The sequence below is a fragment of the Somniosus microcephalus genome, chromosome 11 (genome assembly GCF_052327205.1).
Source record: "Somniosus microcephalus isolate GS21.2 chromosome 11, FLI_Smic_1.0, whole genome shotgun sequence".
NCBI lineage: Eukaryota > Metazoa > Chordata > Chondrichthyes > Squaliformes > Somniosidae > Somniosus > Somniosus microcephalus.
In genome coordinates, this window is record NC_140997.1 from 27383435 (window position 1) to 27488592 (window position 105158).

Here is a 105158-nt window from a genome sequence, read left to right on the forward strand (position 1 = left end):
CTGCATCCTCGAGGCGAGGGACCGTTCGGGTCCCCCGCGAAGCCCGGCAGCGATGGAGAAGTTGAGGGACCTGGTTGGGTCCTTCGACTTGGTGGACGTCTGGTGAAATCTCCACCCCGACTCCAGCGCCTTCACTAGCGTGAGGTCTGGGGGAGGAAGGTCCAGAATCGACCGCCTTTACATTTCCCGGGCGTACGTCTCCTGCGTTCCGGGGGCTTCCATGCGGCCGGGGCCATGCATGGACCACCACCTGGTGTGGGCGGAGCTCGCTCTGCTGCGCGCCCGGGGGGGGGGGTCCGCGTACTGGCATTTTAACAAGCTGCTGGAGGACGCGCGGTTCCGGGATTCGTTTTGTCGCTTCTGGGCCGACTGGCGAAGGAAGCAGGGGGGGCTTCCCCTCCTTGAGGCTATGGTGGGATGTGGGCAAGGCTCACATCCGTCTCTTCTGTCAGGAGTACGCGAAGGGGTCGACCAAGAGGCGGGAGGCCCGGGTCGGGCGATTGGAGAAGGAGGTGCTCGACCTGGAATCCCGTCTCAGTCAGGTCGTCGAGGACCCGGCCCTGCGGAAGGTGTACGAAGAGAAGGAGGGCGCGCTGAAGGACCTGCAGCTCGTCGGGTCCCGAGGTGCGTACGTGAGGTCGCGGATCCAGCTCCTGCGGGACCGGAACCGCGGCTCCCCCTTCTACTCGCTGGAAAACAGACGGGGGGTCCGTAAGCAGCTCTTGGGGCTGCTGGCCGACGACGGATCTCTGGTCTCGGATCCGGAGGGAATCAGTGCGGAGACCCGCGCCTACTACGGGGCTCTGTTCTCTCCGGACCCGTCCAGCGAGGATGCGCGCAGAGTTTTGTGGGAGGACCTGCCGAAGGTCAGCCCGGAGGGCGCCGAAAAATTGGACGCTCCGCTAAGCCTGGCGGAGCTGACCGGCGCCCTCCGCCAGCTCTCTAGGGGAAAGTCCCCGGGGCTAGACGGGCTGACCGTGGAGTTCCACAGGACGTTCTGGGACGTCTTGGGGGGCGACTACGCGCGGGTCCTGGGGGAAAGTTTGGCGACCGGGGAGATGCCCCTCTCTTGGCGCAGGGCGGTCATTGTCCTGCTGCCTAAGAAGGGCGATCTCCGCCTCAAGAACTGGCGCCCGGTCTCCCTCCTCAGCACGGACTATAAAATCTTTGCCAGGGCCATGTCTGCTCGCCTTGGCACCGTGCTGGCCCACATGATCCACCCCGACCAGTCCTATATGGTCCCGGGCCGGACCATCCACGATAACGTCCATCTGGTCCGGGACCTGGTCCACTACTCCTAGAGGGCTGGTCTGTCGGTCGCCTTCCTTTCCCTGGATCAGGAGAAGGCGTTCGACAGGGTGGATCATGAGTATCTCTTCGGGACTCTGCGCGCATTCGGGTTTGGGACGCATTTCGTCGCCCGGATCCGACTTCTGTACGCCGCCGCGGAGTGTCTGATTAAAGTTAACGGGTCCTTGACGGCGCCCCTTCGCTTCGGGAGGGGGGTGCGTCAGGGATGCCCCATGTCCGGTCAGTTATATGCCGTTTGCGTGGAGCCATTCCTGCGCCTCTTGCAGAAGAGGTTGACGGGACTGGCTCTGCAAGGGCCGGGCATGGAGGTGGTCCTCTCGGCTTACGCCGATGACGTGCTCCTCACGCTCACGGATCCCGCTGACTTGCGGAGGATGCGGGAATGCCAGCAGATTTATTCGGACGCATCCTCCGCCAAGATCAACTGGGAGAAATGTTCCGGACTCCTGGTGGGTCAGTGGCGGGTGGACTCCCTGCCGGAGGAGTTCAGGCCTTTCGCCTGGAGCACCACGCACCTCCTCTATTTGGGAGTCTACCTTAGCCCTGCCGAGGACGCCTGGCCGGCGAACTGGCAAGAGCTGGAGGCCAAAGTCACCGCTCGCCTGGGACGCTGGACAGGACTGCTCCGAGTGTTGTCCTACAGGGGTCGAGCGCTGGTCATAAACCAGCTGGTGGCCGCCATGTTGTGGTATCGGTTGGTCACTTTGATCCCTCCCCCTGCGTTTGTCGCCAAGATGCAGAAGAAGCTCATCGACTTCTGGGACAAAAGGAAGCACTGGGTCTCTGCCGCGGTTCTGTCTCCCGCTTAGGGAGGGCGGTCAGGCGCTGGTGTGCCTTCGCACCCAGGCTGCGACTTTCCGTCTTCAGACGTTGCAGAGATACCTGTACGTCGAGAATCCTCCGAGATGGTGTGCGTTGACGACGTTTTTCTTCCACCAGCTGCACGGCCTCAATTACGACACGCAGCTCCTGTTCGCGAAAGTGGGCGGCAGGCGTGCCGGCCTGCAGGAGCTGCCTGTCTTCTACCAGGAACTACGTCGCTTCCAGGCGGAGCTCTCCTTCGGGAGCCGCTGCTCAGGAATCCGCACCTCCACGAACACGGGTTCGGGCGGAGGGCAGGGCTGTGGCTGGCAAGGTGACCTGAGTCGGGGACCTGCTTGATGGCGGAGGAGCGGGCTGGATGGCGCCGGAGGAGCTGGCGTGGCACCTGTCCTGGGCCAACGTCCGGCTCGCGGTTGAAGCCATCGAATCGGTGAAAGCGGCACTGGGCCCCGACTCCACTAGGTGTATCGAGGCGGCTCAAGCACGTGGGGCGATCCCGTCCGAGCTTACCCCCGTTCGGACGGAATTCCTCATCGGCGCCCGGCCCCGAAACTCCCCTCGGGAACCGGCGCCTCACAACTTGAGCCGTCTCGAGGAAATACCCTCCGTGCCTTTTCATTCTGCGCGGAGGGGTTTCCTGTACGGGCTGCTCCTGCACACTCTCCACTTTGCCATCTTCGTCTACCGTCCGGACACGCCTTGGCGTGGCATCTTGCCGACTGGCGGTGGTCCCCAATGGAGGGCTCTCTACGCGGGAGTCCTCCCTTGTTCCATCGGGGACTTGGCCTGGAGGGTGTTGCACGGAGCGGTCCCGTGCAATAAGGTTTTAAGTAGGTTCACGGACTCCCAGGCTGCCTGCATTTTTTGCGGCCTGGAGGAGTCCGTGTTTCACATTTATATGGAGTGTGAGAGGTTGCAGCCCCTCTTTCACTACTTGAAGGGGCTGCTCCTCGATTTTTGGTTGCACTTCAGTCCCACGCTCTTGATCTACGGTCACCCGGTGCGAAGGGGAGCGGACAGGTTGGAGGACCTCCTTGTGGGCCTGCTCCTGCTACTGGGCCTGGCTAAAAGAGCCATTAATTGGTCCAGGCAGCAGGCGGTCGAGGGGGTCGTCCGGCCGGATTGCCTGCCTCTTCCGTGGCCATGTTCGCGCCCGGGTGGCCCTGGAGATGGAGCACGCGGTGTCCGCCGGTGTGCTTGAGTATTTCCGCGACCGATGGGCGCCGCGGGGACTGGAGTGCATCATCAATCCGGAAAACCAAATTTTAATTTGATTTAAGTTTTAGTTGAACTTTTGTTTACAGTCAATTTGGTTTTTTTTGGTCCGAACAAAAAGAGTACCCTCTGTTCAGTAAATACCTGTTATTATTGTTCTCCTGCAGTCTGTGTATTATTTATACTCGGACACTACACCTTTGCCCTTCTAGGTGGAAGAGGTCGCGGGTTTGGGAGGTGTTACATTCTGCTCTTGCTCTGTGCTCGTTGGCTGATCTCAGCTAAGGTGGCAGCAGGAGGGCTACAACTGGTCTCTTTGCCCCTAAGCTAAGAAAATATCCAGGGTTCCTGCTCCTGGTTACTCTCCAGTGGCCCCTACTGCAAAGTAGACATGTATGGATGTCGGATGAAGACAGGATTGGGCTTGGCGGGGATGCTTTCATGGTCTAATAGCCTATCATCTCTGGATATGCACAAGAAGAATTTTCACTTGTGGAATCACCCCCTGGCTTGTGACAGCACCTTCAGGAAAGGAGAGATAAAGATCAAAACAATAGAAACTTTTTATGTTACTGAGCTACCCGTCTCCTGCCCCTGGACTGAAGCACAATGTTATGCGTTTTGAAAGCTGTGAAGAGGACGAGAGTTAACTTCAGTTGAACAGCTTTGGCAAATTACAACTTTTATCCAACAAAGTTAGAAAATTTTAATTCAATATAGGAAACGATTAGGATTGTATAGCCAGTTATAATTAGGTATGAAATGCAGCACCATTGCGATGGACTTGTACATTATACTGATATTCTGACTCGCATGCATGAAACAATCCCTTAAGTCAATCTACTTCTAAATGCAGGTACAAAGCCTTTAAGAGTTTATTGTTATGTATGAACACCTGATTTCAAAATAATGACTGCTGTGTACAAACAAGTTTTTTTTAAATTAAAAATATCATGCACTAAAAAGATCAAGTCCCATTCTGGATGGGTATTATCTGTCGAGTCCGTACACACTGTTTGAATGTGAAGCTGGAGTTAATAAGGAGCCTTCATTTGACTCATGTTATGCGAGTGATAGCCTATTGGTATATACTTAGGAGCAGCAAGCAAAGGCTGTAGTGGTCCTGCTGTGTAACCCAGAAACCTGATACTTTGTGTATGAACATTATCCCTGTAAAGATGGAGTAGAACCTGGATCTAAAATGAACAGCAGCAAAGTTGAGTGTCTTTCGGAGCGATTCACTTTGGGTAAACGTGGCTTTCTGTACACGCTAAAAGACCAAATACACACACAACAACAACTTGCATTTATATAGCACCATTAACATAGTAAAACGTCCCATGGCTCTTGCACTCACACACGCAAACTATTTTGATAATTGAAGTAGGTTTTACAGCATTTCCGGAAATCATATGAACTAACTTTGATGTGATTTGGGACTTAACGTTGCTGAAGACCACTCTTAGCTGTACAATTTTAGAAGAGCCAGTTTCAATAGTAATAGGGAAGAACTTGAATAGATCAAGTGGGGCAAATCTATTTATTGACACCTCAAACAAATGGATCACCTTCGCAGGTATATTTGAAAAGCTTACAAGATAAATGTATACTTAGGAATAGCAAATTTAGGTTAAACAAGTATGATCCTAAATGGAGAAACCAAACAATTTGAAGTAAACTGAGAAAGAAAATGAACTTTACAAAGCCCGAAAGAGTTTGAAGGATACAGTATTATTCATAAACATATTAAAAGGGCGGTCAGAGGAATCTGAAAATGGAATTAGCCACAGCCTGGTTGGGGGAAACAAAGGGAACTTGAAAGTCAAAGCCTCTCTCTTTTACTGTGACAGTTCATTCAAGCAATGAAGTGGAGCGTTGCCTGTGACTCTGACTGCTATGTTTAGTTTGACACTATTTTAGAAGCCATTATGAACGGGATTCATAAAAGTCCGTAAGCCTTGAGGAGAAATTCAGGACAAGGGTCACGACCTCTGAACATTCTAAACACTTCCTTTGGGTGGGTTCCACCCCCAAGACTCAGCACAGTGTCTCTGAACCTGCAGGCAAGGATAAGATGGAAAAGGTGTTACGTAAAGCACAGATTTAAACCAACATATAAAACCATATGTGCATGCATATACTCCTGTATAAGATGAAAAATGGTTGGGATATCTTATACATGGGTAATTACTCATACCATAGTTGCCACCATCCACTTTTTCATGCAGACGTCAGCTTTTCCAGCCCCTGACTATGCTGTTTATGTGGGTGGCCAGGAAAACTGCTGACTGAAGGCACCTCGTAATGCACCACGGTTCAGCTCTAATGAACATACAACAAAACTTCACACAGAGGTCAGCCGTGGTGTATTATGGAGCAAGTGCAGCTCGTTCTAAACCAGCAGATCCCCCCCACCCCACCCCGCCCAAACAATGTGAACAGGGACTGGAAACGATTGTCAGGCAATTTACTCTCCTGGCCAATATTTATCCCTCAACCAACGTCAGTAAAACAGATTATCTGGTTATTATCACATTGCTGTTTGTGGGATCTTGCTGTGTACAAATTGGCTGCCGTGTTTCCTACATTACAACAGTGACTACATTTCAAAAGTACTTCTTCATTGGCTGTAAAATGCTCTGGGATGTCCTGAGGTTGTGAAAGGCGCTACAGAAATACATTCTTTCTTCTATGAGGAAAGACTGGATAGGCTGGAGTTATTTTCTTAGGAACAGAGGAGGCTGAGGGGAGATTTAAGTGAGGTGTCTGAAATTATGATGGGCCTAGATAGAGTGGATAGGAAGGACCTAGTTCCCTTAGCAGAGAGGTCGATAACCAGGGGGCATAGATTTAAAGTAATTGGTAGAAGGATTAGAGGGGAGTTGAGAACTTTTTTCACCCAGAGGGTGGTGAGGGTCTGGAACTCACTGCCTGATAGGGTGGTCGAGGCAGAAACCCTCATCGTATTTAAAAAGTGCTTGGAAACACACTTGAAGTGCTGCCATCTACAAGGCTACGGACCAAGAGCAGAAAGTGGGATTAGGCTGGGTGGCTCTCTTTAGGCTGATGTGGGCACAATGGCCGCCTTCTGTGTTGTAAACTTCTATGATTCTTTGTTTATACTGCTGGGCGAGCCTGGACTGGACTGTCCTCAGGAGTTGGGAGGGAGAAGTTTTCATTTAAATATCATATTACTGGAGAAGTGGAGCGACAGTAAATGTACTCCACTTCTCCAGTACAGGTAGACTATCCTTTATCCGAAAACCTCGGGACCAGCCGTGTTTCGGTTTTCGGAGAATTTCGGATTTCGGAAGGTGGGTCGGCAGGGGTCCACGGGGGGATCGACGGGGGGTCGTGCGCACGACTTACGCTGACGCTCAGCGTAAGTCGGCGGGGGTCGGGGCCGGCGGGGGGGGGGGGTCGGGGTCCGTGGCGGGTCGTGCGCACGACTTACGCTGACCGAAAAAACCTTCGGTTTTTAGAGGGTTTCGGTTTTCGGAAGTCCGGATAAAGGGTAGTCTACCTGTACTGTGAAAACTCACCCAGCCTCCTGCTGCTGATTTTAAATCTCTCTCTGAATCTATCGTGCAGGGATAACTGTGGCTGGAGATTGGCGGAAGTCCCAGAGAAACAGCGTAACCTGCCATTCTTGGCCATACTTCCAGGGGCTGCACCAATCTCTCGCTGGAGAGACCCCACAGAAAGGCCGGGCACTGATGCTTCCTCGTGAAGGGGGTGCGGCTACCTGCTTTATTTTGGTTTTTTTGTAGCGGTCATCTGAAGCCTCTCCAGGTTATCGTGCCACTTTACCTGCGTCCAGTCTTGGATATTTCACTTCGATTTTGTAAACCGGCCTCCTCAAAGGCTCCAAACGCATCCTGGGAAAGTACTTCTGCCCATTCATAAGCATAATAGCCAGCCGCATAACTCCCAGAGAAGATATGCAGAAACGTGCAAGGGACACAATCCTCCTGCGAGTGAGAACACATGGGGTGGAGAAAAACAAATGGATTATCATTCTATCAGCCTTCACCCTATCGCTGCATAAATCTAGATTATAGAGCCGAGCGGCTTAGCGCGAGGACACCATCAATCCGCAGTCAGGTCTGCACTGTTATGTGCTTTGGGAAATCTATAAAAGGTGTCATCAGTGCAAATGTATACAAACAAGCAACATATCAAATAGATGCACTTCAACAAAGACTTTAATCAACAACATGAGAAGTAGTGGGAAGAGGAAAAGGTCCTTGGGTCCAATGAGCCCATCTCTTCTTAATAGACAAACCTTCACTTAGCCACTTTCTCATCACATCCGTCAGCCTTTCGCTTTCCAGAAATGCATCTAGTCACATGGATCAGAAAGGTCTCTGATTTCTGGCCTGTGCTGATTTCTGGTGATGTCGGCCAGAATGCCAACATGGCAGCAACAACTGGCCTCCTAGCGCCTGGGTGAGGGAGCAGAAAATTGGCCAGGGTCCCCGATCCTGATCCATCTGTACAGACATTCGGTGCAGATAGGATTGGGCGTGGCTGCGGTGCCCCTCATGGTCAAACGGCCTTCCAGTGCTGCCAAGGCTGACTCGGGAATAATGGCCACTTGGGTGGACAGCCGCGTGGAGCTGTACCCAGAAAGCAGTCACTGCCTTCAGGGAGAAGGAGAGAAGAGAAACTGAAGAAAAGAAGCATTTAAAACATTTAATTGCCTTGTGAACATGTTTATGTTGTCCACTTCAGTGACCTTCTCGGGTAATTCATTACACAAATCTGACATTTTTGCACATAAAATTTCCACTTGACTTCCTGTTAGAAATGAGGATATCCAAAATATATGAGGTTATGTGAATAATACCGTGCTTAGATGATTGTATTAGAACTTGAGACAAAAAGTCTCTTCGGACTAGTATTAGAATAATTGGATAGATGCTTAGAATCTGCTTGTGTTTCGATTCCCTGCGGATGTTCTAACATTCTGCACCATGGCGGTGACTTTGTTTCCAGACTAGCTGTCTGCTGTGTGTGCGCTAGAAAGGTTGTTGACTGTATCTTTAATTTGGCCAATCGAGGCCCAGTGGCTATGTTTCTTCCATTATTGCTAATAACCATATTATAATGCCAAGTTAGGATTTTGACTTTGTTTAACAAAGCTGCTTTAAAATGCGTAAGTTAATTAAGTATAAGGACATAGAATAGAAGATATCTTTGGGAATTTAATGATTCATTCCAATAGTCTGATGAACGGCATGAACATAAATAACTGATTACAAGCAGCTACGAACATCTGAAGGCCGAGAATAGCATGTCCGACTCCAAACTTGGGAGGATAAGCACGGGAATGATAGTAGGAAATCATTTGAAAGTATAAACAGGAAAGACGTGTGAAGGGGAGGGTTTTCATTCAAAAGTTGAGATTAAGAACTCGACATACCATTGGGCACCTTGGTTTAGGAAGAGCCCTTACAGGTTAGATAGTCCTGTCCAGTCTACCCTAGGCCCACCCCTAAAAAGAGAATAAAAGATATCTAAAGAGCCTTTAACACAGATGGTGGAGGGGAGAGCCATACAAGAGTTGGGCTGGTCTATCACTCTTCCTGGAGTGAACCCAATCTAGGAGGTTCTAGACGAGAGGGAGAAAGACCGTAAGCCAGAGAACTGTTCGCGCACGCCAGCCGTCTGTCCGATTGGGACCGGTACCAGCTGCTTGTCGCGGTCATATGTTTTTGCTGTATAACTAGTGTGTTATATTCCATCTTAAATTCCGATTAAACACAATATTCCCACCACATTGGTTTGCAGTCGCAGTCGATCCTGATTATCTGAAAGACCAGAGATAAGCTAATATCAACATTCCTGTCTTACTCCAAACCTCCTCACTTTAACTTGTGTCCTCTGATGTCTTCGCCACAGCGAACAACTTTGTCAATTCTCTTCAAAATCTTGAGAGCTTCCATTAGGTCACCTCAAAGTCTTCCCTTTTCCCCAAAGAAAGCAAACGTTTTCTTATTTGTTAATCACCGTTGTGGAGCCTGGTCAAAGCTTGCTGAAAATCCAGGTATATAACATTGCCTGCAATAACCCTGTCCACTATGTCAGTAATCTCTTCAGATGATTCCAGCAGGTTAGTTACACATGACCTCCCTTTCCTGAATCCTATGACACGTGTAAGCACACACGTAAGTGAGACCTGTACAGCAATTACTCACAGGAAGCTGCTTCATCACTGTAAACCGCTCAGCGACCTCCGCCACAACACTCATCCATGAATCTGAACTGGAGAAACATGGGAAAAATATCATGTCATGCTAACCTATCCTAGATAAACATCTCAAATCTTTACATAACACCTATCTTTTAAATATAGGACTAAATGTTTCCCATTTGGCAGATCACTTTGATTAACAGTTAGAAAACTGAAAGCGTTAAAAACACAAGGGGTGCGAACCTGTGACAATTTTCCATCCATTCATTTAAATTTGATCCCAAATTCCCAATGTGCACTCCCGATTGATGAAGCTCCATGCTGGGAGTGCACATTCATATCATTATCCCTAAAAAGTACATTCATCAGAACCTCGATGTGCTGTGACTTGGCAGGAAGTGTGTGCAGTGTTGCCATAAGATGTCTAGCAGACTTTAGAAGGGGCAATTTTTCCAAGTATGTGCCGATGGCGAAGAACCTCACCTGCCAGGGCATGTCGGAAAATTGTGGGCACACTGTCCAACATTTTCCTTCCAATGTAGATGGAAGCCATTTCCAGGCGTGCCCTGGCCATGTGTGAGATACCTAGCACTGGTGGCTACTCAGAAAATTATACCCATAACCTTACCAGCAATGTAGCTCACACTTGCATGTGACCTTCCAAAGGGTTAGCTGGTAAGTGTACTGACCAGAATGGGGTGGGGGGTAGAAGTTTCATTGGTGGCTTCACCCAAGCTCCTGCAGGAACTCCAGAGAAATGGCATGAAGGCCCATTTCCGTTATTTCTCCTCAGCTTTGCCCATCTTCTGCTGAAGTTCCAGCGGGAATTACATAGGATATACGGCCCAGAAACAGGCCATTTGGCTCAACCAGTCCATGCCGGCATTTATGCTCCACTCGAAACACCTCCCATCTTTCCTCATCTAAATCTATCAGCATAACCCTCTATTCCCTTCTCCCTCATATACTTGTCTAGCCTCCCCTTAACTGCATCTATACTATTAGCTTCAACCACTCCCTGTGGTAGCAAGTTCCACATTCTCACCACTCTCTGGGTAAAGAAGTTTCTTCTGAATTCCCTATTGGATTTCTTGGTGACTATCTTATATTGATGGCCTCTAGTTATGCTCTTCCCCACAAGTGGAAACATTCTCTCTGCATCCACTCTAGCAAAACCTTTCATAATGTTAATGACCTCTATTAGGTCACCCCTCAGCCTTTTTTCAAGAGAAAAGAGACCCTTTCCTGATATGTATACCCTCGCATTTCTGGTATCATCCTTGTAAATCTTCTCTGCACCCTCTCCAGTGCCTCGACATCCTTTTGATAATATGGTGACCAGAACTGTACGCAGTACTCCAAGTGTGGTCTAACCAAGGTTCGATACAGGTTTAGCATAACTTCCCTACTTTTAAATTCTGCTCCTCTAGAAATAAACCCTAGTGGTTGGTTTGCTAACCTGTGTCACAACTTTTGGTGATTTGTGTATTTGTATTCCGAGATCCCTTTGTTTCTCTACCCCACCCTCCAAGTGATAAATGACCTCCCTATTCTTCCTACCTAAATGAATTAGGCAGAATCCCAGAGGAAATGTTACCCCAGGATGTACCCGGGTTTTGGTATCCAGGATATGCTGGATTAGACAAGTCCAGCTGGATTATTGGTCAGGAGTGCTAAAATTAGTCTGGGCTAGGAAGGGGAAAATCAGCCAAGGCTCCCACTAATTATCACTATCAAGTGACCCCTGGTAACTGTGTAGACATGTCCCCGTGATTACAAGTTTTGACTCAGCTATGCTGATGCTTGCTGTCAGAACTCACACCTAAAGAATGGCCACGTGGACAGGTACTGGAGGGCGATGTGAACCAATGGAACCATAGACCAGTAAAAGTCCAATAGCATCAGAAAGTTACGAGGAAAGACTGGAAAAACTTGGGGGGGTGTTTCAGCCCAGAAAGTAGATGACTCGGAGGGGACTTCATCGAGGCATTTAAAATAGTGAACGGGAGACAAAAAGTAAATCCAGATTAGTTTGAAATGAAGTATGGCATTAGGATTTGGGAGCACATATTGAAACGAGCAAAAGCCGAATTTAGGACTGATGTCAAAAAGTTTTTCAGACAAACACTGAACAATACTTGACCGGATTTCGAGCTGGGGAAACGCCCCACAATCACTTAAGAAACAGTTGAATGCTGTGCTGGAGAGGCTGTAGTTCCCGTCTGGAAGTACAACCCTAGTTGGGCAGCATGGCATTGCTCATCTGTACCTACCTTATGAGTCAAGCAGCATACAATGGAATCTGAATACACTGTCATCTCTTTCCCTGTTGCTGCCTGTCTGTTAACCCTGTATACGTAGGAGAGGGTTTACCTCGTGTGTAACTTCATGTCTAGTGCCGAAAGGAACACCTGCCTCAGCATAATAGACCCTCCCTGGTAATGACGTGCTGCAAAAAAAAAACTTTTTTTTAAAAATCATGAAATGATATAATTTTGAAATATAGAGATTATAACTTGGGACGCCAAGCGACACTGAAGTGTCTTGAGGGTGACTGTGGCCTCAGAAGCAGTTTATGCAAATCAGAGGTCAGAAATACAATCATTTCATTATCTCAGGATGCCCTGACCTATTTTCTGAATCAATCAATCACCTCCAATTTTAAACACACTTCTATTTTTCATTAAAACCTATTTTCAACAGCTTTTGCATGGTTTCATTTGTTGTGTAGAACATCATAATTCATCATCTCTGTTTATTGGCACTATTCTCCAATGGTGTTGGGGCAGTTTTAGAAGTGGGTATAACTGCACTTCTTCACTTACAGGATTTATTTTCTGGGAGGGTCTGGAGACATGCTGCACTAGAAAACTTTGATCTTGGACACTTTTTTTTGTTTCAGAGTAGACTTTATATATGTAAATACTTTCTGGTGTGTACATTGCTTCGCAAGACAGTATATTTCACCTAGTGGAACTAAAAACTGTCCGATGAATCATGCACATTATGCCAATCTATTGTAATCAGAGGCTGGGTATTCTGTGGCGAGTGGCTCACCTGACTCCCCAAAGCCTCTCTGCCACCTATAAGGCCCAAGTCAGGAGTGTGATGGAATACTCGCCATCCAAGAAGCTCGACACCATCCAGGATAAAGCAGCCCGCTTGATCGGCACCCCATCCACCACCTTAAACATTCACTCCCTCCACCACCGGCGTACCGTGACCGCAGTATGTACCATCTACAAGATGCACTGCAGCAACTCGCCAAGGCTTCTTCGATAGCTCCTCCCAAACCCTCGACCTCTACCACCTAGAAGGACAAGTGATGGCATATGGAAACACCACCCCCTCCAAGCCACACACCATTCTGACATGGAAGTATATCGCCATCATTATCACTGGATCAAAATCCTGGAACTCCCTCCCTAACAGCACTGTGGGAGCACCTTCACCACACGGACTGCCGCTGTTCAAGAAGGCGGCCCACCACCATCTTCTCAAGGGCAACTAGAAATTGGCAATAAATAGTGGCCTTGATAGTGATGCCCATATCAGGAGAATGAATAAACAATCTATTATTAACAAAAGAATGTATTGTTTCTTGCCAGGCCGTTATAATGTTTAAGCTTAGAAATTACTGCTTACGGTATTAGTATGACTTTCCCCTGATGTTTTAACAGGCATTTAACTATCTATTTTAAACAGGTAAATGCTCCAGCTAAAATTGCAGATAGAGTTGTCAACAGTATTTTCTCAAAATGAATTACTAATAATGTAAATTGTATTGCACTAACTGCCACAGAGCCTTCATCAGAAGGGGTACGATAGTGTAGTGGTTATGTTAGTAGACTAGTAATCCAGAGGCCATATCTAATATTGCAGAGAATATGAGTTCATATCCCACCATGGCAGTTTGTGAACTTGAATTTAGTTTTAATAAATCTGGAAATAAAGAACTAGTATCAGTAAAAGTGACCTTGAAGCTGTTGGATTGCTATAAAAAGCCAATTGGTTCACTAATGTCCTTTAGGGAAGGAAACCTGCCGTCCTTACCCAGTCAGGCCTATATGTGACTCCAGTCCCACACCCAAGTGGTTGGCTCTTAACTGCCCTCTGATGTAGCCTAGCAAGCCACTCAGTGTGTCCAGGGCAGCTAGGGATGGGCAATAAATGCTGGCTTTGGTAGCGATGCCCACATCCCGAGAATGAATAATAATTTAAAAAAATAAGAAGGTGGCTGCCAGTATTTTTTTGACCTTGTGTGATTTACCATCTTCTGCTTTTGGAGCCAGAACCTTAGCTGCCAAAAACAAAATGGGAATATTGCATTGCTAAAATGAAATGCTTGGACTTGGTGGTGCACTTCAGAAGTAAAAAGAAAGAACTTGCATTTATATAACACCTGATCACCTCCTCAGGATGTCCCAGGGTACTTCACAACCAATTAATTATTTTTCAAGTGCAATTGCTGTTGTTGTGTCAGCAAACACGGCCACCAATTTGTGCATAGCAAGGTCCCACAAAACAGGAAATGAGGCAAATGGCTCGTTAATCTGTTTTTGGTGGGGTTGGTTGAGGAAGGAATGTTGGTCAAAATAAAATGAAAAAGTTGGTGTTCTAAGTATACCCTCATATACCATCCACTACAATCTTGCTATCCTCAGAACTTTATGGGGGCGATTTTCAGCAGCGCGTTCAGGCGCAAACAATCCTCCGACGTGGCCAAGCTGGGGACATGAGCTGAAATGTCAGTTTAGCCCACGTTTAGCGCAAGGCGCCATTTTGGTAAAGGAGTTGAAGTGCGCACTAGGAACGGCCGCTCAGATGATCTTTAAGGGGCTGATTGCCACTTAAATTGCCTGCTAGCGCTCATTAAAGAGGCTGCACGACATTCTGGTGGCTAGCGCTTGACCATACGCCCTCTAACAGCGAGCAGCTGTTTACTTCCAAACATGGCGTTGATCTTGATTTCAAGTGCGACTTAAAGGGCTCCTCGCTATTTCGTGTTCATTGCTGCTGGAGCTGTGAAGGGGATCTCTGAAACACATCGGGAGCCTTTCTGGGACACTGTGTCAAGACTTCACCCTGTCAACATTTATTCCAGAGATTCTCTGAGGACTTTACCTAAAAATAGTAAGTGCTGGGCTACTCCACCTTATAGGAGTCACCAGGAGAATGGGAGTGCTTGGCCATGGGCCCTCCCCCCGTGATCTGCAGGGGGAATGGAAGGAGGAGGACATGAGGCCAGGCAGAGCAGCACCAGCTGCTGCAGGAGAGAGGGACAGGAGGGCGAGGTGGACTCCCTTTCCCCCCCGCGGGTACAGGACATCCCTCCTCGTCTGGACCACCTCCACCCAGGCCATCCTCGATCCCTGGGCCATCCTGCAACATGCTGCTGTGTACCAACCAGAGCACTCCACATCTTCAGTATACTGCTCCATGAAAATTGCGTCCGTCTAATCAGCACTTGAGTGCTAAACCTGCAGACGTTTGGTTCAGCACCTCGCAAGTTCATATTATGGTAATCAGCAATTAGGACCAAAATTGAGTGCTAAATCCAGACTTTCAAACAAGCTACTCTTATTAACACCGCACCCACTTAGCGCCTGTTTTCATCCTTTGGCCAAAATAACTCCAAAGGTGTCCAAGATATTAGCATGGCTTTAAATATTTTTTTAAAAAGAGGTTGAAGAAAATTAATTTGAATACTACTCCGTACCTTTCAGTAGTTGTTCAAAGATACTCTGTGGCAGCGGTTCTCCTGTCTGGTAATGGCCACTGATCAATGCTACTGTGTCGTTATCATAGACCCAGTTCTCCATAAACTGGGAGGGGAATTCAACAGCATCCCATTCAATGTTATTGAGCCCGGCTGCCATGGCGTATGGCACTGTGGTCAGCATGTGCTGCAGTGCGTGTCCAAACTGTAAGCAGAAATTACAATGAACACAAACTGAATAGTCCATTTACTGTGACATAAGGTGAAATATATGTAGATACACAAGGGGAAATATTGTGGCATCCGCTGCCAGAGTATTATTGGAAAATTACTGGCGTATGCTGGGATTTTCCGCTATGTACAGGCTGCATGGGAGACCCTGCTGTCCGTGCGGGTCTCACCAACTTTACCCCACAGAGTGACATTTGCATTAATCAATTACCTCTGGTATCTATAAACCAGCTGACTAAAGGCAGATGGGCTGCTGAATCTGGCTAACAAATCCTGAAATGCTTATGCACGAAACCCAACGATAATATTTGGAGACGGATTTCATTTCGACTCGTCATCTCCTGAAGGTGCTGACTAATGCTGGGCACAGTTCCACAGGCTTCAGCAATCATCTGGCACCTCAGCTCACTGAAGTGCCCGTACTTCAGGTGTGAGCCGGTTAATATCACTGTGGAGAGCCTCACAGTTGAGCCTTATCCTATCCTCATACAATGGCCGCACACTTTCCACAAAGGGTCCTTGTTAGTGATCAGCGGCAATGTCTCTGACCAATTTTTTCCCTCCGCTAGCCCAGAGGGGCTGAGGCCAATTGTAGAGTTCCTACTGCCCCCTCATCTGAGATCAACTAATTCAACACAGGCTGGCGATTGAACCTGGTACCTCCAGGGTCTAGGCTCAGTACCACACTGGACAGTGTTGTTCTGCACAATGCCAGTTCATAAACATATCGCAAGAGTGCCACCATTACTAGCCCTAAATAAGGAAGCAAACAGATAAAGAGGTCAGAAGCAGGGAGTTTACTTTCTAAGCACGTGGCAGAGAACCTCATGGGTAATGGGGCCAACACTTTCCAATAGGCACTGCCAGCAGGCGAAGGTCGGCACCGCCAGTCTGTACTCAGAAAATGACACCTTAGGTTTAGCGTTCTTTTGTTCATTTCTTTCTTGTCTTTTTCAAAATGTTCACTGAAACAACAAATTATAATAGAACAAAAAGAAAATACTGCAGGTGCTGGAAATCTGAAATAAAAACAGAAAATGCTGGAGATACTCAGCAGGTCAGGCAGCATCTGTGAAGAGAGAAACAAGGTTAACGTTTCAGGTCTGACGAAAGGTCACTGACCTAAAACAATAACTCTGTTTTTCTCTTCACAGATGCTGCCTGACCTGCTGAGTATCTCCAGCATTTTCTGTTAAAATTATAATAGTATCCAGGTGACTGGATCTACTGTGCCTGATTTTGAGAAGGGGCTGAAATAGCATTACTTTAGAGATATAACCACTAACCCAGGGTGTGGCAGCGGTTTTGTACTTTTGACTGTGTGTGGTAACTTTTCACACTGTTATCTTCCACATTGTATGGAAGCCAGCTGACCTGATGATGTCATCACCACTCAGCGTTTTTAACCTTTGTAAAAACAAGAACCGATCACTCATTCTTTAAAACTAACTACTCAGTTTAATTTGTTGTTTTTTGTATAAAAGCCGTGGCTTTTAGCTGTTCAGAGAGATTTAGGTGTCCTCGTACAGGAAGCACAGAGAGTTAGCATGCTGGTACAGCAAGCTATTAGGAAGGCAAATGGCATGTTGGCCTTTCCTGCAAGGGGGACAGAGTACAAGAGTAAGGAAGTCTTACTACAATTGTACAGGGCTTTGGTGAGACCACACCTGGAGTACTGTGCACAGTTTTGGTCTTCTTATCAGAAGAAGGACATACTTGCCTTAAAAGTGGTGCAACGAGGGTTCACTAGATTGATCCCTGGGATGAGAGGGTTGTCCTATGAGGAGAGATTGAGTAGATTGGGCCTATACTCTCTGGAGTTTAGAAGAATGAGAGGTGATCTCATTGAAACATGTAAGATTCTGAGAGGGATTGACAGGGTAGATGCTGAGAGGTTGTTTCCCCTGACTGCAGAGTCTAGAACTAGGGGGCATAGTCTCAGGATAAGAGGTCGGCCATTTAAGACTGAGATGAGGAGGAGTTTCTTCACTCAGAGGATTGTGAATCTTTGGAATTTTCTGCCCCAGAGGGCTGTGAATGCTGAGTCTTTGAGTATATTCAAGGCTGAGATAGATAGATTTTTGGTCTTTAGGGGAATCAAGGGATCGGGTGGGAAGGTGGAGTTGAGGTCGAAGATCAGCCTTGATCTTATTGAATGGTGGAGCAGGCTCGAGGGGCCGTATGACCTACTCCTGCTCCTAATTCTTATGTTCTTATGGCCACATTAGCAATTGGTTCTTCAATCTAGGTCTAAATCCCATTGTCATCTGTAGAGGACAGCTGGCCGGGACTGACTAATCTAGATGTAGGAATGGATAGGTATTCAGTAGTTTCATTTGATTACCTACGGGGATCAGGAAGTATTTATGCAGAACTTTTCCCCATCAGATTAATTAGCAGGAGAGAGACCTATTCTGAGGAATAAAGGGACTTGGTGGACCAAATGGCCTATTCTCATCCATGCTATCCTACATTTAAATTAGAAACCTGTTCAGATAGTTTTTTGTGTTGGCAAAGTTCTAGTAAAGAAAGAACCTGCATTTATCTAGCACCTTTCACAACCTCAAGATGTCCCAAAGTACTTTACAGTGCCTTTTTTTGAAGTGTAGGCACTCTTGTAATGTATGAAACGCAGCAGCCAATTTGCACACAGCAAGGTCCCATAAACAGCAATGAGATAAATGACCAGATAATCTATTTTAGCGAATGTTGCTTGAGAGATAAATATTGGCCAGGACGCCGGGGAGAACTCTCTTGCTCATTGAAATAGTGCCAGGTGTTCTTTTACGTCCACTTGAAAGGGCAGAAGGGTCCGCAGTTTAACATCTCATCCGAAAGATGACACCTCCAACAGTGCAGCATTTCCTGGGTACTGCATTGTATGTGTCCAAGCCTTTGGGGTGGAACGTGAACCAACAGCCTCCTGACTCAGAGGCGAGAGTGGTACCCACTGAGCCACGGCTGACACCGTCCAAATCTAGTACAAATCTAGCCAGAAGTTGATTGCACACTATTTTTCTGGGGCAGCTCCTTTCCATGGTTATTCCCAGATCCCAGTGCATCATTAGCCTAACGCAGAGAGCTAGCCTATAACAGGGGGACCAGAAAATGGCAGTGCTGTTGAAATTTCAAGGGGAGCAAAAGTCCATTAGAAAGGCTCGAATGGCCCGCTGGCAGCCTTTGGTGAGGTTGAAGTGAGAAATAAGGAGGAAAGTGCCAGATGTGGCATTGAGCTGATCTGGGAAAATTTTGTGCAGCCAGCACATTACACTTCTGGCTAGATTTGCATTAGAACCTAATCCAGGACCTAAAACTGGTATGATCTGGTGGCCATTACGGAAACATGGCTGCAAGATGATCATGACTGGGAACTAAACATACAAGGGTATTTGACAATTAGGAAGGACAGACAGGAAGGAAAGGGAGGTGGGGTTGCTATGTTAATCAAGGATGGAATCACTGCAATAGTCAGAAATTATATTGGGTCAAAGGATCAGGATAGTGAAACAGTTTGGGTGGAGATAAGGAATAATAAGGGGAAAAAGTCACTAGTGGGCGTAGTCTATAGGCCTCCTAACAGTTGCAACTCTGTTGGTCGGAGTATAAATCAGGAAATAGTTGGGGCATGTAATAAGGGAACAGCTATAATCATGGGGGATTTTAACTTTCATATTGACTGGACTAATCAAATTGGGCATGGCAGCCTTGAGGAAGAGTTCATAGACTGTATTAGGGACGGGTTCCTTGAGCAGTATGTAACTGAACCAACCAGGGGGCAGGCAATCTTAGATCTGGTCCTGTGTAATGAGACAGGATTAATAAAAAATATCCTAGTAAAGGATCCCCTTGGAATGAGTGACCATAATATGGTTGAATTCCAAATTCAATTTGAGGGTGAGAGAGTTGGATCTCAAACCAGCATACTGAGCTTAAATAAAGGAGACTATGAAGGTATGAGAGTAGAATTGACTAAAGTGGACTGGGAAAACAGATTAAAGTGTAAGACGGTACAAGAGCAGTGGTCTACATTCAAGGAGATATTTCACATCTTTCAAGATAAATATATTCCACTGAGGAAAAAGGGGAGTAAAAGAAAAGACAGCCATCCGTGGCTTAGTAAAGTAATAAAGGATAGTATCCGACTGAAAACAAGGGCATATAAAGTAGCCAAATCTAGTGGGAGGATAGAAGATTGGGAAGCATTTAAAAGCCAGCAAACAATAATTAAAAGATTAAGAAAGGGAAGATAGATTATGAAAGTAAACTAGCAAAAAATATAAAAACAGATAGTAAGAGTTTCTACAGCTATATAAAAAGAAAAAGGGTGGCTAAAGTGAACGTTGGTCCCTTAGAGGATGAGACCAGGAAACTAGTGGTGGGGAATATGGAGATGGCAAAGACGCTGAACAAATATTTTGTATCAGTCTTTACAGTAGAGGACACTAAAAATATCCTAACACTGGACAAACAGGGGGCAATGGGGGGGGAGGAGCTAAACACGATTAAAATCACTAAGGAGATGGCACTCAGTAAAATAATGGGACTTAAGGCGGATAAATCCCCCGGACCTGATGGCCTACATCCTAGGGTCTTGAGAGAAGTGGCAGTAGGGATTGTGGATGCATTGGTGATTATTTTCCAAAACTCCCTGGACTCAGGAAAGGTCCCGGCAGATTGGAAAACTGCTAATGTAACACCCTTATTTAAGAAGGGAAGTAGACAAAAAGCTGGAAACTATAGACCAGTTAGCCTAACATCTGTGGTTGGCAAAATGTTGGGAGTCCATTATTAAGGAAACAGTAACAGAGCATTTGGATAAACATAATTTAATCGGACAGAGTCAGCATGGTTTTATGAAGGGGAAGTCATGTTTGACAAATTTGCTCGAATTCTTTGAGGACGTAACATACAGGGTGGATAAAGGGGAACCAGTGGATGTAGTGTATTTGGACTTCCAAAAGGCATTTGACAAGGTTCCACACAAAAGATTACTGATCAAAATAAAAAATCACGGGATTGGGGGTAATATACTGGCATGGGTGGAAGATTGGCTATCTAACAGAAAACAAAGAGTTGGGATAAATGGTTAATTCTCGGGCTGGCAATCAGTAACTAGTGGTGTTCCGCAGGGGTCAGTGCTGGGACCCCAACTCTTTACAATCTATATTAACGATTTGGAGGAAGGGACCGAGTGCAACATATCCAAGTTTGCCGACGATACAAAGATGGGAGGGAAAGCAGTGAGTGAGGAGGACATAAAAAATCTGCAAAAGGACATAGACAGGCTAAGTGAGTGGGCAGAGATTTGGCAGATGGAATATAATATTGGAAAGTGTGAGGTTATGCACTTTGGCAGAAAAAATCAAAGAGCAAGTTATTATCTAAATGGAGATAAACTGCAAAATGCTACAGTACAAAGGGATCTGGGGGTCCTGGTGTATGAAACACAAAAAGTTAGTATGCAGGTGCAGCAGGTGATCAGGAAGGCCAATGGAATTGGCTTTTATTGCAAGGGGGATGGAGTATAAAAACAGGGAAGCCTTGCTGCAGTTATACAGGGTATTGGTGAGGCCACACCTGGAATACTGCGTGCAGTTTAGGTTTCCATATTTAAGAAAAGATATACTTGCTCTCGAGGCGGTTCAGAGAAGGTTCACTCGGTTGATTCCGGAGATGAGGGGGTTGACGTATGAGGAAAGGTTGAGTAGGTTGGGCCTCTACTCATTGGAGTTCAGAAGAATGAGAGGCGATCTTATCGAAACATATAAGATTGTGAGGGGGCTTGATCGGGTGGATGCGGGAAGGATGTTTCCACTGATGGGTGAGACTAGAACTAGGGGGCATAATCTTAGAATAAGGGGCTGCCCTTTCAAAACTGAGATGAGGAGAAACTTCTTCACTCAGAGGGTAGTAAATCTATGGAATTTACTACCCCAGAGAGCTGTGGAAGCTGCAACATTAAATAAATTTAAAACGGAGATAGACATTTTCCTAGCAGATCAAGGAATTAGGGGTTACGGGGAGCGGGCAGGGAAGTGGACGTGAGTCTAGATTCGGATCAGCCATGATCCTATTGAATGGCGGAGCAGGCCCGAGTGGCCATATGGCCTACTCCTGCTCCTACTTCTTATGTTCTTAAAACTGCATCCTAACAGGTTTCTAATTTAAACATAGGAAAGTACGGAATCATGCCCATCAAGTTCCAGGAAAACGAATGTGGAGTTGTGATGCCGTGTCTGGGGAAAGTTACAGAGAGGCACAGTACCTGACCTCCTGTTCCATGTCTGGCAATGTGAACCTTATGTTGCACGAGGTGGGTGAGAGAAGGGTTGCCCTCTTTGGCATTGTAGGGTAGCCTGCCCGTAGGACAAGAGTACAGCATGCCCAGAAGTGACTTTCACAGCCTATGTTGTGCCTGTGTTACAGGTTGGCTGCAGATTGCAAAGCTTTGCAATTGGGTCCTTGCTGGCCTAGAGCCTTCGGAGGACAGCTGTTTTCAATGATTGCAGGTAGATGTGCCAAGGTCTGTAGTGTGGTTGGTGGCATAATGACAGGCTTAGGTCCACGCTGTTCTCCATGGTATGCCTCAAATCATCTTGTACCACTTCAACCATGAAATACTATCATTGGGACACAAAAGAATCAACCCACATCATAAAATTTACCTTCATTTACAGACTTTGCAGCTTGCAGTTGAATGCCAAGCTCCCATGAAAACTAGTAGTGGAAGAATTACTTTTCATGTGACCTTTTTCTCCTTCCGTTCCTGTTCTGCTTAAGTCCTGCAAATGATTCATTCACAAACCACCTTCCAGCAACTTATTGGGGAGGACATTTCAAACCAAATTTACTGCAAGTCAAAATGGTTTCCCAAAAAATAATTCCACTAATTCTTCTATTTGTAAAGAAATATTGAAAAACATCTCTAAGAGTACAGCGCTAAAAAGGCACAGTAAACATTGCCATTTAAGAGCGCTGTTGCACAAGGAGATTGCTTTGCAGGCCATTGTCAATGGTGATCGAACGCCAAACCATCGTCAACACCTTCACCGCAGCGTACGAGAGCATGGGCCTTACACTAAACATCCGTAAGACAAAGGTCCTCTACCAACCTGCCCCCACCACACAGTACTGCCCCCCGATTATCAAAATACACGACGAGGCCTTGGACAACATGGACCACTTTCCATACCTCGGGAGCCTACTGTCAACAAAGGCAGACGTCGATGACGAAGTCCAACACCACCTTCAGTGTGCCAGTGTAGGCTTCGGTCACCTGAGGAAGAGAGTGTTTGAAGACCAGGACCTCAAACCCGGCACCAAGGTCATGGTCTACAGAGCAGTGGTGATACCCGCCCTGCTGTATGCCTCAGAGACATGGACCATGTACAGCAGGCACCTCAAAGCACTGGAGAGGTACCACCAATGCTGCCTCCACAAGATCCTATAAATCCACTGGCAGGATAGGCGCACCAACGTCAGTGTTCTCGCTCAGGCCAACATCCCCAGCATCGAAACATTGACCACGCTCGATCAGCTCCTATGGACGGGCCACATTGTCCGCGTGCCCGATACGAGAATCCCAAAACAAGCGCTCTACTCGGAGCTCTGGCACGGCAAGGGAGCCCCAGGTGGGCAAAGGAAATGCTTCAAGGACACCCTCAAAACCTCCTTGAAAAAGTGCAACATTCCCACTGACACCTGGGAATCCCTGGCCCAAGACCGCACAAAGTGGAGGAGAAGCATCCGGGAAGGCGCCGAACACCTCGAGTCTCTTCGGCGGGATCAAGCAGAAGCCAAGTGCAAGCAGCGGAAGGAGCGCACGTCAACCCAAGCACCCCACCCACCCACCCCTTCAACCACTGTCTGCCCCACCTGTGACAGCGACTGTAGGTCCCACATTGGACTCATCAGTCACCAGAGAACTCATTTTTAACGTGGAAGCAAGTCATCCTCGGTTTTGAGGGACTGCCTAAGATTATCAATGGACTTTGTAGGGACAAAACCCAATCATGGTGCGAGTCGTGGGGTAGATTTTGACTTTGTGTGATAGTGTAAAATGGATGATAGTGAATCGGCAGCCCATTTTACATCTCTCATGATTTTTATTTCCAGTCAATTCGTCATCACCCATTTTACACTGTCACACAAAGTCAAGATCTACCCTGTTGCCTCTACACTTAGTTTGCGTATTTAGCAGATGTAGACTGTATGCATGTCCAGGCGGATGTCAGTTAAGGGTAAATTTTCCACTTTTGCATCCCTTGGCACAGAGCAGCACACGCTAGGAGTGCCGACTAGAATATTGGGTATGAAGGACACTGAGCCTGTTATGCAACCCACCCAACTTTCTGTCCTTTTAAATTAATGGGCAAAGTAAATCAGGAGGGTTGTGCAACGGGCCTGCAATTGTTGGTGCCCAATATTCCAATTAGTATGGCCAACACGCATTGCACTGCTCCAGGAGCATAAACCCTTTTAGTTGCGGATTGGGAAATTTTGTACGTTTGCATTCCGTGAATAACATTTCCAAATTTGATTAAACGTTGCAACATTTGGTTTGAAAGTTACTGCCAGCAATCCCACTCAGTTGCCTTACCTCGTGAAAAAGGGATTTGACCTCTGAAAAAGACATGAGCGATGGTACAGCGCCAACTGGTGGGAGTTGGTTACACACGAGAAATACAACAGGCTTCTTGTGTAACAGATTGCTTCTGGCTGTTGGGGAGAGAATGTCAAAATAACAAAAATAATCTAACAACAGAAATATATAATATGAAGAATCTTTGTGTTATGTGCTTTAATTTCCCTTTTAGTTTGACTTATCAGGCTTATCACATGACTTTTATTTGCAATTGACAAGATTTTTTGGTTACAGTGAATGATCATAATTGATTTGGCTTTTTGATACAGCTTAAGTGATAAATTTTATTCATTACAGTGTGCAGTTGTAATTGACAAGTTTCTAGAATATGTTCAGATTTGTTTTGCATTAATGGCAGCAGTAAATCATACAATAAAATAACTGGATGGATAATAATACACTAGAGTCTATATGGGGTGTACAGCATGATAAATCACTGGATAGCTCCACATAATAGACTTGTTAGCAAAGGTAAAGCCCATGGGATTAAAGGGACAGTGGCAGCATGGATACAAAATTGGCTAAGGGACAGAAATCAGAGGGTTGTGGTGAACGGTTGTTTTCACCCGTACACTGTAATAAGTAAGCTTTGTTGGGGGAAGTATACAGTGGTGTTCCCCAGGAGTCGGTGTTAGGTCCACTGCTCTTTTTGATGTATTTGGATTTGGGTATGCAGGGCATAATTTCAAAGTTTGCAGATGATACAAAACTCGGAAATGTAGTAAACAATGAGGAGGATAGTAACAGACTTCAGGAGGAGACCACGGCAGCACGGTGGCATAGTGGTTAGCACTGTTGCCTCACAGCGCCAGGGACCCGGGTTCGAATCCGGCCTCGGGTGACTGTCTGTGTGGAGTTTGCACATTCTCCCCGTGTTTGCGTGGGTTTCCTCCGTGTGCTCCGGTTTCCTCCCACAGTCCAAAGATGTGCGGGTTAGGATGATTGGCTATGATAAATTGACCCTTAGTGTTAGGGGATTAAATACGTGGGGTTACGGGGATCGGGTGGGATATGTGTCGGTGCAGGCTCGATGGGCCGAAATGGCCTCTATCTGCACTGTGGGGTTTCTGTGATTCTGTGACATAGACAGACTGGTGAAATGGGCAGACATATGGCAGATGAAAGTGTGAAGTGATACATTTTGGTAGGAAGAATGTGGAGAAGCAATATGAATTAAATGGTACAATTTTAAAGGGGGTTCAGGAACAGAGAGACCTGGGGATGTATGTACACAAGTCTTTGAAGGTGGCAGGACAGGTTGAGAAGGCTGTTAAAAAACCATATGGGATCCTTGGCTTTATTAATAGAAGAATAGAGCACAAAAAGCAAGGAAGTTATACTAAACCTTTATAAAACACTGGGTAAGCCTCAACTGGAGTATTGGCCCAGAAATTAGGTTCGGGGGCTTGCCGCGCGTGCAAGCCCCCGATGTGCACTTACCCGGCGCGCTGTCATTTCAATCCTGGCCCGCATTGCATTTCCTGTCACTGGCCCGCTTCAGATCCTGCCGCGCTGTGCGTGCGTGACCCAGCGGCGTACTTAGTGCGATGAGCCGGCTGGGATCACGTGAGCACTGGGCAACCAATGGGAGGTTGCAAAAGTTCATTCATGAGTTTGATAGTAAGAACTGTCAAACTCATGAAAACTCCTGGCCACAAAACACTACTTAAACTTGAAAAAAAATTTTAAAAAACATCGCACTACTTAAATGAATTATAAATAACTATAAAAAACTACTTTAAACAATAATTTTAAATTTTGAAAAAAATTATTATATAAAAAATCAGGGCTAAAAATACACTTACCTTACTGTAAAGTCTTCAAAAATAATGAACCTGTGGAAAAAATTTCTAATTTTACTTAATAGACCACTTACCTGTTAAAAGTAAGTACTTACGGCTGCTTTTTTCCCGCATAAAAACCGGAGTCTTTTCCCCACGGGCAACTCTTCAAAAAAAAGAGAAGTTCAGTGCGCACGCGCTACCTGAAACCTCGCACGCGTTCCACCTCTTAACCCCTTGGGTCAGAGGAGAGGAAATACCAGTTTTCCCCGCATGCGCTGTGCATGCTGAAAACCGGCAATTCCTCCGGGCCCACGCGTGAGTACCCCGTCCGTACTCACGCGTTGGGACAGGAATTACTGGCCCATTGTGTTCAAGTCTGAGCACCACACATTAGGAAGGATGTCAAGGCCTTGGGGAGGGTGTAGGGGAAATTTACCAGAATTGTACCAGGGATGAGGGACTTCAGTTATGTGGAGAGACTGGAGAAGCTGGGGTTGTTCTCCTTAGAGCAGAGAAGGTTAAGAGGAGATTTGACAGAGGTGTTCAAAATCATGAACGGTTTTGATAGAGTAAATAAGGAGAGACCGTTTCCAGTGGCTGAAGGGCCGGTAACCAGAGGACGCAGATTTAAGATGATTGGCAAAAGAACCAGAGTCGACATGTGGAAACAGTTTTTTTTACACAGTGAGTTGCTGTGATCTGGAATGCACTGCCTGAAAGGAGATTCAATAGTAACATTCAAAAGAGAATTGGATAAATACTTGAAGGGAAAAAATTTACAAGGCTATGGGGAAAAAGCAGGGCAGTGGGATTAATTGGATCGCTCTTCCAAAGAGCTGGCACAGGCACGACGGACTAAAGGGATTCCTTCTGTGCTGTATCATTTTATGATTCTATGAAAAGTGCAGTAACGAAAGCGGCAATTATTATTTAATAGTTTAAGTATGTTAATTATTCATATTCCTGGAAATAATATTATGAAAATATTATGCAGAGAGAACATCCATCTATATATATTAGTATGTTGATGTGATGTCACTGTTGCTCCTATAAAATTGTTTTATAGTGCTTATGGAATGAATAATAGCTTTGTAACACAAAGTGCAAAAAAACAATTAACAGAATAAACAGAAGAAATTCATGATTTGACTACTCCTTTATCACTTAAAAACCATTATAGGAGGATGTTAGAGCCAAGGAAAAGGTACAGCGAATATTTAATAGAACAATTCCAGGGATCAAAGCTTATAATTATGAAAAAAGTAAAGAAAGACTTGCATTTATATAGCGCCTTTCACGACCACCGGGCGTCTCAAAGTGCTTTACAGCCAATTAAGTACTTTTTGAAGTGTAGTCACTGTTGTAATGTAGGAAACGCGGCAGCCAATTTACGCACAGCAAGCTCCCACAAACAGCAATGTGATAATGACCAGATAAGCTGTTTTTAGTGATGTTGATTGATTAGATATTGGCCAGGACACCGAGGAGAACGCCCCTGCTCTTTTTCGAAATAGTGCCATGGGATCTTTTAGGTCCACGTGAGAGAGCAGACGGGGCCTCGGTTTAACGTCTCATCAGAAACTCGGCACCTCTGACAGTGCAGCACTCCCTCAGCACTGCACTGGGAGTGTCAGCCTAGATTATTGGGCTCAAGTCACTGGAGTGGGACTCGAACCCATGACCTTCTGACTCAAGGTGAGGGTGCTACCAACTGAGCCATGGCTGACGGACAGTGGTTCTAAAAAGGTTCCAAAAACCTGGGCACTTCTTGGTCTGTATGGCTCAACAGTTCCCTGTTTCAACCAGCTGGAGCACGCTATTGAGTCAACATTAATAAGTGGTATCTTTCACATAGGAAACCATTAGCAAGAACATACAGATTTCTATGTTGCTTGCCAGTGCTACTTAATCACTAGTCTCACGCAACTTTGTCACGTTCCTTTCCCCAAAGTTGCCCGAGGTTAACTCACAAATAAAGGACGTGGTCCAGGAACCCCTCTCCTTCTCATTTGGGCGCGAGTAAAGATCCAGAAAAAATGAAGCAATGTGGGAACCTGTAGAAAGATTAGCTCGGTTTAGAGGATTTTACTGACGTACTATTCATTGCAAGGTTCCTTGTACCATATCCCAAAGTACAAGACGTGTACTTTCCATTCTCTTCCTGTTGCCATTATTTTGGACATATTCCGTAGCTTATTTCAGAAATGGCACAATATAATTTGTTTAATAATATTGAAAATCGTCACTGAAATCAGTGTAAGAGGCCGGAATTTTGCCTGCGCTCAGCGGGCGGGTTTGGAGACGGGACCTCCGGCAAAATCGCAAAGATTGACAGTGGGCAGGAAATCTGCTGTCAACCCGCCTCCAATCAATCTTCCCAAGTGTCATGTCCCCGATTTGCGCATGGACCCAACACCTAGCGGTGGGAAGAGGATTATAGCCACTTAACTGCCTGTTAAAGGTTGTTAACAGGCAGTTAACATGCTATTTTTCAATTTTGACACTTCTACTTTGGGCTTCCTGATGTCCGGACACCACATCAGGTAAGTGTGGCGTGTTGTGAGTCTGCTGTAATGTTTCTGCATTGATGACAGCTGCAGAAGTGGGGTGAAGGATCCAGTGGTGCACTGGTGAGTTTCAGAGGTAAGGAAATGTTGGGAAATTCATTTTTAATGCATTTAGACTTTTCTCTAGGTAACAAGTTTTGAATTGTATGTCTAGCCCCACCTCATTGGGAGAACCTCTCTCACCAGTGACAGATCGCTTCTGTAGCCTCACCTGCAGCTAACAGCTCTTCTAGCCTAAGGAGGGAGTCACTGGAGAGCCTGGGTGCAAGAGCTCACCTTTGTACAATGATTGTCAGTGTTTGCAGCATCTCAATGCTGTCAAACACTGAGAAATCAGCTGTCAAAAAAAAAAAAATTGTGCGTGGTCCCTTTAAGAAAACCGGCAGATGACGCAGCATTAAATGACGTCATCTGACCGGCTTCATCTTAATTGGCCGACAAGCCTGCAGGGCGGGCTTAACAAGGCCAATTGACATAAAATCACGTCTGTGGGCCGAACATAGTTGGGGGCGGGACTGGAACCCGAAAGCCACCTGACCCGTTCCCAAGCTGCATCAATCGAGAAAATCGCAGCCACAGTATCTGGACAAACTGCAATATTGTGGAATACCATGAAGTCACTATTTTTTTTTAATGTAATGTTTTGTCCAAGTTGTATTTCTTTTAATCTGTTTGTTAATGGATATATTACAATGATCATTGTTTAGAAAGTCACAGCACATACAAAACTGGCTGACTCTAGAGGGGAATCATAGCCAAACCCTATCACATTCTCAACTGACAGTTATGAGCATACAGTGCAGGAGTTACTGAACAGTTATCAGGAGTGGAAACCCTGGCTCAGCAACACTGAGGCCCATTATTATTCCTATTGCCAAGGCAACATCAACTAACTCAGCACAAAGCAGAAATAGAACCTGGTACCTTCCCCGTCTGTAAGATCCAGCCTCACGCTGGACATTGGATTGATCCACTAAGCCAAGGGTGTCCAGAACATGGGCTGTGGGCTGTGGTCTGGAGCACCTTTTACTTCACCTCTGGTTCCCTTTGTGCTCAACACCAACTAGTAACATGGAAGCTTGCTAAGGATGGCCTGGGATTTTCATGTTGGAAATCCTGGAATTGATGATTAGGTTTCAAGTGCCCGAGACTTGGAAGATTAGCAAAGGTTGCTCACTGATTGCTGTATTTTAACCAATGAGGAAGCAGCCTCTTGGTACCAATCAGGAATTAGCCTTTACCAGTCTTCCTCACCCGGGAGGTTTAAGGAACTCAAGCTTCATGTGGCTGTAGGCACGGAGGCAGCAGCAGCAGAGAGAGATCAAAGTGGGGGGGCAAATAATTGAGGAGGACGGTGGATGCCAGTGGACCTGTGCGAGCTGGGGGAGAAAATGGACAACAGTCAAGCAGACCAAATCATGCCTAGAAGCGAACAGCAGAAAGCTAAGACAGCTAATTTTTCTGTGGGAAGTTTGGATCTTTGTGAATGGAAGGTTTTGATTTTGGTGTGGATGGGAGGCTCGTGTTTTTATGTATGGGGTTCGGTGTATGGGGATCTCACATTTTTATGTATTCATATGTGGGTCATTCACTGATTGTGGCACATGTATCCAAAAGATTGAACACCCTTGTACTAAACATTAGAGATAAAGTTGATAGATTAGAATGAATTTAAAATCCATTATTATAACTAATATTTTATTCAGCAACACAATTTTAGAGATCACTAATTTAAAAAAGTATTTTGCAGATGCATCAAAGGTCATTGCAGGAAGGAAGAAGGCCCAGTTCTGGCCGCCTCTCCCTCCAGAATGGCCCAATACACTTTGGTATATCTAGGGCCAGTGTAACTACCTGTACTCAAGGTATATACTACATGTTATACAGAACTAGCTCTGCTGCTCTCACCAGCCCAGGAATACGTTCACTCATGGCTCCAGTCCAAAGAACAGTATGCTGCTATCCTCAGCTCCAGGAACACCTCCACTCCTGTCCTGGGCTCTGTAATGTGTCTGCTCCTGTCCCCAGCTCTAACAACATTTCCACATTCCCTAACCCTAACACCTGTCCTCAGCCCCAGGAACACCTCCACTCCTGTCCTGGGCTCTGTAATGTGTCTGCTCCTGTCCCCAGCTCTAACAACATTTCCACATTCCCTAACCCTAACACCTGTCCTCAGCTCCAGGAACACCTCCACTCCTGCCCTGGGCTCTGTAATGTGTCTGCTCCTGTCCCTAGCTCTAACAGCATTTCCACATTCCCTAACCCTAACACCTGTCCTCAGCTCCAGGAACACCTCCACTCCTGCCCTGGGCTCTGTAATGTGTCTGCTCCTGTCCCTAGCTCTAACAGCATTTCCACATTCCCTAACCCTAACACCTGTCCTCAGCTCCAGGAACACCTCCACTCCTGCCCTGGGCTCTGTAATGTGTCTGCTCCTGTCCCCAGCTCTAACAACATTTCCACATTCCCTAACCCTAACACCTGTCCTCAGCCCCAGGAACACCTCCACTCCTGCCCTGGGCTCTGCAATGTGTCTGCTCCTGTCCCCAGCTCTAACAGCATTTCCACATTCCCTAACCCTAACACCTGTCCTCAGCTCCAGGAACACCTCCACTCCTGCCCTGGGCTCTGTAATGTGTCTGCTCCTGTCCCTAGCTCTAACAACATTTCCACATTCCCTAACCCTAACACCTGTCCTCAGCCCCAGGAACACCGCCACTCCTGCCCTGGGCTCTGCAATGTGTCTGCTCCTGTCCCTAGCTCTAACAACATTTCCACATTCCCTCACCCTAACACCTGTCCTCAGCTCCAGGAACACCTCCACTCCTGCCCTGGGCTCTGCAATGTGTCTGCTCCTGTCCCCAGCTCTAACAGCATTTCCACATTCCCTAACCCTGACCCCTGTCCTCAGCCCCAGGAATGCCTCCACTCCTGCCCTGGGCTCTGCAATGTGTCTGCTCCTGGCCCTAGCTCTAACAGCATTTCCACATTCCCTAACCCTGACCTTGACACCTGTCCTCAGCCCCAGGAACACCTCCACTCCTGCCTTCAGCGCCAGGAATACCTCTGTCTGCTTCAGGCCCAAGATTCTGCTGCTCCCAGTTGCCAAATAACGAAGAACCAATGCTGGTTCATTCCTGGTTCAATTCAGGCCTTATGTCTAGGCTCCAGCGCCCACTTTACCAAACTGTTCTGCTCTCTAGCTGCATGTTTAATTTCCCACCTGACTGTTCCAGTGCCTTCTCCATGCTCTCACTCCCCACCCAACAGCTTCACTCCCTGGCCCAGATCCCAGAAAACCCATGAGCAATGTCACAGGAGATGAACTCGAATCCTATAGTAATCCCTCGTCGGGATGTGCACCTGATGACTGCCTGTATCAGTTTCTCCCGTCCCCATTCATTAAAAGGGAACACTCTGTTCATAAGAGAAGCAGCTTCCGGCAACATAAGAACATAAGAACATAAGAAATAGGAGCAGGAGTAGGCCAATCGGCCCCTCGAGCCTGCTCCGCCATTCAATAAGATCATGGCTGATCTGATCCTAACCGCCAATCCACTATCACAGAACCATCTCCTGAATCTAACAGAATTAGACACATGAAATAGGAGCAGGATCAGGCTACACGGCCCCTGGGCCCGCTCCGCTACCCACAGGGCCATGACCGATCCGAACCTAGACTCATGTCCAAATTCCTGCCCGCTCCCCGTAACCCTTAATTCCCTTTACTTCTAGGAAACTGTCTATTTCTGTTTTAAATTTATGTAATGATGTAGCTTCTACAGCTTTTTGGGGCAGCATATTCCATGGACCTACCACCCTGTGAGTGAAGTAGTTCCTCCTCATCTCAGTTTTGAAAGAGCAGCCCCTTATTCTAAGATTATGCCCCCTAGTTCTAGTTTCACCCATCATCGGGAACATCCTCCCCTCATCCACCCGATCCAACTAATTTGGCAGGGGGATGGGATACAGAGTGGAACTATAGTAGGGGGTGATTTACAGCCAAATACAGAGGAAAAAACAAGTCAGCTGGGAAGGCAGAGCAAATATGTGGAGGCAAAAGGGAATATGGCAAGGCTGGAAGGCATTTATTTTAATGCAAGGAGTCTTGCAAATAAGGTGGATGAACTGAAGTTGTTGCTGAACACATGGGAGTACGATATTGTTGCTATCACGGAGACATGGTTGAGGGAGGGTCAGGACTGGCAGCTCAATATTCCGGGGTATAGAATCTTCAGGCGAGACAGAGGGGGGTGTAAAAGGGGAGGGGGTGTTGCAATATTAATTAAGGAATCAATTACTGCTGTAAGGAGGGATGATATATTAGCGGGTTCCTCTAATGAGGCCATATGGGTAGAACTTAAAAACAAAAAGGGGGCAAGCACTTTGCTGGGAGTGTACTATAGGCCCCCGAACAGTCAGGGGGAGATAGAGGAACAGATATGTAGGCAAATCTCAGAGAAGTGCGAAAATAATAGGGTAATAATAGTGGGGGATTTCAACTTCCCCAATATTAATTGGGATAGTCAGAGTGTGAAAGGCTTAGAGGGTGCAGAATTCTTAAAGTGCATCCAGGAGAGCTTTTTGAGCCAACATGTAGAAAGTCCTACAAGAGAGGGGGCGGTACTGGACCTAATTCTAGGGAATGTAGCCGGGCAAGTGGTGGAAGTGTCAGTAGGAGAGCATTTTGGCGACAGTGACCATAATTCGGTGAGATTTAAGGTGGTCATGGAAAAAGACAAAGACGGCCCGGAAATAAGGGTTCTAAATTGGGGAAAGGCCGATTTTAATATGATAAGGCAGGATCTGGCCAAAGTGGACTGGGAGCAGCTACTTATAGGAAAATCCACATCAAAGCAGTGGGAGACTTTCAGAAGGGAAATAGAGAGAGTACAACGCCAACATGTTCCTGTAAAGGTCAAGAGTGGGACCAACAAGCAAAGGGAACCTTGGATGACAAGGGATATACAAAAATGCATTAGGAAAAAAAGGGGGGCTTTTGGCAGTTACAAAAGACTAAAGACGGAGGAAGCCCTAGAGGAGTATAAAAAGTGCAGGGGCATACTTAAAAAAGAAATTAGGAGGGCGAGGAGGGGCCATGAAATAACACTGGCGAGCAAAATAAAGGAAAATCCTAAGATGTTTTATAAGTATATTAAGGGCAAGAGGATAACCAGGGAAAGGGTAGGGCCCAAAGTGGCAATCTGTGTGTAGAGCCAGATGATGTAGGCGGGGTTTTAAATGAATTTTTTGCATCTGTGTTCACTATGGAGAAAGACGATGTAGACATAGAAATCGGGCAAGGGGACTGTGACATACTTGAACATATTAGCATCGAGAGGGAGGAGGTACTAGCGGTTTTAGCAGGCCAAAAAGTGGATAAATCCCCAGGCCCGGACGAGATGTATCCCAGGCTGTTGTGTGAGGCAAAGGAGGAGATTGCAGGGGCTCTGACACAAATTTTCAGAACCTCTCTGGCCACAGGAGATGTACCAGAGGACTGGAGAACAGCTAACGTAGTACCATAATTCAAGAAGGGTAGCAGGGATAAACCAGGGAATTACAGGCCAGTGAGCCTAACACCTGTGGTAGGGAAATTATTGGAAAAAATTCTGAGGGACAAAATTAGTCTCCACTTGGAGAGGCAAGGATTAATCGGGGATAGTCAGCATGGCTTTGTCAAGGGTAAATCATGTCTGACCAATCTGATTGAATTTTTCGAGGGGGTGACTAGGTGTGTGGATGAGGGAAATGCTGTGGATGTGGTTTACATGGATTTCAGTAAAGCTTTTGACAAAGTCCCGCATAGGAGACTGGTCAAGAAGGTAAGAGCCCATGGGATCCAGGGTGCCTTGGCGCGTTGGATCCTAAACTGGCTGAGTGGCAGGAGGCAGAGGGTGATGGTCGAAGGTTGCTTTTGTGACTGGAAGCCTGTGTCCAGTGGGGTACCTCAGGGATCGGTGCTGGGACCCTTGCTGTTTGTGATCTACATAAATGATTTGGATGAGAATGTAAAAGGGATGATCAGTAAGTTTGCAGATGACACGAAAATTGGTGGGGTGGTAAATTGCGAGGAGGAAAGCCTCAGGCTACAGGACGATATAAACGGGTTGGTCAGATGGGCGGCAAAGTGGCAAATGGAATTTAACCCTGAAAAGTGCGAGGTGATGCATTTTGGACGGACAAATAAGGCAAGGGAATACACAATGAGTGGTAGGACCCTAGGAAGTACAGAGGGTCAGAGGGACCTTGGTGTACATGTACATAGATCCCTGAAGGCAGCGGAACAGGTAGATAAGGTGGTTAAAAAGGCATATGGGATACTTGCCTTCATTAGCCGAGGCATAGAATATAAGAGCAGGGAGGTTATGATGGAGCTGTACAAAACGCTGGTGAGGCCACAGCTGGAGTACTGTGTGCAGTTCTGGTCGCCTCACTATAGGAAGGATGTGATTGCTTTGGAGAGGGTGCAGAGAAGATTCACCAGGATGTTACCTGGGATGGAGCGCCTCAGCTATGAAGAAAGACTAAACAGGCTGGGGTTGTTTTCCTTGGAGCAAAGAAGGCTGAGGGGGGACCTGATTGAGGTGTACAAAATGATGAGGGGCATAGATAGGGAAGATAAAGAGGAACTTTTCCCCTTAGTAGGGGGGTCAATAACAAGGGGGCATAGATTCAAGGTAAGGGGCAGGAGGTTTGGAGGGGATTTGAGGAGGAACTTTTTCACCCAGAGGGTGGTTGGAATCTGGAACTCACTGCCTGAAAGGGTGGTAGAGGCAGGAACCCTCATAACATTCAAGAAGCATTTGGATGAGCACTTGAAATGCCATTGCATACAAGGCTATGGACCAAATGCTGGAAAATGGGATTAGACTGGACAGGGATTGATGGTCGGCGCAGACACGATGGGCCGAAGGGCCTCTTTCTGTGCTGTATAACTCTATGACTCTATGACTCTAACCCCTTCACAATCTTATATGTTTCAATAAGATCGCCTCTCATTCTTCTGAACTCCAATGAGTAGAGTCCCAATCTACTCAACCTCTCCTCATATGTCCATCCCCTCATCCCCGGGATTAACCGAGTGAGCCTTCTTTGTACTGACTCGAGAGCAAGTATGTCCTTTCTTAAGTATGGACACCAAAACTGTACGCAGTATTCCAGGTGCGGTCTCACCAATACCTTGTACAACTGAAGCAATACCTCCCTATTTTTATATTCTATCCCCCTAGCAATGAAAGCCAACATTCCATTGGCCTTCTTAATCACTTGCTGCACCTGCATACTAACCTTTTGAGTTTCGTGCACCAGGATCCCCAGATCCCTTTGTACTTCAGTACTTTCCAGTTTCTTGCCATTAAGATAATAACTTGCTCTACGATTTTTCCTGCCAAAGTGCATAACCTCACACTTTCCAGTATTGTATTCCATCTGCCAAATCTCTGCCCACTTACTTAGCCTGTCGATGTCCCCTTGCAGGTTTTTTATGTCCTCCTCACTCACTACTTTCCCTCCCATCTTAGTATCACCTGCAAACTTTGATATGTTACACTCGGTCCCCTCCTCCAAATCGTTAATATAGATTGTAAAGAGTTGGGGACCCAGCACTGACCCCTGCGGAACACCACTAGTTACTGATTGCCAGTCTGAGAATGAACCATTTATCCCAACTCTCTGCCTTCTGTTAGATAGCCAATCCTCTATCCATGCCAGAATATTACCCCCAATCCCGTGATTTTTTATCTTAAGCAACAATCCCTTGTGTGGCACCTTGTCAAATGCCTTTTGGAAGTCTAAAACACTACGTCCACTGGTTCCCCTTTATCCACCCTATATGTTACTTCCTCAAAGAACTCCAGCAAATTTGTCAAACATGACTTCCCCTTCATAAAACCATGCTGACTTTGTCCTATTAAATTATGATTATCCAAATGTCCTGTTACTGTCTCCTTAATAATGGACTCCAACATTTTACCTACCACAGACGTTAGGCTAACCGGTCTATAGTTTCCAGCCTTCTGTCTACTGCCCTTTTTAAATAAGGGTGTTACATTAGCAGTTTTCCAGTCGGCCGGGACCATTGCCAAGTCCAGGGAGTTTTGGAAAATTATTACCAATGCATCCACAATCCCTACCGCCACTTCCCTCACGACCCTAGGATGTAAGCCATCAGGTCCAGGTGATTTATCTGCCTTGAGTCACATTATATTACCGAGTACCACTTCCTTAGTGATTTTGATCATGTTTAGCTCCTCCCCCCCATAGCCCCCTGTTTGTCCAGTGTTGGGATATTCTTAGTGTCCTCTACTGTAAAGACTGATACAAAATATTCATTCAGTGTTTTTGCCATCTCCATATTTCCCACCATTAATTTCCCGGTCTCATCCTCTAAGGGACCAACATTTACTTTAGCCACCCTTTTTCTTTTTATATAACTATAAAAACTCTTACTATCTGTTTTTATATTTTTTGCTAATTTACTTTCATAATCTATCTTCCCTTTCTTAATCAATCTTTTTGTTATTTTTTGCTGTCTTTTAAAGTTTTCCCAATCCTCTATCCTCCCACTAGATTTGGCTACCTTATATGCCCTTGTTTTTAGTCGAATACTATCCTTAATTTCTTTACTTAGCCACGGATGGCTGTCTTTTCTTTTACACCCTTTTCTTCTCAGTGGAATATATATTTTTTGGAAGTTGTAAAATAACTCCTTAAATGTACACCACTGATCATGTATCGTCTTACCCATTAATCTATTTTCCCAATCCACTCTACTCAATTCCGCTCTCGTACCTTCATAGTCTCCTTTATTCAAGCTTAGCATGCTTGTTTGAGATCCAACCTTCTCACCCTCTAATTGAATATGGAATTCAACCATGTTATGGTCACTCATTCCAAGGGGATCCTTTACTAGGACATTTTTAATTAATCCTGTCTCGTTACACAGGACCAGATCTAAGGTTGCTTGCCCCCTGGTCGGTTCAGTTACATACTGCTCAAGAAACCCATCCCTAATACACTCAATGAACTCATCCTCAAGGCAGCCCTGCCCAATTTGATTTGTCCAATTAATATGATAGTTAAAATCCCCCATAATTATAGATGTTCCCTTATTACAAGCCTCAACTATTTCCTGATTGATACTCCGTCCAACAGAGTTGCCACTGTTCGGAGGCCTATAGACTACGCCCACTAGTGTTTTTTTCCCCTTATTATTCCTTACCTCCACCCAAACTGTTTCATTATCCCGATCTTTTGACCCAATATCATTTCTCTGTATTACAGTGATTCCTTCCTTTATTAACATAGCCACCCCACCTCCCCTTCCTTCCTGCCTGTCCTTCCTGATCGTTAAATAACCTGGTATGTTTAATTCCCAGGCATTGTCACCCTGCAGCCATGTTTCTGTAATGGCCACAAGATCATACCCATATGTAATTATTTGTGCCATTAACTCATCTATTTTGTTACGAATGCTACGTGCATTCAGATAGAGAACTTTCAAATATGTTTTGTGACACTTAGTTCCTGCTTTTGCCCTTTTTATTACTTTACCTTTTACTCCATACCTTCTGCCCCTTCCTGACATGCTCTGGTTTTTCATTTCCCCACTGCTACCTAAGTCTATGACCTTCTCTGTTGTCATTTTTATTATTTGCTCTCTAGGAACCTCCCCCCCACTAGTTAGTTTAAAGCCCTCTCTGCAGCCCTAGTTATATGATCCGCCAGGACTCCAGTCCCAGCACTGGCCAAGTGAAGCCCATCCCAACGGAACAGCTCCCTCCTGCCCCAGTACTGGTGCCAGTGTCCCAGGAAGCAAAACCCATTTCTCCCACACCAGTCTTTGAGCCACGCATTTAACTCTCTAATTTTATTTGTCCTAGCCAAATTCACTCGTGGCTCAGGTAATAATCCAGAGATTATTACCCTTGTGGTTCTGCTTTTTAATTTGGCCCCTAGCTGCTCAAACTCCCTCAGCAGAACCGCCTTCCTTGTCCTATCTATGTCGTTGGTACCAACATGGACCATGACAACTGGATCCTCCCCCTCCAAGTTTCTCTCCAGTCCAGAGGAGATGTCCTTAACCCTGGCACCGGGCAGGCAACACAGCCTTCGGGACTCTCGCTCTCGGCTGCAAAGAACTCTATCTATCCCCCTAACGATACTATCCCCTACCACTACAACATTTCTTTTGACTCCCCCCACTTGAATGGCCCCCCGCTCCATGGTGCTGTGGCCAGGTTGCTCATCCTCCCCGCAGTCCCTGTTCCCATCCTCACAGGGAGTAAGAGCCTCGAACCTGTTGGACAAGTGCAAGGGCTGCGGCTCCTCCAACACTACCTCCTGGATCCCCGTACCTGCCTCACTTCTAGTCACACCATCCTGACCCTGGCCACGGACTACATCTGAATTAATTAATCTAATTGGTGTGAATACCTCGTGATACACAGAGTCCAGGTAACTCTCCCCCTCCCTGATGTGTCTCAGTGTTTGAAGCTCGGACTCCAGCTCTTCAACACGGAGCCGGAATTCCTCGAGCAGCCAACACTTACTGCAAATGTGATCACCGTGAGCATCAATGGTGTCCACCAGCTCCCACATATTGCAGCAGCAACACATCACCTGATCTCCCATTCAATGTAATTAATTAAATTTATTAATATTATTCTTAAATACCCTCTGCCCCGATTCTAGGTGGTGAATATCACACCTTAGAAACTATAAACCAAAGAGATTTAAGCTTAAAGAGGGAGAAATACTTACCAACCAATCACTTACCCGCTTTCTGGTGACGTCACACTTGGATTACTTTTTACCTCTCTCCTTCCCTCCGAGTTCCCAGACTGGAGACTGGTACGCCTTACCTGGTCTCTGGGGCCTTTTATAGCCCCGCTCTGCCGCTCGAGATTCCCGCCGACGCTGTGAGGCCTTACCTGGTCTCTGGGGCCTTTTATAGCCCCGCTCTGCCGCTCGAGATTCCCGCCGACGCTGTGAGGCCTTACCTGGGGTCTGGGGCCTTTTATAGCCCCGCTCTGCCGCTCGAGATTCCCACCGACGCTGTGAGGCCTTACCTGGTCTCTGGGGCCTTTTATAGCCCCGCTCTGCCGCTCGAGATTCCCGCCGACACTGAGGCTTGATGAAACTTGCCACCTGGACGTAGTGGACATTAACATTCCAGACGCTGGATGGCGGAATCACAGCAGAAATGTTGAAGATGGAGAAAGCGAATGCAAGGTGAATCCTTCACATTTTGTGCTCTCCATTTCTAAGATTTCAAAATCTTCGGTATTTTGAACCATATGGATAAAGGTAAATAACAATTACGAAACACTGCTACTGTACCCAGAAACCTGGTAGCTGCACCCATACCACGCAAGTGGTGGGGCGTGTTATCATATCCAGGACACTGCTTGGTGCCAATGGTTTCCAGGTGGCGAGTTCCTGGTCTCGGTCGGGCACCTGTTGAGCAGAAGCTGGCTGCTTCCCACAGGGAAGAAGAAACATCAGTGGCTGACTCACCCAGCCTGTCCTTGTGCATTAGCGAGCTCCCAGCTACAGGGGAACAGAGGCCTAAGAACAGGTTGTTTGCTGCCCTTTCAGATGGGGAAATATGAATAATGGAATGGAAGCCAAAAGGCAGGTGGGGTAAGAGCAGGGTGAAATTTATTATTTTTACCTTCAGTTAATTTCACAGGAACATGTTGTGTGAATGCCTGTTCACTATATACTCCTGGAAAGTAATTGAATAACATGCCTGAAGAATATTTCATTAGAATTTTTCTTGATGTAGATTATAAATATATTTTCTACCTTCCTCATCATAGACATTGAAAACCCTGACATCAGGGTGCCAGACTTCAACCTCCAGGTCTGCAGGTCTGATGATTATCCCAAATAAATCTGAACTCAGTTGAAAGAGCCCGGAGAGAACGCTGGGGGAAAGAAAGGGCAGATCTGATTTTGAGCCCAACAGGTTACAGCAAGTAGGCCTATTAAACATTTCATAATCAGAATTAGTATCTTTAAGAGTGGAGGAGATAGACAGCTATTTGGATATCCATATATCTGCACCATCACTAAGACCACCTCCGTAACATCGCCCGTCTCCGCCCCAGCCTCAGCTCATCCGCTGCTGAAACCCTCATCCATGCCTATGTTACCTCTAGACTTGACTATTCCAACGCACTCCTGGCTGGCCTCCCACTTTCTACCCTCTGTAAACTTGAGCTCATCCAAAACTCTGCTGCCGGTGTCCAAACTCGCACCAAGTCCCGTTCACCCATCACCCCTGTGCTCGCTGACTTACATTGGCTCCCGATTAAACAACGCCTCGATTTTAAGATTCTCATCCTTGTTTTCAAATCCCACCATGGCCCTCCCTATCTTTGTAATCATCTCCAGCCCTACAACCCTCCGCGATATCTGCGTTCCTCCAATTCAGGCCTCGTGAGTATCCCCGATTTTAATCACTCCACCATTGGCGTCCGTGCCTTCAGCTGCCTAGGCCCCAAGCTCTGGAATTCCCTCCCTAAACCTCTCTGCCTCTCTACCTCTCTTTCCTCCTTTAAGACGCTCCTTAAAACTTCTTTCATCTGCCCTATTTTCTCCTTATGTGGCTCGGTGTCAAAGTTTGTTTGATAACGCTCCTGTGAAGCACCTTGGGACGTTTTACTACATTAAAGGTGCTATATAAATGCAAGTTGTTGCTGTTGCTGGGGAGGGGTGGCTGCATAGACTGGTTACAGGTCTAACCAATGACTCCCAGGTGACAGTGTCTAGTTGCATTCAATGGTTCCAGTCAGTGTACACAGTTGGGTGGTGTTTTAGCCTTGACCTACTGATATTAATTCTTAGAACTACCGGTTAGTTTGTTAGTAGGTCACAGTTGGGTGGTGTTTTAGCCTTGACCTACTGATATTAATTCTTAGAACTACCGGTTAGTTTGTTAGTAGGTCACTACAATAGATTAGCAGCACAAATCTCCTTCTCCCTTACACTGAAAGTGAGCCTGAACTTGAAGTGCTCTGTGGTATGAATCATCCATGATGAACACACCAGTGTTCAAGTCGATGTTTAGTGAACTATGGCTGTGAAACCCTTATTATTTCATAAGGATTCATCCAAAGTTGCTAACCCTAGAATATTGTAATGGCACACACAATCCCTGCTGTACAGATTCCTGTCATAAATGTATTTTTGACTTACTGGTGTTGTGTACAGGGTTGAGAACAGGTGGGAAAGAGATGAGAAACTATCTTGCTGTGGATGCTGAGCCAATTGAAATTTTCAGGAGTGAGATCGATAGACTTTTGTTGGATAAGGGTATCAAGGGATACGGAACAAATGGAGCGGAGGCACAGATCAGCCATGATCTAACTGAATGATGGAACAGGCTCAAGGGGCTGAATGGCCTACTCCCATTCCTATATGTACTTGGAAAAATTAGTATCCCCTATAGAGCCTGAGGCGCGCTTTCTTAGATATTTTTAATAAATAATAAAATTACATTTCCTGAAATTTGGGTGGATATTTTCCTATTTTTTTTTAACAAAATCATGGAAAATATACTGTTTATCTCGACCTATTTCAGGACACAGGATAGAAATGTCAACAAGAATGAGCACAGCAATAGCTATTGGTCCTGTCCCAATAACCATCCTACAATGCACAATGACTGTTACACCTGATATCATAAATTGGATACTAACTTGAATCAGTTCCCCCCATGGCTTAGTAGGTAAATGTACCACTTGCTGTGATTCTGAACCATGCAGAGTAGAAAAGTGGAGAGAGAAACAGAGTCAACGTTTCAGGTCGATGACCTTTCGTCGGAACTCAGAACTCAGACGAAAGGTCATCGACCTGAAACGTTGTCTCTGTTTCTCTCTCCACGGATGCTGCCCTGGCCTGCTGAGTTTTTCCAGCGTTTTCTGTTGTTATTTCGGATTTCCAGCATCCGCAGTATTTTGCTATCGAGTAGAAAAGTCTCAGGTTTAATTCTCTGGTCTGTGCTGATTGAGTTGCTCTAAGCCGGGACACCAGTGGCTCGCTAAAATTGGCCATGGAACATCTGACTATGGAGGGGGAAAAATTCAGACTGGGCTCCCACCCCTAACCACTGTCCAATCAGCACATGACCTGGTGCTGAGTTTCCAACCCCATATCATCTCCAACACAAAGACCGCTACTTCCACATCCGTAACGTCGCCTGCCTCAACCATCGGCTGCTGAAATCCTGATCCGTGCCTTTGTCACATCCAGGCTTGACTATTCCAATGCTCTCCTGGCCGGCCTTCCACCCATTGTAAACCTCAGCTCAGCCAAAACGTTGCTGCCTGAACCAAGTCCCGCTCACCCATCACTCCTGTCCTCGTTGGTCTACATTGGCCCTCGGTTCCCCAATGTTTCAAATTTAAAATTCCCCATCTCTACAACCTCTGCCATCTCTACCGCCCTCCACCCCGCCCCCTGCCCCCATCCTAGAACTTTCCAATCCTCTTACTCTGACCTCTTGTGCATCCTCCTCCCTTCCCTTCGCCCCGCCATTGGCGGCCGTGCCTTCAGACGCCTGGACCCTCCGCTCTTAAATTACCTCCCTAGCCCCTCCACCTCCTGACATGGGTCGTTGCCGGCCGCTACTCACCCCCCCTTTCCCGATTGCCTGCCTCCCCCCCCCCCCCCCCCTCCCCACCTCCGAGATCCTGCTTCCGCCTCGGCCGGCAGCTGAGCCGACTAATCCTTGTTCTTCCCGGGACCGGCGAGCTTGCTCTGGAGCCCACAGCGCGCTGGTAGGAAACAAATGAGGCCGGCGGGCCAATTCCACCTCGACTCGCGGGCGTGATCCGCTTCCTCGGCCAGTGTCTTCAGGAGGAGACAAGAGAAAATACAGGAGGGAGAAGGACATGAGGGGTGGGGCGGGTCATTTCATTCTTTAACTTATTCATTAAGTTACTTTGCTAAATTCATCCCAGGTAGGAGAAATATTATAGCCTTGTTTGTCTCTGATGCAAGTTCCCATATAGATACAGGTTCAGATACAGAGTGCAGATGCAGGTTAGTAAACAGACAGAAACATGTACAATGCTGAGTGTAGTGTATGTAACCGTTCTACCTTTAAGAGAACTATTGTATGTAACCGTCCACCTTTAAGAGAACTATTTTAGGTGTTGCACTACTTTATCTTGGCTGCTGTATACTGTAATACCGGGAGTGACCACACCGGTATATAAGTGCTGTGTAAGGATTTATTGGGCAGATTCGCCCTGACCTTCGAATAGTAAAGTCCTGTTAAAGTTACTCTTGTAGTCTGTGTATTAATTCACCATATAACCCACAGACTTTACAGTGGCGACGGGTTCGATCTTACCCTGCGGCAGCGACACACCCGAAGCAGTTAACGAGTGTCGAGAAGAGGCACCCGCCCTCGTCGTTCGGCTGAGAGAAGACTCGAGTCTGCAGAGCAAGGAAGAAGGAAGGATTCAGACACGAAGCCTTCCATCAGCAACAGGCTGTTATTGTCCCTTCTGCCACGGCGGTGAGTGAGCCGATCAGCCAAGAGAAGCAAGTCGGCCACGTTGACTGTGAGTAGGGGGAAAATAAAAAGAAACGGAGGATAAGGGCGGTGAACTCGACCACGGTCGGGGGAAAGGAGCCGGACAGAAGTCGGGCCCAGAGGCGCTGAGACTGGGGCAGCGTAGGGCACGGAAGCCGCGGTACAAGCGGGAACGCAGCCGGTGTGAGAGGCCGGGCTACAAGCGGGCTGGGAGACGCAACAGCGTCATGAGACAGCTAGACCGCGACCGGCGAAAAAGGCCGGGCAGCTACCGAGGCCACGAGGTGCTGCGACCGGGATCGTAAGGCGCGGGAAGATATAAAAATAAATAAACCGCGGAGAACTCAGCCGCAGCCGGGGGAGGAAAGGACCGGACTGCGAGAGGGCTGGGAGGCGCGATTGGAAGCCGCTGAGGGAGAGACAGAGCCCGAGTGAAGGGAGAACGGGACCGAGCGAGGGAGACCGAGCGAGATTCCGCCCAGCGGCTGGAACTGTTCGCCGCCAACGGGTTGTCCCCAGCGCCGGTTGCCGGCCGAGAAAAGGGAACAAGGAACGCACTGAAGCCGGCGCGCAGGCTGCGAACTCCGAAAGCCAGCGGTCGTCGCCCGAAGGAAAGCTTACACCTCCCGCCAGGGGAAGAAACGCGGGAAGCCGCCAGTAGGCGGGGGGAGAAGACAGAAGCGGGAAACCGCCATTTTGAAAGTGGGCGGGGAAGAAGACAAGCGCGGGAAATCGCCATTTTTGGAAAAAAAAAGTAACGAACAAATTCGTTGTGGTTTCTCAAAAAAGATAGTGAAGATGCCTAAGCATGGTAACATCAACAACTTCGATTCCGAGGTGGAAGATTGGGCCACGTACGTAGAACGCATCGAGATATATTGTGAGGCCAATAAAATAGCAGATGATGATAAAGCTCTCACCTTATTAAACGCAATGGGGGCGAAGACATACGGGCTATTGAAGCATCTTCTATCACCAGCTAAACCGGCGGATCAGACTTTCGCTGATATTGTTGCTGTCCTGAAGGATCATTTGAACCCCACACCGCTGATGTTGGCGGAACGATTCAAATTTTATGCGAGAACGCAACGGAAAGAGGAAAGCAACGCGGAATACTTGGTCGAACTGCGTAGACTAGCGAAATACTGCCAGTTTGGGGAAAATCTGACAGAGGCATTGAGAGACAAGTTCGTGTGCGGGTTGTCGAAGGAAGGAACACAAAAGCGACTGCTCGAAGAGAACGATCTTACACTTGACAAGGCTGTCCTTATTGCAGCATCACACGAAGCAGCCGCGAGAGGCACTGCGGAAATGCAGCTGAAGGCAGCGGTACTCAGCGTGGATCAAATGACTTCGGGTACAACAAAATGTTATCGTTGTGGGAAGACAACACACGACCAGAACCAATGCTGGTTTAAAAACCAGGAATGTAGAAAATGTGGCAAGCTTGGTCACATAGCTAAAGTATGCCGGTCAGGAAAGAAGACCAACAACAGAAAAAAGTCACCGCAGGAAAAGTACAGCAAGGTACACAAGGTGGCTGAGAAGAGTTCAGATGAACAGAATTCGGATTCAGACCCGAACGGCCAGGAACTGGGTAGTCTGAGAATTCACAATGTGAGTAAGGAAGCTGACCTACAAACTATCTGGGTCACACTAAAAGTAGCCGGAGTCCAAGTGAAAATGGAATTGGACACAGGATCAGCCCTATCAGTCATAAATCGAAGGGATTACAACCGGCTATTCTCACATATACCCTTGAGAGATACCAAGATCGTATTGCAGACATACACGGGGCATAAAGTATACCCCATGGGAAAGATACAAGTCAAGGTGAGAGACAGGGGCAAAGAACACCAAGGAATGGACTTATATGTACTACCTGAGGGAGGTCCACCACTTCTGGGACGGGAGTGGATCAGGGAAATAAACATGGAATGGCACTACCTAAAAGCAATAACGAGTGAGAACTTGGTGAAGACAATCAGCTCAGACTCTGAAACGGATGACGACAAGACCAGCCCAGGTGCGAAAGACAAGTCTAAAATGGACTTGCTGACTAAGGTTGGAAAAATGAAGGAGTGCATAAATACTGAGGCTTCAAAGGAGAACAAAGTTTCAGAACAGAATTCCACTGAACAACAACAACATAGTTTGGCAGAGAATTCTGAGTCTGTCCAGTTTACAGACATGCACAAGTCTGAGGAACACCGGGCTCGAACTCAACTCCATTTCAAATTACAACAGCAATTAGAACAATTGAGTTGCCGTCTCGAGCAAGAGATAAAAGCAATGAAAACGTTCTTTGACATAGAGTGGGAGAATCTGGAAAGACAACAGAAACAGCTGAGGAAGAAAAGGGAGCAGGAGCACACAAACCGTCTGCGCAAGGAGGCCAAACGAATCAAAGCTGATTCGGTTTCTGAAGGTGCGTGCTCTAATCTGGTGGAGCAAGATGTTCAGCAACTGAAGGCGCTTGTTAGCAGATTGCAGGCAGAAAAGGCTGAGTTGGTCGCCATGAATTCCGAGCTCCTACTGAAGTTGGGTGCAGCATCACCGGACGATTCATTTGTGGAAATTCGAATGGTGGAGGCTGCGGATGATGGCGAAGTAGAAACAGCAAAGGAGCCCCAGGGCAAGGTTATAAACAGCCCTGCAGCTACTGGGAAACGGATGAGGTCAGAAGAGTCAACGGTCAGCCAACTCCTTCATATGCTGAGGGACAAGACTCTGAAATGGGAACAATTTGGACATGAGTCTAAATCTTCAAAGGAGAAGGGTTTGGAGCTCCCAAAAGTTATTGGAATAGCTGAGGTTGCAACACAGACTGAGAAGATGGCAGCAGAGCAAACCTTGGATGCCAAAAGTACGCTGATTCACGTCAATGTTGAACAACAGAATGCTGAAACAGCTGCTCCAGTAGAGGGATTGAATAATACAATCAATCAATCTCCCAATGAAGTTGAAGTATTGAAATCACGAATGAGGTCAGTAGTAAAAGACTTGCAGGAAGCCCAGAAAAAGCTGGATGAAACTGAACGCATGAAGAAGTCTCTTCAGGAAAGATGTCTGGATTTGGAACAAAAGCTGGCTAACGTCCAGCTGGGTATGGAGGAAATAGAAGACCCTCTCGCTGGCCTAGCTCAGGACGACACCGAATATTACCATGACCTGTTGGACGACACCGAATATTACGATGACCTGCTCTGCCCAGCTTGTGATGAAAACTCCCAAAGTGCAGAAACCATGAAGAATCACCTAAAGTCTAAGGAACATCGGGAGATGGTGGCGCTACTACGGAAAAAGGAGGACGAGAAGGAGGAACGGTGCATGCAGCTGGCAGCTGACAGTGGAGCCCAGAGAGTCTCCAAGAAGCAGAAAAGGAAAAGACGAAGCAGAAAATGATGACCATCTGAACCATTATCACCTCTACCAGGTCACGCACGTGGTCTCTCCTTACGGAGCCAAATCAGTTTGGAAGTAGAAAAACTTCCCAAGGTACTCAAGCTTTTAGAAGTCAACAATGCTGGTTCAGAAGTGACGGAAGTTCAAGCTGTTAAGTCCAGTGAAGGACTATTGGATGAGTCACTCCAGCAACGTGAACCGACTACACCGAGACTGAATCTGTGAACTGTTTTCCGCAGAGACTGAATCTGTGAACTGTTTTCCGCAGAGACTGAATCTGTGAACTGTTTTCCGCAGAGACTGAATCTGTGAACTGTTTTCCGCAGAGACTGAATCTGTGAACTGTTTTCCGCAGAGACTGAATCTGTGAACTGTTTTCCGCAGAGACTGAATCTGTGAACTGTTTTCCGCAGAGACTGAATCTGTGAACTGTTTTCCGCAGAGACTGAATCTGTGAACTGTTTTCCGCAGAGACTGAATCTGTGAACTGTTTCCCGCAGAGACTGAATCTGTGAACTGTTTCCGCAGAGACTACATCTGTGAACTGTTTTTACATGAAGTTGGATATATGTTATGTTTAATGGGGAATAAGTATGTTGTAAGCTAAAAAGGGAGGATTGTAGTGTATGTAACCGTTCTACCTTTAAGAGAACTATTGTATGTAACCGTCCACCTTTAAGAGAACTATTTTAGGTGTTGCACTACTTTATCTTGGCTGCTGTATACTGTAATACCGGGAGTGACCACACCGGTATATAAGTGCTGTGTAAGGATTTATTGGGCAGATTCGCCCTGACCTTCGAATAGTAAAGTCCTGTTAAAGTTACTCTTGTAGTCTGTGTATTAATTCACCATATAACCCACAGACTTTACACTGAGCCCTTATAGACTTCATTAAAAAAGATGCAATAACTCACCGTTGCAATGGGAAGTACGGTCTCAGTTGCTCCTCTGTTACACTGCAGCAATAAGATAAATAAGCACAGCAAGAGACCATTACTGATTTCAGACAATTTCAATAACACATGGCATTAATGCATTAAAAAAAAAGAAACAGGGCTCCTGCTCCTAACCACTGTACAATTTATTTATAAATGAGTTACAACATATTTGTCCAAACGCAAACGGATACCAACACTTTCATAATAAATAACAACAGAAAGCGCTGGAAAAACTCAGGTGGTCAGGCAGCATCCGTGGAGAGCACTTGGAAAGCAGTGACAGGATCGGACAAAGTCAACATGGATTTACAAAAGGTAAATCGTGCTTGACTAATCTACTGGAATTTTTTGAGGATGTAACTAGTAAAATAGATAAGGGAGAACCAGTGGATGTGGTGTATTTGGACTTTCAGAAGGCTTTCGATAAGGTCCCGCATAAGAGATTAGCATGTAAAGTTAAGGCACATGGGATTGGGGGCAAGGTGTTGACTTGGATAGAGAACTGGTTGGCAGACAGAAAGCAAAGAGTTGGAATAAACGGGTCTTTTTCAGAGTGGCAGGCAGTGACTAGTGGGGTACCGCAAGGATCGGTCCTAGGACCCCAGCTGTTCACAATATATATTAATGATCTGGACGAGGGAATTGGATGTAATATCTCCAAATTTGCAGATGACACAAAGCTGGGTGGGAGGGTATGCTGTGAGGAGGATGTCGTGAAACTCCAGTACGATTTGGACAGGTTGGGTGATTGGGCAGGAACATGGCAAATGCACTATAATGTGGATAAATGTGAGGTTATCCACTTTGGTGGCAAAAACAGGAAGGCAGATTATTTTTTGAATGGCAATAGATTGGGAGAAGGGGAAGTGCAAAGAGACCTGGGTGTCCTTGTGCACCAGTCGCTGAAGGTAAGCATGCAGGTGCAGCAGGCGGTTAAAGAAGGCAAATGGTATGTTGGCCGTCGTAGCGAGAGGGTTCGAGTAGAGTTCTTGCTGCAGTTGTACAGGGCCTTGGTGAGACCGCACCTTGAGTATTGTGTGCAGTTTTGGTCGCCTTATCTGAGGAAGGACGTTCTTGCCATGGAAGGAGTGCAGTGAAGATTCACCAGGCTGATACCTGGGATGGCAGGAATGACGTATGAGGAGAGATTCACAGAATCACAGAAACCCCGCAGTGCAGAGAGAGGCCATTTTGGCCCATCGAGCCTGCACTGACACATATCCCACCCGATCCCCGTAACCCCTACACCAACACATATCCCACCCTATCCCCGTAACCCCACGTATTTAATCCTCCTAACACTAAGGGTCAATTTATCATAGCCAATCATCCTAACCCGCACATCTTTGGACTGTGGGAGGAAACCGGAGCACCCGGAGGAAACCCACGCAAACACGGGGAGAATGTGCAAACTCCACACAGGCAGTCACCCGAGGTCGGATTCGAACCCGGGTCCTTGGCGCGGTGAGGCAACAGTGCTAACCACTATGCCACCGTGCGTCGATTGGGCTTATACTCACTGGAGTTTAGAAGATTGAGAGGGGATCTCATCGAAACCTATAAAATTCTGTCTGGTCTGGACAGACTAGATGCAGGAAGGATGTTTCAGATGGCCGGGGAGTCCAGAACCAGGGGTCATAGTCTAAGGATAAGGGGTAAGCCATTTAGGACTGAAATGAGGAGGAATTTCTTCACCCAGAGAGTGGTGAACCTGTGGAATTCTCTGCCACAGAGGGCGGTGGAGGCCAGTTCATTAAATATATTCAAGAAGGAGTTGGATATATTTCTTAAGGCTAAAGGGATCAAGGGATATGGGGAGAAGGCAGGGACAGGGTACTGAATTTGGATGATCAGCCATGATCTCATTGAATGGCAGAGCAGGCTCGAAGGGCCGAATGGCCTACTCCTGCTCCTATCTTCTATGTCTATGTTTCTATGTTTCTATGAGAGAGAAACAGAATTAGCTTTTCAGGTCGTTGACCTTTCGTCGGAACTGGAAAAAAGCAGGAAATGGAATAGATTGTGAAGCAAGTTGGGGGCTGGGAAAAGGGGGAGGAGATGAAAGAACAAAAGGGAAGGTCAGTGATAGGATAGAAAGCAGGAGAGATTAAGAGACATTGAGAGACATTAAGAGATATTCAAGGCAAGCGGAGGTGGTAATGGGACAGGTTAAGGAACAAAAGATGGCTCTAGATGAGGTGTGAATTGCGCTGGCAGAATGAAGGACAGCTGCCATGTGGGAGGGCATAATAAAGTTCATAATAAAGTTGGGGGAAAAAAAAGAAAAAATATTTGAATTCAAAATAGTTTTCATTTTCTCCCAACAGGAGTAAGAACATCAGAAATAGGAGCAGGAGTCGGCCATTCGGCCCCTCGAGCCTGCTCCGCCATTCAATGAGATCATGGCCGATCTTCTGCCTCATCTCCATTTTCCTGCAATAAGAGTGTTTTGCTGTTGGACAGGCGCGGTAGTGTAGCACATCTTTCTGTACCTGAATAGCTTAGTGCTTTGCTGCTCATCCCAGTAATCTCGGTCCCACTGCTTCAGCTTGCCTTCATGGCCGCGGCTCTCTGCAAACTGCTGCAGAGTCTTCAGTTCCTGCTGCGCCACTGTCAGATGAAAAGGAATTTTGCATCAAAGAAAGAAAGAACTCGCAATTATACAGCGCCTTTCACGACCTCAAGACGTCCCAAAGCGCTTTCAGCCAATCAAGTACTTTTTGAAGTTGTAGTCACTGTTGTAGAAAACACCGCAGCCAGCTCCCACAAACAGCAATGTGATATTGATCCGATAATCTGTTTTTTAATGATGTTGATTGAACACCGGGTATAACGCCCCTGCTCTTCTTCGAGATAGTGCCATGGGATCTTTTACATGCATCTGAGAGGGCAGACGGGGCCTCAGTTTAATGACCCACCCGAAAGACGGGCACCTCCGACAGTGAAGATTTCCCTCAGCACTGCACTGGAGTGTCAGCCTGGATTATGTGCTGAAGTCTCTGGAGTGGGGCTTGAAGCCACAAGCTTCTGACTCAGAGGCAGGAGTGCTACTCACTGAGCCACAGCAAGTAAGCGAGAAGCTGCATTGTGCTTCAAAGGCAATTTCATTACATTTAGTTGCTTCTCATTAACTTTCTGCTCTCCCACCTCTCCTCTGCTGAAGGCACCGAGTCCTTTCTGGGGTAAGGTTCCACAGCCACTGGTCCCCCTTCAATTACCTCACCCAAGTGAGTTTATACAGTGAAAGTTGACAGACACTTCCACTATGGGGCCCATCACTGCTGACCTTCTCCTCACCTGATGTCCGCACACCTGCACGTGCAGCAGAGGTTGCTGCTCAGAAACCTGCAGTGGGAACTCATGCCAACTTTCCCCTCCCTAACCCAGGGCACTGAGGCAAGTTGTAAAACAAAGAAAGACTTGCATTTATATAGCGCCTTTCACGACCACCAGACGTCTCAAAGCGCTTTACAGCCAATTAAGTACTTTTTGAAGTGGAGTCGCTGTTGTAATGTGGGAAACTTGGCAGCCAATTTGCACACAGCAAGCTCCCACAAACAGCAATGTGATAATGATCAGATAATCTGTTTGTGATGTTTATTACGTCCGTGAATGATTGAGACACGGACAGCAGGAGTGGAACAAAATATGTCTTTACTGATGGAAGTCAATAGTGAAACTAAAAAAAGAGGCTCACTAGCGCCTTTTATACAGGGGTGGTCACTGCCAGTACTGCAGTCTGAGACCAGTTATTCTCTTAAAGGTACATACACAACAATGTTGGTTGAGGGATCAATATTGGCCAGGACACTGGGGATAACTCCCCTGCTCTTCTTCGAAATAGTGCCATGGGATCTTTTACGTCCACCTGAGAGGGCAAATGGGGCCTCAGTTTAACATCTCAGCCAAAAGACGGCACCTCCGACAGTGCAGCACGCCCTCAGCACTGCACTGGAGTGTCAGCCTAGCTTTATGTGCTCAAGGCCCTGGAATGGGACTTGAACCCACAACCTTCTAACTCAGAGGCGAGTGTGCTACCCACTGAGCCACAGCTGAAACTGACTATCAATCATCCCTGAATTGTATAACTCAGTTACCTACTGTATAAACCTAATGGGGCAACTTTCATCATGAAATTACTACTGAGAATAACAGGAAAGCATGTTATGGCTGCTGCACTTGATTACAAAACAACAGTGACTACACTTCAAAATTAATTCATTGGCTATGAAATATTTTCCGATTCCTGAGGACACGAAAGGCACTATATAAATACGATTTATTTTCTTTCATTAGATTCTATCTCATATAACTGAATTATGATTCATTGAAACTTATAAAATTCTAACAGGACTAGACAGACTAGATGCAGGAAGGATGTTCCCAATGGCCGGGGAGTCCAGAACCAGGGGTCACAGTCTAAGGATACTTTAGGACAGAAATGAGGAGGAATTTCTTCACCCAGAGAGTGGTGAACCTGTGGAATTCTCTAGCACAGAACGCAGTGGAGGCCAATTCATTAAATATATTCAAGAAGGAGTTAGATATATTTCTTAAGGCTAAAGGGATCAAGGGATATGGGGAGAAGGCAGGGACAGGGTACTGAGTTTGGATGATCAGCCATGATCTCATTGAATGGCGGAGCAGGCTCGAGGGGCCGAATGGCCTACTCCTGCTCCTATCTTCTATGTTTCTATGATGAAGGATCGCACCCAATACATTGATCTACCTTTCAATTTCAGACACTTGCAATTATTTTACATAGAATTATATAGAAATTACAACATGGGAACAGACTGTTCAGCCTGACTAGTCCGTGTTGGTGTCTACCCTCTACATCAACAGTGGTCCTAATCCCATATACCCACCATGTTCCCTTACTCCCCTTTCCTTCAATTTGATGTAGTGCAGGTTTCCAGCATTTCTACTTTTGTCTTTCTATCTTTTTTAAAGGAAACTGTCACAATGATAAAATGGCCCCCAAGCGACAACTAAGCTTAAGATTGAGATACAATGAAAGTTTGTTGGAGCTTCTACATTTAGAGATGTAATTGGCAATTTTAACTTCCTCTCTATCTAGCAGGAATGGGGCAGGAGTGGAGTTAAAATCGAGTTGGCCGATTTACCGTCCTATTCCCGATCTGCCACCATTTTAAATAACAACAGAAAATGTTGGAAAAACTCAGCAGGCCAGGCAACATCCGTGGAGAGAAATTAGAGTCGACATTTCGGGTTTAACCCTTTTTCAAAACTGGAAAGGAAATGAAATAGATCGAAAGGCAGGGCTGGGAGAGAACAAAAGAAGTGAAGAGACATTAAGAGGTATTCAAAACCAGACGAGATGGTAATAGGACTAGTGGAGACAAAAGACGGCTCAGATTAGATGTGAAATGTTCTGGCAGAATGAGAGACAGCTGCCATGTGGGAGAGAGAAAAAAAAAGGAAAGGCGGGGGGGAGGGAAAAACCAAAACAAAGGGGTGGATAAAAAATGTAAGTAAAAATGTAATAGGGGCCGAGGTTATGATCTGAAATTGTTGAACTCGATATTGAGTCCGGCAGGCTGTAAAGTGCCTAATCGGAAGACGAGGTGCTATTCCTCGAGTTTACCTTGAGCTTCCGTAGAACAATGCACGAGGCCAAGGACGGCGAGGTCTGAGTGGGAATGGAGCGGTGAATTAAAATGACAGGCGACCGGAAGCTCGGGGTCACCCTTACGGACTGAACGGAGGTGTTCCGCAAAGCGGTCACCCAATCTGCGTTTGGTCTCCCCAATTTAACTCGGGTCACCAATTTAGCAATGCCACCATTTTAACTCGGGCCTTCCACTGGGTGGCTCAGACGCTCACCTGAATCAGGCGGGAGCCTTAGCAATCTACGCAAGATGGAGTCCTATGACGTACATAGGACCCCAATGCAATTTTGAGGGCCTACTGGGTGGAGCAACGGATACCTTGCTCACTAAAACCTGGTGGTCAAGAAGGAAGAGGCCCTAAATATGTAAGGCTAAAATTATTTTTGTGAGGCCAGGAGGGACAGGAGTCCTTCTCTGAGCTCCACAAGAATAACGTGGGCCGCTGCCGCCCTGGGGGACACTGCCCCGCAATTGCCTCCCTTCCCCCAGACCTACCTTCCTGCCAGCCGGTCGGCCTCCAGACCACCCGATATTGGGCCGGCCCGGAGCCGGCGATCCGCAGTGCAACGCCCGCTCAGGCCTTGAAGCTCGGCGGTAGCATGTTACTGAGGCCCCACCCTCAATGCCGGAGAGATTGGGCAGGCAAGGCCACCCAATCCGCTGGCCGGCCTCTCGATAGTTAAAATCGCCCCTAAGGCCTTTTCTACACTGGGAGCTAGCTGGTGGTCAGCATGGAAGTGTTGCAGCAGAGTTTTTGAACAAAATATTTCTGGCTGTTTTGCCTGAAAAATCCCTAATATAAACAATGCCCCTTAACAACAACAGTGCCTTTAACGTAGCAAAAGGTCCCAGGGCACTTCACAGGCAAACTTTGAAACCAAGCCACAATAGGAGATATTAGGACAGGGATCTTGGTCAAAGAAGTAGGTTTAAAGAAGTAGGTTTTAGGAAGCGTCTTAAAGGAGGAAAAAGAGGTAGAGAGGTTTAGGGAGTGATTTCCAGAGCTTAGGGCCTAGGCAGCTGAAGGCATGGCCGCCAATGAGGGAGCGATTAAAATCAGTAACAATCAGGCTTCATTCTTGCAGTTTTGAAAATGAATGATTAATCCCAAATCTCACTCGCTCACCCCAACTCCAACAGAGCTCACAACTCTCCATTTCCCCAGCTTACCTGAATAACTCTTGTCACGTAGAGCATTAATAAACTGCCACACCTTGTCCACACTTCCTGCCATTTTACTACTGAGGGACAATTCTGCAAAGTTCTTGTAGCCAAGGATTCTAGCAAGCTCGTGCCTATAAGCCAAACAGAAATAAGGCTGTATTCAAAGTAAAAGTCTTTCCACTTAATGGGATAGATTTTCACCTCTGCCACTGAATCGGCAGCTGATGGGAGGGGCGATCGGGCCACGAAAAGTGCGAGAGGCCCAAGTCATTTTGATGGTCTGGCCTCATTAGTGAATGACCGGTGAGCTGTGTGGCGTTAAGCAGCAGCTTGCTAATGGGCAGGATTGCTAACTCTCCAGGATTGTCCTGGCATCTCTAGAAATTAAAGATTAGAAACATAGAAAAATAGGAGCAGGAGTCGGCCATTCGGCCCTTTGAGCCTGCTCCGCCATTCAATATGATCATGGGTGATCCTCTATCTCAATACCATATTCCCGCTCTCTCCCCATACCCCTTGATGCCTTTTGTGTCTAGAAATCTATCTATCTCCTTCTTAAATACAGAAAACTCTCGATTTACCGGCACCCAAACAACCGGAAATCTCGGTTAACCGGCAAAATTCAGGAGTAGGTTCAATTAAGTTTTTCTTCATATTAGTGGCCGTTTCTTGGCTGTGTAATTGGGGGTTCCTGCACTTGTTGCTAAGCAACAGGGACGCTTGGTCTGTGGCCGGGCTTCTTGCAGCTGTTGCTAAGCAACAGGGAAGCTTGGATTTGTTGCTGTGTACAAGCTCTCGTACCTTTTAACTATAACTCTCTGTAATCCGGACTTTTTGATAAACCGGCACCACGCCGGTCCCGTCGGTGCCGGATAAAAAAAGAGTTTCCTGTAGATTCAGTGACTTGGCCTCCACAGCCTTCTGTGGTAGAGAATTCCACAGGTTCACCACCCTCTGAGTGAAGACATTTCTCCTCATCTCAGTCCTAAATGTCCTACCCCGTATCCTGAGACTGTGACCCCTCGTTCTGGACCTCCCCAGCCAGGGAAATCATCCTCCCTGCATCCAGTCTGTCTAGCCCTGTCAGAATTTTATACGTTTCAATGAGTTCCCCTCTCATTCTTCTAAACTCTAGTGAAGACAGGCCTAGTCGACCCAATCTCTCCTCATACGACAGTCCTGCCATCCCAGGAATCAGGCTGGTGAGCCTTCGCTGCACTCCCTCTATGGCAAGTATATCCTTTCGTAGGTAAGGAGACCAAAATCAACCTCCTTGACACTGCTGCAAGCCACCCAGGAAAACAAATCATAGGGGGATTTTTTTTTAAATGCTGTGCTTTTTTTTTCATTTTCTTTGAATACATTTGTTTATTAGTTATTATACAAATATTGGAGATGGGAAAAAATAGACTGTTGACTGACAATCAAGAATCCAGTTGGGTACCAAAAGAGTCTGTTCGCTTTCCAAATGGCGTGGGAAGGCGGTGCACTGCGAGGACAGACATGACAGATGGGCCATAAGAACATAAGAAACAGGAGCAGGAGTAGGCCATCCGGCCCCTCGAGCCTGCTCCGCCATTCAATAAGATCATGGCTGATCTGATTTTGGCCTCAACTCCACTTTTCTGCCTGTTCCCCATAACCCTTGACTCCCTTGTAATTCAAAAATCTGTCTATCTCCGCCTTGAATATATTCAATGACCAGCCTCCACAGCTCTGGGGTAGAGAATTCCAAAAGATTCACGACCCTCAGAGAAGAAATTCCTCCTCACCTTTGTCTTAAATGGGCGACCCCTTATTCTGAAACTATGCCCCCAGTTCTAGATTCCCCCACGAGGAGAAACATCCTTTCAGAATTTACCCTGTCAAGCCCCCTCAGAATCTTATATTATTCAATAAGATCACCTCTCATTCTTCTAAACTCCAATGAGTATAGGCCCAACCTGCTCAACCTTTCCTCATAAGACACCCCCTTCATCCCAGGAATCAACCTAGTGAACCTTCTCTGAACTGCCTCCAATGCAAGTATATCCCTCCTTTAATAAGGAAACCAAAACTGTACGCAGTACTCTAGGTGTGGTCTCACCAATACCCTATACAGTTGCAGCAAGACTTCCCTACTTTTATACTCTATCCCCCTTGCAATAAAGGCCAACATTCCATTTGCCTTCCTAATTATTGCTGTACCTACATGCTAACTTTTTGTGTTTCATGTACGAGGACACCCAGATCCCTCTGTACCGCAGCATTCTGTCGTCTCTCTCCATTTAAATAATAATTTGCTTTTTTATTCTTCCTACCAAAGTGGATAACCTCACATTTTCCCACATTATACCCCATCTGCCAAATTTTTGCCCACTCACTTAACCTGTCTATATCCCTTTACAGACTATTTGTGTCCTCCTCACAACTTGCTTTCCCACCTATCTTTGTATCATCAGCAAATTTGGCTACAGTACACTTGGTCCCTTCATCCAAGTCATTAATATGGATTGTAAATAGTTGAGGCCCCAGCACTGATCCCTGTGGCACCCCACTAGTTACAGTTTGCCAACCTGAAAATGACCCATTTATCCCGACTCTGTTTTCTGTTAGTTAGCCAATCCTCTATCCATGCTACTGTAATATATTACCCCCAACCCCATGAGCTCTTATCTTGAGCAGTAACCTTTTATGTGCCACCTTATCGAATGCCTTTTGGAAATCTAAATACACTACATCTACTGGTTCCCCTTTATCCACCCTGCTCATTACATCCTCAAAGAACTCTAATAAATTTGTCAAACACAATTTCCCTTTCATAAAACCATGTTGACCATGCTTGCTTGTATTATGATTCTCTAAATGTCCTGCTACTACTTCCTTAATAATGGATTCCAGCATTTTCCCAATGACAGATGTTAGGCTAACCGAACTATAGTTTCCTGCTTTCTGCCTCCCTCCTATGGCGGGAGAGTGGGGAGGTTCAGAGGCGGAAGGTCATGGGATGGAAAAAAATTGAAAGGTAAGGAAGGACAATAAATCCTAAAGAGAAAATTCACTCATTTTCACCCTTTAGCATATATAATGGGACAGAATTTGCCGTCAAAATAACGGCAGGGTTAATGGCGCTTGCTGTTATTTATGGGGAAATAGCACAGCAATTTCAGGCGAGGAACAGAGATGCGCGTTTAAATGAGAATATTCAAAAGCTGCTGTCCGAGTTGTGCCACTCCGCCGTTAACATTGTGAAAACGGCATTTCACCCTTAGCTTCCCCAATTTTTTTTTAGGAACTTGCCCATTAAACTCACCTCAGAAAGATAAGTCTTGTCAGTACAAGCATAAGTACCCTATTAACGATGTGATAAGTGTTAACAACTGCCAATCAACCTCTCTGACACTGAAAATTAACTATTACAAGTGTGGAGTCGCATTCCTTCAGGTTTTGAATTTTTCAGGGAGATTTTAAAAGTGTCAAATTTTAAATTAAAATTGTTTTTCTTACTTTTCTTTTCTGTCTCTTTTTGTTTCTCTCTCTCTTAATCCAGTCTTTCTGTACCTCTCTTTTTGTACCTGAGCTGACCTTTAATTCTCCCTCCTCCTCAGTCCTTCTGCTGTTTATTGCCCAGTCCTTAAATCTGATTGGTTAAGGAGATACTGCCCTGTTCACTCAGGTCCCAGATGCCCTGTTTCCCTCGCTGTGCGTTATCAGCTCACACTTTCAGCGACTTTGTGGGCAAAATTCTTTTGAGCTGACAGGGGCAGGGGCAAGTCTAACTAACGGCAGACGTCGTTAGATGTCCTGCTGCAGCAAATTCTGGCCCAATAAATTTACAATTTTCAACCTTACTTTTGGACTTGAATTAGCAACAATACTACAGTCCTCAGAGAGTTAACAAGCCGTCAGCAATAAAGTTACAAATAAGGAAATATCGTTTACACAAACTGTTCAGTCTAGTTTCTTTATAAGCGTATATATTTCTGATTTCACTAAACGTAGCTCGCGGAGGAAATCTTTGGGGTAAAGTTTGACTTTGCGCAGTAGGGTAAAATGGGTGACAGCGACAGTTTGGCTCTGTTTGTGACTCATGCTTTACAGGACTCAAAAAGACTCCTTGAAAAAGTGTAACATCCCCACCGACACCTGGGAATCCCTGGCCCAAGACCACACACAGTGGAGGAGAAGCATCCGGGAAGGCGCCGAACACCTCGAGTCTCTTCGCCGGGAGCAAGCGGAAGCCAAGCGCAGGCAGCGCAAGGAGCGCATGCCAACCCAAGCACTCCACCCACCCGCCCCTTCAACCACCGTCTGCCCCGCCTGTGACAGAGACTGTAGGTCCCGCATTGGACTCATCAGTCACCTGCAAACTCATTTTTAATGTGGAAGCAAGTCATCCTCAGTTCCGAGGGACTGCCTAAGAAGAAGGAGAACAGGACTTAGAAGTTCTGGATGCTGCTACAGGAAGGTGGGAAGTGTTCTGTTCTCTGGAGAAGCATGGAAAAACACATCTTATAGCTGAGTAGGAAACAGATCTTTTAAGTGTACACGGAATAGCACAAATTACCTTAGCCGTCTAATCTCATCGATCAATGCACTGTTGTCGTACGGCCCACCTCTGGCTCGAGAGATAAAGGCTTTGTAGAGATGTTCTTTTAACTGCCTGTTTCTACTGTGCAGCATGAGCGGTTTAAAACTGGGGCTCTCTAATGTCACCTTCCAGGGACCATTCTCTGGATCTGGGCTGCCACAGAGAAAATGGAAAGATTTTTAATTGATAACTATGTAAAGCTTATAATTCCATACAATTCATAAAGTTAGAAACAAATACATTTAACAGCTTCCAGTAATAACAAACTAATGCCCATTTTACAATTTGCCTTGAGTCACATCCAAACTGATTCTACACCGAATACTAAAGGCATGACTTGTTTTTTTTTTATTTGTTCATGGGATCAGGGCGTCGCTGGCAAGGCCAGCATTTATTGCCCATCCCTAGCTGAACTTGAGAAGGTGGGGGTGAGCCGCCTTCTTGAACCGCTGCAGTCCGTGTGGTGAAGGTACTCCCACAGTGCTGTTGGGGAGGGAGTTCCAGGATTTTGACCCAACGACGATGAAGGAACGACGATATATTTCCAAGTCAGGATGGTGTGTGACTTGGAGGGGAACTTGGAGGTGATGGTGTTCCCATGTACCAGTTGGCCAGTTGATGACCTTTTTTCGGTAAAGAAGACTAACGGGACCACTGCTGAGCAATATTTATGGAGATTTTAGATAAGAAGGTAAGACACTGACAGAATCCAACATAAAGTTACAATTGTTTCCATTTTAACATTTCTAAACTCTTAATTATCATCTTGCAAACATATTTTAAATGCTGTCATCGATTTAGTTTACAACAACAACGTACCTTTATATAGCGCCTTTAGCGTAGTAAAATGTCCCAAGGCGCTGCACAGGAACGTCATCTAACAAAATGTTACACCAAGCCACAAGGAAATATTAGGACAGGTGGTCAAAGAGGTAGGTTTTTGGGTGTGTCAGAAAGGAGGAGAGAGGGGTACAGAGGCGGAGAGGTTTAGGGAGGGAATTCCAGAGCTTAGGGCTTATGCAGCTGAAGGTTGAAGTTTATTCTGTTATGTTGCTCACAAGCCACGAAGACATTTTGCAAATGCAAGATGGTCTCATCAGTCTTCTTTACTGAAAAGAGGTCATCAACTGGCCAAATTTACCCCATGGTTGAAGAGCAAGAACGTTCCGTCACTTGTAGGGATTAAGGGCTGGATTTTGCCAATGGGGAGCTTTTGGAGGCGGGACTCCCACTTGTCGGGTTTCAGTCCTGCCTCCATCAACTTCTGGCCAACCCACCCTATTTTCCTTTGATTGACCTTGTTAAGCCCACCCAACAGGCCAATTAAGGGAAAGCTGGTTGCAGAGAATGTCAACGTATGACATTTCATCTGTCAAAAATGACAGTCTCTGTAGTTTGATGAGTTCTTGAATTCAAGACCTCATCAAACCTCTTTATTTTGTAGAAATGAGATGGTTGTTGCATTGGAGAATGCAATGGCCATCTGTCATCTCTACCATTGATGTTGGCTCTCGTGGTGATACAGTACTATGGGCACAGCCTACCCTCTCTAGTACCTTCCCCAGGTGTCCATTCTTCATATGTGAGCTTAGACAGTGTGTGTGATAGGCTATTTGACTGTAGGAGCATCACAACCAAGACCAATTTGGTCCTTAACCACTCCTACATGCATGCACTTTCCAGCTGGAGTCTCTGGCTAATGATCAGCTCATAAGTGCTATTCTTCAATGGCAGGCTAATACTAGAAAGGACACCAGCCCCAATACTGGTCAGTGTCAGCTGTGGCTCAGTGGGCAGCACTCTCTAGGTGGGAGGGGCTAGGAGTGAGCCAGGTGTGACTGGTTGCCTAATTGCAGCTGGGCGTTGGAGGAAGTTCTGTAAAAAGTTGGTGGAGGGCTTTGGGGTGTTGTTTTCAGGTTTTAGGGCCTTTTTAGCCCACAAAAAACAGCCAGATGGCTGCTGAGGGGTCCGGAGTGCCGGGCCCCTCAGAGGACAATATTCCCGAGAGGAATTCTATTAGGGAAGAAACTGTGGTGGGAAGGGGAAAAAAAAGGCCCAAAGATTTGGGCCGGGACCTCAGGAGGTTTGGTAAAGAAAATACGGTGGTGGTGCAATGTGAAGATAAAAAGGTTCGAGCCTGGGATATAATCCAGGCGGTTCATGAGGACTGTGGTGAGGGAAGCTGTTTTGCCTGCCGACCAAAACCAAATGTGGGATTTGAGGTGACGGTCAGTGGCCGTGAGGAGGTGGAAAAACTGCTGCTCAGTCTGAAAGTTGGGGAGAAATTTTTGGAGGTGACTCTGCTATATTCAGAGGAGGTGGTGGTTTCATTTTTGAACTTGCCTGTGTACATCGAGGACGAAGTGCTGAGCAAAAAGTTGGAGTCGTGGGACATTAAAATCTGTTCTGAAATAAAGAGGAGGTACTATCCGGGAACACGGGTAGCAGACGGAACCCGGTATGTAAAGGTGCGGTTCCCAGAGGGGGTGAGGTCTTTGCCTTACAGTATGAAGTTCGAGACACTGGAAGGAGTGCAGTACTTTCGTGTGCTGCACGATAACCAAGTAAAGGTGTGTTACTATTGTCTGGGACATGACCATCTCGTGCGAAACTGTCCTGATTTGTATTGTTACAATTGCGGTGAGTCGGGACATATCGCGCGGAGCTGCAAGGCGGAGAGCTGTGGGGTGTGTCGTAAAGGCCCCGCCCGCTGTGAGTGTGTGGCAGAAGGGAGCGAAATGAGTGATGAGATGGGAGGAGGAGCAGGAGAGGAGTGTGGAACGGCCGGAGGTGCAGTGCAGTCGGAGGACACAGACGGTAAAATGAAGGAAAAAGGAGCACAGGAAGAGGCAGAGGTTGGCGGAGATAGAGATGGAGATGGTGGAAAACACGGCGAGTGCTATGGAGGGGAACAAAGACAGCAGCGGGCAGCAAGGGTCGAGTGCAGACTCGAGCCTTAGTGCAGTTCGGCTCCCCCTGGGGAGTCTGGTGTCTGCGGGGGGAGAGGAGGCAGGAGCGGGGTGTGTGGTGGAAGTGAGTGCTCCGGGGAAAGGCGGGGAGTCGGATATCTTGGTGAGCGGGAGGGGGCAGGGCGGGGAGAGGGTGCAAGAGGCAGGAGCCTTAAAGGGACAGCAGAATGGGATCGGCGAGATAGAGCCGTCAGAAGGGAACAATTTAGGTGCGCCATTGTCCCATGGAGTGAGGGAACAAGGTGCAAGCGTCAGAGGTAGAGATGTGGTCGAAGGGAGCGGCACAGTGGGAGAAACTGCGATAGCAGGAAGACTCTCTATGGGAGATGAAGTATCTGACGGGGAGCAGGATTATGTATCTGACGGGGAGCAGGCGCAAGGGGTTGCAGAAGAGCTTGAGTGTGAGGAATTAGAGGGGGGACACAGACATGGAAGTCGGGGATGGGTGGCATCATGTGGAAAGGGAAAGGTTAGTGAGGGGCAGAAGGAGGGAGAAAGGGCAGCTCCTGGGTCCAAAGTTAAGGCAAGGAAGAGGCTGAAGCAGCAGGGAGGGGTCAAACAGGAGGGGAAAAAGAGCTGGAGGCTGCAGGAAAAAGCAACAGCTGGCCGAAAAGTTGAGCAGGAGCATGAGAGGAGGGAAGAGCCAGAGATTAAATGATGGGGAGATTATTGGGCATACTTCCCTTCTTTGGAGCCATGGTTACATTAGTCTCGATCAATGTGAACGGACTGAGGGGTGAGAAGAAATTGCAGCAGTTGTTGCAGGGTTTTAAAGGCATGGACTTGTTGTGTCTGCAAGAAACCTTTTGGGATGAGGATATTCTGGAAAGAGTTCAGAAGGTTTGGAAGGGAGAGGTGTTTGCAAGTTGTGCAAACAATAACCGTAGAGGGGTGGCTGTTTTGGTGAGTCCGTCCAAAGAAGAGAATGTTGCCTTGGTGGACAAGGACACTGAGGGGAGATTTTTACGGCTAAGGGTAAAATTGGAGGGATTTAATTGTGATCTTTTTAATATCTATGCACCGAACGACCATTGCAAGCGTCGCGAGTTTTTTCGGGGGTTATTCACTGAAGTGGCAGAGGTGGAAAATCCTTGTATAGTGGGGGATTTTAATGTATTTTTATCTTGGATGGACATTTCAGCCCAGATGACCTTTAAGGATGATAACTCCAGAGGGATGATTATAAAAATGATGGCAAATTTAAATTTGAGAGACTTATGGAGGGACCGGAACCCCATAAAAAGGGAGTTCTCCAGAGCAGGTTGGGTGGGTGATGTTTTAAAACAGAGCCGAATAGATTTTGTGTTAATGCGGGAAGGGTTAAGTTCGGAGGTAATGGAGATTTATTATAAAAAAGTATTTTTTAGTGATCACTCGGCTTTGGTTCTTAGAATTAGGAACAGCAGAGTTAAAATCGGTTCAGGGGTGTGGATTTTAAACAATCAATACCTGAAGGAAAGTGCTTATAAAGAAGAGATTATAAATATAATAAAGAATGCTCAGAAGGAACTTTTATTCTTGAAAGAAAGAAGGGTTTGGTGGGACAATTTCAAATATGAGGTAAAAGTTTTTTCGGTACGTTATGGGAAAAAGAGGGCGGCAGCTAACCAGCATCGAGAAGAGAATATAAACAAAAGGTTTATGGATGTCTGTAAAGCAGTTGACGGAGAGGATAAGGGAGCTGAGACTAAGTTCCGGGTGCTAAAGGAAGAGTGGGAATTATTGCAAGCTGAAAAATGCAAGGGGGCCATTCTCCGTGCAAAGGCTAGAGATGCATTGGAGGGCGAAAGATGCACTAGATAGTTTCTAGAGCAAGAGAAGCTGCGACAGAGATTATCGTTAATTGAGGAGTTGAAGGTTGGGGAGAAGATCATTCATGAAAGTGAGGAGATTTTGGAGGCAGCTAGCAGCTTTTATCAAGAGCTATATACAAAAGAAGACATTTCCAATTTGGAGATGGAGAAGGTTACTGCTTTTATTGAAAAGGGTTTAAAGGAGGATGAGAGAAGCATGTGTGATAAAGAAGTAGGATTAGCGGAAATAAAAATAGCAATAAGTGGAATGAAGGGGGGGAAAAGCCCAGGGTCCGATGGACTAAGTGCAGAATTTTATAAGGAATTTTTCGAGATTTTAAGTCCATTGCTCTTAGAAGTTTTTAAGGAAATTAAAATTGAGGGAAACCTGGCCCCATCTATGAGGAGAGGTATCATAAGCTTAGCTTATAAAAATAAAGGGGATAGACGGGAGCTGAAGAATTGGAGGCCCATCACACTATTAAATGTGGATTATAAGATCTTGGCGAGGGTTATGGCAAATCGTTTGAAGGAGGTGTTACCGGAGATAGTTTGGCCCTCTCAGTCCTATGGAGTCATAGGCCGGGACATCGCAGACTCTGTGGTCTCAATCCGAGATGCGATAGAACTCATGGAAGAGAATGGGAGGGAGGCTTATGTATTAAAGATAGATCAAGAGAAAGCCTTTGATAGGGTCTCTCATGAGTTTTTATTGAAGGTTTTGGAAGCATTTGGTTTCAAGAAAAATTTCATTCAGTGGATAAGGATTTTTTATTCAAACATATTTAGCTGTGTTAAATGTAATGGTTTTTTATCTAAGTATTTTCCGATACAGAGATCAGTGAGACAGGGTTGTCCCCTGTCCCCACTGCTGTACACATTGGTAGCAGAACCATTAGGTTACATGATGCGAAAGAAACAAGGTGTAGTTGGGATTGTGGTACCCAGTTCCGGGCTGGTGTCGGTGATACACCAATATGCAGATGACACAACCTTAACATTGAGAAATGGGGAGTCAGTGAGGAAAGCTATGGAGGTAGTGGAGGAATATTGTAGAGCTTCAGGTGCCAGAGTGAATTATAGTAAGTCCCAATGCCTGGTTGCAGGGAGGGGTAGGGGGGAATGGTTGGAGGAATGTCCCTTTAAGGTGGTGGAGGTTTTGGAAGTTCTGGGGGTGAAAATGGGGTGCAAGAAAGACAGGGAAGAAGTGGATCGATTAAATTGGGAACCGAAGGTTATGAAAATTAAAAAGATTTTGGGAAGATGGGAAAGAAGGTGGTTGAAAGTGCAAGGAAGAGCGACAGTGGTGTCTGCTCTCCTGCTATCTAAGCTATGGTACTTATTGACGGTGGAGGATATTCCTGAGTGGGCAGAAAAGTCCATCCAAGAGGCTTGTGTGAGGTTTTTATGGGAAGGGAAACCAGCCTTGGTGGCTTACAATACCATCATTGGATGGAGAAATCAGGGAGGACTCAACTTCCCAGATATTGATTTGAAGAAAAAATCCTTTAGAGTCAAATGGGTGAAGAGATTTCTTCAGAAGTCAAATTCAAGTTTTTGGAAGAGTTGTTTTGAGCATTTTTTAAAACAAAGTGGGATAGGAGGGCAGGGGATATTGTATATGGAATACAATAATATGTTTTTGAAATCGATTAAGCTTCTCCCTAGGTTTTATAAGGGGGTTGTAGAGACTTGGGCTCAATTTTTAAAAAGTGTGCAGTTTATGCCCAAGGGGGCTGAGGAATTTTTAGAACAGCCCTTATTTTTGAACAGGTGGGTCAACATCGAAGGAGAGGTTTTATTTAATCAAGCTTTTATAAAAGCTGGGATTATATCGGTGAAAGATGTATCATACAAGGTGATTCCAGGTTGGTTGCCGGCAGCGATAGTGAGGGACATGGTGTGGGAGGAGGATCAGGAGGTAGAAGGAAAAGCAATAGGAATCATGTATGAGAAGATTGTGAGGGCAATGCCACAGGATTGGATGGAAGAAATAAATGCGGAAATCTCCAAAGGAAGTAAAATGCGTCCTGCTTTTCCAAGCTTTGTACTGGAGAAAGGGGGAGAGTTAGTCCAATTTGACAACTGTAATACTCGAGATTTCTATGAGGTATTCAGAGAATGGAGATTCAAGACACCTGCTGGTCAGGAGTTTTGGCAGAGTATATACCCACAGCTGGACTTCAACAGGATTTGGAAGGGAGTGTGGGTGAATTTGAAATGCCCAGAATGGATTGAACTGGATTTCAAATTGGCTCATAGCCGGATTTTTACCATGTCGGTTGTAGTGTATGTACCCGTCTATCTTTAAGGGAACTATTGAATGTAACCGTTCACCTTTAAGGGAACTACTTTAGGTGTGGCACTATTTGTTTGGCTTCTGTATACTGTAATACCGATAGTGACCACACCAGTATATAAGTGTTGTAGCAGGATTGCTGGGGCAGATTCGCCCGGACCTTCGAATAGTAAAGACCTGTTTTGTTTGTTACTTCTGAAGTCTGTGTATTTATTAACTGCACAACCCACAGACTTTACAGTGGCGACGAGTCCGATCGTACCCTGCGGCAAGATTACCAAAGCAAGAAGAGCGTCGAAGAGAGGCAACCGCCCTCGTCGTGCTGCTGGAAGAAAACACGAGGCTGCAGCAGGAGAAAGGTGGAAGACTTTAGCAACAAAAGCTTCCATTAGCAACAGGCACTGACTACCCTTCTACCACGGTGCGGAGTGAGCCGATCAGCAGGGAACAAGGCGGCCGAAGAGACTGTGAGTAGGGGAAGGTGTAGAAGTATCCGGAGGATAAGGGCAGAGCACTCGACCTCGGTCGAGGGGGAGCTGTGCCGGCCAAAAGTCGGGTCCAACGGCGTCGGGTGACAGCCGGACCGCGATCGGCGGGAAAAATCCGGGCAGCGACCGCAGCCACGAAGCGCTGAGCCTGCGAGTAGGCGCGGGAAGAGAAACCCAGCCGCAGCCGGGGAGGGAAACACCGGTCTGCGAGAGGGCTGGGGAGGCGAACGGGAACCGTGCGGGTGAGAGCCGGGTGCGGAGAGAGAGACTGCGAGGAGCCAGTCCAGCGGCTGAGCTGTTCTCCACCAACGGGGTACTCAGAGCCGGCAAAACCGAACGTGCGGGAGTGGGTGAGAGACACAGCCGAAAACGGGGTGAGAGACTGCGCGAGAGCCAGTCCAGCGGCTGAACTGTTCTCCACCAATGGGGTACCCAGGGCCGGTAGCACCGAACGTGCGGGTGAGAGAGCGACAGAGCCGGGTACGGAGAGAGAGACTGCGCGAGAGCCAGTCCAGCGGCTGAACTGTCCTCCGTTAACGGGGTGTACCCAGCGCCGGTAGAGCCGTGCGGGCGGGAGGAAAAGACATAGCCGAGTAAGGGGAGCTGTGCGGAAGCCAGCCAGCGGCTGAACCTGTCCGCTGTGGGGGAAGCGTACCCCTTCCACCGGGAAGAAACTCGGGAAGCCGCCATTAGGCGGAGAAGACGCCAGAAGCGGGAAACCGCCATTGAAGTGGGCGGGGCGAGAAAGGAAGTGCGGGAAACCGCCATTTTCGCGGGAAAACCGCCATCTTGATTGACATACCGCCATTGAAGTGGGCGGGGAGAGAAGGAAAGAGCGGGAAACCGCCGATTTCGCGGGAAAACCGCCATCTTAGAATCAAACAAATAAATAAGAATACTTAAAGAAATACTGGTGCTGCTCCCAAGGGAAGAAAAATGCCTAAGCGAGGGAATATTAACGACTTTAATTCTGAAATAGAAGACTGGGCCACGTACGTGGAACGCATAGAGATCTATTGCGAAGCCAACAAAATAGAGGAAGACGACAAGGCGATAACATTGCTAAACTCGATGGGGGCAAAAACATACGGGCTCTTGAAGCATCTAATAGCACCAAATAAACCAGCGGATTAGACCTTCGAAGAGATTGTGGCTGTGCTGAAGGACCACTTGAACCCCACACCGCTGATGCTGGCTGAACAATTCAAATTCTACGCAAGAACGCAGAAGAAAGATGAAAGCAATGCGGAATACTTGGTCGAACTGCGTAGGCTAGCGAAATACTGCCAGTTTGGAGGGAATCTGACAGAAGCGCTGCGGGACAAGTTCGTATGCGGATTGTCCAAAGAAGGGACGCAGAAGCGACTACTGGAAGAGAACGACCTCACACTGGACAGGGCTGTCCTTATAGCTGCATCGCACGAAGCCGCAGCGAAAGGAACGGCGGAAATGCAACTAAAGGCGGCGGCACTCGGGGTGGACCAAATTACTTCAAGCACAACAAAATGCTACCGTTGTGGGAAGACAACGCATGACCAGAATCAATGCTGGTTTAAGAACCAAGAGTGTAGGAAATGTGGCAAACTGGGTCACATCGCGAAGGTATGCCGGTCCGGGAAAAAGACCAATAATCAAAGGAAGCCACCACAAGAAAAGTACAACAAGGTACACAAGGTGGCTGAGAAGAGTTCAGACGAACAGAATTCAGACTCAGACCCAAACAACCAGGAGCTGGGTAGGCTGAGAATCCACAATGTGGGTAAAGAAACGGATCTACAGGCCATCTGGGTCATACTAAAAATAGCTGGAGTCCAAGTAAGAATGGAGCTGGACACTGGATCAGCTCGATCAGTCATCAACCGAAGGGACTACCACCGGCTATTCTCGCACATACCTTTAAGAAATACCAAGTTCGTATTACAGACATACACGGGGCATAACGTATACCCCGTGGGGAAAATAAGAGTCAAGGTGAGAGATAGGGGTAAAGAACACCCAAGAATGAACTTGTACGTATTACCTGAGGGAGGACCACCACTTCTAGGACGGGAGTGGATTAAGAAAATAGACATGGAATGGCATTACCTAAAAGCCATAATGAGGGAGGACTCGGTGCAAGCTATTAGCTCAGATTCTGAAATGGATGATGATAAGACCAAGCCGAATATGGAAGACAAGGCTAAAAGGGACTTGCCGACGATGGGAAAGAAAATGAAGACATGCAGAAGGACTTATGGTACCAAGAAGAATAAAGCTGCAGAGCAGAACTCCAGGTTGACAGAGAATTCTGAGCCTGTTCAAGCAAAGGATTCATCCATGACGGAAGAACACCGAGCTCGGACGCAAACTTATGTCAAAGTACGACAACAATTAGAACAGTTGAGTGACCGTCTTGTACAAGAGATGAAAAATATGGAAAGGTTCTGGGACACCGAATGGGAGAACCTGGAAAGACTACAGAGACAGCTAGCTCAAGCAGAGAGCGACCATAGAGCCATCGTGGTCAAATACCAATCACATTCCCCTGATGCTGTTCAGGAACTAGAATATTTACAGAATGAACCAAAGGAAGAGGAATCTTCAGGGAGCCAGGATTTTATTCCAGTTCTTCTCTACGACTCCTTACAAGCAGAGTGTGAGAAGTTGAAAGAACAGTATGAACAGGCCCAGGCTACAATTCTGGAGGGGGTTAACTCGGCAGCCTCCGAAAAGCTAGTTTCAGTAGAAGCATATGAACAACTAAAGGTTGAACATGAGCAAGAAGTCCAAAGGCTGCAGGAAATTCTTGATGAGCTCAAGGCCAAGACAGACTCATCGGTAGGAGCTCCATCCATAGATGAGAAATTAGAGGTGAAAATCATGGCAGAGCATGAAAGACAGGATGTCCAAGAACTTATAAAAACATTGAAGGACACCCAAGACAAATGAGAGGCGGCAATGACCGAGGTTCAACAACTTGAAGAACAGATTCAACTGGGAATCCTTTCAGTGGAAGAACAGGACACTGTAAGAATGGTCCCTGAACATGAACTAGAGAGCATCAGGGCGCAACTTTTCCGAGCGCTGAAAGCCAAAGTTCAAGAGGAACGTAAGGTGGAAGTATTGGAGAAAGAGGTGGAGGAAATGGAGAAGACTCTGATCCACCGTGTTCCCAGGGAAGAGTTAACGGTCAGCCAACTCCTTCATATGCTGAAGGACAAGACTCTGCAAGGGGAACAATCTGAACACGAGCTTCAATCTTCAGGGGGAACGAGTTCGGAGCTCTCAAAAGTCACGGAGATAGCTGAGGTGGCAACACAAATTTTACAAGGATGCCAAAAGTATGTTGAATCACGTCAAGGTGAACAGAAGAATGTGGAAACCGTTACTTCAGTAGAAGGGTTAAATAGCCTGATAACGCAATTACCGATGGAAAGGAAGGTATTGAACTCACAAATGAGGTCCGTCGTGAAGGAATGGCAGATAACCCAGGAAGAGCGGGATGAATATGAATGCATGAAGAAGGCTTTTCAAGAAAGATGTTTAGGGAAGGAACCACCGTCAGCTAATGTCCAGACGGGTGAGGAGGAAGAAGAAGTCTATCTCGCTGGCCTAACTCAGGACGAACCCGAATATTACCATGACCTGTTGAGTGACACTGAATGTTACGAGGATGTGGTCTGCCCAGCTTGTGATGAAAACTCTCAAAGTGCTGAAATCCGGAGGAAGCACTTAAGGTCTAAGGAACATAGAGAGTTGGTGGCGCTACAGCTGGCAGCCGAGAAAGGAGCTCCGAGAGTTTCAAAAAGGCAGAAAAGAAAAAGAAGAAGCAGAAGATAATAACTGTCTAAAATATTAGCACTTCTACCATTCCAGGCGGGACATTACGAAAGGAGCTAAATTAGTTGAAAAACTGGAAAATGTCAAGACAGCCAGTTGGTTGTAAAAGTCCGCACTGCTGGTTCAACAGGACGAAGGTTCAAGCTGTTACGTCAAGAAAAGGGCTATGGAGGAGTCACGCTAGCCAGGTAATCCGGCTACACCAAAGAAATGTTGTTCGGAATGAGTCAAGATCAGAGACTGAATCTATGAACTGTTTCCGCAGAGACTGAACCTGTGAACTGTTTCCACCGAGATTATATTTGTAAATTGTTTTATATGACATTGACTCCACCGAGATTATATCTGTAATTTGTTTTATAGGAAGTTGAAGATATGTATGTTTAACGGGGACTCTGTAAGTAATAAGCTAAAAAGGGAGGATTGTAGTGTATGTACCCGTCTATCTTTAAGGGAACTATTGAATGTAACCGTTCACCTTTAAGGGAACTACTTTAGGTGTGGCACTATTTGTTTGGCTTCTGTATACTGTAATACCGATAGTGACCACACCAGTATATAAGTGTTGTAGCAGGATTGCTGGGGCAGATTCGCCCGGACCTTCGAATAGTAAAGACCTGTTTTGTTTGTTACTTCTGAAGTCTGTGTATTTATTAACTGCACAACCCACAGACTTTACAACGGTCTTGTGCAAGATTGGACGAGTGGGCAAGTTGCCGCCTCCAATGTGTGGGACACAGGATGAGACTCTGTCCCATTTACTGGTGTTATGTCCGCAGTTAAATGACTTTAAGTACTATGTTCGACAGTTGTGTGAAGCTTTTTTGCTGGGTGGGGACCGAACAGCGAGAGTGGGAATCCCGTGGGACTCAATTTTGAGATGGGGATTGCAGGAGAGTCTGCCAGAGTCTAGCGGAGTGGCAATTAATTTAATGTTCAGTTTGGCTAGATTCGTGATTGTGCAAAGAAGGAATGCTCTGTTTTTTAAGGGGAGGAGAATCAATCTAAAAGAGTATTTTAAATATAAGCTAAAAGACCATTATAAGGCTCTGTGGATGTTTTATTTAGAAAGGAATTTAAGGACAGTACTTTACAACCAATTTTTAAAGTACAATCGATTAATATATGTTACAGGTGACAAATTAAACTTCAGGTTTTGATGTTAAAATGTGGTGGCGGAATGGCTGTGCAGGGCAGTGGAATTGATTTGTATCATACAATGTAATGATCACGATGTTGTAAATGTTCTTAATGTTCAATAAAGTATAATTTTAAAAAAATAAAAAAAAGTTGGTAGCACACTCACCTCTGAGTCAGAAAGTCGTGGGTTCAAGTCCCACTCCAAAGACTTGAGCACAACAGTCTAGGCTGACAATCTAGTGCAGTGCTGAGGGAGTGCTGCACTGTCTTTTGGATGAGATGTTAAACCGAGGCCCTGTCAGCTCTCTCAGTGGATGTAAAAGATCCCGTGGCACTATTTTAAAGAAGAGCAGGAGAGTTCTCTCCGGTGTCCTGGCCAATATTTATCCCTCAATCAACATAACAAAAACAGATTATCTGGTCATTATCACATTGCTGTTTGTGGGAGCGTGCTGTGCGCAAATTGGCTGCCACGTTTCCCACATTACAACAGTGACTCCACTTCAAAAATACTTCATTGGCTGTAAAGTGCTTTGGGACATCCGGTGGTCGTGAAAAGCAAGTCTTTCTTTTTATTTATTGCTCCTTTAAAGGTAACAAATAAGCTCCTTCCTTCACACTGTATTTGCATTACTTACCGAAAATGAAATAAGCTTTATTTGTTTCTGTTTGCAACAAATATAAGTATTCTTACAACTCTGTGAACTAGCTCAATAATTATGGAAATAACATGAAACATTTAAATGAATATTATAAAGAAATAATGATATGCAGGAAAACAAAACTGGAACTTCAGATTTCTCAGCGGTTTCTGATTCCCACTCAGCATGTTTACATTAAATGGATCACTGCCCACAAGTGCAGCGGTACAAAAAATGAAAATCTGGATATCAGATGGGAATATGGACTGGTGTAAGGTGCGAAGATTCGGATTGGTTTATTGTGCCAGGGAGCTTGAAAGCAGTGTGGCATTATTTCACGACTGATTCCTGCAATACCATTGCTATCTGTGCGATGTGGAAATGTTGGGCGCTGCTGTTCTGTACGACTTTCCAGTAATCAATTCTTTTTATTGCAGATCTCAAAAATGTTACTTTTCCCACAATTTTTCTAACCGATGGGAATTGTGATTTTTTTTTAATTCAGAGCTGGTGGTTTACTGCATCTAAGCCAGGCTGTACGTTTGGTGTGACTTTGTGACGTACCTTTGTTCCGTGCCAACCACTGCGTTACTGGCCAGGAGTCTGCGGGCCGTTTGGGGAAGCCCTTCGATGCCAGCCTTGTCCGTCAGCAGGAGGGAGTAAGCTTTTGTCGAATCTAGCACGTTGTTACTGATAATAATGGAAGGGGAAAAGAAACACAGGCTGAATCCTTGCTCAGGTCACAGTCCTTCCTCAATTCATTTTAAATGTATTATATTTTAGCATATTTCCTCAGGGGCTGCTCACAGTAGTTTCTTCACATTTTGTTATTGGGACTCATGTGAAGACACATACATTGGACAGCAACAGCCTGACGCTGTCCTGCAATGCTGGCTTCCAGCTCCACCGAGAGATGTCGCTATATCAGTGACATCAGGAATATATTTATGAAGATGTTTTCTGTTTGCAATTTCTAGCAAAACATGTTCCAACAGAATGCACTTATATTTAACCAGAAATACAGAACAGAGGAAATCTGATGATGTGGCTATATATAGTGCTTGCAGCAACGCTTGCTCGAAGTAGTTTCTATGGTAGTGTATTACAGGGTGATCACAACAGCAGATGGATCGACTTTAGAACTGGTTTTAAACATTTTTTTTGTTAAAAGCTGCTCTTAGTCTGGCCTACAGATGGGTGTGTCAACATCCCTTCCCCCCCCCCCCCCCCCATAGCACAGACACCATTAGATTCAAATTGTGCTGAGCGAGATTAGTAATGAACAACGAGCAGATGAGATTCCTCTGCTAAAGGTGCTAACTCGTTTGTTGTAAACAGGTCAACGCTTTTAATTAAATAGCAGAGAAACTTCATCCAACCGTGTTCATGCATTTACCCGTAACAGCCCACTGCCACTTGTTGGAATGGCACACGTCTGCCAACTTCACTAATCGCAAAAATTCCACCTGAAACATTAACTCTGTTTCTCTCTCCATGGATGCTGCCTGACCTGCTGAGTATTTCCAGCATTTTCTGTTTTTGTTTCAGATTTCCAGCATCCGCAGTATTTTGCTTTTGTAAAAGACTCATACAGGTCAGTGACAACAAAGCCATTTCGCTGACTGCAGGGAGGGAAGTGGGAGCACTTCAGCCACCTCCAACAGGGTAAGACGGCCCTATCAGAGGGGGCAGCTCAAAAACCACTTTCCAGTGCACAGCAGCGCCTGCACCACTCTGTTTACATTGCAGGTTTGTGACCGACTTTAAGAGGTGCTGGCACCAGCAAACTTTGATTTAGTGGGATCACTAGTCAGGAGAACATTGATGTAGAAATTCAGTTCATAGCTTTGTGCCCCGAGTGGTGGCTGACACGCAAACAGATGTCTACCGTGAGTGCGCTCGGCTGTCATTCGAACCACTAAGTGTGAATGAAGCTGTTATGTCATCTAGCGCTCGTAGTGCTTTGTAAAGACGACTCTGGATCTCGGTAGTTTGTAATTATAACTACTGTTTTATTTGTGTTGTAATGGCTGCCTGCCGCATGGTGCGGGTGATATTTTCAAGTCCTGTGCGGCACCTGCGCACTACTTTCCCAGCATCGTAGTGCTGCTACACTTGATTTGAGTGTTAGTACACTTGTACAATGTAGTCCCAACATAACTATGTAACATCCCTCTTTCCCAACAAAACTAATTACATCAATTTTCTATTTTACAATGTTTCCAGTTGAATAACGTTAACAAAATACAGAACGTGAGCTTTCTTTGCTCAATTTATATACAGATATTTGTCCATGTTGTTTTCCTGTTCTGTGCGAATTATAATTGTCTTTATAATTATTCGCGATACCGCTTAGGTGGTTGTATGTTACTCCTCCATCTTGTGGACTTGGCTGTAACTATTCCTTTCTGCGGTGTTTTGGTGTGTTCTTTTCTTGTTGCCGGTGCTGTCGTGTTTGGCTCTGGAGAGTGCATGTTTGCAGTTGTTGTATTTGAGGTGTTTGTTTCTGGCGTTATATTGTTTTCCGTGTCTGGTACCATAACTGCTGTTAATGTTGTCCGCTGTTTGACAGCTTCAGGTGAGGGTTTGATATGGATCCTGTTTCGCCTGTATTGGTTTCCAGGTTCTGTCTCTACCAAGTAAGATCTTGGAGTATCAGCTTTTCCAATAGCCTTGGCTGGACTCCATGTTCTCAACAATGGATCTTGTATATGCACTGATTGCCCATTTAACAGCTCCGGTAGTGGTTTTGCATGCTTGTTATAGTGTGTGCTCCCCATAGCTTGTGTTTCCATCAGCTTCTGCCGAACGTCCTCTTGGTCCTGGGGAGGATATACCTTTACTGGTAGAGTTGTTTTGTATTTTCTACCGTTTAGTAGTTCTGCTGGTTATTTCGAGTCTGCTCTCAAAGGTGTCGATCTGATTGCCAAAAGGGCGAGGTCTTGGTCTTCTCCCATCTCCTTGCTTTTAATGAGAGCTCTTTTGACTGTTTGGATCTGTCTTTCAATAAATCCGTGTCCCCTTGGGTAATGTGGGGATGAGGTAATTATTTTAAATCCGTATTTTCCAGCCAGTGCTCTGAATTCGCTGGAGGTGAATTGTGTCCCATTGTCGCAGATGACCTTCTCTGGGATGCCCTGTTCTGCGAATAAGTTTTTCGCAATTTTTGTGATTGTTGTGGCTCTCATGTCGTTTATCCTTCTGACAAAAGGAAATTTTGAGTAGTAGTCTGCTACTGTGATGTACCACTCCTGGTTGCACAGGAACAGATCTGTTCCGACCGTGTGCCATGGTCTCGGGGGTACTTCCATTTGAATCATCTCCTCCTTCTGCTGTGTGTTTCGGTATTTCTGGCATATGCAGCATGTGGAGACAATTTGTTCTATGCTTTTGTACATGCCTATCCAGTGCACAGCTGATCTGGCTCTTAGTTTACATTTCTCCATCCCCATATGGCCTTGGTGTATTAAGCAGAGAAGTTCCGTTTGCATCGTTTTTGGTATTATGATTCTTGAGCCAGCAAGGAGAACACCGTCCTCCACCGAGATGTCGTCTCTGATTGTCCAGTACTGTCGGATTTGGTTTTGGACCTGCTGGATCTTCTCCGGCCACCCCTGTATTACCTGTTGCATGAGTAGTAGCAACTCCTCTTCTTTACCAGTCTCCTCTTGAATTTGGCTAAGCTTTGTGGGAGTAACATTTACGAGGTGGTGTATTTTTACTGTCAGGCCCTTCATCTCGTGTTTTTCGTGTGATGACAATCGAGACAATGCATCTGCCAGTGCCATTTCTTTCCCTGACCGGTATTTTAATTCGAAGTCGTAACTTTGGAGTCTTAACAGTGACCTTTGCAGTCTTGCTGGGGCCTTGCTTAGGTTTTTCTTGTAAATTTGTTCGAGTGGATGATGGTCACTCTCTACCTCGAATTTTCTTCCGTATAAGTAGGTGTGGAACTTTTCACATCCGTATACTACTGCCAATAGCTCTCTTTCGATGTTTGTGTACCTTGTCTCTGCTGATGTCAATGCCTTCGATGTGAAAGCTATTGGTTTTCCTTCCTGCACGAGGGCTGCCCCTAGCCCCCTGGTAGAGGCATCTACCTGTAGGGTGGCGGGTTTTTTTTCTATCGTAATAAGACAGGCTAGTTTCTTTACATAATAATTCCTTTAGGTGTTTGAAGTTCCTCTCATGGGATTCTGACCATTGGTATTCGGTGTCTTCTTTTAGTAATTCTCTTAGGTTCACTGTGTAGTCTGACATGTTCGGGATGAAAGAGCTCATATACTGGACCAAGCCGAGGTAGCTTCTCAGCTCCTTCTTGTCGTTTGGAGGTTTCATCTCTGCTATCGCCTCGACCTTTTCAGGATTAGGCTTGACACCCTCCGGTGTGTAGATCATGCCAAAAAATTTGCATTTCGTACTTTTAACGATGCACTCCTCAGCATTCAGCTTGATGCCAGCCGTTCTGGTGCGCTCCATGGCCTCGTGCAAGTGCACGTCGTGGTCTCTTTCATTTGATCCGTAAACTTGGATGTCATCAGCGATTCCAATGGCTCCTTCACAGCCTTTGTATGTTTCATCAATCTTTTGTTGGAAGATGACTTGGCTGACTTTCAACCCGAATGGTAGCCACAGGAATTTATAACGCCCCAATGGTGTATTAAAAGTCGTCAGGTTAGTTGATTCTTCGTCCAGTTTTACGTTCCAGTAGCCATTTCTGGCATCCAGTTTGGAGAAGACTTTGGCTCCTGCCAGTGCTGGTGTGATTTCTTCTAATGTTGGTGTGGGGTAGTGGTCCCGCTTTATTGCCTGGTTTAAGTCTTTGGGGTCCAGACAGATTCTGAGCCGCCCGTTCGGCTTTTCCCGTACCACAATTGAGTTTACCCAGTCTGTGGGTTCAGTGACCTTTGCAATTATTTCTTTCTCTTCCATTTCTTTTAGTTCGGTGTATAATTTTTCTTTTAGCTCGATGGGTATTTTTCTTGGAGCGTGGATGACGGGTTTTGCCTCTGGATCTATTGTTATATGGTACTTGAACTCCCCGAAGCATCCTACAGTGTCATCAAAACATTCTGGATACATGTCCATCAAATGTTTCGTGTCCATGATTTGTGGACGATTTTCCAGTGGGGTGTTGCTGTCGACTTTCAGTGATGTTTTTGTTAGTTCGTGGTTTACCGAGATTAACCCCAGCTTCTCGCAGCTGTTTAATCCCAGGATCGCTGGTCCCTCGGAGTCGGTCACATAGAACATGCAGTTGATGTTTCTGCTTTAGTGTGTTCCTTTTATATAGGTTGTTCCGAGTTGTCTGATCTCGCTCCCCCCATACGCTGTCAGCGTGATGTTGTTTGCTTTTAAACATCCTCTTTTCGGGTATCTATCTTCGCCCAAGTTTTCGGGGAAGATCCTCTGGTATAGCCTCAGTGGAAGGATGTTGCTCTGAGCTCCTGTGTCCAACTTTACTTTTAGATTGACGGTTGTGGGCTGTCCTTCGATCCTCTTTTTAATCTGGATGATAGTGTGCCATTCTTTCTTTGGGGTGCTTTCCGCTCTGGACGTTTCGTGTAAGAGAACCTTTCAATGTTCAGAGCTTTGTCGTACCCCCAGTCTTCGTCATCTTGCTCACCCATGGTATGGATTTTGTTTTTCTTTTGTTGATTCTGCTGCCCACCTCTGCTTTTGGTGTGTAGCCCCTCTCTTTTAGCTCTGCACATCTTTTGCCAGTGGTTTGTTTTACCACACGTGTTGCAGCTTGTTCCATACGCTGGGCATTTTCTTCTCTCTGTGTAGTCGTGTTGTCTTCCGCAGTTTCTACACGTATTCTTCCCGCTGTCATATACTTGTTTTTGTGTGCTGTGCTTTTCGTGCACTGCATCTACTCTGTGATCCGGTCCGGGAGTTGTCCGCACGTCAGCCGTATGAGTATTCAGTGTTTTCATCTGTTGTTTTGTGGCTTCGTGAGCCCTCGCTGTATCTATGGCTTCTGATATTCCGAGCTTTTCTTTTCCTATTAGTTCTTTTTGCACTTCTGTATGTGCTGATCCCCATATTAATTGGTCTACCAGCCTTTCTTCTAGTTCCGTAAACTTGCATTTGCTGGCTTCGTTTTTTAATCTCGTCAGGAAATTGTCAGCCGTTTCACCAGGTTCCTGTCTTAAGCTTTGGAATTTATACCTGTGTATGCGGTGGTTTGATTTAGGCTCGAGATGGTTACTGAACTTTTCGTAAATCTCCGTAGGGTTTGTTTTATCCTCTTCGGATAAACTCCAGCTGTTATAGAGATCTAAGCCTTTTTCTCCCGCCCACAGTAGAATGTAGCTGACTTTTTCCTCATCGGAGGAGCCTTTCAGGAAACTTTTAAATGTAAGCTCGCATTTTTGCTTAAATTTCCGGAAAGCTTCCACGATATCGTCGGCTTCCCAGTTCATGATGGGGAGCATATTCGCGGTCAGTGCATTGGACGCCGCCATTGTAGCTGCCCGTACGATTCGCGGTTACAACGCTGCAGAGTTTACTTTTAAATTTCTTTCTTCAATCTGATATCGTTTTTATTTGCGTAAGTTTTACTCACTTATACCGCTGCCACCATGTTATGTCTTCTAGCGCTCGTAGTGCTTTGTAAAGATGACTCTGGATCTCGGTAGTTTGTAATTATAACTACTGTTTTATTTGTGTTGTAATGGCTGCCTGCCGCATGGTGCGGGTGATATTTTCAAGTCCTGTGCGGCGCCTGTGCACTACTTTCCCAGCATCGTAGTGCTGCTACACTTGATTTGAGTGTTAGTACACTTGTACAATGTAGTCCCAACATAACTATGTAACAGAAACTTTGCACAAGCAAACCCATTCGCTTCGTCCGGGGAGGGAGGAAGAGACCGACACAATGGGGCGGGGTCTCCTCATGGCAGAAACATTTTCCTTTAACCATTATTTCTAGCCAGATGTATTTTTTTTTAGAATGCCATGTGTTAGAAATAGTGAACATTTAAAACCCTCCTGCTACGATGTTACCACGGCAACTGCACACTGCTTTCAGCGTTAGAAAGCACCACGGAATCTGTGATCTCCTTGGTGTCCTCCTCAGTAAATAAATGAAAGAAAATAAATCGCCACGAAGAAAAGATTCTCGCAATGCTAAATTAATCATATAAAACTACTTTACATCTCCTGGCTCCTCTATTCCCGAAAGTACATAGACAGTCCAGTGTGAATCAGCATCTTAAACTACAAAAATGTCACACACAAAAACAATTCGCAGTTGGAGGCTTGGATTGGACGGAAGCCTGCAGCCCACAGCATCCTTGGCTGAACGGTTTACTGCTTCTCTGCACACCTGAATATCTGAGTGAGGTTTGCGAGCTGCAGCTGAACGTCATTGAAGCGGCTTTTAGATTTTCCCTCAAGTTCAACGCCGCCGTTCTTGGCCACGCGTAGAGCAGAATCAATGATACGAAGCTGCATCCCATTAAGCTGCATGTTTCCTGAACTCAGGCCCTGCCAGAGGGGGGAAAAAAGTGCACAGTGGGAAATACGCATGTGCTGGCAGTTTCTCAATGTCCACAAAAAAGTTTCTCACTGTCCTTACGTAAGGCTTCTTTTTCCCCACCCCAGCCTAAAAGGCCGGACATTTTAAGCTTCAGAGTTCTCCACCATCACTGCCAATTGTACACCATGGTCAGCCTACATGTGGTTTACCTATAATTAAGGATTGGAGACCACATTAGCTTTTCCTTAATAACAACAGAAAATGCTGGAAACACTCAGCAGGCCAGGCAGCATCCGTGGAGAGTGAAACAGTGTTAACGTTAACTCTTGTTTCTCTCTCCACGGATGTTGCCTGGCCTGCTGAGTGTTTCCAGCATTTTCTGTTGTTATTTCAGATTTCCAGCATCCGCAGTATTTTGCTATTGTATTAGCTTTTCCTTCCTTTGCTCAGTCAAGAAATGATAAAAAATATATTTCAACCGTAGTAGAAACCCTGGTTTATTCCCCCCCTTCCCTTGCCCAGGCATACTGAGGTCAGTTACACTGTCTCTATCTATTGCTTCCTCCACTGAGTTCAGCTGGCTCAAAGTGGACTGGGGACAAGGCTCGAACATGCCTTGTCTATATGGCTCAGACAGACACTGGGGACACTTAGCACCTGAGCCATTAGGGGGAGCTCTGGATATGAGTAATAGATATCCTTTTAACCATATGCAATGCAAGCAGGAAGTGTTCTTAATATATTACTTTCTCAGTCTCCCCACCCAAGCTCATGTGTTGTGCATGTCATGATAACATCATTTGAATACTGCAATCTTTCAGTGCAGATCTTCAGGAGTCACTTTGTGGGTGCTCAAAGCTTAATTTTTAAAAAACTAAAAGGCATCTGCAGCCCAAAGACTTGTGCAGATTTGATGGAAGGGTTCCTCGTGACGACTTTCTCCAGCAATACTGTAAACGTGCTCTTTTAGAATGTTTTTACAATTTTGCTAGACATACTGAACATGGAGATTAGTCGCCATGGTTACATTTATTACAAATAGAAGCCGAGAGAAATCTTCCCCTGTGGTTTTTCGTGTTTTGCTATGAAGAAACAGCAGTGCAATTAACGATGTTACATTAGGTCGAAAATGTATCTAAGTGCTCATCTGTTCATTTTGGAAAGAATTGGCCTCCCTGTCTCAGAATTGTAAGAATATCGTACCCACGTTAATTGCCAATAATTGTCAGGAAGGTTAAAAACATAGAACACTCATTATCTCAATGTGCTACATTCAGACTTTCAGATGTAAGCAGACGCTTCAGTGTTTTGCTAATAACGCACTGGTGATTTATTCTTTCATGTTTTCAATCAAAACTTTGAAGGAAGTGATCGACCTCAGAGTCTGTAGTACAGTGTTGTGGTGTCATAGAGAAGGAGGGGGGGGGGCGATTTTAAAACCTCACTGGCAGCTTTCTTTTCTTATTTAACAGCTGTCACCAACTTTCAAAGCCTTTATGTCCTTACCGACACTATCAGAAGAAATTGCGGAACAGCTAATGATTGTGGAATGACCCAGTGTTAATTCAGCATAAAACTACCCTGTATTTGGACCGCACTGCAGCCTTCCCAATGTCCTATTGCTAGTAATAACACTGCTGAAATATTGGGCCAAAATTTGCGGTTGGGATGACAGCAAACTTTTTTTAAAAACTTGCCTTTTCCCCCATGTGAGAGCCCCAATTTTTGTTTTGCTCCCTCTAACATTTTTAAAAAGTTAGAATTTTAAGAGCTTACCCACTTCCTTATTGTGCATTTTGATTGGCTGCTCAGACAGCTTGTTGACGTCACAGCAGTTCGCACTAGGGGATCCCCACTATACTCCGTTGATTTGAATTGAATGTCGGAAAACCTGAGGTTCTCGACACAGGGATCGCGAGATCCTTGCGCAAAGCGTACTTCGGGTCCAGCGGCGAACGCCTTCGCTCCGCCGCTGACCACAAATTCCGGGCCATTAAGAAGGTTGAAGTGTGGTTGCACTGGAGCTTGGACTCTTGACTTCAGTTTGGTTTGAAACATTCTAGCGAGCTCAGATTCAAAGAAATGTTGCTTCTATTCACCTTGTAAGCATTGTACAATGTAGCACTCTGGGAATAGCGATTATATTCTCTCACAATCAACGGTTCTACCTGCAATGCAAAGTATTGGCTGGTCAAATTCATTCTAAAGTAGATTCCTTTGGCATTATTCAGCGAATTAAGAAGACAAAATATCTTAATACCTTTATACATTATTTCATCTGAAGCAATAAGACTACATATAATTTCAAAAGAGAGTAGCTAATGCTATTAACGTTTCTGTGCTCCGACTTCAAAAATGGTCCAGTTGCTAAGTTACCTACTCAATGTGGAACTAAGCCATACAGATCAGCAACGTAGCATAGTGGTAATGTTACTGGGCTAGTATTCCAGCGGCCTGGATTAATGATGTGCAGTTCAAATCCCACCACAGCAGCTGGGGAATTTAAACTCAATTAATTAAATAAATCTGGAATAAAAAGCTATCGGATTGTGGTTAAAAACCCATCTGGTTCACTTCGTTTAGAGAAGAAAATCTGCCGTCCTTAGCTGGTTTGGCTTATATGTGACTCCTCTATGGCCTAGCAAGCCACTCAGTTGTAACAATAACAAAACTGGACAGACCACTTGGCACTGGCTACGAACACGACAACGGCACACCCAGCCCAGTTGACCTTGCAAAGTCCTCCTCACGAGAGCTGTCCCACAGACTAATAAAGCAACAGTCATATTCATCGAATCATACCTTTCAGCCAATGTCCCACACTCCTCCATCACTATCCCTGGGTATGTCCTGTTCCACTGGGGTGGCATGCTCAGTGGTATGGGAGTGGCCCTGGGAGTCCTCAACATTTGACTCCTGAGTACCACCCGCTGCCCTCCCTCAGGATGAATCAGTACTCCTCCATGTTGAACACCACTTGGAGGAAGCACTGAGGGTAGCAAGGGCACAGAATGTACTCTGGGTGGGGGACTTCAATGAAGGACATAGCTGCCAGTCTGGGCCTGCGACAGGTGGTGAGAGAACCAACACGAAGGAAAAACCTACTTGACCTCGCCCTCACCAACCTACCTGTCTCAGATGCATCTGTCCATGGCAGCACTGGTGACCATCGCACAGCCATTATGGAGACAAAGTCCCATCTTCACACTGAGAACACCCTCCATCGTGTTGTGTGGCACTACCACCGTGCTAAATGGGATAGATTCAGAACAGATCTAGCAGCTCAAAACTGGGCATCCACGAGGCAGCAGCAGAATTGTTATTTCACCACAATCTGTAACCTCATGGCCCGGCATATCCCTCACACTACCATTACCATCAAGCCAGGGGACCGACCCTGGCTCAATGAGGAGTGTAGAAGAGCATGCCAGGAGCAGCACCAGGTATACCTAAAAATGAAGCTGCAACACAGGACTAAATGCATGCTAAAAAGCAGAAGCAGCATGCTATAGACAGGGCTAAGCAATCCCACAATCAACGGATCAGATCAAAGCTCTGCAGTCCTGCCACATCCAGCCGTGTATGGTGCACCATTGAACAACTAACGGGAGGAGGAGGCTCCCTGAATATCCCCATCCTCAATGATGGTGGAGCCCAGCATGTGAGTGCAAAAGACAAGGCTGAAGCATTTGCAACCATCTTCAGCCAAAAGTGCCGAGTGGATGATCCATATCGGCCTCCTCCTGAGGTCCCCACCATCACAGAAGCCAGTCTTCAGCCAATTCGATTCACTCCACGTGATATCAAGAAATGGCTGAGCACACTGGATACAGCAAAGGCTATGGGCCCTGACAACATCCCGGCTATCGTGCTGAAGAGTTGTGCTCCAGATGTGCGGGTTAGGTTGATTGGCTATGATAAATTGACCATTAGTGTTAGGGGGATTAAATACACGGGGATAGGGTGGGATATGTGTTGGTGACGGGGATCGGGTGGGATATGTGTTGGTGCAGGCTCGATGGGCCGAAATGGCCTCTATCTGCACTGTGGGGTTTCTGTGTTTCTGAGAACTAGCCGCACCTCTAGCCAAGCTGTTCCAGTACAGCTACAACACTGGCATCTATCCGACAATGTGGAAAATTGCCCAGGTATTTCCTGTCCACAAAAAGCAGGACAAATCCAATCCAGCCAATTACCGCCACATCAATCTACTCTCAATCATCAGCAGAGCGATGAAAGGAGTCATCGACAGTGCTATCAAGCGGCACCTGCTCACTGATGCCCAGTTTGGGTAGTGCCAGGACCACTCGGCTCCAGACCTCATTACAGCCTTGGTCCAAACATGGACAAAGGAGCTGAATTCCAGAGGTGAGCTGAGAGTGACTGCCCTTGACATCAATGCAGCATTTGACCGAGTGTGGCATCAAGGAGCCCTTGTAAAACTGGAATCAGGGGGAAAACTCTCCACTGGCTGAAGTCATACCTAGCACAAAGGAAGATGATTGTGGTGGTTGGTAGTCAATCATCACAGCCCTAAGACATCGCTGCAGGAGTTCCTCAGGGCAGTGTCCTAGATCCAACCATCTTCAGCTGCTTCATCAATGACCTTCCCTCCATCATAAGGTCAAAAATGGGGATGTTCGCTGATGACTGCACAGTGTTCAGTGCCATTCATAACTCCTCAGATAATGAAGCAGTCCATGCCCGCATGCAACAAGACCTGGACAACATTAAGGCTTGGGCTGATAGGTGGCAGGTAACATTCGTGCCACACAAGTGCCAGGCAATGACTATTGCCAACAAGCGAGTCTAACCACCAACCCCTTGACATTCAACGGCATTGCCATCGCCGAATCCCTCACCATCAACATCCTGGGGGTCACCATTGACCAGAAACTTAACTGGACCAGCCACATAAATACAGTGGCAACAAGAGCAGGTCAGAGGCTGGGTATTCTGTGGCGAGTGTCTCACCTCCTGACTCCCCAAAGCCTTTCCACCATCTACAAGGCACAAGTAGGGAGTGTGATGAAATACTCTCCACTTGCCTGGATTAGTGCAGCTCCAACAACACTCAAGAAGCTCAACACCATCCAAGACAAAGCAGCCCGCTTGATTGGCAACCCATCCACCACCTTAAACATTCACTCCCTCCACCACTGGTGCAGAGTGACTGCAGTGTGTACCATCTACAAGATGCACTGCAGCAACTCGCCAAGGCTTCTTCGGCAGCACCTCACAAACCCGCAACCTCTACCACCTAGAAGGACAAGGGCAGCAGGCGTGTGGGAACACCACCACCTCCAAGTTCCCCTCCATGTCACACACCATCCGGACTTAGAAGTATATCACCGATCCTTCATCGTCGCTGGGTCAAAATCCTGGAGCTCCCTCCCTAACAGCACTGTGGGAGTACCTTCACCACACAGACTGCAGCGGTTCAAGAAGGCGGCTCACCACCACCTTCTCAAGGGCAATTAGGGATGGGCAATAAATGCTGGCCTTGCCAGCGACGCCCACATCCCATGAACTAATAAAATAAAAGTTCACAGCTTTCATTTGAAAACAGTATCTCATCTTCCGTAATTTAAAGTTTGAGACTCGTTCCATGTTGGTACATTTTATTGTCATTTAATCCAAAACAATTTGAAACGGTGGGGCCGTTTTTCGGTTTTGGCCGACACCAGGCGGGCAGTAGGTGGAGCAACTGCGACCGAGGTCACCGATGATATAACTGAAGGAAAATGTAAAGTGATTCCCCAAGACCATGATCTTGATAAGCACATACATACAGGCAATAGTGTAAGACAAATGTTGTGATTGTGTCCGTTGAAATAAAAAATCAAGTATATGGGATTAAAATTCAGAAAGATCTTGTATCTGAAGCTGATGTCATCGTATTACTGAAAAACACATTATAAGTTGCACAGTATCTAAACAAGACATTTTGTTGCTGTCTATCTGGAACCTTAGAAGAACCCTAAATTTATTTTTACATTTTCCCTAATTTAAAGTTTGAGACTTGTTCCATGTTGGTACATTTTATTGTCATTTAATCCTAAACAATTTAAACATCTAAATTGGCCACCACAACCTCCATCCCTATACTCACACCGTATGCCTCTGCTAATATTGCTTCTGGGTTGATCCAACAGACTTTAGCAATGTGGGGAGCAACACCCACCCCAATAGTTATGGTCAGGCCTCATTGCCAGTCAGTCAACAAGCTGCTCACGCACTTGGAGATCGGAGGAGCCTGAACGCCCAGTGGTTCCCCCATGGAGCCCAGTCTGTCAGACGTGAATAACTAGGCCTGTATTCACTGGAGCAGAGAAAATTAAGTGGGATCAAATAGAAGTGTTCAAAATTTTGAAGGGGATTGAAATGGTAAATAGTGAAACATTATTCCCACTGGCCACAAGATAATTACGGGTGAGGAAGTCCATTCGGCCCACCTTAGTTCATTCACCCAGAAAGAGCCAGCATTGGCACAGCCAACATGTGCTGAAATTTCTATGATTGTCTGAAAAGACCATACAAACCTGATGATGAGCCTTTCGTAGTTCTGGACTGTTTTTTACTTTATTCATGTATGCCACGATTCCCCAGCTGTAGTGAATAGGGAACTGCAGGATTTCCAATTTGTCAATCACTGATGGCCACGTTTTCTGTACGTTTCCTAATGTAACATAATGATTTTTTTTTAGCAGTTTTTCTCTCACGATTTTCAACATTTTCATAAGCTTAATAATAATCTGCTATGAAGGGGATCTAAGACCACATTTATAGCATCATTTAACTCCCAGTGTTCATAGCTTTATTGCGCAATGATAGGTTGCTGACTTCAAGCTGAGATCGAGAACGACTAATGTCGTGTTCCATGCTCCCACACATCCATCAATGCCTTTGACAGAAGAGTGTGATAAATTGTCTTAGAATATTGTCCTTTCAGCACTTGTACACGGGCTTGAATCCAATTCATACAAGTTGAAAGTCTTAGCACTGGCACCTCCATCCCTATACTCACACCGTATGCCTCAGCCAATATTGCTTCTGGGTTGATCCAACACACTTTAGCAGTACGGGGAGCAACACCCACCCCACCAAAATACTTTGCCTAAGCTGGCAAACTTATCTCACTCGAAACATCAGGCAAGGCTGAAATTTATAGCTGTTTTGTTTTTGTTTACGTAACTACATATTAAAGAGATGATGTAGATCTCCTTTAATGAAAGTTTAAATGTTGTCCTTATTACATAGTATTTACAGCACAGAAACAGGCCATTTGACCCAACAGGTCCATAGTGGTGTTTATTAATGTCTTCCTGTATTTTATCACAGTCCTCCATTGTTTTAACTATACCCCCCAATTTGGTGCCGTCTGCAAATTTTGAAATTGTACTTCCGATTCCCGAGTCCAAATCGTTTATGTAAATGGTGGACAACAGTGGTCCCAGCACCGATCCTTGTGGAACACCACGTCCCACCTTTTGCCAGTCGGAGTAACTGCCTTTAACCCCTACTCAGATCAAATAATCTGTTTCAGTGATGTTGGTTGAGGGACAAATGTTGGCCAGGGCTCCCCTGCTCTTGTTTGAAAAGTGCCGTGAGATCTTTCATGTCCACCTGAGAGAGCTGACGGGGGCCTCGGTTTAACGTCTCATCCAAAACGACGGCACCTCCGACCACGCAGCGCTCCCTCAGCACTGCACTGGAGTGTCGGCCTAAAAATAACCACATAATGTGTTGGCATTACCTAAAAGTACTGCTTACCGGATGCTTCCAAGTTCTTTTCCATCTCTTGTAGGTTCTTCTCATGTTCCTGAACCAACAGTGTGATCCCAGGCACGACATGTTCTGCAGTAATGGCAGAGAATCGTGGCAAACCTTCATTATCAAGTAATGGATTTTCTGCTTCCCTTATTTGTACCTCTGCTGCTATGGAATATCTGCCAATATGGAAATGTTAATATAATATTGTGACTGCGGCAGAGGACTATAATTGTGCTATTTGCAGCAGATCAGACAGGTAATACAGGTATAAAATTGTTCATTTCCATTTCATCTCTAGGAGGCAGATACCAGAGAAAGCAGTAGTGGTGAACAGATGTTTATCCAAACTGGAGGGAGTATACGGTGGTGTCCCCCAGGGGTCGGGATTAGGACCACTGACTGCTCGTTTTGATAAATATTAATGATGAGGACTTGGGTATAGGGGGCACAATATTAAAGTTTGCAAACGAAACAAAATTTGGAAATGTAGTAAACAGTAAAGAGGAGAGTAGCAGACTTCAGGAGGACATAGACAGACTGGTGAAATGGACAGACACATGGCCGATGAAATTTAATGCAGAATAGTGTTGATGTGCCATCAATAACTCAAAGACAAGGAGTTTAAAGGATTCAACTGAAGGCTTTTAATCACTAAGAACATTGCAGGTCTTTCCACATCGGGTTCATCTGATAGAATGACTCATACAGCTCTTGAGACCTTTATATGACAAAAGACGGGGCATAGCCAATACACACAATAGGAAAAAGGGGGCGGTACACACAATACAAAGCAGGTAAAACACAGGGGCTGATGAAGGCATATATTTCATCACATTCACCCCTTCTACAGATTTAGTCTGTCCGGGGGTGTGATAGTCCTTCCTGAACGTCGCAACAGTACCTCGGGTTCCGACCGGGAGTCCGTGGTGCCCTCCTGGGCATACCCATGTGTTGGAGGTGCTGCAGGTACTTCTGGGGGTGGTGAGCCTGGGGATGGTGGAGGTTCTTCTGGGGGTGGTGGTGATGGGTCGTTGTCGCTTCCTGCCGAGGCGAGGTCCTTTATGGACACGGTGTCCTCACGCCCGTCGGCGTGCTTGACGTACGCGTACTGTGGGTTTGCGTGGAGTAGGTGTACTGCCTCCACGAGGGGATACGTTTTGTGGCCCCTCACATGCTTCCGTAATAGGACTGTCCCTGGGGTGGAGAGCCACGAGGGTAGGGACACTCCTGAGGTTGATTTGCGGGGAAAAACAAACATCTTCTCGTGAGGAGTGGCGTTAGTAGCAGTACACAGTAGCGACCTTATCGAGTGGAGTACGTCTGGGAGGACCTCTTGCCAGCGGGAGGTGGGGAGGCCTTTAGACCTTAGTGCTAAGGTGACCGCCTTCCACACTGTCGCGTTCTCCTTCTCCACTTGCCCATTACCCCGGGGGTTATAACTAGTGGTCCGACTCGTGGCTATCCCCTTCGACAGCAGGTATTGGCGCAGCTCATCGCTCATGAACGACGCCCCCCTGTCAGTGTGGATGTAGTTAGGCATGCCGAACGTGCAAAACAGGTTGCCGAGGCACTTGATGACCGTGGCACTGGTCATGTCTGGGCAGGGGTAGGCGAATGGGAAGCGGGAGTACTCGTCCACAATGTTGAGAAAGTACACATTGCGGTCGGTGGAGGGGAGTGGTCCCTTGAAATCTAAGCTCAGGCGCTCGAATGGCCGTGTAGCTTTGATCAGGTGGGCTCGGTCGGGCCTGAAAAAACGGGGCTTGCATTCCGCACAGGTGCGGCAGTCCCTGGTCATCGACCGGACCTCCTCGATGGAATAGGGGAGGTTACGGGATTTTATAAAGTGAAATAGCCGGGTGACCCCCGGGTGGCAGAGGCCATTGTGGAGGCCCTGTAGCCTGTCCCCCTGGATGCTGGCACACATCCCTCGTGATAGGGCGTCGGGGGATTCGTTGAGGGCCCCTGGCCTATATATTATGTCGTACTCAAACGTGGAGAGTTCGATCCGCCACCTGAGAATTTTGTCGTTCTTGATCTTCCCCCTCTGTTTGTTGTTAAACATGAAGGCTACCGACCGCTGGTCAGTAAGCAGGGTGAAGCGTTTGCCGGCTAGCTGGTGCCTCCAGTGCCGCACTGCCTCCACTATGGCCTGGGCCTCCTTCTCTACCGAGGAGTGCCTGATCTCGGGCCCTTGGAGGGTTCTTGAGAAAAAGGCTACGGGCCGCCCATCCTGGTTGAGGGTGGCTGCTAAAGCGAAGTCGGACGCATCGCTTTCGACCTGGAAAGGGATGTTTTCGTCCACTGCCTGCAGCGCGGCCTTCTCAATGTCGTGTTTAATGCTGTTGAAGGCGGCGTGGGCCTCGGCCGTGAGCGGGAAGGATGTTGATTTCAGGAGGGGACGGGCCTTGTCGGAATAATTGGGGGCCCATTGGGCGTAATAGGAGAAGAACCCCAGGCACCTTTTCAGGGCCTTGGGAGTGTTTGGTAGGGGTAGCTCCCGTAGGGGGCGCAATCGGTCGGGGTCCGGACCGATTTCCCCGTTTTCCACCACGCAGCCCAGGATACAGAGGCGCGTGGTGCTAAAGACACACTTATCCTCGTTGTAGGTGAGATTGAGTCTGAGGGCGGTTTTCAGAAATCTCGCGAGGTTCGAGTCGTGGTCTTGCTGGTCGTGGCCGCAGATGGTGACGTTGTCTAGGTATGGATAGGTGGCTGTTAACTGGTTCTCATCGACCATGCGGTCCATCTCCCGCTGGAAGACCGAGACCCCATTCGTTACCCCAAAGGGGACTCTGAGGAAGTGGTAGAGGCGTCCGTTCGCCTCGAAGGCGGTGTATGGACGGTCCTCCGGCCTAATGGGGAGCTGGTGGTATGCCGATTTTAGGTCGATGGTGGAAAACACCCGGTATTGCGCAATTTGGTTAACCATATCCGCTATGCGGGGCAGAGGGTAGGTGTCTAGCTGGGTGTATAGATTAACCGTCTGGCTATAATCTATCACCATCCGCTTCTTTTCGCTACCCTTAACTACTACTACCTGGGCGCGCCACGGCTGGTACTGCATTCGATGATACCCTCCCGCTTGAGTCTTTCTACTTCCGACGCAATGAACCGTCTATCCTCCCAGCTGTACCGCCTACTCTTGGTCGCTATGGGTCGACAGTTGGGTGCGAGGTTGGCGAACAGAGAGGGCGGCTTGACCTTCAGGGTAGCCAGACCGCACACTGTGAGGGGCGGCTGGGACCCACCGTAGGTAAGCGTGATACTTTGGTGGTGGCACTGGAAGTCCAGACCCAAGATCACGCTCACACAGAGATCTGGCATTATCAATAGTTTAAAATCTCTGTAATCAGTGCCTTTTACCGACAACATAACCGCACAGAAACCTGTAATTTTTGAGGTATGAGTCTTATCAGCCATGGCGATTTTGCCCTGTGTGGGGACTATCGTTAGTGAAAGTCGTTTTACCAGGCTAGGATGAATAAAGCTTTCGGTGCTCCCGCAGTCAATCAAGCATTTAACCTTGTTCCCGTTTACCTCTATGTCCATCATCGATTTAGACAACGGATGCGGCCTGGATTGATCCACTGTGATCGAGGCCACCAGTGGGTCCTGGAGGTCCATGTAGTCGGGGCAAGATGGTGGACTCCATGAGGGTGGACAAGATGGCGTCCAAGATGGCCGCCCCCACGGCGCGCACGCGGCGGTGGTGGAGTTGGAGGCGGGGTTCCCTCTGCAGACTTTGCTGAAATGTCCTTTCTTCCCGCATTTAAAACAGGTGGTGCCCTTCGCTGGGCACAGATGCCTGGAGTGTTTGTCCTGGCCACAGAAGTAGCATTTCGGGCCCCGATGCATCGCGGCAGTAGTGGGGCTCCTGGGTGGAGGCTGGGGCTCCGATGGTGCTGGGCTGGCCTGAGACCTGGGAGGTGAAGATGGCTTCCAAGATGGCGGCCCCCACGGCGCGCACGAGGCGGAGTGGGCCGCGTGACCTGAGGAACAGGATTCAGAGTTCCTCTGGGCCATATCCAGCGATCGCGCTATGCCCATAGCCTGTTTTAAGTCCAGTCCCTCCTTTTCAAACAGTTTCTGCCGAATGTAATTTGAACTGAGGCCCGCAATAAAGGAGTCTCGGATCAGCTCCTCCGTGTACATGATGGCAGACACGGCCTTACAGTTACAGTCTCTGCCCAGTACTTTTAGGCTTAGCATGAAGTCCTCTAGTGACTCACCATGCCGCTGCGTGCGAGTAGTCAGAAGATGCCTGGCGTACACCTTGTTTATTGGCCGCACGTAGTGGGCCTTCAGAATAGTGCAAGCATCCCCGTAGCTGGTGGCATCTTGGATGAGAGGGGAGCCCCGATGGCTCACCCAGTTTCGCAGGATTCCCAGTTTCACGTCTCCGGTGGCGGTTGCGGCTGCTATGGCGGTGGATGAGTTTGCGATGAAAAATTCGAAGCATTGGAACCAGTGTCCGAACTGTGTGGCTGCGTCTGAGGCATGGGGGTCCAGATCCAAGCGCTCTGGTTTCAGAAGTCGATCCATCTTGGTGTTTTAGTGATTAAAATTGATGTGCCATCAATAACTCAAAGACAAGGGCCTAGAAATTGAGTGCCCTTAGCGCCGATTTTGCGGCGCTAGAGGGCCTAGCGCTGCATTTGGCGCTGGCGCCGAAATTGCCTGCGGCCCTTACGCCGCGGTAGACCGGTAGCGCTGCGCCGGCACCGATGACGTCATCGGTGTGCGCAGCGTCCCGGTTGCCATGCCGACGGGCCCCAGCGCCGAAATTCAGTTGCGGCCGCCTCGCCCGTGACAGCCGCAACTAAGACTCTGGCAACAGAGTCTTACGAGTCTTTGCGCCGGCGCATTAAAGGCCCCGCGGCGGCCGGCCGCAGCTCCCTCCCCGGACTTCCCCCCCCCCCCCCCCCCCCCGGAACAGAAGCAAGCCCGGCACTTGTCCGAGGTGCCGGGCTCATTTTTTTAAAGATTTTCGCGGGCCGCGATCGGGTGCAGGCAGCTCCTCCTTAAGGGAAGGAGGAGGCCTGCACTTCCCGAGCCTGCCGCACCGCATCGGGTGCCGCAGCGCCGGAATTGCGGCGCGAAACGGCAGTTAGCGCCGATTTACCGCCGCAAAGACCCTTCAGTAGCGCCGGCAGCCGTTTGGGCGCGGCCCTGCTGAATTTTTGGCGCGCGCAGGGGGACTTAGCGCCGGCACTAACTTCCGGCGCTAAAGCCCTGGCTAAGCCAAAACTCAATTTCTAGGCCAAGGAGTTTAAAGGATTCAACTGAAGGCTTTTAATCACTAAGAACATTGCAGGTCTTTCCACATCGGGTTCGTCTGATAGAATGACTCATACAGCTCTTGAGACCTTTATATGACAAAAGACGGGCGTAGCCAATACACACAATAGGAAAAAGGGGGCGGTACACACAATACAAAGCAGGTAAAACACAGGGGCTGATGAAGGCATATATTTCATCACAAGTGTGAAGTGATGCATTTTGGCAGGAAGAATGAGGAGAGGCAATATGAACTAAATGATACAATTTTAAAGTGGTTGCAAGGGGCAGAGAGACCTGGGGGTGTATGTACACAAATCTTTGAAGGTGGCAGGACATTGTGATATGGCTGTTAAAAAGTATATAGGATCCCTGGCTTTATAAATAGAGGCAAAGAGTACAAAAAAAGTTATGCTAAACCTTTATAAATCACTGGTTAGGCCTCAGCTAGAGTATTGTGTCCAATTTTGATCACACTTTAGGAAGGATGTAAAGGCCTTGGAGAGGGTGCAGATTTACCAGAATGATACCAGGAATAAGGGGCTTCAGTCATGTGGAGAGACTAGAGAAGTTGGAATTGTTCTCCTTAGAGCAGAGAAGGTTAAGGAGAGAGTTAATAGGTGTTCAAAATTGTGAGTGGTTTTGATAAGAGTAAAAAGGGAGAAATTGTTTCCCCTGGTTGGTAAGTCGATAACCAGAGGACACAGATTTAAGATAATTGGCAAAAGAACCAGATAAGGGGAGATGAGGGGAATTTTTTTTACGCAGCAAGTTATGATCTGGAATGCACTGCCTGAAAGGGCGGTGGAGGAAAAATGTGCAGGTCTATGGGGAAAGAGAGGGGGAGGGGGACTAACTGGATAGCTTAGTCAGAGCCGACACAGGCACGATGGGCTGAATCATTGCAATGCATAGGACAGGTATCTCCAAATAGGTTTTTTAAATATTGATTCCCATTTGAAATTTCTCTCTTTTTATAGTTCCTATTTATAAATGTCCCAGTAGTTTTACCTGTGTGGCTGACTGTCAGGTTTTTTTCCCCCATGTAAAGCATCCTTGATTTTATTATACTTTCCATAACAAATACCTGTAGAGCCCATGTCTACCATACACCTCAAGCTACATTGCTTAAAAAATGTGGCAATACAGTATCACAATAAGCTCAATAAAAACAGCAAAGATGGCTCACCGGTTCGGTTATTTTTATGCAGCACAGACTCTCTGTGATAAATGCATTAGTGCATAAATTAATAAGTGTGAGATGTAAATTCCCAATCCCAGCCAAGGATGTCTAAGATGACACCAGGCTCTGCTGCTGCACACTTCATAAGTGAAGGAAAGTAAGGGAATGAGGGTGTCGAGGAAATGGGCAGAGCAAACATTGTTGGTGATAGAGATAGGGATTGGAGAGACCACAGGGGATCGCAAGGTTGAAAGGTTGGTTGTGGATATCATAGGAGAGTTTATATGATAGGAGATGGTTATTGGAAATAGTTGCATAGCAACTGTTAGACATCAGGCTGGAATTTTCTCCCACCTCATTGTCAATGGGGCAAGACGCCACACAAGATCATTTTACTTTGTTAACTACTGCCCACTGTTAAATTCCAACAGGGCTCTCCTTCCACAGTATGTTCCACCAGTGGCTATTTCATTGTTAACATCTTCTAATAACTCTTATTTAAAAAAAAATTCAAGTCAAGACAGCACAGAATACCTTTCAAAAGATGTAAACATCCATTTGCACAGTAAGAGGAGCATCAGTGCTTGGATACGCCAGCTGCAAGAAATGAAAGACATCCCATTAGCCGTGGAAAATATTTGGTTCGTACTACTGCTGTGTGTTTAAAACAAACTTTTATAAGCCATACAGAAATCTATAATAAGCATCTTATGTATTAATTGTCTATGCTGTATTAAAAATACTTTGATATTATTAGTGAAGGAAAAATGAATAAACAACAGACATGTTCTAGGATGGTGGTGTTCTGGAACCTTATGAAGATTTGAAACATTACAGGGTTGATATGAGCTGAGGTGTTCTATTGTGAATTGTTACATCATGTTACTCATTAACTTTTTGTTGAGGGTACAACTCCAAGCAGTGTCTTACTTAAGGAATACTTTCAGGAGTGGAGGTGTGTGGCGTGTACCAGGGAGTGTTACTGTAAAGGCTCCATAGTATATCAGTGATACAATGAGGGATGTGGGATTTATCAGTGTTAGTGATAATAATAATAATAATCAACTTTATTGTCATTGTTAGTGCACAAGTGCAGTACAACGAAATGTAAGCTTGTGGCTCCCGAGAGTGTACATTTTGATTAAGACACTTAACATACATTTGGCTTGTAACATAAACATAATAAAGTGCATTGACAGATGTGCAGGCTTTAGAGTTTATTAGCAGAGTTCAGTAGGATGACAGCCCTGGGAAAGAAGCTGTTCCTAAATCTGGTCGTGCGGGTGCGAATGCATCTGTAGCATCTCCCAGATGGCAGGGGGGCGAACAAACTGTGGCTGGGGTGGGTAGGGTCTTTGATGATGGTCAGTGACCGCCGTAGACAGCGTTTCTGGTAGATGTTCTCAATGGTCGGTAGCCGGGTGCCGGTAATGCGTTGGGCAGTTTTGACTACCCGCTGCAGGGCTTTCTGGTCATAGGAGGTACAGCTGCTATACCACACTGTGATACAGTTCATCAGGATGCTCTCTATTGTGCAGCGGTAAAAGTTAGAGAGGATCAGGGGTGACAGGTTGCATCCCTTCAGCCTCCTTAGGAAATATAGGCGCTGCTGGGCCTTCTTCACCAAAGAGGAGGTATTGAGGGACCAGGAGATGTCTTCCGTGATGTGGACTCCGAGGAACTTAAAGCTGCCCACCCTTTCCACCACAGCCCCTTGGATGTGGATGGGGGTGTGTCTTCCGCCTTTAGGCTTCCTGAAGTCCACAACGATTTCCTTGGTTTTCTTGATGTTAAGGGCCAGGTTGTTGTCGGCGCACCACTTCACGAGGTACTGGACCTCCTCCCTGTAGGCTGATTCATCGTTTTTGGTGATCTGGCCTACCACCGTGGTATCATTCGCAAACTTGATGATGGTGTTGGAACCATGAACAGCCACACAGTCGTGGGTGAAGAGGGAGTAGAGGAGGGGGCTCAGCACACAACCTTGTGGGGGCCCCCGTGTTCAGGGTCAAGGCGGGGGGAGGTGTGGTTACCTAATTTGACAGACTGGGGTCTGTTAGTTAGGAAGTCCAGGGTCCAGTTGCAAAGGGAAGTGTTCAGGCCAAGAGTGTGGAGTTTGGTGGCCAGCTTGTTGGGGACGATGGTGTTGAATGCTGAGCTGTAGTCTATGAACAGCATTCTGATGTAGGTCTCTTTACCGTCTAAGTGTTTCAGTGCAGAATGAAGAGCAGTTGTGATTGCATCCTCCGTTGATCTGTTTGCGCGATAGGCAAACTGATGTTGGTCAAGAGAGGCGGGAACACTGGCTTTGATGTGAGCCAGGACCAGTCTCTCGAAACACTTCATTATGATGGGTGTGAGTGCGACAGGTCGATAGTCGTTCAGACACGTCACAGCCGTTTGCTTTGGCACAGGAATAATGGTGGCGGCCTTGACGCATGTAGGGACTACTGCCTGGGCCAGTGACAGATTGAAGATGGTGGTGAAGACATCAGCCAGCTGATCAGCACATTCCTTGAGTACCCGTCCAGGGATGCTATCAGGTCCAGCAGCCTTACGTGTGTTCACTCCGCGTAGAACACCCTTACGTCGGAGGTCGACAGAGTGAGCACCTGGTCTTCCGGGGGTGGCAAGGCTTTGGTAGCCGGCTCCCTGTTGTCCCTGTCAAAGCGAGCGTAGAAGTTGTTAAGCTCCTCCAGAAGGGAGGCATTGCTAACCGGGGGGCTGGTGTTTTTACTCTTCTAGTCGGTGGTAGACTGGATGCCTTGCCACATGCGCCGGGGGTCCGAGTTGTTGTGGAAATGACCCTCAATCCGCAGTGTCTGTTTTCTTTTGGCAGTCCTGATACTCTTTTTTAGGTTGGTCCTAGCTGCACTGTAAACCGCCACGTCGCCAGATTTAAATGCTACGTCGCGTGCTTTCAACAGCGAGCGGACCTCTCCGTTCATCCAGGGTTTCTGGTTGGGATATGTCCTGATATTTTTATGGGTCGTGACGGCCTCGACACAACTGTTGATGTAGAATAGCACTGTGGATGCGTATTCCTCGATGTCAGTATGGGCAAACATGCTCCAATCAGTGCGTTCGAAGCAATCCTGAAGCTCTGAGACTGCCCCCTCTGGCCATACTTTCACTGATCTTACTGATGTTTTCACTCTTTTGATGAGCGGTTTGTATGCCGGGGCTAGAAACAGGGAGAGGTGGTCAGACTTTCCAAGGTGGGGGCAGGGAATGGCCTTATAAGCATCTACAATGCTCATGTAGACTTGATCCAGTGTGTTCTCCCCTCTTGTGGGGCAGGAAACATTCTGGTGGAATTTTGGGAGTACAGATTTTAGGTTTATGTGATTGAAGTCCCCCGCGACGATAAAGGCTCCGTCTGGGTGCGCAGTTTGTTGTTCGCTGATGGCCCTGTAGAGGTCCTTCAGTGCTAGTTTGGCATTAGCATGTGGTGGGATGTAGACCGCAGTGATAACAGCCGTGAATTCCAGAGGCAGGTAGAAGGGTCTGCACCTTACCATGAGGAATTCCAAATCAGCAGAACAGGATCTATCGATTATGTCCGTGTTAGTGCACCAGGCATTGTTAATGTAAATGCACAAACCGCCTCCCTTGCTCTCACCGGAGTCTGCAGTTCTGTCGGCGCGGAAGACCGTGCGTCCTTCTAGCTGGATGGTGGTGTCAGGGATGCCGTTGTTCAACCAGATCTCTGTGAAGATCATGGCGCAGCATTCCTTTGTCCTTTTCTGTGAGGAGAGATCAAGTTTGATCTCATCCATTTTATTTTCCAGTGACCTAACGTTGGGCAGGAAAATACTTGGGAGGGAGGGTTTGTGTGGGGCCCTCTTTAACCTGTTGTGGACTCCGGCCCTCTTGCCCTGCTTCTGTTTGCGCTCTCTGCGCCGACTTCCGGCTGGGGGAGGACGCCACGCTGGTCCCAGGGATCGAGCGATGTCGGGAGGCAGATCGACGGTGCTGAGTGTGAGCCACACGCAATCGACCCCGCTATCGAGGAGTGTCTGCCGGCTGTACAGCAGGTCTGCCCTCAATTCCCACGTGAGCAGAGTCAAGAAGAGATACAGGAAGAAGGTAAAAACGCTCAGTCTCGGGAGAGACAAAGCCGCTGCGTCCATGCGCAGTGTGGGGTATATCAGAGTGTTACGGTGAGTGGTGTGGGGTATATCAGAGTGTTACGGTGAGTGGTGTGGGGTATATCAGAGTGTTACGGTGAGTGGTGTGGGGTATATCAGAGTGTTACGGTGAGTGGTGTGGGGTATATCAAAGTGTTACAGTGAGGGATGGTGGGTATATCAGAGTGTTACAGTGAGGGGTGTGGGGTATATCAGAGTGTTACAGTGAGGGGTGTGAGGTATATCAGTGTTACAGTGAGGGGTGTGAGGTATATCAGTGTTACAGTGAGAAATGTGAGGTTATAAGAGTGTGTTACATTGAGGGCTCCAAAGTGTATCAGTGATACAATAAGGGATGTGAGCTATATCAGTGTTACAGTGAGGGGTGTGAGGTTATGAGAGAGTGTTACAGTGAGTGGGACACAGAAAAAAATCCCAATGTGCTTCACAGAGGCAAAACCAAAAAACAATTGACAACGAGTCAAAGAAAGGGATACTAGGAAGGGTGAGTCAAAGCTTGATCAGAGCTGGCATTTAAGGAGGGTTTTAAAGGAAGAGAGGCGGATAGGCTTAAGGAGGGAGCATGGGGCTGAGACAGTTGAAGGCATAGATGCACAAGAGGTCAGAGTTAAAGGAATGGAGTGATCTGGGGGTGGGCGGGGGTGGTGTTGAAGGGCTGGAGGAGGTAACAGAGATAGGGAGGGATGAGGTCATGAAGGTAATCATGCAAATTTTAAATTGGAGGTGTTTAATTTAGTGGAAATAGGATCAAGGAGAGCAGCAAGTGGATCTCATGGACGTTAAGTTCAGAGAGGGAATGAGGGGAATAGGGCGAAAAACTAGAGACATGGGTTCAGGGCTAGGGCAGGAGGCAGCCTGAGAAATATTGGCTTCATGGGCAAGGGAAAGAGGGGTGGAAGCAGCAGTGGAAGCTGAGCAGATGGTCAATCAATGACAAAAAAAGTCCAAAACCTTGTTGTTAGAAGTGAAGGTGGAGAAGGGGAGAGGGGTTTAAGGAAACAGTTAGTAGTGGAGAAAAGAAAGCAGGGTTATCTTTGTTCTCCAGGATGATGGAGTAATTGGTAATTTTGGCAGAGGAGATGAAACCCAATAGCGCTTGATGTGGTTTGGCAGATGTGGTGGTAGATGGCTAAACCAGTTGTGCACCAGATACGCTGAAATCTGTGCCCCTTGGACTTGCGGGAGCAAAGATGGGGACCATACTAGGGCGAATGACCAGAATGGCGGAGAGTAAAGGTTTTATTTGGGACAAGGGCACCAAAGGTGGAGGTGAGCGATGGCTGGAGCAGCTCGACAGCTGCCAAAGTGTTGTGGCCCAAGGCCAGGCAGTTGGCAGTTTGAAAGTTGAGTTGTAAGTAATGTGGGGTGGGAGGGTGGGAAGAGTAATTTTCCAAGGGTGAACTCAAAAACAAGTGGAGTTGGAAGGGAGTAGGGGGACGCAGGTAGTGAGGGATTGGAAGTGGTATAGGCAGATGGGGCGGCTTCAGTAAGGAGCAAGGTCAGTCAAAGCCATTATGTCAATGCAAAAGAAAATCAAATGTAGGAAATCACACACCAGGTTATAGTCCAACAGCTTTATTTGAAATCACAAGCTTTCGGAGCGCTGCTCCTTCATCAGGTGAAGTGAAGAGCATAGAGGTACAGCATATATAGTCAGAGAAAACTGCCAGATGATTACAGGTAATCTTTCTAACTGCCCTTTATCACACCTCGGCAGAGAGATAATCACAGCAATCAAAGGTGTGAATGGTGTCCAAACAGGTCAGTCAGGAAAACATTACATCAAAGAACAATGAGGTGGGATCACAAGGGGTCAAATGTTGCAGATGCTGGGGTCTGTATGAGTTAGAAAGATTACCTGTAATCATCTGGCAGTTTTCTCTGACTATATATGTTGTACCTCTATGCTTCTCTTCACTTCACCTGACGAAGGAGCAGCGCTCCGAAAGCTTGTGATTTCAAATAAAGCTGTTGGACTATAACCTGGTGTTGTGTGACTTCCTACATTTGTCCACCCCAGTCCAACACCGGCATCTCCACATCAAAGAAAATCAGATGGAGTGTAAAACGGGCTTTTGGTTCGTTATCTTTGTTTTGCACTACTGCTCAGAGGAATTGCACTCCCATGTGTTAGGCACATTTAAGAGATAAATAGCAGCTCAGTTCAGGAAGGGTTAAAAAATCTTAATGAGAGCCTCTCCGTTTAAGGTATATTCTCCATTGTCCTTTTCTTCAGTCTCCTCACGCCATGGATGGCAAGTTTCTAGCCCTTTGCCAATGTGACTGAGACTGACCAGGCAGCAGCCTCTGGTGCGTCCCTCAATGTGGAAGGACAGCCGATATCAGAAATTCTGTCTCGCTGGAAACCTTGGACATGAACCCAAGTCCAGCAACACGATACTGTACTTTACCTCTTCTACATGCTGTATTAATTTACTTGCTATAAAATAATAAACTACTTACATAATCAAGAAATATATTACTTAAAATTAAAATTTCAGGATTTTGAACTTTTGAGGAATGGATCTTGGTGAGGAATCCATTTCTGAAAGTATTAAAAAAATATACAATTATCTTGGGGAATTCGTTGAAGAATAAGTTCTCATTAAGAGCAAATTTGATACAGGCAATGTGTTTCTTTGGGAGGAGGAGGGGTGCTCTTATTCATTTCCATAGCTCCGATTAAATCAACTACTTCAGATAGACCCTTTTATTCAGTTGGAATGTGTTACTGTGGTCAAATGTAACCTTATACCATGATTGAAAGTAATAAAACCTCAGTCTGCATTGCCAGCTTATACTTAAAATGTGAAAAGAAACAGATGTGCCATCTTATGTTGATAACATACATCAGTCCCATGGATTTTCTTTATCAGGTGGCTAACTGGCAACCACATTAGTTAATAAATCTTCATTTGGCTTCTAAACACTAACACATTGTGTTTTACAAATGACTCCACTAAAAAGTGGCTTAGCTCCAATGATCTAATGAATTTCTACTCGTGCTATGATATATAAATACCATTCAAAAATTGCATAGGTTAATGCTATCCAGATCTCATTTTGTTTAAACATATATACGTTTGTGCCATATGGAGAGTCTCATATCCAAAACCACTTGTAAAAATAAACACTTGAAAAGAATCATGACTAGCCTGACTCAGTAATGTTTTTGTTTTAAGTTGGATCAGTAGGGGCACGGACACTCAGGAATTACTTAGGTCAAGAAATTCTTCGAGGGGAGAGTAACACCATATGCAGCTGAAATGTTTAATGCTCGGGCTTGATGTTGGTTAGTGCTAATTCAGCTCTCTCATATGATCATGTTCAGTAACTCCTTCCAGCCTGTTCTTCAGTGATGTGCTCAACACTCACCGACATGAACCTTGTCATTCATGTGAAAATGACTTATGTAATAATACTGGGCGGCCTGCTGGTGGCGCTGTCCAGGGAGAGTATAAATACTCAGGCATGGGCCCAGCTTGCTCAGGACATTCTTTAACAGGAACTAGTGAAGGACACAACTAGATCTCCATGTTGAAAAACAGTTGATTAAAGCCTTAATACTCAGACCAAGTGCCTAGTAGTTTTCTTACGTCACTCACCATTAACACGGATGCAAATACAAGTTCAGTTCTGGTTCACACGCTAGATGAGTTGGCATGAAGAGTCTATAATGCTGGGTTGGCGCAAACAGGGATTATTGGCAAATGCATCATCTTTGCTTTTGACACATGGAGACAACGCAGGCAGTCATTTTGAGCGTTGTAACCGCCATTGCATTACATTTATTGTGGCGATGATTTCTGCCAATTTTCAATGCAGTTTGCATCTGTACACAGAATTCAAATAGCCAGTCTTACTTCTTTCAAAAATACTTGCACTTACATAGCACCTTCTCACACCAAAATGTCTCAAAAATGCTTCACGTAGTGGATTACTTTTGAAGTGCAATGACTGTTTTTATGTAGGCAAGCAAACATCTTAAATCAAATTTTAAATGCTAGGATTAGGCACATTCTATGAAAATTAATTTCTCTACTATGCACAGGGGGAATAAAAAGCACCAGCATTTTAGTGAGCCTGAAAAATCAGAATGCTGAAACAAAGCTGGATCAACTAGAGCGGTGACAGAACTGAAATACAGCCAGGCTTGAGGGTGAGATTCCCTTTGTAGTGAAAAACGATAGCATGCCTGTTGTTCTCTATATTTAACAACCCATCAATAACATTGTGGGAACACATAGCTGTGAAATGTGAGATTTCCAAAATTGTTATTTCATTAGTGGGTCATAAGAGGTGAACATTTTTCATTAAAAGCAGCATTTTACCCGCAAAGGGGGCAGAAATCAGAGCCAGCTATGAAACAGATCGAGCTGAAGCAGTAGATTCAAAATAGAGACAAGCAACCATTTTATAATTTAAAAAAAATCTGTTTTCAACTAACATTTTAAAATGTCCATTGGGCAATGAGAAACAGCTGTTTAATTTAGAATACAATATATCTCAAAGCAGTTGTGAAACTACATGAGTGTGAATAATATAAATGACTATTTAATCTAAAAATGCTGATGTTGGCAAATATAAAACTGGTTACATACATGGCCCAGCTTTTCTGATAGGCTTATTCTGTAATCAGTCTCTCTTTCAAAAATGTTACTGTGGGCAGCAGAAGATGACATATTTTGCATGAAGTGGAAATATCAAGCATTCTCAGGTCAGGGACAGAACTGGTTAGATCATGCCTCACAGCGCCAGGGACCCGGGTTCGAATCCGGCCTCGGGTGACTGTCTGTGTGGAGTTTGCACATTCTCCCCGTGTTTGTGTGGTTTTCTCCGGGTGTTCCGGTTTCCTCCCACAGTCCAAAGATGTGCAGGTTAGGTTGATTGGCTATGATAAAAAAAAAAATTGACCCTTAGTGTTAGGGGGATTAAATACGTGGGGTTACGGGGATAGGGTGGGATATGTGTCGGTGCAGGCTCGATGGGCCGAAATGGCCTCTATCTGTACTGTGAGGTTTCTGTGATATATAGCGTAAAGCTCCTGCCTGTACCGATGTACACTTTACACAGAATTCATCAACCCATTCAGGCTAAATTTATTAGTGTGTAACCTTACAGTTCTGTTTGACCCTGAATGGAGCTTTTTAGCCCACATCCTGCATTTCACCTCGATCCCCATTCTCCATGCTCTGGAGCGTTTCCTGCTTCTGCCCCTACCTGTCCCCCATTGCACTTTTACCAATTCAGTTCCCGCTAAATGTCCTTATGCATGATTTCCCTGTACTACATTCTCTTAATTCAGCCTCTAATTTTCTCGTGCACTGCTGGGGGAAGTAACCTGCCTCCGTTTGATGCTTCGCCTGGCCTTTAAGGGAGATTAGGCACTTATGGGCAAAAATCCACACACTGAATGCAAATTGTGGTGCACAAAACAGAATTTCATTAAGAGATCAATTATTGCCAGAACTTCAAAAGAAAAATCTGACAAATAATTGATACCCAACTAAAATTACGTTAAATTTTTTTAAATTTCAGTTTAAAACTGCGTACCATCTGGAGAAAAAAAAAGTTGCATTCATTAGCTGTAACAAGATCTCCTCTGATCCCAGTGTGGCAGATGAACTTTTTAGGCCACACAACATCAATATAGTGAATCCCTAACTTGGCTACGAGACTCTCAAATAAATGTAGCAGGGGTTTCAGAGAGCCTGAGTGGAAAAATAGGTAAATATTTTCAGGATTTCAGATTTTGTTTTTTTAATTGCCATTTGTCATAGGTTGGGGGCCTGATTTACATAGAAAAGCTAACAGAGAGTTAAACATAAATTGAATACATTTCCCGTACACGGTTGGGGAAAATGTCAGTGCAGGTATGGTAAAACCTTTTAAACTAGCTTTCAGAGCCACATATAAACGCTGAGGTAGAGCTTCTGCTAGATTGCCCTGGTTTTACCGGTGTAATTCAGCTCCTATCGGCAAAACCAGCGTAAAAGATCAAGGAATTTCAAACGCAAGTTACATTCAGCACAAATCGAATTGCCACGATCTTTTACGTTGATTGAAAAGACATTGCACTGGAAGCTGGCCCCGCCCCGATCGAATTAATGAGCATGGCGAGTTGCTGCCAATTGTGCCCGTTTGCAGCCCTTTCGAGGAGGCTCTTCAAATTGAGCTTTTTTTTTTTTAAAAAGCACGAGTAGGCAACTTTTAAAAAACTTTTAAATATTAAAAAAATATTTAATTTACTAAGAAACTGACTAGCGTACACCAATGAAACTAGTAAATGGGTCTGCATAGTTTTTTTAAAGTCATTTTTAGTTATTTAAAATCAGGTTACTCACAGGTGGTGGACTAGGCACTCTTATTAAAATGTTT

General features: G+C 46.3%; 1 protein-coding gene across 1 annotated transcript; it reads right to left on the bottom strand.

The window, feature by feature from the left end:
* Nucleotides 1-15252: 15252 nt before the first annotated feature.
* Nucleotides 15253-94546, bottom strand: LOC147110427 (uncharacterized). The gene is made up of 12 exons (XM_086002232.1): nucleotides 94458-94546; nucleotides 88167-88342; nucleotides 86936-87072; nucleotides 80241-80401; nucleotides 73472-73597; nucleotides 59735-59911; nucleotides 55195-55319; nucleotides 50884-51001; nucleotides 48368-48409; nucleotides 16392-16459; nucleotides 16177-16247; nucleotides 15253-15468 (listed from the first exon to the last, which is right to left on the bottom strand). The coding sequence occupies exons 1-12, from the start codon at nucleotides 94544-94546 to the stop codon at nucleotides 15253-15255; spliced, it is 1506 nt and encodes a 501-aa protein (XP_085858358.1).
* Between the last annotated feature and the right edge of the window lie 10612 nt (nucleotides 94547-105158).

Bases quoted from the DNA above. Each gene is read 5' to 3' on its own strand.
- LOC147110427 (XM_086002232.1), bottom strand. From the start codon at position 94,546: ATGGGCTCTACAGGTATTTGTTATGGAAAGTATAATAAAATCAAGGAT. The intron at 88,343-94,457 runs GTAAAACTACTG...CCATATTGGCAG, and splicing joins CCTGACAGTCAGCCACACAG to ATATTCCATAGCAGCAGAGG. The intron at 55,320-59,734 runs GTAATTTGTGCT...TTTGGCTTATAG, and splicing joins GATGAGATTAGACGGCTAAG to GCACGAGCTTGCTAGAATCC.